The sequence below is a fragment of the Salmo salar genome, chromosome ssa09 (assembly GCF_905237065.1).
Source record: "Salmo salar chromosome ssa09, Ssal_v3.1, whole genome shotgun sequence".
Lineage (NCBI taxonomy): Eukaryota > Metazoa > Chordata > Actinopteri > Salmoniformes > Salmonidae > Salmo > Salmo salar.
Genome location: NC_059450.1, coordinates 137,968,346 through 138,112,524, shown reverse-complemented (window position 1 = coordinate 138,112,524; position 144,179 = coordinate 137,968,346). Strand labels below are relative to the sequence as shown.

General features: G+C 43.8%; 5 protein-coding genes across 17 annotated transcripts in view; 2 read left to right on the top strand and 3 right to left on the bottom strand.

Moving 5' to 3' along the window:
- Positions 1-5,213, bottom strand: part of LOC106613081 (RNA-binding protein Musashi homolog 2) — a 326,713-nt gene extending 321,500 nt beyond the window's left edge. For 8 of the 9 annotated variants that reach the window (XM_045724689.1, XM_045724690.1, XM_045724692.1 and 5 more), the window contains exons 1-4: positions 4,996-5,204; positions 4,623-4,663; positions 4,249-4,330; positions 3,603-3,687 (exon numbers count right to left, since the gene is read on the bottom strand). In XM_045724689.1, the coding sequence (XP_045580645.1) occupies positions 3,603-3,687; positions 4,249-4,330; positions 4,623-4,663; positions 4,996-5,060 (273 nt within the window). In that variant the 5' untranslated portion in view covers positions 5,061-5,204. Of the gene's footprint in view, positions 1-3,602; positions 3,688-4,248; positions 4,331-4,622; positions 4,664-4,995 lie in introns of all 9 variants that reach the window. The other variant, XM_045724688.1, reaches the window with a different exon arrangement.
- Positions 5,214-14,206: 8,993 nt separating this feature from the next.
- akap1b (A kinase (PRKA) anchor protein 1b) lies at positions 14,207-31,661 on the bottom strand. 2 transcript variants are annotated; one of them, XM_014214990.2, is made up of 11 exons: positions 31,425-31,661; positions 23,356-25,121; positions 20,626-20,750; positions 20,342-20,468; positions 20,112-20,239; positions 19,607-19,784; positions 19,351-19,501; positions 18,836-18,903; positions 18,564-18,637; positions 18,107-18,172; positions 14,207-17,840 (listed from the first exon to the last, which is right to left on the bottom strand). In XM_014214990.2, the coding sequence occupies exons 2-11, from the start codon at positions 25,094-25,096 to the stop codon at positions 17,778-17,780; spliced, it is 2,721 nt and encodes a 906-aa protein (XP_014070465.1). In that variant the 5' UTR covers positions 25,097-25,121; positions 31,425-31,661; the 3' UTR covers positions 14,207-17,777. The 2 variants fall into 2 exon arrangements, 1 of the variants encoding a protein (XP_014070465.1); XR_006771202.1 differs by lacking the exons at positions 14,207-17,840; positions 18,107-18,172; positions 18,564-18,637; positions 18,836-18,903 and having other exon boundaries at positions 19,607-19,894.
- A 3,626-nt stretch (positions 31,662-35,287) lies between these two features.
- On the bottom strand, positions 35,288-134,604 carry LOC106613084 (neurofibromin-like). 3 transcript variants are annotated; one of them, XM_014214992.2, is made up of 55 exons: positions 134,339-134,604; positions 124,253-124,396; positions 122,492-122,575; positions 119,762-119,952; positions 117,072-117,178; positions 116,902-116,969; positions 113,860-113,935; positions 113,492-113,649; positions 113,241-113,414; positions 112,677-112,805; positions 112,479-112,553; positions 112,208-112,339; positions 111,927-112,064; positions 111,645-111,758; positions 111,411-111,490; positions 111,146-111,269; positions 110,711-110,957; positions 110,536-110,609; positions 110,358-110,441; positions 109,864-110,244; positions 109,520-109,659; positions 109,257-109,379; positions 107,398-107,598; positions 106,968-107,149; positions 106,549-106,760; positions 106,095-106,256; positions 105,882-105,985; positions 105,510-105,645; positions 96,337-96,399; positions 93,131-93,289; positions 92,864-92,961; positions 92,330-92,476; positions 92,078-92,224; positions 91,846-91,956; positions 66,265-66,697; positions 65,220-65,560; positions 64,851-65,053; positions 64,259-64,452; positions 63,503-63,643; positions 61,959-62,238; positions 61,457-61,671; positions 61,288-61,349; positions 56,956-57,097; positions 56,281-56,382; positions 55,857-55,997; positions 55,615-55,741; positions 54,997-55,128; positions 47,301-47,436; positions 46,943-47,100; positions 46,365-46,606; positions 45,852-45,952; positions 44,709-44,851; positions 44,214-44,260; positions 40,331-40,547; positions 35,288-36,474 (listed from the first exon to the last, which is right to left on the bottom strand). In XM_014214992.2, exons 1-55 carry the CDS (start codon positions 134,396-134,398, stop codon positions 36,332-36,334), a joined length of 8,325 nt encoding a protein of 2,774 aa, XP_014070467.1. In that variant the 5' UTR covers positions 134,399-134,604; the 3' UTR covers positions 35,288-36,331. The 3 variants fall into 3 exon arrangements, with proteins under 3 accessions (XP_014070467.1, XP_014070468.1, XP_014070469.1); XM_014214993.2 differs by lacking the exon at positions 96,337-96,399 and having other exon boundaries at positions 134,339-134,598; XM_014214994.2 differs by lacking the exons at positions 122,492-122,575; positions 124,253-124,396; positions 134,339-134,604 and adding an exon at positions 121,895-121,990.
- LOC106613087 (uncharacterized) lies at positions 62,750-70,202 on the top strand. The gene is made up of 3 exons (XM_014214997.2): positions 62,750-62,994; positions 67,176-67,383; positions 68,320-70,202. Exon 3 carries the CDS (start codon positions 68,343-68,345, stop codon positions 68,988-68,990), a length of 648 nt encoding a protein of 215 aa, XP_014070472.1. The 5' UTR covers positions 62,750-62,994; positions 67,176-67,383; positions 68,320-68,342; the 3' UTR covers positions 68,991-70,202.
- On the top strand, positions 78,257-91,133 carry LOC106613086 (oligodendrocyte-myelin glycoprotein-like). Of its 2 annotated transcripts, XM_014214996.2 has the most exons (4): positions 78,257-78,507; positions 84,560-85,061; positions 89,245-89,454; positions 89,759-91,133. In XM_014214996.2, exons 2-4 carry the CDS (start codon positions 85,048-85,050, stop codon positions 90,747-90,749), a joined length of 1,215 nt encoding a protein of 404 aa, XP_014070471.1. In that variant the 5' UTR covers positions 78,257-78,507; positions 84,560-85,047; the 3' UTR covers positions 90,750-91,133. The 2 variants fall into 2 exon arrangements, with proteins under 2 accessions (XP_014070471.1, XP_014070470.1); XM_014214995.2 differs by lacking the exons at positions 84,560-85,061; positions 89,245-89,454; positions 89,759-91,133 and adding an exon at positions 79,010-81,838 and having other exon boundaries at positions 78,261-78,507.
- Positions 134,605-144,179: the final 9,575 nt, after the last annotated feature.

Below are 144,179 nucleotides of genomic sequence, written 5' to 3'. Positions count from 1 at the left end.
AAATCCTATCGTCGACAGACACTGAGCATTATTCAACCCCAAGCCTTTATTTCCATGTTGTAAAGGATCACATAAAGCATGATGCATGTACATGCAGTACGTGCCGCAGCCATGGCGTATCCAATCGAGGGAAATACATGTGCCACAATGTAAAACAGGCATCTCCAATTGAAATAATGCTAACTGCTTGTATACCTGTGAAGTAACTCTGTACTAAAACTAGTAACAAGTTAACGTTGCACAATTAATTAGGGTTTAAGGGCATTTTGCAAGGATATGCTATTCTAATAGGGATTCATGTAGACTGAATGTTAGAGGAATATATACTGACTGTATCCTGGTGAAAGGACAAAACACAGAGAAGCACAGAATTCCCCATGCAGACAAACCAAACCATGTCTTTGTTGCATGGACTTGAATTTCCCAGCCCAGCCTCACCTGGTAGTGTGTTTTATATATACTTCCACACTATGAGGTAGGAATAATACTGGGAAAATGATAATGCTGATGCCCTTTTAGTGTAAGAGCTGTTTGAAAAGAGCACCTGAAATTTCAGCCTGTTTTGGTCAGGAGTTTTGGCATCCCCAGGCGGTAAATTACTTAATAGACCAATAAGAAAGAGCGTTCCAAACCTCTGCCAATAACAGCACATTTTCAGTTTTCCCCTCCCATTCAGACCACTCCCAGACAGCCCTAGCAAAATTCTTGCTTGAAAAATTGCTATTTGCTAAGAAGCTATTATTGTTTATTTTAAACACATTTTTTTTTAAATAATCACAGTAAAGTACTTAATTGTTACCCAGAAATGATTTGATATTGAGATAAAAATGGCTGCATTGGACCTTTAAGGTGAGATGTGACTCTATTTCACACTGCACTTCAGCACTTTAATGTAGAACACCTCCCAAGGCACAGAGAGGTGAGTTGGCAGCTCAATGTTGCCTCTATTACATTATACCACACAAGCAGTGGATGCTCTAAAGACTCCACTCTAGGTACCTTAATGCATGGATAATGTCATTAGCCGTTTTCAAATAAGTCTATGTAGACGCAGGTCCAGAAAGGAGAGGGGAGAGATAGCATCAAAGCACACTTTAAGGTACACATTGAGAGTTAGGGAGTGTGTGTGTGTGTGTGTGTGTGTGTGTGTGTGTGCGCTTCCTTTGCTGGGCTGAAACAGCATGTCCTCTCAAGTACCGATTTCCCTTTTCAGCAAGACTTACATTGGCCCCTTATCAATAGGTTCTTCCTAGAGGTGTACTAATTCATCTCAACATTACATTTAAATCTGCAATCATAAATATCCCTGTATTATAAACAATTCATTAGGCTACAAAATACATTGAATATACATTAACAAAGAAATGCGCATTTAAAATATCAGTGTAGTTTTCCAGAAGTGACATGTGGAAAGTTACAGCATTTCCTTTTCCATCTTCAGCTATCTGTTTCATAAACCTAGAGCTTCTGGCAATGTCAGAGCAGTTAGTGTGTGTGAGTCCTTGAGGACAATACAGGCTGCTTGTATTCACTCCACCGCTCCTAAAGAACGAGCCTTTTGAGCACTCGCTCACACAGCTAAGTTAGAGCATACACTACAACAACCACATTCAGAACATGAGTACGGTGTGACTTTACAATGAATCAGTATTTTTGGTCCCACATTACCATACATCTTTACATGGTAGTTACATAGGCAGTTACAGTGTAGCTACACAGTATTACTTAACCTACAACTACTGTAATGTTTGTGTCATGCACAATTTCCTAGATTTTATGAACTCACAAATTGAGTTAAGTGAAATGAAAAATTTAGAAATTATTTTGCAAACATATTTAAGTTTGTTGTGCAAATGTACCATTAATGCATGTAAAGAAAATCTGTGTATTCTCATTTCAAACAGGTCACACACATTACAATGTACCTACCTGCCTATGTAACTACCATGGTATTTGCATGCTACATAAAGAATGCCACAGGGGCATCCCAATCAAATGTATATTAGCCAATAGAGGAGCACGAGAATCAGCAAGAACAAGAAAACTGACCCATTTGGAAAATCAAACACTAAATGCAGGGCGAATCATCACAATACCATTTTTTGCAGTCAAGGCATTACTCTGACCAACTCTCACCTTCAGAGAAACATGAAACTTAATTCAAGTGTCAGTTTTAAGCTATCCAATATCAGAGAAGGCTGGTGGGAGGAGCTATAGCATGGGCTCATTGTAATGGTTTGAATGGAACGGAGTGGAACATGTAGTTGCCATATGTTTGATACCGTTATATTTATTCCATTCCAGCCATGACAATGAGGCAGTCCTCCTATAGCACCTTGTTATTTAAAATGGGTCAGGTTGTGGGAATGTGTGCATTTAGCAGACTTGCAGACAGATGGGAAGTGGATAACGTGCAGACACAGAAGAAGTGGATAACGTGCAGACAGAAGAAGTGGATAACGTGCAGACAGAGGAAGTGGATAACGTGCAGACAGAGGAAGTGGATAACGTGCAGACAGAGGAAGTGGATAACGTGCAGACAGAGGAAGTGGATAACGTGCAGACAGAGGAAGTGGATAACGTGCAGACAGAGGAAGTGGATAACGTGCAGACAGAGGAAGTGGATAACGTGCAGACAGAGGAAGTGGATAACGTGCAGACAGAGGAAGTGGATAACGTGCAGACAGAGGAAGTGGATAACATGCAGACAGAGGAAGTGGATAACATGCAGACAGAGGAAGTGGATAACATGCAGACAGAGGAAGTGGATAACATGCAGACAGAGGAAGTGGATAATATGCAGACAGAGGAAGTGGATAATATGCAGACAGAGGAAGTGGATAATATGCAGACAGAGGAAGTGGATAATATGCAGACAGAGGAAGTGGATAATATGCAGACAGAGGAAGTGGATAATATGCAGACAGAGGAAGTGGATAATATGCAGACAGAGGAAGTGGATAATATGCAGACAGAGGAAGTGGATAATATGCAGACAGAGGAAGTGGATAATATGCAGACAACAGACTTGGGAGGATGAAAAATTAAAGCTAACTCAAGGTGGGGTGCTTTTTAAAAACCACATTTATTTAGAACTACATTATGTAAACAGAAAATGCCTGATGCATGAATACGGTGCATAAGAAACAAAAACATACAATGTATATATAGCCAACTAAAATCTATAAAGACAGCTGGGAATTCATTTTCACAGAAAACAAATACAGAATGACAATCACTTTATATAATATGCAGATTTAACAATAAAATGCTCCCCATCTCAAAACACTCAGATGTTGCCGGACAGAAAGCTTTGCAGTTGCCATCAGTGCTCAAATTACTTTATGTAATATGGCACTCAATGGTAAAGAAAGGTTTAGCAGAAGGTCTTGTCATATCAGGGGGGGGGGCATGCTCAGAACACACAATTAGCTAGGCTACTTATTGCCTTTAAGTGCATGTGGCTGTGAGTGTGACTAATTCAAATAACATATCACAACTCCGTAAAAGACACAATTCAATACGACATAGTCAATCATGCCAGGCAGGTGGGTCACAAAAGCACAAACACTTAAAAAAGTGACAGAAGAGATGAGACATACCGTTTTTGAGTCTAATTCGTGATGTGGCTGAGCTAAGACATTATCTACACTGGCAGCATCTACGTAAGTAACGAATCCGAAGCCCCTGTGGAAATAAACAAGAAACATTGTAATCAGTGAGTCAGTCAGTGGCCAGGAGAGTGGTCAAACAGCCTATCAGTCAGTATGTATAACTACAGCTGTTACATTGATACAAACAATAAAGCCAAATGCCAGGCTACATTGTAGCCTAACAAATATACAATGCAGCCAAATGTTACATTGTAACAAATATTTACCAAAGTTGCCTATGTTGGTGTACCCATAGGCTACTTGATATGAAAATAGTTTACCTTTCATTTTCAATTATTTCTTAAATGTAAAATGCCATTTCCTTTTAATGCTGCACAAAGAATCATGTGAATGAAGTGACATCTAATTATTTCAGGCATATTCATAGATCCGCAGGTATTCTATCTTTAGTGGTGGTCAATGTCAAATTGCGTTACCTTTGCAAAGCGCTGATTCAATCGCTTGTAAAAACTCGACGTGCGACAAAAATAAATGGCTGCTTGCTTGCTAACTGATTTAGCGTAATCATAAGGACACTGCAAAACCACAATTAATACAATTGCAAACACAGGGGGGGGATATATTAGCTAATTACCTGGAGCGTTTTGTCGTTGGATCTCTCATCACCATACACTCTCTGATTTCCCCGAATTTAGTAAAATAGTCTCTAAGGCTGTCTGCAAAAGAAACACAAACGGAGGTTACTGGTCGTTTTCATTCTTCTGTCAAATATAGAAAATACTATATGTATGAGCTTTAAATGCCTCTAGCTACTAGTATGCACATAGGGGTCGAATAGAGGACTTCAAATGATATCAAATAAAAATAACCTTGCGCGCACTGAAGTAGGTAGGTACACACACACACACACACACACAAATCAGACGTTGCAACTAGCACCGGCAGCCTCGGCTACTACAGAACACAACCCGACAATGCCACACTGTAGTCCACAAATTAATTTCTTACCTGGTGAAGTTTGCCAGCTGAGACCACCGATAAACATTTTACTGTAAGGGGAAAACACAGCAGAAGTGAGTCCAGATGTCAGATCGGCCATTTTGACGTGTAGCTAACTACTTGGCTAGCTCTAGCTAACTACTTGATATAGCGACAAAAAGCGAACAAAACGTAGGCAGAGCAGCAGCAAGAGAGCTGTAGTTATCAAGCCCAGCGAGCTATTGCTATAGAAAAAGGGGGCAGGCCGTTTGCTAATATAATCAAACAAAGGTGTAGTTGACTGCATCCGGAAGGCAACATCAACGTCAGTGCTTTGATAAGCCGTGCAATATTGATACAACGTAGCTATAACGATAAAAGTGTCAGTGCTGTCCAGTCTTACCCCGGGTCGTGTTGCGAATCATTAGGGCTTCCTCCAGATGTGGCTTGGCTCCCGTCTCCCTCCATAGCTAACCCAACTATAGCCAGTAACTAACGAAGACAGGCGGCACAACGCTACACCGAAGCACGCTAAAGACAATTTTACTGAGCCGGGAATGCAAGCGTCACACGTGGGATCAGCTCAGCCTGTGTCTCCCCTCCCCCCCTCTCCTCCCTCCCCCCCCTCTCCTCCCTCCCCCCCCTCTCTCTTCCCCCCTCCCTCCCTCTCTCTTTCCCTCCCTCCCTCTCTCTTTCCCTCCCTCCCTCCCTCCCTCTCTCTTTCCCTCCCTCCCTCTCTCTCTCCCTCCCTCCCTTGACCCACATGGGGCGGGGTAAGGGCTCGTCACCTAACCAATTCAATTGACGTCATTAAGCATTTCCCCACCCAAATACAGATGTAGCTAACTAGATTTGTTGTGCGTAAAAACAAATTTACAAAAAAATTACATTACTGTAACATTTAAATATTTAACAACAATAATGTTACTGTAGCAAATCCTATAAATCCTATATATGATTTGCTAAACCATTTTAGGGTAACATTTTCTCTACTATGCCACCATAACTGTGAAGTTACTTGGTGGAAAATGATTGAGCATGCTAACAACATGTTCTATTCATTTACACAGAATGTATGTGTCCTTACCTGGTATAGGCTATTTCCTAGATTATCATAATACTGGAATATATTTCAGATGGCCACTCAGTCGTCTGTAACATCTGTGAATTTGACATAAAACACCAGATCAGTTCTCTGCAGTTTGATGGTAGCTTAACAAATCTCACTTCATATAAGAGATAGAAAGAAAGAAAGAAAGAAAGAAAGAGACTGAGAGTGAGAAAGACAGAGACAGAGACAGAGAGAGTGGGGTGGAAGAAGAGGGCCCATTGACAGGTCATCACTCTTTTGTTTCCCCACTTCTTTATTTATGTTTTTCCCCCTTAAGTAGAGCTTTCAAACCACATGAAATAAAGGCTGCACACATCAAGCCAAAGACTTGGCCAAGCCGACTTAAATCTGACCGATTGATTGGCATGTGAAGGCTTGCGGTTTCACCTCACTGGCTAGCTAGCACTTAGGAGCTGTCTTACTGTTGGCTAACTACACAGAGAGAGGCACCGCTGGGCCTCTTCCTCCCATAGCAGTTGGTTACTTTTTACTCAGAAATTCAATGTGAGAGCACAACAAAATCCTATGCTGCAACCAAAATCATAGTTCATCCCACGCAATCATTTAGATGACAGTGTAATGTTATTTTGTATTCATTGCAGATGATTGACATTAAGGGATTAATTAATTGTTGATGGATAGATTCCAGTTGGCAAGACAGAAAAACACAATATTTGCTGAGGAGCTTTTTGTTGTTGTTGACATTTCATCTTTACAATCTAATGACTGCTTACTCGGTTGCACCTGTTGGAATTCATGTTTGCATCTGCATCTGAGGCTGCTCACAGAAAGACAAGGTTGGTGTCAGTATTAAAGCTACATGTTCAAATCTAGGTCCATGGCTTCATAATCATTTTGGAGCAGACAGTGCTCATTGAAAAAATGATCTTCAAATTTCACACACAAAAAAACATCACCTCTCTTGCCTATTTAACTTTCATGAAGTTTATAATGACATTTTAAATTAAGCGTAGCTTGCTGTAATTCAAGCTACACAATATTTTATAATTATATCATTAACAGTAACAAGAACAGTACTAAATTACAATCATACGTTCTTTAGGGTGCTAGGGCATCATCCAATTATTAAACAAGCATCATAAAATAAAGTTCTGCCCAAATACCAAATATCTATTTGATAAACCTTCACACAATTAAATGGCTACATGTGGGTAAAAAAAGCATTTCCTCTCCTCAAATGATGTTCTCTCCTCACAACATGCAACATAATAATCATCCTAAGAATACTTCCAGAACCACATGAGGGACAGAGGTGGGAAGAGGACAGGACCAGAGGACAAGAGGATATAACACAATGGAGACAGAGCCCTAACATTGTTGTAAAATATAATCGGGTTATTAAAAAAGAGAGAGTCAGGACAGTATAGCTCTACTGAATGTTTATCACTGTATAGAAATGTCTCCAGCCATCAACAACCTGTGATTTGACATCTTTAAAAGGACCTCTCATTTTCACACATGCTCCGTTTATTATAGTAGGAGTCTATGGTCACTTCCACAACAATATGCCATATATTACTTACATTTATCATAAAACACAGCGTTTATCTTGATATCTATCAACTACACTTTTCTTATGCATTAAGTGTAATGTTATTTAATTAATTTTAAACTATTTGGTTTAAAGGTTACAATGTACAATCTGCCATCTAGGAACCTAATCTGGAGCTGTACACAGCTGTGGTGAGCAAATAATAGCCAGTTCCTCAATCAATGAGTCAACATTATCTGAAGAGCTACACACACAGATGTGTGCATTGATTACCTCAGATACAGAGAGGACAGGTTCACTGGTGGTGGGCTTTAACACGGATGGAACACAATGAAATAAAGCAACAGACCTGACAGACTGGAGTTAGTTGGAGCCTCTGGAGCCCCAGGGATCTCTGACAAATTGGAGCTGCTATTAGAATGTATTGTAAAGAGGCAATTTTCCCAGATCACACCAAGTAACGGAGATAAGAGGATCCCCCAAGACTTTCTCTTCTAGGGAAGATGAGTGGAGGAGAGGAGAGGAGACTGTAGCATTATCAAAACCAAAGATAATAGGAAATGACAAACTGTGACTTCATTAACCAACTGCGGTCTTGGAGGAGTCACTTCATTTCCCTACACATGTTGCGGTGGCCCCTGAATCTGTTCAAACCGACTGTAGACAACATATTCAACTGCTATCATTTAAATCACCATATATGCATTGCAATATTACCACCAGACGCTTCTCTAAAGACAATGAACTGGAAAGGAAAATAAACAAAGTCGCTATTCTGATTACTGTGTGGTAACCACAATGTTACTAATAAATATAATATAATACCTGCTGATAAGTTTAAATAATACAATTTGATTGGTTCAACATATGATCATTACTTGCTAATTAGTCATTTAGTAGTTACAAGTAATGAGCAACATGTTGCCTAGTCCTAACTAGTCCTAGTCCTAACTAGTCCTAGTCCTCACAAGGCTACATGATACTAGGTAAGCAATACAACGTTTGAGAGAGTTCGTTCTATGTGGGAGAATGAGCAGCATAGCATGCTATTGTCTGCCACTCCATTGTCCTGCCCCAGATCTGTAGTATTTCATACCATTTAGAAGTCAGCTCCTAATAAATGTAATGGTTTGGGATTGTCATAGCGTGGCAGACAGATATTCCAATGAGAATGAGAAACCCGCTAAGCAGAGAAATAAACCCTTTTCGAGATGGCATGTTTACCACAGACATATTACTGGCCAAACTGACATATTAGTGTTCAAATAGTAACATATTGTTGACCAAACTGACATGGCTGAAATATACCAGATTAGTGTGCTGCAGCGGTTTATGTTTTTTCTGCTCAATTAACACCAAGAAAAACAAGACATGTTAGAACAGAATTCCCCATGTGAACAAGTCCCAAGTGTATTTTCCTTCCATCCTGTTGAAATGCAGACTGATCATTTCACGTGGGCTGATTGCATGGCAAAGATCCTGTTTTGTTTTTATGTGTCTTCATTAAATGTTGAAAGATTTCCACAAGTGGACCAAACCCCTATCTGTTTTTATTTGTTACTAATTAAAACACATATAATTTGCTAATGAAAAAAGCTCTCCATGCCCAGAGCAGTATCACATTACTTGCCTTTGTCGACTGGTTGCATTATGTTTTGTTTTGGTTACAGTGTGATGTGTCAGCGTTGTCTGATGCCTGTTGCTGCCAACAGCTTTAGTGCAGTGACAGCCACACATAGTCACACACAGTCACACACACACAGGCACATTCCGTTTAATAAAAATCCATCCTGTTTTTTTGTGTGTTTTTTTTACCTGGCACATCAAGAAAAGCCTTAAAACAAAAGCTGTGAGCTTTCATTCTAATGAACGTTCATCAAAAAGCTATGGGTCTGAGCATCAAAGACACAGCTTCTCTCACCAGCTGGTTAGAGAGAGAGACTCCTGCATGAGCAGGTAGGCTATCCACACTACTTTGTAATACTCTCCAAGACGCACTAGTAGATCAAATGGTGTTGAGCACCCACTCATACTTGAACTACAAAAACACACAAAACACTTTCATATATGCTCATTTTGCTTACCTGATGTTTCTTATTATCTTAATATACATTTATTCACTCAGTTATTGTGTATCAATATTATTTTTTTGTGCCTGCCCACTTATAATTCTATAGTAGGCTAAGTGCCACTTGTTCCATCCTGTTGAGTGACATCTCTAGGCTTTGCTTTGCTACTGTGTTGTTAAGCTGTCTTCATGGGTGACTTGTCAGTCCCAGTAGACCTTTCACAGTGACAGGTCCCACTTATGGACAGACTGTAACTGCATCTCAATGAGAACTGCCATCCTACGTAGCCTGGCACAAACCCATGGTAAAGATGCCTAAGTGGCATTAATTCAGGGGTTAAGGTTTGGCTTTGATTTATGGGCAACATGAATGAGCTCATAATATTCAATTGCATCCAGCCGGTGTGCTCTGAAATATATATAATTTTTGGACTATCTATGCTGTTACATCGACCATACAGTATATGTGCTGTCTGTGTGGATCCAAAACACCAAACTCATTCCCTCGCCTGGGACTAGGACTGGGACTTCAATGGATCTGGAAGCTCATCATGTTCCTAGACAGCAACAGCTCTTTGCATAGCAATATCTGGGCTGTCAGGAGCATACTATCTACAGCTGATCTTCTGACTTCTTACACCATCTTGTGGCCATTTCACATGTCTCACCCGAGGCCTCTGTTGTCAATGGAAGATCCCACTAGCAAGATGCTGCTATCAATTGACAGCACTCACAATGCCAGAAGCAGAATAAAGAAGGTATTTGTGACTCTACGCCCTAATCTATTAGGTTTTGCTCTAGGCCTTTGTCTGAGACAGATATCACACATGAGGTGATAGGATGACAGATACTGGTCCAAAAATAAATGAATTAGTCACTAAAACACCATGACAACAACATTATTACAGAACTCCAAGAAAGAGCCACCACCACAACTAGTGATGTCTATTGACCCATTCTGTCCAACTCCCTCTGCTCTCCTCATTCTGCTTGTAACCAGAGCTGAATTATTTTAGGTGTCAGTCACCCAGCTGCTTTTTATTCTGCACCACTCTTCTTGCCCAGCCCCTGTGCAGAGAGAGAATCACTTATTCTTCCTGGTTGGAGTACTGTACTTAACCAGTCAGCAGTGCACCACCTCACTGCTCCTCTGTAAAGGAAGAAGAACAGTTCACTGGCAGCCAGAGTCAAAGGGCAGAACACTTTTTGTTAATTCATGAATCTTTACCTAGAGAGGCCTCTTGCTTTCACATTGCCACCTCATAGAGAGAGGCAAAAAGGAGCTTGTTCAGAGTGTACTGACCTCTTTGAGATAGATACTACCTGGCTGGCAGCTCCATTAAACAGCACTGCACGGTACATCTTCAAAAGGCATGATCTATTGCCTGTGAAAGGCTAGTGTTAAATCGATGTGAGTATACACTGTATAGATATGGAAATAACCTCAAATTACTGATTATTACTAGTGGGTTAATTTCTCAGCCTGAGGTAGTGATAGTATAGTTTTTCTATCGGCTCATTAAAACTAACTCTTAGTAATAATTTTGGAACGTGATCTATTTTGAGCAATAAAACCCTTTTCTGTCCAAAATAGCCTACACATGGACAATCATGTCAGATATATCCTGTTTATCCTAAATTAAATACCTTACTTCTTACTGCTGAAATACCACTTACAAATATAGCTGCGAGCAGCAATGAACAGGGTTCACAGGATGACAGAAAGGATACAAGATGTAGGAACTATTTTCCTTTATGTGCAATCACAAAATCATAAAGAAATAAATACAAAATCTGGAGTGAGCGAGCCTACCAGATGAGCTAAATTCTTTCTAAGCTCACTTCAAGGCAAGCAACACTGAACGATGCATGAGAGCACCAGCTTTTCCAGACGACTGTGTGATCTCGTTCTCCATAGCCAATGTGAGTAAGACCTTTAAACAGGTCAACATTCACAAGGCCGCAGGGCCAGACAGATTACCAGGACGTGTACTCAGAGCATGCGCTGACCAGCTGGCAAGCGTCTTTATTGACATTTTCATCCTCTCCCTGACCCAGTCTGTAATACCTGCATGTTTCAAGCAGACCACCATAGTCCCCGTGCCCAAGAATGCCAAAGTAACCTGTCTTATTGGGTTAAATGCGGAAGACACATTTCAGTTGAATGCATTCAGTTGTACAACTGACTAGGTATCCCCCTTTCCCTTTCCCTTAATGACTATCACCCCGTGGCACTCACATCTGTAGCCATGAAATGCTTTGAAAGGATGGTTATGGCTCACATCAACACAATCATCCCAGACTCCCTAGACCCACTCCAATTCGCATACCGCCCCAACAGATCCACAGATGACGCAGTCTGTATTGCACACCACACTGCCCTCTCCCGCCTGGACAAGAGGAACACCTCCGTGAGAATGCTTTCCATTGACTATAGCGTTCAACATCATATTGCCCACCAAGCTCATCATTAAGCTCAGGACCCTGGGACTAAACACCTCCCTCTGCAACTGGATCCTGGACTTCCTGACGGGCCACACCAGGTGGTAAGGGTAGGCAACAACACATCCACCACACTGACCCTCAACACGGGGGCCCTTCAGGAGTGCGTGCTTAGTCCCCTCATGTACTCCCTGTTCACCCACGACTGCGTGGCCATGGACGACTCCAACCACATCAAGTTTGCTGACGACACAACAGTGGTTGTCCTGATCACCAACAATGATGAGACAGCCTATAGGGAGAAGGTCAGTGGAACTCAAGTCCTTTTGTTCACCTGACCTAGAATCCTCACAATCAAATGCAGACCGTATTATCCCACAAGAGAACTCCTCGGTTATCGTCACAGCCGTGTATATCCCCCCGCAAGCGGATACCAAGACGGCCATCAAGGAACTTCACTGGACTTTATGCAAACTGGAAAGCATATATCCTGAGGCTGCATTTACTGTAGCTGGGGATTTTAACTAAGCTAATTTGAGAACAATTATACCTAAATTCTATCAGCATATCGATTGCTGTACATGAGCGAGTAACACGCTCGTCCATTGCTACTCTAACTTCTGCAATGCATACAAAGCCCTCCCCCACCCTCCTTTTGGCAAATCTGACCATGACTCCATCTTGTTGCTCCCCTCCTATAGGCAGAAACTAAAACAGGAAGCGCCTGTGCTTAGGCCTATCCAACGCTGGACTGACCAATCGGATTCCACGCTTCAAGATTGCTTCGATCACGTGGACTGGGATATGTTCCGGGTAGCCTCAGACAATAACATTAACGTATACGCTGACTCGGTGAGCGAGTTTATAAGGAAGTTTATAAGGAAGTGTATAGGAGATGTTGAAAGTTTTAAGTTCCCCGACAAACTGAAATGGTCCACACACACAGACAGTGTGGTGAAGAAGGCACAACAGCACCTCTTCAACCTCAGGAGGCTGAAAAATGTGGCTTGTCACCGAAAACCCTCACTAACTTTTACAGGTGCACAATTGAGTATCCTGTTGGGCTGTATCACTGCCTGGTACAGCAACTGCACCGCCCACAACCGCAAGGCTCTTCAGAGGGTGGTGCGGTCTGCACAACGCATCACCGGAGGCAAACTACCCAAAAAGATCATCAAGGACAACAACCACCCGAGCCACTTCCTGTTCACCCCGCTATCATCCAGAAGGCGAGGTCAGTACAGGTGCATCAAAGCTGGGACTGAGAGACTGAAAAACAGCTTCTATCTCAAGGCCATCAGACTGTTAAACAGCCACCACTAGCACAGAGGCGACTGCTTGATATCATTGTCCACTTTAATAAATGGAACACTAGTCACTTTAATAATGCCGCTTTAAGAATGTTTACATATCTCGCATTACTCATCTCATATGTATATAATGTATACTGTATCCTTCACTATCTATTTCATCTTAGCCGCTCTGTCACTGCTCATCCATATATTTTATATTTATATATTCTTATCCCATTCCTTTACTAGATTGTATTATGTTTAGTTGTGGAATTTGTTAGATATTAGGTTTTGTTGTGGAATTTGTTAGATATTAGGTTATGTTGTGGAATTGATAGATATTAGGTTATGTTGTGGAATTGTTAGATATTACCTGTTAGATACTGCTGCACTGTCAGATCTAGAAGCATTAGCATTTCACTACACTCACAATAACATCTGCTAACCATGTGTATGTGACCAATAAAATTTGATTTGACTTGACATAGCAGTGTGGTGCTCAACATCAGCAATACAAAGGAGCTGAACGTGGACTACAGGAAATTGAGGGCTGAGCACACCCCCATCCACGGTGCTGTAGTGGACCGGGTCGAGAGCTTCAAGTTCCTCGGTGTCCACATCACTAAGGAATTATCATGATCCACACACCAACACAGTCGTGAAGAAGGCAACACACAACAACACCCTTCAGGAGTCTGAAAAGATTTGTCATGGGACCTAAGATCCTCAAAAGGTTCTACAGCTCTATTGAGAGAATCTTGACTTACTGCATCACCGCTTGGTATGGCAACTGCTTGGCATCCGACCGCAAGGCGCTGCAGAGGGTAGTGCGTATGGCCCGGTATATCACTGGGCACAGCTCCCTGCCATCCAGGACCTCTATATCAGGCTGTATTCTTTTCTATAAAATGTAGAAATTAACTGTTTTCACATATGCAAACAATGGACTGGAGACAATGAAAATTAGGTTGAAAAGTGGTGGTTGCCCTTTGAAATTTCATAGCAAACAGTTAATCAAACTTTATAAAGCCCTTTTTACATCAGCAGTTGTCATAAAGTGCTATATGTGATTCTGTACATGTATTGAATCAACACTGCTTGGACATAATGATAAACTGTATACTAGATGTTCACCTCCACATATATGGTGTAATATAGAGACAATCAAACATCTTCAGAACATAAGAGTAGCATTTTTTATAACTTTATTTTATTTTTTAATAGATCTGTACAACCAAGAACCAAACCTTTGATGAGCCTCGCAAAAACTGACATGTACATGTTAAACGCTCTGGGCAGGATTTCTTACACTCGTTTAAAAAATCAAATGATTAATTATCTAGCTAAGCAAACACTTCAAACCAGTCCTACCAATAGAACAATGAGCGGTTTTGGAAGGGGTGAACCAAAAACAAAACAAACAAAAAAACATGTTCCCTTTGTTTCCAGTGTTATACAAAAGTCCAGTGAAATATCTTATTTACACAGACCTGCACAAGTCAAGCAATAATTCTAGTTCTTTCAAGCATGATAGGAGTTTGGATGACAGGACAGAAGGGTGTCATTTGGATCAATGGAGTAATTCATCTTTACTGATTGTGACATAATCAAGCTGGAATCAAAGAGGACATTGCTTGAAATGGCTCTTTGAAACATGAAGTTAAGGGGCTGAAAATATCAAACAATATGGCTCCTGCTCCACGCCAGCTTTGGACTCTAACCCAAGCAAGCCATGACATGTACGCCCCTTGAATATGTTGCAAGTTATACTGAACAAAAACATAAACCCAACATGCAACAATCTCAAAGATTTTACTGAGTTACAGTTCATATAAGGAAATCTGTCCATTTAAATAAATTCATTTGCCCCTAATTTATGGATTTACATGACTGGGCAGGGGTGCAGCCATTGGTGGGCCTGGGAGGGCATAGGCCCACCCACTGGGGAGCCAGTCCCAGCCAATCAGAATAGTTTTTTTCCCCCAAAAAGGGCATTATTACAGAAAGAAATTAAGAAGCCGGATGTGGAGGTCCAGGGCTGACGTGGTTACATGTGGTCTGTGGTTGTGAGGCCGGTTGGACGTACTGCCAAATTCTCTAAAACGATGTTGGAGGCGGCTTATGGTAAAGAAATGAACAAACTTCTCCGGCAACAGCTTAGTTGGACATTCCTGCAGTCAGCAGGCCAATTGCACGCTCCTTCAAAACTTGAGACATCTGTGGCATTGTGTTGTGCACATTATAGTGGTATTTTATTGTCCCCAGCACAAGATGCACCTGTGTAATGATCATGCTGTTTAATCAGCTTCTTGATATGCCACACTTATCAGGTGGATGAATTATCTTGGCAAAGGAGAAATGCTCACTAACACGAATGGAAACAAACTTGGGTACAAAATTTGAGAGAAATAAGCTTTTTGTGCATATGGAACATTTCTGGGTAATTTTATTTCAGCTCATGGGACCAACACTTGACATTAATATTTTTGTTCAGTATAGTAGCTAGAAGCCTTATTTCCTATGGTTCCAGAAACATGAACAGTTATCGGGTAGGGGAGATACAGTACCAAACACTGGACTGACTAATAAGTGACATTTAAAAACACCTCGCAACAGCTGCCTTCTGAACTAGCAGCATGTGCATCAACCTCATAACGAACCATTCCTGAAACATGGATCAATCAATCCCACAAAATGTGTGAAATATATACTCTAGTAGCAAGGTTGATAAAGTGCAGTTAACCTATGTGATCAATATGTATAGGAGGTAAGTATTGTCATTTGGTTTACATGCCAACGCTGTCAAGTTTAATAGTAATGCAGGAATAGTCAAGCGAAACCGTTAGGTAAAATCCAAAATCTATCCTGGTTCTTAACTTCAATAAGACCAAGCACAGGGACGGAAGCTGCCTTATTACCAGAGCAATTCAATTGGGGGGGCGACGACAACACCACCACCCATCAGGAAAAATAAGCAGTTAAATATTTAAAAAGTGTATTCTGTTCAATAAATGACAAAGCAATTAATTCCTATGCAAAACCCAACAAGACCAAAGCAGATCACAGTATGAAGCCATCTTTTACAATAATATCTGCAGTGTGAGAGACTGATTCTCATGGCTCACTTTCATACGCTGCTGAGTGAAGAGGACAGGTAGTGTCAAGGACCTAATTTCCCACAGTGCAAATGGGCTACAAAAACACATTCAACCCTCGTGTTGTCCGCAAGACTTCATTTAGGATCCATTAAACTGCTTGTAAGTATGGAAACTGCAACACAAATGTAAAGTGTAATAATGTTACGGGGTAAGTACGTAGGAGAAAACACAGTGAAGACCTTAAGAGGGACACAGACCTGGGCAGGTTAACATGCATATTAGAAGACAGACTGATTTTAATATAAGCACTGGGCCTATCCTGACTGAGCTGGGCTAAGTTATGTTAATGTAAGATGCTTTGTAAGAGTTCCTGGTCAGGTATGAGAGGCCTGTCCGTGGCTGTAGTGTTTCCACACACACACCAATGCTAACTGCACAGTGGTGTCCTCTCTCAAAGTCCTTAGACAGTTGCACCAAGAGTTGCGCGAGGCCCCTGGAGTCAGTCAAGAAGGAGGGGGGTGGGGGGGGGGTGGAGCTAGTGCACCCCTACCCTTCCATGTCATGGCCCAGACTCAACAACTCCAGTGCCAGACAACAGTAGTGGATCTGAAATGTAGTGGTGGGTGCATCAGCTGAGATGCCAGGCAGGACAATGGATAGATGCTGAAGGCAACCAGCGATTGCATGGGGAAAGATGGGTCAGGTTGGTCTGCTTGCAGGTCAGTTGGAGATCTCAGAAAAGGAAGCCCGTTCGGTTTCTCCATAAGGCCACAGTGTTGTACAGACTGGAGAGGCCAGGGCAGATGAGCAGGCCTTCAGCGACTCCTGGGATCCCGGTTCTGCACGTTCTCCCAGTCAGTCACCCAAGTCAGGTGGTCGGAGAAAGGAATCCCCCCCACTCCGTCCGTTTCCTTGACAACAAAGCTGAGATCTACATTTATTTGTCTCCATAGACGAGGGCGTCAGTCACAACCATGAATCCAGATGCCATTCTTGGCCCCCCAGGCCTGTATGTCCACGGCTGTCATGATGAGGCCAAACGACGAGACACAGCCTGCCGGCACATGAAATGGGGACTGGCTACTGCACTACATACAATAATATAGAAACCCCACACTTAGCCCAGTCTTCAAAGCCCAATTCCTTTGATATCACTATACAAGTGTATACATGTAATTACAGCTGACAGTGAGGTTAGTTCTCCATTGACACTCTTTCCTATTGAGTTGAGTTATACATCCACAGCATGATGAGAATCCACAGGCAAAGTTGTGGAGTGAAATGTCAGGTAGGACGAAAAATCAGATCGACCTTTATTTACAATATAGATCTATTTTTAAAATGTACAAGTACTTTATTTTCCTTCTTTAAGTTCTTTTGGTGTGTGGGGGAGGAGAGGAGGGGAGTTGGCTTATTCTGAAGTAGTACTTCATATATTTTCTGCATACAACCATTTTTATTCTTTGTGAAATCTGGTGTAAAAAAGCCACAAAAAAAATGAATTATTCCCAAAATCCAGTGGTTGTGTTCTTCCATTGAAGTGTTATGGGGTGTTTCTGGAGGGCTGGTTGGGTCAGACTCCAGAGATTAGGTCAGAAGAAGGGATCTAGGAGGGGTGTGGTAGAACTGAGAAGGGGTTGATGAGTAGGGGGCAGCAAGGTTCAAAAGCTGTCCACCCAGGTACCCAACACTCGCTCTGCCAGTGTGCGGTTAACTGATACCAGCTGGACGGAAATGGACAGAAAGACAGATTCATCATATTAGTGTAAAATAACAATTAATACCGAGTGGTTTGTCAGCCATCAGAATGTTTAGGTGAAAATGTCTTGCATTGTTAAATACAGAAGTTCTTGAACCATACACCACAATGAAAGACTATCCACTGCACCAAATGGAAATGCTTACAATTACATAGAAATATTTCAAACAGTTTTTGTCTAAACTTCCAAAAAAGCAAACATTTTCATGCCAAATCCCATGATCAATGTACCTCTTCTCCAACCATGTTCCACATCTGGACCAATGGGAGACCAGTGTTGTTGTCGTAGTTTGTGACCTGGAAGAAAGGAAACAGCCAGGTTAGCAACCAATTACCTTCTGATTAGTGTACAGTACATTACAGTAGAGTATAGTGCAGTACAGTACAGTAGAGTGCGTGCAGTACAGTGCAGTGCAGTACAGTAGAGTAGAGTATAGTGCAGTACAGTACAGTATAGTGCAGTACAGTAGAGTAGAGTATAGTACAGTATAGTGCAGTACAGTAGAGTATAGTGCAGTACAGTAGAGTATAGTACAGTATAGTGCAGTAGAGTAGAGTACAGTACAGTAGAGTATAGTGCAGTACAGTAGAGTGCAGTACAGTAGAGTAGAGTACAGTACAGTAGAGAACAGTATAGTACAGTGTCTTCCTGTTAGCTGCCTGGTGCTGGATGCTGTAGTTTTGTTACCTGTGCAAGCAGTGCTACCCCTCTCGTTATCTCCTCCAGTGCAGAGGTGGCCTCGGTTGAAAAGCTATTCTCTCCTGTGGATTGGTGCATTTACAGACTTGTTAACATAAATGACAACAGCAGACTTGACGACCTTCCACAGGCCGGCTGACTTTGGAACAGTTTGACATTCAATTGGGAAAGTTTCTTGATTTTGGAGAGTGTCCTTGAGAATAAGACATCTATCGCAAGTAAACTGTAACATGTCCTTTAATTGAGCTATTTGACATTACCTGGAAGGGGGGCGATGTTGTCCAGTAATACTTCTGCACCTTGGAACGGTAATGTTACGAAGTCCGACCTGAAAATACAGATTTTAAATAAGAGCATTGAGTCAGTGTGCAGAAAGACCCACCATCCCTTCTTACATAACATTCCGTTCTCTCTAAAAACGACAACTATTTGACCAGAGGGGGGCACAATTTCCAAACAAAAAAAGTATGAAGTATTCATTCAACCATTTATTTGACTTTTATTTAACTAGGCAAGTCAGTTAAAAATACATTCTTATTTACAATGAAGGGCTGCTATACCTAGCAAGACCGGTGTCGATTTTACCTAAACAAGTCAACTTAGGAAAGAAATGAAGGAAAATGGAATAAAAACAGCTTAGAAAGTATGGAAAGATTCCAGTTCTGACATCTTCCTCTGAAATAGACTCGAGTTGGAAAGAAATTGACCGCAACTCTGAAAATGTGCATCAACTAGCCATGTTTTTTTCAGCCTTCAGAGTCTGAAGGGGGCTCACCTTATTTGCCTTAGTGTGTCAATCTTCACTCGGTCATAGCCGCCATAGTCCACATATCGTATCTCAACCTCGCTGGTCTCTTTGTAGAAGGAGATGACCTGGGCTCTCCACCAGGCTCCCTCTACCGCCGGCGCCGCACAGATCACCCCCACTGAGACAGAGAGAAGGTAAGCATCGAGTCTGGATTACACACACAACACACAAACTGGTTCAAAAGACATCCATCCATGCACGTCCCTCCTTGGGGGTCTCTTACCCTCAGCAGGTGAGGGCAGGGTGGGTGTCTCTGGCTGGGAGTAACACAGGAACATCTGCTGGTCCAGGCTGCGCAGGGCGTGGTACGTAGGGTGTGTGTGCTGCTGGACGAAGAGGTGACCCGCCGATACAATGTTCACTACGATCACCTCCACGGTGACACCGCTGGGGAGCAGGAGCTGAGAGAAGGAACAGAGTTAACACCTCCACGGTGACACCGCTGGGGAGCAGGAGCTGAGAGAAGGAACAGAGTTAACACCTCCACGGTGACACCGCTGGGGAGCAGGAGCTGAGAGAAGGAACAGAGTTAAGTTAACAACTTTCAAATGAGAAGCCATAAGGGCAGACATCTCATTGTTTAAGTTAAACCACTTTCTCTCAAATCAATTAGCAGCACCTTAACTGTCGTGCAAATAAAGCATGTTTGAACAGATTTGAGAGATGGAGAGACAGAAAGAGAAGGGAACCCTGCACAACCCTCCAGGCTCTATAGGTACCATGCTTACCCAGGAGGTCATGGGCAGCGAGGGCAGCGTGAGCGGCAGAGGTGGGGGGGCATAGAGGTTGGTCAGGTTCAAATCCTTAAACTTCTTCCCGATCAGGGACAACGCTTTGTCCACCTGCTGCTGGGAGCCTAGTAGGGACACACATTAAAACAGCAGAATTCTACTACCAGTACACTATCTACAGCCAAGTGACTAATTTGCTCCTGACGGTAGAGGACTACCCCACTCACCCTCTATGTGGCAGATCTGGAACTCTTGAGTGTAAGGCAGGGTGGAGATATAGATCTTTGCACCAGAGCTTTGCTTCAGGAAGCTCACGTATCGCCCCTGTTTCCCAATTAACCGACCCACCAGATGCTGAGAGAGGGAGAGAACAGAAACGGAAGAAGACATTACAAGGAGATATTGGGTTAGAATGAATGTGATAAGAGACTCAATTCTAAGGAACTAGTGGATTTTCCTCTGAATATTAGTCAAGTCTCTGGGTGTGGGTGTTGGGATGGAGCAGGCTCACCTTTGGCACCTCAATCTCCCAAACGATAAGTTCAGAGCCCAGAGCCATGGCAGGGCTGCCACTACTGTCCCTAGCCCCCATGGTGCAGCCACTATCCACCGAATCCATACTGTTCACATCCGAGCCTGAACACACAAAGACAGGTCTTTTACCAACTCACAATTGCACATCCAAACATGACGGGAGTCTAACAAACATGTACCCTAAAAAACAACACACAACTGGATAAATAAATGTTAAATAAAACAAAGTAAAAGATAGACACGTGCACATTTACACACACACACACACACACACACACACACACACACACACACACACACACACACAAAGTTTAAGACTCATACACCAGATCATCCGCTTCACCCCACACATAAGTCATTGAGCTGTGAATCAAACAAATCACACACAGGGCATAAGGCCACTAACCCAACATTAATAAGTCCACCCACATGTGCACACCACTATGTGTCTTACCAGGCACATCTGATCACAGTGCTGCTCTGACAGACCAAAAACACAATGACACCTTCACTGGACTGACCGCTAACCTTTCAGGAACACCCAGCAGGCTTTAGGTGTGGTTCTTCCATTTTGTGACATCACAACTTGCCCCCTAAGCACAAAGTACAGCTCCCCAAACCCAGCTAGAGTCCCCATAGCCTCAGGGTGGTATCTAGTAGAAACCCAGCTAGAGTCCCCATAGCCTCAGGGTGGTAACTAGTAGAAACCCAGCTAGAGTCCCCATAGCCTCAGGGTGGTATCTAGTAGAAACCCAGCTAGAGTCCCCATAGCCTCAGGGTGGTATCTAGTAGAAACCCAGCTAGAGTCCCCATAGCCTCAGGGTGGTATCTAGTAGAAACCCAGCTAGAGTCCCCATAGCCTCAGGGTGGTATCTAGTAGAAACCCAGCTAGAGTCCCCATAGCCTCAGGGTGGTATCTAGTAGAAACCCAGCTAGAGTCCCCATAGCCTCAGGGTGGTATCTAGTAGAAACCCAGCTAGAGTCCCCATAGCCTCAGGGTGGTATCTAGTAGAAACCCAGCTAGAGTCCCCATAGCCTCAGGGTGGTATCTAGTAGAAACCCAGCTAGAGTCCCCATAGCCTCAGGGTGGTATCTAGTAGAAACCCAGCTAGAGTCCCCATAGCCTCAGGGTGGTATCTAGTAGAAACCCAGCTAGAGTCCCCATAGCCTCAGGGTGGTATCTAGTAGAAACCCAGCTAGAGTCCCCATAGCCTCAGGGTGTTATCTAGTAGAAACCCAGCTAGAGTCCCCATAGCCTCAGGGTGGTATCTAGTAGAAACCCAGCTAGAGTCCCCATAGCCTCAGGGTGGTATCTAGTAGAAACCCAGCTAGAGTCCCCATAGCCTCAGGGTGGTATCTAGTAGAAACCCAGCTAGAGTCCCCATAGCCTCAGGGTGGTATCTAGTAGAAACCCAGCTAGAGTCCCCATAGCCTCAGGGTGTTATCTAGTAGAAACCCAGCTAGAGTCCCCATAGCCTCAGGGTGGTATCTAGTAGAAACCCAGCTAGAGTCCCCATAGCCTCAGGGTGGTATCTAGTAGAAACCCAGCTAGAGTCCCCATAGCCTCAGGGTGTTATCTAGTAGAAACCCAGCTAGAGTCCCCATAGCCTCAGGGTGGTATCTAGTAGAAACCCAGCTAGAGTCCCCATAGCCTCAGGGTGGTATCTAGTAGAAACCCAGCTAGAGTCCCCATAGCCTCAGGGTGGTATCTAGTAGAAACCCAGCTAGAGTCCCCATAGCCTCAGGGTGTTATCTAGTAGAAACCCAGCTAGAGTCCCCATAGCCTCAGGGTGGTATCTAGTAGAAACCCAGCTAGAGTCCCCATAGCCTCAGGGTGGTATCTAGTAGAAACCCAGCTAGAGTCCCCATAGCCTCAGGGTGGTATCTAGTAGAAACCCAGCTAGAGTCCCCATAGCCTCAGGGTGGTATCTAGTAGAAACCCAGCTAGAGTCCCCATAGCCTCAGGGTGGTATCTAGTAGAAACCCAGCTAGAGTCCCCATAGCCTCAGGGTGGTAAGTAGTAAAACAGCATCTAAGGACTAACTTCATCCTACACTATGAAGGGTAACTAGCCGCCACACTGTTCTGTATTAGCCACCATCAACAGCAAAGAACATTAAGTAAAGAATATTATCACCTCTACTGTATGCTTTTTTTTGCTGGTGGCAGACTAGCTAGTAGTCACAACATGATTCTGCAAGCATTTCTTAGATGGGCATCTTGTTTTGGCCCACTTCAGGCCTTTACTCTTCCAGCTACTATTTGGCGATGTCATTAGTTAGAATTGGAAAGGTACAGCATAGAAGCAGAGACCATTAAATGCCCTATCCCCAATTCACACAGACTTGCCTACTTCTGAACAGTTATTTTATCAGATCTAAGACCAAAGCCAGTGACTTTTCAAATGACAGTCCATGCAATCAAACATTTCCCTCAGCTTTTTAATGTTGTTAGATGTAATCTAATGTTGAACAAAGGGCTCTCTGTGATGACACAGAAGGCGCTCTTGTTCTGCCCTTAGTTTGCCCCCATGTCTGGAGAAACTAGGGAGGAGAGACCCTACGACAGAAGAGAGCCCACGAGTCTGTGTTCTGAGCCTCCATCACACGCTGTTTGGGAATTTGAGCAGCTGAGAGGAGCCATGTGTAGATCAGTGCTGCTATGAGCCTGACCCCACTACAGGGTGTGGTGTGGTCTGTACTCCTACCTCCAGACTGATCGGTCTCAGTCTCACTCATCCCATGAGAACCGTTCCTCAGGGCCATCCCGTTGAGCCTCTTCACGTCGCCAACAGCCCCCAGCACATGGCCTGGTAGGGCTGCCATCACTTGTTCCTTGGTCACTACCTCTTCTGGGGCCTGGCGCAGACCACCCTCCCCCTCAGACATCCCTGACACCTGGATCAGATCCTCCTGGCTCTCCCTGCTCTGCTGGTCCTCACTGCTGACCCCATCCTCAGAGTGGCACATGCTGCAGGCTGAGTCCTCGACCACCACCCCTTCATTTCCCTTCAGTTTGTCCAGGTTGACAGGTACGCTGCTGACCTCACGCCTCCCCTCCTGCGAGGATGCTGCTGCTGCCGCCGCCCAGGGGTTACTCAGTGCGTTTGCTGTCCCCATTGGCTCCCATGCCGGGGCGGGCGGGCAACCGTTGGGCATCCCTTCTTTCTGCTGCGCTCTCCACTCCGTCTCAGCGTGGCTTATTGGGGAGGGCCCTTCATCCATGTTCCTTGTGAGTGGCTCTTGCTCAGAGCATGGCCTCCCATTGGCCAGCGGGGTGCTTCTGCAGCAGGGCTCGGCAGCGGATTGGCCGAGCCAGGTCTCTGGACAGGAGGTAACACTGAGGACCTCCTGGGTGGCTGCCCAGATGACCTCAGTGATCAGACCTGCTGCCAGGTCCTCCAGCTCCTCGCTGCTGCAGGGGGGCCCGTTCTCCTGCTGGGGGCCTTGGGCCGGGAAGGCCGAAGTACTAGTCACAACAGCATGGTAGGAGCCCTGCGAAGATGTGGGGGTCTCTGGGAAAAGAGGCTCATGTGTGACTACTTTCAGGGCCTGGGCCGGTGTCTCAGCTGGGACGAAAGACGAGGAGGGCAGCTCATTTTTGGTACTGCTGGACGGGACCAGGAGGGCATCTTTAGCCACCAGCTCCACTTGTAGGTTCTGGGTGAAGGCCACTGCTGCCTCATGTGCTGCTGCCACCTCCCCCTCTGGCTCAGGCCTCTCTGCATTCATCAGGTCTGCTGCTGTGGAGGAACTAGCCGTAGCGTGGGCCGTCTGGGACAGTACAAGTGCTTCTGATGCTGTGGCGATGGCCTTCTTCACTGAAGCAGGGACCTGCTCAGTAACCGTTGATTTCACCGGCTTTGTAACATAGGCAATGGCGGCTGGCGGTCTCTGCCCAGTGGCCCCGCGTTCTCCCTGGAGAGCCCAGCTCTCCTTCCTGGTCTGTGTTGGTAAGGTTGAGGCTGCAGGAGAAGAACTGCTCCTGGGTGTCTGTTGGCACCTATCTACACCAGGGTCTGTGACTGCGTTGGCTCTGTCTGGGTGGTGGGAGGCCCTCTCTGTAGGTGAACAGGATGTACTCTGTACCTCTACTGCCTGGGCCTTAATGGCCGGGATGTGAATCTGAGCTACTACCTCCTGTTCTGTTGACCGTTGCTCTTTGGTCTTGGATGGTCTGACTCTGCTGCTGGCTGTTCTCTCTCTGCAGCTGCTGCTGGTTGTGGGGGTAGTGGCTGTGGCGCAGAGGGACACTGTCCCTTTCTCTACCAGGCCGTTGCTGCCGTCACTGGGGGCCGGGGAAGCCAGCAGGCCCATGGTCGCTGCCCCCGCCTCACTGTCATGGTTGGTGATTCGCTCTTTCTTGCGTGAGATGTACCACCACCAGCCTATCAGCGCCAGCACTCCAGGCAGTGTGTACGGGACAATGGACCGGAACCTCAGTGGCATCTCCTCAGGACCCTAGCAGCTACACCTGTAGAGCGAGGGGGAGAAAGAGAGCGAGGGGGAGAAAGAGAGTGAGGGGGAGAAAGAGAGTGAGAAAGACTGAGGTTAGCTTATTGGAGGGAGATCTGAGAGTCTTTCAGTTTCACTAATTTGGAGTGCAGGATTATAGTGTCAAACAAGATATTAAAGTTAAGACAAAGTGGCTAACATTTTGAATAGCCTAAGTGTCTCATTTGACACTCACCCCAAAAATGGCATAATACGCCTGGGTAATATAGTGTAAAGACCATAGCAGGTATTCTATAGTGCGTATATTCTATATAGGTATTCTATCGTGTGTAATGACACCCACAGCAACTAGAAGGGTGTGTGAGTGGCAAACAGATTCCAAACACATCAGCCCTGTTCACACAGCTCTGACAATAAGCATGGCACTGGGAGAACAACATGTGATGGTCAAAAGGAAACTGTCCTATGGTAGGTAGCTTTGCCAAAAAAGGCTTTAAGGAAATAAATGCTTTAAAAACTAGCATGACAGTTAACAGGTGGGAGCAGAGCTTCAAAGAAACTGAAATGAAACCTGATAAGGCGTTACTCCTGTGAATAGGCCTAGATGAACAAATGACTTATAGTAAAGTAGTGAAATCATTCCTGAAAATTAGTTCTCATGCCACACAAGTTGAATTGATGAACTGCACAATGCTTTGGGATACATAAAACACTGAAGACACAGCACTTTTGTCAACAGCCCCCGGTGAAGAAAGACGCAGCAGCCTGAACCTAACATACATGTATGCCTATAAAAGCCCCATACCAGACATAGGTCACACCATGGTTTTCTACTGCCTTGTTGAGAAACGTTCAAAGACAGAAATTCCCATTCCCGAGGATTAGAAGTAATATTTGTCTCTACTTGTGAACCAAAACAAGCTGCAACACAAAGATCTAGTTTCTAGCAGGAGGAGTGGCTGTGCCACCATCAGGGCTAATGTTTAACCTCCCTGTACCTACTGGGCATGCCCAGCTCCTCCACTGCTGATTGGTCGAAGCACTCCATATTAAAAAATGAAGTCTGTGCATGCCTTTCCTTAACAGACCGAGAGCAGGTCCAGCCTGTAGAAGGAAGGAACTCTCCCCCCCTTCTTTCACCCAGCCTACTAGGGTGTGTGGCAGCTGGGCTTCCACTGCCCCTTAGCACGCGCACACACACACACACACACACACACACACACACACACACACACACACACACACACACACACACACACACACACACACGAGCCAGGTCTGATCACCATGGACTTTGAACTACGTGTTCTGTGCGTTCCAGGCCACTGTAAAGCTGGAATTGACAGAGTCAGTCTGCACTGTACAGGTAGACAGCCAGGGACCATGATAGCCTATCTGAATGGGAGCTGTGTGTGAGGAGGCTCTAATCACTGGGATTTTAACCATATTTCAGTTTCTTCATACCCCAAAACTGAGGCAGACAGAACTTTCCAATGAGCAGAAAATGAGGGCTTTCCTCTGCCATTTGTATGCATCCATCACTTATTTCACCTGATGGAGGGACCTATAAGAGGCTTGTTGATGAATGACATAGGATTAGAGGTGAATGGTGGGCTGCCTTAAAAATGACTCAGGTAAAGATGTTGATGCGCAGGGGAAAAACAGGTAGCCTTCAAATGCCTCCAGAGAAACCAAGGGTCGTTTTCAGTGGGGCAGAGAGATCAAAAATGAGGGTTTCTTAGACATGTTCACCAATGCTGTGTTTACACAGAGAGCCCAATTTTGAGAATTTTCCCATGAATTGGTCTTTTAACCAATCACATCAGATATTTTCAGAGCTGATCTGATTGGTCAAAAGACCAACTAGTAGGGAAAAAAAGGACTGCCTGTGTCAACCCATTTCAAAACCTGTTCTCCCTTTGTCATGACCCAGTAGCTTCTCTATCAAAACAGAGCCTCAGTGGCATGTTCCATAGTGAATGACAAGGTGCTTGGACCTGGTTAGCAAATTATACATCCCTTACTGCACATTTCAATATTCTCTGTAGGCAAATGATATAGATTATTGTGTAGCTTCTAACACTAGAATACACTGAGTATACAAAATATTAAGAACACCTGATCTTTCCATGACAGACTGACCAGGTGAAAGCTATGATCTATTATTGATGTCACACTCAAATCAGTGTAGGTGAAGGGGAGGAGACAGGTTAAAGAAGGATTTTAAAGCATTGAGACAATTTGGATTGTGTATGTGTTCCATTCAGAGGGTGAATGGGCAAGACAAAATATTTAAGTGCCTTTAAACAAGGTATTGTTGTAGGTGCCAGGCGCAACGGTTTGTGTAATGTAATTTGGGCTGCCCAATTTAGTTGACCGGTCGACTGTTTGGTCGACCAAGATTTCTTCAGTTAAGCAGTCGCAATTCACTTTTTTTTTTTTTCATAGTGCACAAGACACCTGTCTGATTGGCACCTGTCTCAGTGGACTAATCCATTGCGGAGGCCACAGGGATGGCAGTCCATCACTCTAAAACATGTGAAATTGAAATTGCATATTATGTAAAAAATAATGGTGCAACACTAAAAAAATCTAATATTTTATAAGAAATGCGCTTTCTTCTGCGTTAGATATGGTCGCCGTCCTTGGTTCTGAAACAATCTTAATTGCGCTGTAGAATACGCACACTTCCCTATGTTGCTACGTGAATAATAGCAACGTTTACCAGAATATTGGGATTGACAACAATGCGGCGGAGGCAGCAGCGACGAGGAAATAGCTCTTGCCTTGGCCTAATTGGCTAGGTCTAGAATCAAATATCCTAACTGTTAAACGTGCTTGGCTTTAAAAATCCTCCAAATATATCTAAAGAAATAAGACAGCTCCTGCTTGCCTGAGTATTTGTTTAATATCCTAGTGATTCTGTCAGCGCCAAGCCTCTCACAACGGCAAAATGTCAGATAAAGCAATTTCACAGATACTGCTGTTTTTAAATCTTTGCTATGCTGTAATAAAGGCTTTACAATTGTTTGGGTTAGAACAGAATGGCATTACTTATAATTTAGTGTTGTTTACGCTGTCCCAAACAGGCAGAAAAATATTGGAACAGCACCTGTCGGTCACATAATATACACGCAGCTCTCACTCCTATACCCTCTTTTTTCTTGATCTCCTTATTCCAATTATTATCATGATCCTCATTATCATAATAAGTCACGTTGTTATCATTAGTAGGCTTTGTATAGCAGCCCAGCATAACCATCATCAAGCCATAGGCCTAAGAGTGTCTCCTGTTTAGCCTTAATACCTTACTTAGGCTGATATTTCAATAAAAAGGCTACTGTATTAATCAATCATTAATTCATTCATGCCATCACACAGTATACTAGACATTCTTTGAAATGCAATCAAGCATTTTAGTTTTAAAATTAAACAAAGGGAGCTTTGAATATTTAGCCTAAAAAAGAAACTGCAATTCAGGAATGCATGCAACTGTTTTGAGTCTTCTGTAATAAAGGCTTTATATATATTATTTTTAAGCAAATGAATGGGTGTGGTATATGGCTAATATACCACAGCTAAGGGCTGTTTTTATGCACGAAGCAACACCGAGTGCCTGGATACAGCCCTTAGCCGTGGTCTATTGGCCAAATACCACAACCCCCCTGGTCTGATATACCACGGCTGTCAGCCAATCAGCATTCAGGGCTAGAACCACCCAGTTTAATATCCGTTAGAACAGACTCTTTGGTACACTTATTTAATGTTGTTTACAGCGTTCCAAATGGACAGAAAAATAATTACTGTAATCTAACAGCATCGGTTTGGCACAAAATACTCAAGCAACGCTAACTCCTATACCCTCCATTTTCTTGATCGCCACAACTACAGTACCAGTCAAAAGTTTGGACACAGCTACTCATTTAAGGTTCTCTTTATTTTTACTATTTTCTACATTGTAGAATACACACACAATACTATAAAAATCCGACATACCATATCGGATTAAACAACATGTTGGTACTTTAAATAACTTTATATATGCTGTACTCAAGGCTGGTTCACCATAGATTCCTCTCGTTATGCAGACTAGTTGAAGGTCCATGTTAAAGATGCACTCCAGGCTCATTTTCACCCAATTTAATCACCTGATTTACATAACCAAAGCCACTTTGTAATAGGTAGTCCAGGTTTCATGACATGGCACAAGATGGGGGTGGGCCTTTGCTCTTTATTTATATATTTTTATTTAAACTAGGCAAGTCAGCTAAGAACAAATTCTTATTTTTAATGACGGCCTAGGAACAGTGGGTCAACTGCCTTGTTCAGGGGCAGAACGACAGATTTTTACCATGTCAGCTCGGGGATTTGATCTAGCAACCTTTCGTTACTAGTCCAACACTCTAACCACTAGGCTACCTGCTGCCCCTTTTGTTGTCTATTGATCCTCTATTTTTCCCTCAAGCAAGGGGGAGGCCAGTGACAGAGTGAGCTCATCAGACCAACTCCTTGAAGTTTGCAGTTTTGCTCAAAACATTTTGGGTACGATTACGTGTGTGTACTTATTTATACTTGGGATATTGTTTTTCAACAGGAAAAGTTCTGGAATGCAAAAAAACACGAAAATCCAGTGTCATAAGTTGTTGACATTCACCTTTGACAAGGTTAGAATAACGGCCAACTACACAAAGTTACTCCAGTGCCTAATAAAAGGATTTGGTTAGTCTTTCGCTCTGTGCACACCCACCATGTGTGCCATTCCACTCCACACACAGCCTGCATATGCATGCCTAGCAGGCCTGACTGTACACTCGAAAGAATCAAGATGAGATACGTACGACCTTGGAGGTAGACAAGGGAAGGGTCACTCGGCATTTGCTTTACACTTCACAAACCATTCAATGCACTGAGCACGAGCAGTTTATTACACAGCGATGCTGCACCTTGAATACGAGGCAATATTGCAAAGCATACATACGATAATAATGTTTCTCCCCCAGTCGAGAGATTTCTGGTCCGCAGTTGTAGTCTATCCTACGAGAGTTATTCCCATAGCAGTACTCTAAAATGCGGGACCAACAATAGTTTATTATAGGCCCTATAATAATACTTTTATTGTGATTGTAATTTAAATATTCGCTGTTTCATTGTGAACCGACAGCGTCCCATAAAACTGGACCTCTGAATTAAAGTGTCAGGCTACAATTTCCGAGACGTTGCTATGGGGCTTCAGAAATAGCCCGTGCACCGCTACTTGATAACCTACAGCAAGGCTATAGCTACAACTTGTCATTCCAGAGCAGAGACTGACAAATGACGCGGTTAAATGTAGGCTAACTGGCAAAGTTTCGAGGCTCCCAGTGCTTGAGCAATAGCTGCATAATGTCTGGGCAAGGTAACTTTCTAGCTATGACCTACACATTGAGTTAATAAAAACATGGTGGCCGCAGCACTTGATGATTTACAATGTAACGTTATCAAGTTAGCCGGTTAGCCCTACACTATTGAAACAAACACTGATGAAGCCGTTAAAAACCCATGGACCAAGAGTTAAAAATCCCAACATTATTACATTCATGATTTAACCAAACATATATTCGAGATCTTGGGGAAACAGTGCATTTACGTGCCTAATTCATTAAGCCACCATTAGAATACGGTTAGCCATCTTCGTTGAGTCTGAACTATGGCTGACACTCCATTCAGTGTAGATGCTAGGCATGCGACAAACCGTTCCGCTACAATGTAGGGGCAATATCATTTCAATTGTATCCTGGCAGAGAATCAAGACAGTAGTTCGTGACCAAACGTCGCATATATCTTGCATTATGATATTGTGGTCGCCATGTAGGCGAGCCTGGCAATGCTAGGCTAACTCTGCATCGTGGGCCTCGAAGCCTTCACGTTAGCTTGCTAACTGGACATAATGGATAGCCACCTTGTTTGCTAGCAATTCACATGATCCGTCCAAGCAAACTCATACACACAAAATGGTGACTAGACCACAAAATTAACATAACATTTATATTTTGAGTCCGTTGTAGTTTATTCTACGTTCTAAAATGACATAGTTCGATGTCTGCGTGAAATACACACTCAATGACATGGGTTGCAGATTACTAAAGTGGCAGAACATTTATAACCAATTTAATAAAACGACTGTTCCATTTCTTCGAATGAAACACTTAGTAGCGCAACATTGTAGCCAACCGGCTAACCAACTCGAGATATTTATAATGTAGTTAGACAGACTACATATCAATCTGACATCTGTGGGCCCATGGCTGTCAATTTCACACTAACACCTTTGGATTATACTTACAGTATTTAAACGTCCACCGTGCCGCCACAGTGAATTAAATGATCGTGATATGTTACGTTTTCCGGGCCCGACTCAATCCCAACGTGTTCCCCTACTCTGTGTCTGTCTCTTTCTCGATCCTCCCCACGTGTTGACCGTCCAAGCACTAGACTCTAAAAACAGACCTAACAGCTGATCAAACCTCGCGATAATGGTGCAGAAGAGAGACGACAATAGAGAATGTAGTCTCGCGAAGTTAGACAGATGCAGTCAAGTTTTATTGTAATTAAGGACACAATTATCTCCCAGTAATCCTTCAACTAAATAATGTAATTTGATATGAAACTGATGTCCTTGCAGTACATTGTCTCATTGGACACATTGAGAGAAGTCCAGTGGAGGCTGCTGAGAGGACGGCACATAATGTCTGGAACGGAGTCAATGGAATGGCATCAAATACGAATCCATTCAATTCCGCTACAGCCAGTGCCAATAGCCCGTCCTTCCCAATTAGGGCGCCGCAAACATGTGGGATTATCTCAATAGAAGACACACCTCTCCTCGCCTCCTTCTCAAAACCCATTGTATGAGAAAACCAGAAGTCCCTCCCCTCTGACCTTTTCCTCCAATGGGTTTGAAGAAGAGCGGGGGCGCGAGGAGTATGCAATTGAGACTCTCCCATAGGCCTAGGTTGTGGTCTGCATTGTAGATTTTCCTCATGAACACTTCCACTACCAATAACTTCAGACGGCGTTAACAAATCATGGCTTTTAAGTGGAGCAAAACTTTTATTAATGGAATAATTAAATGTGTTATACACATACAGTAAATTACTGCTATACAAAAAAATTATACAATATTATCACAAGTATTTACATTGTTGTAAATATACCATTTTCAAATTGTACATAAAATGCGAATATACCACTTAAAGAAAAACATTCGGAACAACACTCGTGACAAAATATTTGGCACCCCAAATAAAACATGCCACATTTTATGATATTCAACTTCACAAAACCCTTGCCTGTGAATCAGAATAGTGCATGTCAACCACTCATTTAAGAGTATGGTTACTCACAATATATGTCCTTGTCATCCCGATGGACAACAAAGGGCTATTCTAGATCCTGAAGGCGGCAATTGGAAAACTGACATGTTCTGACGGTTACTCTGTTGATGAATTCATCCAAGCTATTTGCTCTGACAGTTGTCTAATCTTAGTTGTCACATGGATTCAAAAACAATATTTATTCATTTATTTGGTTTCCTTGACATCCAAATGTGAAAATTGAATTTGGTACCCTTCTTAAGTTCTGATATACAGTACCAGTCAAAAGTTTGGACACACCTACTCATACCAGGGCTTTTATTTAGTTTGACTATTTTCTATATTGTACAATAATAGTGTAGACATCACAACTATGAAATAACACATATGGAATCATGTAGTAACCAAAAAATAAGTGTTAAATCCAAATCCATTTTATATTTGAGATTCTTCAAAGTAGCCACCCTTTGCCTTGACAGCTTTGCACACTCTCTCACTCACACACAAAATCAATCATTATTCATTAAGAGCAACATTTCTAAAACATGTTTTGAATGAATGGATATCATCATTATCCTTTCCCATAGTGCAAGCTAGTCTTTGGTGCAGTGTCCCTGGATCTGACGCAAGGGCATCTGGGATTGAGGTCATGTCCCAATGACTGTTCATTAACAGCCGTTCCCAACCCTTCCATGTTTGCAGATACTAAGGGTCAGGAATCTAGATGGGTATACGCAGTGTAAATGGTGGAGCTTCCACCATATAGCCTTAATGATATGCACAAATGGAAAGGTTATGATCAAGAGGAAGGGTGTTAATGACTCTGGTACTTTAGAGGAGGGACAACATAAAGTAATGGCTGCCCTCATTTCCCCTCACTACTTTTCATTTGGCCATAGGAGATAACTCATAGGTAGAATTCATTCAACCAGAGAGAAGAGACACCTCTGTGTGTGAGTAGGAAATCCAATTGTAATCTTATCAAACCAGAACTTCAATGCAATCAATTCTGTATCACACAATCTTAATACAGGTGGTAGACAAACAGTGATCAACAGCAATATTTTGAAATAAAGTTGAAGTCGGAAGTTTACATAAACAAGTTTTAATGACTCCAACCTAAGTCTTTCAACCACTCCACAAATTTCTTGTTAACAAACTATAGTTTTGGCAAGTCGGTTAGGACATCTACTTTGTGCATGACACAAGTCATTTTTACAACAATTATTTAGACAGATTATTTCACTTAATCACAATTCCAGTGGGTCAGAAGTTTACATACACTAAGTTGACTTTGCCTTTAAACAGATTCGAAAATTCCAGAAAATGATGTCATGGCTTTAGAAGCATCTGATAGGCTAATTGACATCATTTGAGTCAATTGGAGGTGTACCTGTATTTCAAGGCCTACCTTCAAACTCAGTGCCTCTTTGCTTGACATCATGGGAAAATCTAAATAAATCAGCTAAGACCTCAGAAAAAAAATTGCAGACCTCCACAAGTCTGGTTCATCCTTGGGAGCAATTTCCAAACACCTCAAGGTACCACGTTCATCTGCACAAACAATAGTATGCAAGTATAAACACCATGGGACCACGCAGCCGTCATACCGATCAGGAAGGAAACGTGTTCTGTCTCTTAGAGATGAACATACTTTGGTGCGGAAAGTGCAAATCAATCCCAGAACAGCAGCAAAGGACCTTGTGAAGATGCTGGAGGAAACAGGTACAAAAGTATCTATATCCACAGTAAAATGAGTCCTATATCAACATAACCTGAAAGGCCGCTCAGCAAGGAAGAAGCAACTGCTCCAAATCCGCCATAAAAAAAGCTAGACTACGGTTTGCAACTGCACATGGGGACAAAGATCGTACTTTTTGGAGAAATGTCCTCTGGTCTGATGAAACAAAAATCGAACTGTTTGGCCATAATCACCATCGTTATGTTTGGAGGAAAAAGGGGGAGGCTTGCAAGCTGAAGAACACCATCCCAACCGTGAAGAACAGAGGTGGCAGCATCATGTTGTGGGGGTGCTTTGCTGCAGGAGGGACTGGTGCACTTCACAAAATAGATGGCATCATGAGGTAGGACAATTATGTGGATATATTGAAGCAACATCTAAAGACATCAGTCAGGAAGTTAAAGCTTGGTCGCAAATGGGTCTTCCAAATGGACAATGACTCCAAGCATACTTCCAAAGTTGTGGCAAAAAGGACCACAAAGTCAAGGTATTGGAGTGGCCATCACAAAGCCCTGACCTCAATCCTGTTGAAAATTTGTGGGCTGAACTGAAAAAGCGTGTGCGAGCAAGGAGGCTTACAAACCTGACTCAGTTACACCAGCTCTGTCAGGAGGAATGGGCCAAAATTCACCCAATTTATTGTGGGAAGCTTGTGGAAGGCTACCCAAAACGTTTGACCCAAGTTAAACAATTTAAAGGCAATGCTACCAGATACTAATTGAGTGTATGTAAACTTCTGACCCACTGGGAATGTGATGAAATAAATCACTATACTATTATTCTGACGTTCCACTTTCTTAAAATAAAGTGGTGATCCTAACTGACCCAAGACAGGAAGTTTTACTAGGATTAAATATATGTAAACTTCGGACTTCAACTGTATATTATGTGAATTTAAGTATTCACGTAGTTGCTAATACTGATGGGGTTTGGCATATTGCTTACTTTTCCTAGTCACGGTCAGAACTGTAATCCAATCCAAATGAAATATAGTGAAAAAATGATACAATTCAATAAAATAAAGGCCTTTAAATATTTACAAGTTTACACAGTATCTTGAAATTCATATTCTTGTATGGCAAATATTAAAAAAAAAAAGAATAGTTTCAATATTTAGTGAGGACTATCTGTACAGGTTAAATACTTTCAGGCAGCAGGGTATTATTGGTGATAGTATACTTGATCATGACATAGTTAACGCAGCTCTACATTCACCTAGAGTCAACATAATAGTCTCTATATAATTAGTACCTGTTCTTTTCCAGACCAAGGCTTCAGTTTATTTGAAACATAATTATACACATCGGAAAACCCTGACAAAGGCACACCATGGAAAAAACAACCCTATTATTATTATTATTATGAGTATATCCTTTCTATACATCTATATACATAAATATGTACACAACTGGGAAGAATCAAAATGACAATATGCATCCAAATCCAGGTTTTAAGACTGTGGTTTGAAGGTTTTGCTAACGACATTTGGTCAACCCGGCATAGATGGAGGTGGCGACTGTCTGCTGCAGCCTTGCTATGAGGTGGTGGTGTGAGGCAGTAGTGGGGTTGGAGCTGAGGCAAGAGCCTGTCCTTCAGTATACAGGTTCAAAATCCCTGTTTTTTTTCAATGTCATAATGGTCCAACACGGACGCCTACATTGATTCGCCCATTCATCTTCCTATGTCACATAATGCAGCAGACACCAAACATCATGTTGTCCAGTTCTTACACTGAATACATTATATATATATAAAAACTGATCTGGATTCTTTGAGAATTTAACAGAAAGAGCAAAAAAATCAAGATGACTACTGAATGAATGGATTATTTCAGTCACCTTGACAGTTTCAGTCCTTTAACGAACAAAAACTACATTTAAAAAATCTTGGCCCAACTTTCTGTACGCAAATAACTTCACCCATCCGAATCTCTCATGTTGCAATGCTCCAGATGCCTGACAACCAAAGGTACAAAGAGACAAACGCAGCTACTTCCCCAAAACAACACTGATCCTCAGGTTGATTCACCATCCATCATGAAAACAACGAAACAAAAAGGGTAAAAAGAGGAGTGCAGGAAGATGTGTGGCATGTTGGGCCAGGAGAGGCCTTTTGCTCTCGCCATCGCTCTTTGTCTCATACTATCTTCTTAATGCTGGGCCTTTTGAAGCTGCCTGAGCTGCGCTGTTTCTGCACCTGACTGGCAGAGCCATGGCGGATCCGTCCACTGGTGGAGAGAGCCGCGCTGGGGGACAGCTTCACATTCTCCTTATCCACGCCTGGACAGAGGGAAGAAGAGAATAGAGAGGGAAGACGAGAAGAGAAGGGAGAGAGTCATTCTCAGTCACTCAGATTCAATACCACTGTTGAAGAGCAGATGGTGCTGTGCCATAGCTTTGGTATAAAACTAAAGACATATTCTCACCCTGAATGAATTCAACATCTCCATCTTCCTCTACATTGTCAGACAGAGAGCACAATTTACCCTCTAATAAAGTATTTTAGTGTTGAATGGTAATTCTGCCCCCAAACTCTTATTCCTTTCTTACAACCACACCAGCACAAACAACAAGATCACCCTTTGCTTGGCCGTGGGTGGCCGATTTTAAGTTGCTATTCTGGCACTGGGTACAGTTAGTGGATTTCTCACACTCACTTTTCACATTAGATTAGTCATTTTGGTGTTTTTTTACTAAGGAGGATGAGGTTACTTGACCTTGTTTGACTTCTGGGGTCACAAGGTCAAAGAGGAAGAGTACGTGGGAGGAGGTGTGGTGCAAAAACGGCTGACTTAGAGCAAGGCAGAGAGGCTTCACAGAGAGAGACAGAGAAAGAAAGAATGAGCACAGCAACTGAGATGAGAAACACATTAAAACAAGGCTAACAGAACAAAAACAGGCAGAGAATGAGAGTCAAATACACTGAATGAAAAAATAAACAGACAGCAAGATGGATCTTTAGCATTGACGTGAAGGAATTAAGAGATTTCAATGAGGTGGTTTTCAGATACAGACCGTTGAAAAGTAACCAGTAACAGAATGTAACGCAAAGACAATACCTGGTGGTGTTTTAAATGGCATGAATAACTGTATGAAAGTCTACTAAGAATGAAATGTATATTTTTCTGTGGAAAGGCTAACAATATATTACAACTACTTCAGCAATAAAGCACTGATACATAGGAATAATACAATCCATTTATTCTACAAGTAATAACAAAAACACTGGTATTAGCTAGGTGATTTCTAAAAGCTTGCAGCTAGCATAGTGAGAACAACAGACAGAAATGGACACGTGATGCGAGTTACCACAGTTTGCAAACTACAGGCTCGGCTGGGGCTAGCGTCAGCGGCCCCAGAGAGGCTCTAAGGTTGTGATTTGTACTAGATGTTTTTGTTGGGATGGGAGAGAGTTGGGGACCGTCTATAGACTACACCACAGCAAGTAGAGCATGATGGGGAGGTTACACACAGACCAGACCCAGAGAGAGAGGGAGGGGATTAGCACGACAGACAGTCGACAGACAGTCGACACACACAACATAAAAAATGAAATATCTGAAATGGTTGATGGTGCTAAGTACCCCTGCATATTTCAAACACACTACATTTCAGCATTTGTCCAAGTAATTGTGTTGTTTTTGGCAATAGTTAAAATCTTGCAGTGCTTTTCTGACATCTTGCCAAATTGGATATCTTTAGTGCACAGCAGTAGCAGCATCGTCATCATATTGTCAGAAGAGATATCAGCATCAGATGTAGAGAAAGCTAGCGGGAGAAATAACCCACAGCAACAGCACCCACAGACACTCTACTAGAGGTCGACCGATTATGATTTTTCAACGCCGTTACCGATTATTGGAGGACCCCAAAAAAGCCGATACCGATTAATCGGTCGATTTTTTACAACAATACTGAATGAACACTTATTTTAACTTAATATAATACATTAATAAAATCAATTTAGCCTCAAATAAATAATGAAACATGTTCAATTTGGTTTAAATAATGCAAAAACAAAGTGTTGGAGAAGAAAGTAAAAGTGCAATATGTGCCATGTAAAAAAGCTAAGGTTTAAGTTCCTTGCTCAGAACATGGGAACAAATGAAAGCTGGTGGTTCCTTTTAACATGAGTCTTCAATATTCCCAGGTAAGTTTTAGGTTGTAGTTATTATAGGACTATTTCTCTCTATACGATTTGGATTTCATATACCTTTGACTTTTGGATGTTCTTATAGGTACTTTAGTATTGCCAGTGTAACAGTATAGCTTCCGTCCCTCTCCTCACTCCTACCTGGGCTTGAACCAGGAACACATCGACAACAGCCACCCTCGAAGCAGCGTTACCCATGTAGAGCAAGGGGAACAACTACTCCAAGTCTCAGAGCAAGTGACGTTTGAAACGCTATTAGCGCGCACCCCGCTAACTAGCTAGCCATTTCACATCGGTTACACCAGCCTAATCTTGGGAGTTGACAGGCTTGAAGGGGTGGGTATAATTTCTGGAACGTTCCAACTGGAATCTGTTCCAAAAAACGTAAAGTAAAAGGTTGCCAACCAACAACGCATACAAAGTAGCAACACATACAAACCTAGCTAACTAGCTGCCGAATAGGCATCAACTCACCACGTAGCTTATTCTTAATGTTTGTCTAGTGAGGACAGACATTTTTCGGAATAAACGTGATAAGTGAAAAATGCAATGAAATAGACCACTCCCTACCCGGTATCTTATTCTGCCGCTATACAACTTTGTATGCGTTGTTTTTTGGCAACCTTGTTATTTACGAAGTTTTTGGAATAGATTCCTGTTGGAACATTCCACAAATTATACCCACCCGGTTTGAAGTCATAAACAGCTTGAAACACAGCGAAGAGCTGCGGCAAAACGCACAAAAGTGCTGTCTGAATGAATGCTTACGAGTTATGTTATGTCAATGTTATGTCATAATTACGTACAATTCTGGCAAATTAGTTCGCAACGAGCCAGGCGGCCCAAACTGTTGCATATACCCTGACTCTGCCTGCAATGAACGCTAGAGATGTGACACAATTTCATGTTAGCAGGCAATAGTAACTAAATATGCAGGTTTAAAAATATATACTTGTTTATTGATTTTAAAGAAAGGCATTGATGTTTATGGTTAGGTACATTGGTGCAACGACAGTGCTTTTTTCGCAAATGCGCTTGTTAAATCAACACCCGTTTGGTGAAATAGGCTGTGATTCAATGAGAAATTAACAGGCACCGCATCGATTATATGCAACGCAGGACACGTTAGATAAACTAGTAATATCATCAACCATGTGTAGTTAACTAGTGATTATGTTAAGATTGATAGTTTTTTTATAAGATAAGTTTAATGCTAGCTAGCAACTTACCTTGGCTTCTTGCTGCCCTCGCGTAACAGGTAGTCAGCCTGCCATGCAGGCTCCTCGTGCGTTGGATTGGATTAGTAACCGAAAGGTTGCAAAAACGAATCCCCGAATCCCCCCTGAACAAGGCAGTTAACCCCCGTTCCTAGGCCGTCATTGAAAATAAGAATGTGTTCTTAAGAATGTGACCAGTACAGAAAAAAAAATAAAATGTATGCATTCACTGCTGTAAGTCGCTCTGGATAAGAGCGTCTGCTAAATGACTAAAATGTAAAATGTAAATGTTAATCTGACTTGCCTAGTTAAATAAAGGTGTAAAAAAAAATGTATATATATAAAAAAAAAAAATTAGGCAAATCGGTGGCTAAAATTACCGATTGTTATGAAAACTTGAAATCGGCCCTAATTAAATCGCCCATTCCGATTCATCGGTCGACCTCTAGTGTTCTGTAGAGTCACTCTACAGAACACCTTACATTGGTAGGACTCAGCCAGCATGATCATCATATTGTCAGAAGAGATATCAGCATCAGATGTAGAGAAAGCTAGCGGGAGAAATAGCACCCACAGACACTCTACAGAACACCTTACATTGGTAGGACACAGCCAGCATCATCAGTAGGATGTTAGTGGTGTATGTGTGTGTCGGCCTCTATGTGTAAATGGTGTGTGCTCTAGGGGTACTGGTCTGCTGTTAACCCTGTGTTACTCCCAGGGTGGATCAGTAAAGATTGTGTTCATGCATGTATACTATGCTAACCTGGAGAGTGCTGCGAGGTGGCCAGGGAGGTCATGGAGTTGGAGAGGTTGAGGTTAGCGGTGATGCTGAGCTGGCTCTGGGTGACGGGGGGGTAAGGGGAGGTGGGGGTACGGAGCTGCTCCTCGCTCCTCTCCTCCTCTGTACCAGGCAGGTAGCGGTCAATCAAGGCCTCCAGGAACTTCACAATCAGCTCAGCGTAGTCTGGGATCTGAGTTTGCTGATGGTTTGACATGGGATGGAGGGGGGGGGGGGGGTAGAGGAAGAGGTGGAAAGGGATTGAGGCAGAAAAGGAGAGAGAAAGTCAGGTAGGGGGTGGGAATGGGGGGTGGAAGAGAGAAAAAAAGAAAAGCAAGAAAGAGTGAGTGTGAGGGGAACACAGGCCAACAAATCACAGTCTAACAGTCCAATGTCTCCCTGAGCTAAATCAGGAGAAATTGATCCTCAGCCTTTGACCAGGCTTGACTTTCCCCCAAACAAGCAGATGGCAAATGGCACCTTTTGTTGGAGAAAAGTGGAGCGAGGGATAATGGGTGCACAGTGAAAACAGAGAGTCTAAGAACACCTACAAGTGTCAAAGGTCCACGTATTCTGTAGTGATGGGGAAGGGGGGGGATCGATACAGTTACATATTCTGCAGCAGACACATGGTGAGCAATACTGTATGTTAGGAACATCGAATCCCAACATGTATAGAACAGTGTGAGAATCCCAACACGTAGAGAACAGTGTGAGAATCCCAACACGTAGAGAACAGTGTGAGAATCCCAACACGTAGAGAACAGTGTGAGAATCCCAACACGTATAGAACAGTGTGAGAATCCCAACACGTAGAGAACAGTGTGAGAATCCCAACACGTAGAGAACAGTGTGAGAATCCCAACACGTATAGAACAGTGTGAGAATCCCAACATGTATAGAACAGTGTGAGAATCCCAACACATATAGAACAGTGTGAGAATCACAACACATATAGAACAGTGTGAGAATCCCAACACGTAGAGAACAGTGTGAGAATCCCAACACGTAGAGAACAGTGTGAGAATCCCAACACGTATAGAACAGTGTGAGAATCCCAACATGTATAGAACAGTGTGAGAATCCCAACACATATAGAACAGTGTGAGAATCACAACACGTATAGAACAGTGTGAGAATCCCAACACATATAGAACAGTGTGAGAATCACAATACATATAGAACTGTGTGAGAATCCCAACACGTAGAGAACAGTGTGAGAATCCCAACACGTATAGAACAGTGTGAGAATCCCAACACATATAGAACAGTGTGAGAATCCCAACACGTATAGAACAGTGTGAGAATCCCAACATGTATAGAACAGTGTGAGAATCCCAACACATATAGAACAGTGTGAGAATCACAACACGTATAGAACAGTGTGAGAATCCCAACACATATAGAACAGTGTGAGAATCACAACACATATAGAACAGTGTGAGAATCCCAACACATATAGAACAGTGTGAGAATCCCAACACATATAGAACAGTGTGAGAATCACAACACATATAGAACTGTGTGAGAATCACAACACATATAGAACAGTGTGAGAATCCCAACACATATAGAACAGTGTGAGAATCCCAACACATATAGAACAGTGTGAGAATCCCAACACATATAGAACAGTGTGAGAATCACAACACATATAGAACTGTGTGAGAATCACAACACATATAGAACTGTGTGAGAATCACAACACATATAGAACTGTGTGAGAATCCCAACACGTAGAGAACAGCGTGAGAATCCCAACACGTAGAGAACAGTGTGAGAATCCCAACACGTAGAGAACAGCGTGAGAATCCCAACACGTAGAGAACGGCGTGAGAATCCCAACACGTAGAGAACGGTGTGAGAATCCCAACACGTAGAGAACGGTGTGAGAATCCCAACACGTAGAGAACGGCGTGAGAATCCCAACACGTAGAGAACAGTGTGAGAATCCCAACACGTAGAGAACAGTGTGAGAATCCCAACACGTAGAGAACAGTGTGAGAATCCCAACACGTAGAGAACAGTGTGAGAATCACAACACGTATAGAACAGTGTGAGAATCCCAACACGTAGAGAACAGTGTGAGAATCCCAACACGTATAGAACAGTGTGAGAATCACAACACATATAGAACAGTGTGAGAATCACAACACATATAGAACAGTGTGAGAATCACAACACATATAGAACAGTGTGAGAATCACAATACATATAGAACTGTGTGAGAATCACAACACGTATAGAACAGTGTGAGAATCACAACACGTATAGAACTGTGTGAGAATCACAACACGTATAGAACAGTGTGAGAATCCCAACACGTAGAGAACAGTGTGAGAATCACAATACGTATAGAACAGTGTGAGAATCACAATACATATAGAACTGTGTGAGAATCACAATACGTATAGAACAGTGTGAGAATCACAACACGTATAGAACTGTGTGAGAATCACAACACGTATAGAACAGTGTGAGAATCCCAACACGTAGAGAACAGTGTGAGAATCACAATACGTATAGAACAGTGTGAGAATCACAACACGTATAGAACTGTGTGAGAATCACAACACATATAGAACTGTGTGAGAATCCCAACACGTATAGAACAGTGTGAGAATCACAACACGTATAGAACTGTGTGAGAATCCCAACACATATAGAACTGTGTGAGAATCCCAACACGTATAGAACAGTGTGAGAATCCCAACACATATAGAACAGTGTGAGAATCCCAACACATATAGAACAGTGTGAGAATCACAACACGTAGAGAACAGTGTGAGAATCCCAACACATATAGAACAGTGTGAGAATCACAATACATATTGTATCGGCACTTTAGTATTGCGATCATATCGTGAAGTCCCTGGCAATTCCCAGCTCTAGTATTCTGCCCTCTGAGTAAAAATAGGCATGCTGGCCATAGAACAGTAACAGAACGGTTCTGCATTATATGTAATACACATTAGACATAATACACAGTCATTTAGCAGATGTTTTGATCCAAACTGATTTACAAATCAACATGTAATCATATACAGTACCAGTCAAAAATGTGGACACACCTACTCATTCAAGGGTTTTTCTTTATTTTTACTATTTTCTACATTGTAGAATAATAGTGAAGAATTCCAAACTATGAAATAACACACATGGAATCATGTAGTAACCAAAAAAAGGTGTTAAACAAATCAAAATATATTTTAGACTCTTCAAAGTTTCCACCCTTTGCCTTGACAGCTTTGCACAATCTTGGCATTCTCTCAACCAGCTTCATGAGGTTGTCACCAGGAATGCATTTCAATTAACAGGTGTGCCTTGTAAAAAGTTAATTTGTGGAATTTCTTTCCTTCTTAATGCGATTGAGCCAATCAGTTGTGTTGTATAAAGAAAGAAAAACTCTGGAATGAGAAGGTGTGTCTAAACTTTTGACTGGTACTGTATATGTGGCCCCATTCTGAAACCAGACCAACTCAGAGTTAGAAGCATCTCCTTGTCTTATTTACTCAAAACCATCATAAAGGGAAACTGAGGTGGCGAGAGAGAGAGGGCGAGAGAGAGAGAGGCGAGAGAGAGAGGGCGAGAGAGGGCGAGAGAGGGCGAGAGAGGGCGAGAGAGGGCGAGAGAGGGAGAGAGAGGGCGAGAGAGAGAGAGAGAGAGAGAGAGAGAGAGAGAGGGAGAGAGAGGGAGAGAGAGGGCGAGAGAGGGAGAGAGAGGGAGAGGGGAGGATGTCCAATAAATCTTGGGGCAATCGGCAGGCTCCCTGGCAAGGCTGTAATTGCTTACCGGGGCTGAATTCTTCCAGCACGGCCGCACTGTCTTGGGGAGAATGAAAGGGAAATATGAGGGCAATGAATCATACCTTTGAGAAGGGTCCGGCAAACCTCCAAAGTCCATTGAAGCCGAAGCCTGTGTTAGAGAGAAAGAGAGAGAGGGGAAAAAAAAGTAATGGAGGGAGAAAGGTATCATTGGCAAAGTTAAACGGCTAAAGAAGAAAACACAACATAACAGTTAGGGGAGAGGGCAAGAGAGAAAGAGGGGGCAGAGAAAGAAGAAGGATGGGAGATGAGATGTAGAGGAGGAGATAGGGACTGACAGACAGAGAGAGAAATGAAGGATGAGAAAAGTAGAGGAGGAGATCAGGACAGAGAGAGCGAAACAGAGAGACAGAGAGAGAGAGAGAGATGAAAGATGAGAAAAGTAGAAGATGAGATGGGGGCAGAGATACAGACAGCAATAGACAGGAGAGAGAGACAGAAAGGGAGGGGGCAGAGAGAGATGAATGATGCGAGATGAGGTAGATGAGGACAGAGAGGAGACAGATGGGTAGAGCAGGTCTGTAGATGAATGTACATACTCTGTAGATAGGAGGGTTGGTATTGTGGAGGAGACTCTTCATGGTAGACCACACTCTGAACGATGCCATGCACTGGGTTCAGTAGGTTGGTATCCTGGCACATAGACAACAGCGTGTTGATCTTGGAGTCCAGCAGGTTGTGGCTGAGAAGAGGAGGAAACAAAGATAAACATCAGCTAGGTAGGCCCCATAATCAATACAGACACACCTCACTCTGCATGGCAACACCCTTTCCCAGTGACCCTGTCAACACATATCATGACAGGACTCAAACACACTGGTGAATAACTAGGCCTCATACGAGACAGTTCTCAAGTTAACCTGTACACATAGCTCATCTGTAAATAGCCCATCCAATCTACCTCATCCCCATACTGTATTTATTTATCTTGCTCCTTTGCACCCCAGTATCTCAACTTGAACATTCATCCTCTGCACATCCTAGCATTCCAGTGTTTAATTGGTATGTTGTAATTACTTTGCCACCATGGCCTCTTTATTGCCTTACCTCTCTTATCCTACCTCATTTGCACATGCTGTATATAGATTTTCCTACTGTATTATATGTTTGTTTATTCCATGTGTAACTCTGTGTTGTTGTATGTGTCGAACTGCTTTGCTTTATCTTGGCCAGGTCGCAGTTGCAAATTAGAAATAGTTCTCAATCTAGCCTACCTGGTTAAATAAAGGTGAAAAAAAAAAAAAATTGATATATATATATATATATATATATATATATATATATATATATAAATAATATAGATTCGATCGGCTGTATACAAGTAAAAATGTCACGGGTTCAAAATATAGATTTTAAAAATATATATATATATTTTTTTAAATCTATATTTTGAACCTGTGACATTTTTACTTGTATACAGCCGCCCACATCGAATCTCTATAGCTTGGTAAACCACACTACAACTCCCATGATGCATTTGGAGCAGGACAGGCCTCTTCTCCTCAGAAGATCATTGGGACTTTCCTCCCCCCAAAAAACAACCATCTTGGGCCAAAACAGCTTTCAAGCTCTCAAATAATTTCCCCAGGCTTTCTCCAGTCTCTATATTTTCTTATGGAAAAGTAGGCCCTTAGGCTATGTATTTGGTTTTGCCTGGGGGATTTTTGGGCTTGTTTACTTACACGACGGGAAAGACTTTTGGGAAGACGACGCTAGCTTCAGCTAGATACTCGTACAGGATCCTCTGGTCAAAATCATCTGTGGTGTACTTGACCTGGGTGGCCTTGGACAGAGAAACAGACAGCATACGTTTACAGACTGAACCAGTTATATACAGTAGAAAGCTGTATGCTACAGTGCATTTGAAAAGTATTGACTTTTTCCACATTTTGTTGATTGATGAGGGGGGAAAAAACAATGTAATCCATTTTAGAATAAGGCTGTAACGTAACAAAATGTGGAAAAAGTCAAGGGGTCTGAATACTTACCAAATGCACTGCATGTTGGTGCCTCCCGATGTGCAATCCATTCATGATGACTACTTGGACACGAGCAGTAACTAGTGGTCCACTGAGTATGTGTAACATGTGCTGTATGTCCAGTGAGTGTGTTACATATGGTTTTATTATTTTATTACCCGCTTTAGAAGTATTTCTTATTTTGCCAGGTGTGAGTTTGTGTGATAATCCTCTCACCAGCACAGTAAGCAGCAGGGCCTGGACTTTGGGGTCGGTCAGCACCTCCTCATCCAGTAGGACGTTGGACTCGGTCACAGACACCTTGCGGAGGTGGGAGTGGCCCATTCTTTGGTTGTCTATCTCGTAGTCGTTCTCGGCCACGCACCTAACCTTAGGCGGGGTGGTGACGCCAGACTCCGTCTCCGGTCTCTTTGGTGCTTTGGAGTCGGATATCAGGTGATCAAAACTCTTCCTGGTTCCTGGAGAAATACACCACAGACAGACAGTGTAGAGCTAATGATTGAAGCGGGTGAGGAGAGGGTCTAGGCAGATAAGGTGGTGAGTGGTGACATGGGATGTCCATCTTACATCAGCTGTGTATTTCTTGCCGGACATGAGACGCAACTAACGCTGTAGTCAATACTGCCTGGTCACAGTCAGCATTAGCATGGCTTCAAAGCATAGACAGAGTATACACCCAATAAAACAGCTTGCATGATACACTTCTGGAGCAGCAGTATAAAATGCTACTCCAATGCTATGGGGAACACCTAGACAACATTACCAGTGTAGTTTAGCAGCAATGTTATAGTTACCCAGCAGCTTCTTGGTGTTGGCATGGGAGGCCTGGCCCATGTCCAGGCTCATGGACTTGCGTGTACGGGGGCTGACCTGCCCCACCGTAGGGTAGTAGGCATTCAGATAGCGCTCTGACACCTTGGGAGATGCCCACAGCTGGCACTCTCTCAGTGTCCTGAGGGGAGGAGATGGGGGCCACAGGTACGGAAATAACACTTCAAGCTTGATGGTAAAGATAATTACCAAGTACATAAGTTGCATCTTGGTAAAGATACTTACCAAGATGCAACTTTGGATAAAGGAAAATGGGCTTTGTCTTCAGCTAAAGTTAAAACCTATTCAGGATCAAAGTGTCTGATGTAGAGAGCGCCTCACCTGCAGCTGGGGTCAGTGTGGTGCAGAGAGTGGGTATCCATGGGAATGTTCTCCATGGCCATCTCAGACAGCAGCAGAGACTTCCTGTGTTTTAGACTGCAGCGACTACGCACCTCCTCTGACACAGTGAGCAGGGCTGCAAACAGTCACACACACACACACACACACACACGCACGAGCAGGGTGAAAACCAGTAATGGGACACGATTCCATCATTGCATAAACATTCATGAATATACATAATGGCGCCGGAGGAGATGGCTGCCGTTTTACAGGCTCCTAACCAATTGTGCTATTGTGTTTGTTTTTTTTGCATTATTTGTAACATATTTTGTACATAATGTTTCTGCCACCATCTCATGACCGAAAAGAGCTTCTGGATAACAGAACAGCGATTACTCACCGCATACTGGACAAAGATTTATTCTTTAATGAGTCGGACGCAAAGGACTTACTTCAGAAACGTGCAATCATTGGATAATAGTCTTGATAGGAGCTCATCCAGTTTATCAGTCACTGGCTTCATCAATAAGTGCATCGATGACATCATCCCCATTGTGACTGTACGTACATATTCCAACCAGAAGCCATGGATTACAGGCAACATCCACACTGAGCTAAAGGGTATATCTACCGCTTTGAAGGAGCGGGACTCTAACCCGGATGCTTACAAGAAATCCCGCTATGCCATCCGACGAACCATCAAACAGGCAAAGCGTCAATACAGGACTAAGATTGAATCCCATTACATTGGCTCCGACGCTTGTTGGATGTGGCAGGACTTGCAAACTATTACGGACTACAAAGGGAAGCACAGCCGCGAACTGCCCAGTGACACGAGCCTACTAGACGAGCTAAATTACTTCATTTCGCTCTTCGAGGCAAGCAACACTGAAGCATACATGAGAGCACCAGCTGTTTCGGACAAATGTGTGATCACGCTCTCAGTAGCAGACGTGAATAACACCTTTAAGCAGATCAACATTCACAAGGCCGCAGGGACAGACGGATTACTCGGACGTGTACTCCGAGCATGGGCTGACCAACTGGCAAGTGTCTTCTGAAATTTTCAACCTGTCCCCGACCGAATCTAATACCAACATGTTTCAAAGCAGACCACCATAGTCCCTGTGCCAAAGAACACCACAGAAACCTGACCAAATGACTACCGATCTGTAGCACTCACGTCTGTAGCCATTTTGTGCTTTGAAAGGCTGGTCATGGCTCACAACACAATTTTCCCAGAAACCCTAGATCCACTCCAAATTGCATACCATCCCAACAGATCCACAGATGCTCTCTCTATTGCACTCCACACTGCCCTTTCCCACCTGAACAAAAGGAACACCTATGTGATAATGCTATTCATTGACTACAGCTTAGCGTTCAACACCATAGTGCCCTCAAAGCTCATCACTAAGCTAAAGACCCTGGGACAAAACACCTCCCTCTGCAACTGGATCCCAGACTTCCTAACGGGCTGCCCCCAGGTGGTAAGGGTAAGTAACAACACATCTGCCATGCTGATCCTCAACACTGGGGCCCCTCAGGGGTGCATGCTCAGTCCCCTCCTGTACTCCCTGTTCACCCATGACTGCATGGCCAAGCATGACTCCAACGCCATCATTAAGTTTCCTGATGACACAACAGTAGTAGGCCTGATCACCGACAACTATGAGACAGGAGGTGGTCAGAGACCTGGCAGTGTGGTGCAAGGATAACAACTTCTCCCTCAATGTGATCAAGACAAAGGAGATGATTGTGGACTACAGGAAAAGGAGGGAAAAAGACGCCCCCATTCTCATCAACGGGGCTGTAGTGGATCATGTTGAGAGCTTTACCAACGAACTGTCATGGTCCAAGCACACCAAGACAGTCGTGAATAGGGCACGACAAAGCCTATTCCCCCTCAGGAGACTGAAAAGATTTGGAATGGATCCTAAGATCCTCAAAATGTTATACAGCTGCACCATAGAGAGCATCCTGACTGGTTGCATCCCCACCTGGTATGGCAACTGCTCGGCCTCCAAACGCAAGGCACTACAGAGGGTAGTGCGTACGTCCCAGTACATCACTGGGGTCAAGCTTCCTGCCATCCAAGACCTCTACCAGGCGGTGTCAGAAGAAGGCCCTAAAAATGTCTAAAGACTCCAGCCACCCTAGTGATAGGCGGTACCAGAGATTCATGTCTAGGTCCAAAAGGAGCATCTAATCAAATGGCTACCCGGACTATTTGCATTGATTCCCCCCCATGGCGCCGATAGATGGGGCTATAAGCACAGCTGCTCTTAGGTAACTTTGCAGCATTAAAAATGTAAAAAAATAACATCTTCTGTTATTTCTTACATTGTTAGCTCAGACATTTTTTTGTGTTATTACATAAAGCCGGGAAGAACTTTTGGATATCAGAGCAGCTGTAACTCACCAGCATTACGACTAGGAATACGACTTTCTTGAATCAGATCCTTTGTTCGTAACCCCCAGGGCAATTGAACTGATCAGAGGCTGATCCAAAACACCACAGCTGGAGAAGAGGTACTCGGAGTGGACTTCTAGTCCGACTCAGGAGGTGCACACACCACCCACCGCTTCCGAGTATATTACTCGCTAATGTTCAATATCTGGATAATAAAGTCAACGAGCTCAGGGCGAGGATTTCCTTCCAGAGAGACATCAGGGATTGTAACATACTCTGTTTAACGGAAACATGGCTCTCTTGGGATATACTGTCTTGAGTCCGTACAGCCAGTTGGGTTCTCAGTTCATTGCGCAGACAGGAATAAATATCTCTCCGGGAAGAAGGGCGGGGGTGTATGTTTCATGATTATTAACTACTCATGGTGTGATTGTGATAACACCCAGGACCTCAAGTCCTTTTGTTCACCTGACCTAGAATACCTCACAATCAAATGCTAACCGTATTACCTCCCAAGAGAATTCTCTTTGGTTATATACACAGCCGTGTTTTTTCCCCCATCAAGCCGATACCACGACGGCCCTCAAAGAACTTCACTGGACTGCATGCAAACTGGAAACCACATGTCCTGAGACCGCATTTATTGTAGCTAGGGATTTTAACAAAGCTAACTTGAGGAAAACGCTACCAAAGTTCTATTAACACATTGACTGTAGTACTCGCGCTGCTAAAACACTCGACCACTGCTACTCCAACTTCCAGGATACCGACAAGGCCGTCACTCGCCCTCCCTTCGGGCAAATCTGATCACGACTCCATTTTGCTGCTCCCTTCCTATATGCAGAAACTCAAAACAGGGAGAACCCGTACTAAGGACTATTCAACGCTGGTCTGACAAATCGGAATCCACGCTTCAAGATCGGTTTGACCATGCGGACTGGGATATGTTCTGGGTAGCCTCCGAGAATAACATCAACGAATACGCAGATGGTGTGGAAGCGTATAGGAGATGTTGTACCCACTGTGACTATTAAAACCTACCCTAACTAGAAACCGTGGATCGATGGCAGCATTCACACAAAACAGAAAGAGCAAACCGCCGCATTTAACCATAGCAGGGTGACTGGGAATATAGCCGAATACAAACATTGTAGTTATTCCCTCCGTAAGGTAATCAAACAGGCAAAACGTCAGTAGAGAGACAAAGTGGAGTCGCAATTCAACTGCTCAGACACGAGATGTATGTGGCAGGTTCTACAGACAATCACGGACAACAAAGAGAAAACCAGCCACGTCGCGGACACAGACGTCTTGCTTCCGGACAAGCTAAATACCTTCTTCGCCTGCTTTGAGGATAACGTAGTGCCACCGACGCGGCTCGCTACCAAGGACTGTGGGCTCTCCTCCTCCGTGGCAGACGTCAGTAAGACATTTAAGCGTGTTAACCCTCGCAAGGATGCCGGCTCAGACAGCATTCCGAGCCCCGTCCTCAGAGCATGCGCAGACCAGCAGGCTGGTGTGTTTACGGACATATTCAATCACTCCCATTCCCCGTGTGCTGTCCCCACATGCTTCAAGATGGCCACCATTGTTCGTGTACCCAAGAAAGCTAATGTAACTGAACTAAATGACTATCGCGCAGTAGCACTCACTTCTGTCATAGTGCTTTGAGAGACTAGTCAAGGATCATATCACCTCCACCCTACTGACACCCTAGACCCACTTCAAAAGCTCCACAGACCATGCAATCGGCGTCGCACTGCCCTATCCCATCTGGACAAGAGGAATACCTATGTTAGAATGCTGTTCATTGACTATAGCTCAGCATTCAACACCACAGCACCCTCCAAGTTCATCATTAAGCTTGAGGACCTGGGTCTGAACCCCACCCTGTGCAACTCGGTCCTGGACTTCCTGACAGGTGGTGAAGGTAGGAAACAGTACCTCCACTTTGCTTTTTCTAAACATGGGGCCCTCACAAGGGTGCGTGCTCAGCCCCCTCCTGTACCCCCTGTTCACCCATGACCGCGTGGCCAAGCACACCTCCAACTCAATCATCAAATTTGCAGGTGACAACAGTAGTAGGCCTGATTACCAACAATGACGAGACAGTCTACAGGGAGGTGGTGTGGGCCCTTGGAGTGTGGTGCCAGGAAAATAACCTCTCACTCAAAGTCAACAAAACAAAATAGATGTTCGTGGACTTCAGGAAACAGCACCCCCATATCCACATCAACAGGACAGCAGTGGAGGTGGAAAGCTTCAAGTTACTCGGTGTACACATCACTGACAAACTGAAATGGTCCACCCACACAGACAGTGTGGTGAAGGCGGCGCAACAGCGCCTCTTCAATCTCAGGAGGCTGAAGAAATATGGTTTGGCACCTAAAACCCACACAAACTTCTACAGAAGCACAATTGAAAGCATCCTGTCAGAATGCATCACTGCCTGGTACGGCAACTGCACCACCCGCAACCGCAGCGCTCTCCAGGGGGTGGTGCGGTCTGCCCAACGCAACACCGGGGACAAACTACCTGCCCTCCAGGACACACACAGCACCCGATGTCACAGGAAGGCCAAAAAGATCATCAAGGACAACAACCACCCGAGCCACTGCCTGCCTGAGGTCAGTGCAGGTGCATCAAAGCTGGGACCGAAAGACTGAAAAACAGCTTCTACCTCAAGGCCATCAGACTGTAAAATAGCTATCACTAGCACATTAGAGGGTGCTGCGCTATATACATAGACTTGAAATCACTGGCCACTTTAATAATGTTTACATATTTTGCATTACTCATCTCATACATATATACTGTATCTTAGTGTACACCGCTCTAACATTACTAATCCAAATATTAATATTTTATTTTACTTTAGATTGGTGTGTATTGTTGTGAAATTGTTCGACATTACTGCACTATTGGAGCTAGAAACACAAGCATTTCACGACACCCGCAATAACATATAATAAACACGTGTATATAACCAATAAAATTTTATGCATAGTCACTTGACCTCTACCTACATTTACAGTACCAGTCAAAAGTTTGGACACACCTACTCATTCAATGGTTTTTCTTTATTTTTACTATTTTCTACATTGTAGAATAATAGTGAAGACTTCCAAACTATGAAATGACACATATGGAATCATGTAGTAACCAAAAAAAGTGTTAAACAAATCAAAATATATTTTATATTCTTCAAAGTTGCCACCCTTTGCCTTGATGACAGCTTTGCACACTCTTGGCATTCTCTCAAACAGCTTCATGTGGAATGCTTTTCCAACAGTCTTGAAGGAGTTCCCACATATGCTGAGCACTTGTTGGCTGCTTTTCCTTCCCCCAGTCCAATTCATCCAAAACCATCTCAATTGGGTTGAGGTCGGGGGATTGTGGAGGCCAGATCATCTGATGCAACACTCCATCGCTCTCCATCTTTGTCAAATAGCCCTTACACAGCCTTGAGGTGTGTTTTGGGTCATTGTGCTGTTGAAAAACAAATTATAATCCCACTAAGCGCAAACCAGATGGGATGGTTTATCGCTGCAGAATGCTGTGGTAGCCATACTGGTTAAGTGTGCATTGAATTCTAAATAAATCAAACAGTGTCACCAGCAAAGCACCCCCAAACCATCACAAATCCTCCTCCATGCTTCACGGTAGGAACCACACATGTGGAGATAATCCGTTCACCTACTCCACGTCTCACAAAGACACGGCGGTTGGAACCAAAAATCTCAAATTTGGACTCTTAAGAACAAATGACAGATTTCCACCGGTCGAATGTCCATTTCTCGTGTTTCTTGACACAAGCAAGTCTCTTCTTATTATTCGTCTCCTTTACTAATGGTTTCTTTGCAGCAATTCGGCCATGAAGGCCTGATTCACGCAGTCTCCTCCGAACAGTTGATGTTGAGATGTGTCTGTTACTTGAACTCTGAAGCATTTATTTGGGCTGCAATTTCTGAGGCTGGTAATTCTAATGAACTTATCCTCTGCAGCAAAGGTAACTCTGGGTCTTCCTTTCCTGTGCCGGTCCTCATGAGATTCAGTTTCATCATAGCGCTTGATGGTTTTTGCGACTGCACTTGAAGAAACTTTCCAAGTTATTGAAATGTTCTGTATTGACTGACCTTCATGTCTTAAAGTAATGATGGACTTATTTCGCTTTGCTTATTTGAGCTGTTCTTGCCATAATATGGACTTGGTCTTTTACCAAATAGGGCTATCTTCTGTATACCCCTCCAACCTTGACACAACACAACTGATTGGCTCAAACGCATTAAGGAAAGAAAATCCACAAATGAAGTTATTACAAGGCACACCTGTTAATTGAAATGCATTCCAGGTGACTACCTCATGAAGCTGGTTAAGAGAATGCCAAGAGTGTGCAAAGCAGTCATCAAGGCAAAGGTTGGCTACTTTCAAGAATCTCAAAACGTAAAATATATTTTGATTTGTTTAACACTTTTTTGGTTACTACATGATTCCATATATGTTATTTCATAGTTTTGATGTCTTCACTATTATTCTACAATGTGGAAAACAGTAAAAATAAACACTTGAATGAGTAGTTATGTCCAAACTTTTGACTGGTACTGTACATATTACCTCAATTACCTTGACGAACATGTGCCCCCACACATTGACTCAGTACCCTCGTTACTGTCATCTATTTTTATTTACTTCAGTTTATTTAGTCAATACTTTCTTAACACTTCTTTTTTCTTAAAACTGCACTGTTGGTTGAGGGCTTTTAAGTAAGCATTTCACTGTAATATCTACACCTGAAGTGCTCAACGCATGTGACAAAATTTGATTTTGATTCGATTATTTATTTATTTTTTTACTCGTATTTATTCAGGGATGCCCTATTGACACCAGGGTCTCATTCACAATGGTGCCCTGAGCACAAACATTTTAAAATGAACATTCCAAATAAAATAAGAATAAAAATAAACTACAGGGTACAATTAAAATAGTACACTTTCAACAAATAAATCATTACGTCAATGGGAACAACTGCAATCCTCAATTAATGAATTTAACACCAGTCTTAAAATGCCTCAGCGGCATCAGGGAATCAATTCCAACAATGGGGGACACTACATGACAGACCATCATATCTGTTTTACAAATCATGTTTCTAAAGCAACACACTGCTTGCTATCCAAAAAGCACATTGCAGGTCCAGTGAGTTGACAAAAAATGGTCTGGTGAGTCAACACAAAGTGTTGGTGAGTAGAGTCAGTGTGTAGGACTGTGACTGGAACTGACCTGCCAGGTAGGCCACGCTTTGGCTGTTGACCTCAAACTTGTCACAGTTGAGGTGTTTACCGACCAGGGCCAGCAGCGTGTGGAGGATACGCACCGTACGAGCCACCGTGGTGGGCGACGGGTGTCTGTAGCCTTCACATTGACACGCACAGAAGGGAAACAGTGGCACATTAGTCATAGCCATATACCACTCCACTGCTAGCTTGGTAGATTGTAACATGGCCATATTAATTCAACACAGTTAGCATTAAAACACATCAAGGCCTACAGAGTACACAACATTAAATGCAGCTAATGATAAGTACAGACTACAGAGACAAGTGAAAACACCAACAACTGCTGCCAAGCTCTTTGTCACTGCAGGACAAGTCAATATTGCTAGTTTGGGTCTCTGAGTGGGGAAGACAGATTTTCATCAGTGGCTCGGCAAGTCAGGCCAACGTCTTTCGTCTATCCTTTATCTAGGTAGATTAGATCCAAACAAATTCAATCATTTCAAACATTTTACTTAAGAAATATTGACAGAGAAGCCGTGGTTTATATGATACACAGTACAGTCACAGGAAGGGGGGTTGCTAGGGCCAAGATGAAGTCAGGTCCCTGTGACCTCTCCTTTACCTTTGAGCAGGTGTCCCACCAGTGCGAAGTTGAAGTTGGAGCTGAAGTTGAGGCCCACAAAGTGGTCCATCTGTTTACAATGCCACTCCAGAGGATGCCTGATCTCCATAAACACCTCCTCTGGACTCTTGATGGGAGGGAGGGGGGGTGTGTGTGTAGAAACACATTCAGCATGTACATAGTGTCAATATATGAATGTTTCATTTTTGTCATTGAACTGAGAGTGAGTGTCTGCCTGTTACCTTGTCGTTGAATACTCTCAGGCTGTCCAGAGTGTGCAGGTTCTGCTCTAGCAGGGCCGTCCCAGCAGAGTACAGGTTGACTTCATCCAGCTGCAGCACAGCCACAGCCACCCAGAACACTGCCTTGTGCATGGGGGAGTCCTGGAGGAGCATAGAGTATAACCCATGAGGTTACATACATTATGTAAGGGAACAGCACCAAGCACATTAAGATAACAAAGAACAAATCTAGCCTTTCTCCGATTCCAAATTGTTATTAAAAATCACGAACCAACAACTTACAGCTGGGTTCTTTATTGAATAGTAGAACACAAGCATTTTGTTGCACTTGCAATAACATCTGCAAATCTGTGTACGTGACCAAAAAACTTTAATTTGACAAGCAGTGGACCACAGACAATCACTGTGTTTGCGGTTTGTGTACCTTGTTGAGAAGGGGCTGCAGCTTCGTCAGAGCGATGACTGTGGCCTCAATCAGCACCTGGCTGTTGTAGTTATCAGGTCCTTTTAAGCAGCTCTCCAGCCCCTGTGGAGGAAGAGGACAGGAGTGGATGAGTGAAAGAGAGAGGGGGTGGGGTGAGAGAGATGAGATGAAAGAAAGAACAAACATGAAAAAGAGGAAATAAAACGAGAGGGAGAGATATAGAGAGTAGGTGGGTAGAGAAGAAGAGGGAGAGAGTTTATCATAGTATCCATAATGTTAGCTAGAGGATTAGAAACCATTGGATTAGTGGGTTGGTGCACTCATAAACACTTAGCTCTCTGCATATTGCAGATAGAGCCCACACATATTGCAGATAGCGCCCACAGGCAGCCTAGCCTGTACAGACTGAGCCAGACAAAAATTGTCAGACTGAACTAAGGAAAGGTAAAATACACTCACCACCACCCCTCAATGTTTGTGTGTGTGTGTTTTAATTCTGGAAGATGGAGTTGCTCATTAAAACTCAGCGCTCCAACAGCCTGTGTGTGTGTGTGTGTGTGTGTGTGTGTGTGTGTGTGTGTGCATGCATGCGTGTTAATTCTGGAAGACGGAGTTGCTCATTAAAACTCAGCTCTCCAACAGCGTGTGTGTGCCTGTGTGTGTGTGTGGACCCACCCGGTCTATGCTGAGCAGGGGGCTGGCCTTGCTGAGGATCCTGATGATCTGTTTTATCTGGCCGTGGGTCACCCTCTTACTGATGCAGCCAAACACCACCAGGGCTCTGGGCTGCAGGGACGGGTTGTACTGGAACGCAAACCTGGTGGACGACATAGGTGGCATTTGAGAAGTGCACAATAGAGTGAGTATACAGTGCATTCAGAAAGTATTCAGACCCCTTGACTTTGTCCACATTGTAACGTTAGAACCTTGTTAAAAAATGTATTAAAAAAAAAAATCCTCAATCTACACACGATACTCCATAATGACAAAACAAAAACATGTATTAAAAATAAAAAACAGAAATACATTATTTATTTAAGTATTCAGACCCTTTGCTATTGAGACACGAAATTGAGCTCAGGTGCATCCTGTTTCCATTGATCATCTTTGAGATGTTTCTACGACTTGGAGTCCACCTGTGGTATATTCAATTGATTGGACATGATTTGAAAAAGGCACACACACTGTCTATATAAGGTCCCACAGTTGACAGTGCATGTCAGAGCAAAAACCAAGCCATGAGGTCGAAGGAATTGTCCGTAGAGCTCCAAGACAGCACTGTGTTCGAGGCACAGATCTGGGGGAAGGAAACCAAAACATGTCTGCAGCATTGAAGGTCCAAGAACACAGTGGTCTCTATCATTCTTAAATGAAAGAAGTTTGGAACCACCAAGACTCTACGTAGAGCTGGCAGCCAGGCCAAACTGAGCAATCGGCGTAGAAGGGCCTTGGTCAGGGAGGTGACCAAGAAACCAATGGTCACTGACAAAGCTCCAGAGTTCCTCTGTGGAGATTGGAGAACCTTCAAGGAGGACAACCATCTGTGCAGAACTCCCTCAATCAGGCCTTTATGGTAGTGGCCAGACGGTAGCCACTACTCAATAAAAGGCACATGACAGTACGCTTGGAGTTTGCCAAAAGGCCCCGAAAGGACTCTCAGACTAGGGTTGCAAAGGGCTTAAAACTTTCAGGTAAATTTCCAGAATTGTTCTGGAAATTTTCCAAGGGAAGTTAAGCCTGGGAATTTTGCTTAAATTCATTAAAAAAAGTTACCTGAAAAACAGTGAACCTTTTTTGTGGGATACACATAAGGCAATTCTAGGTCTTGTGGCATATTTTGATTAAACTATCACCAATTCAATGTAATTGCAACACTCTGCATGTGCAGTGCATTCTTCCATCACATGTACAGCTGATTCTCAAAATCTTGCACAATAATGAGATGCTATTGAGCCCACACTACTACACTGTCTGAGCCAAGGACTACATGCTTTCTGTTAAGTTTTGATTACAATACTGGGTGGGGTGAATATATATATTTTATATTACATATATATTTTATACAACATTTCTGCTAGTTAGTTTTTGCTACCATGTTGGTTTTAGCTTGCTTGAGCCTGCTAACTGAGTGTTAATTCACCTGTTTCCATACATGTTTCAATTTAAAACATTTATCTTACAAAGGAGTTGTTTAATCTAACTGCTTAACTATTTATCTGTACATGGAATTGTATTTGGTTTTTTCACATTTTTACAAGAAAATGCCACGGGCACTGTGATGTGTGGAGACATTTCACTGCAGCTAATGTAGAAGGAAAAGCTGTGTACATTTGCAAATACTGTGCCAAATCATATGTGAAGAATGTAACAAAGAAGCAGAATCATCTGGCCAAGTGCATAAAGTTCCCTCAGCGCTCACAACAAGCAACCTCTGACAAAAGTCCCTCTACTTCTATTTGAGGTGAAAATTATGAAACCTTATCAATAGCAAAAAATTTTTTTTGACTCAACGGAGGAACATAGTCAGAAATGCTGATGAATGTCTTGCTTGAGCTGTGTATGCAACTGGTTCACCTCTGATGCTCACAGGCAATGTGTATTGGAAGAGAAAGTATATGATGATATAATTAACTATATCATCTCCACCCCTCAACCAGTATTCTACAAGAGCACAGACACAAGGGACAACAGACACACCGGTCTCCACATTGCAGATGAGCTGAAGGCAGTCATCAATGACCTTGGACCACAGAAGGTTTTTGCACTGGTGACAGACAATGCTGCGAACATGAAGGCTGCTTGGTCTAAGGTTTAGGAGTCCTACCCTCACATCACACCCATTGGCTGTGCTGCTCATGCATTGAATCTGCTCCTCAAGGACATCATGGCACTGAAAACAATGGATACACTCTACAAGAGAACCAAGGAAATGGTTAGGTATGTGAAGGGTCATCAAGTTATAGCAGCAATCTACCTCACCAAGCAAAGTGAGAAGAATAAGAGCACCACATTGAAGCTGCCCAGCACCACCCGTTGAGTTGGTGTTGTCATCATGTGTGACAGTCTCCTGGAGGGGAAGGAGTCTCTCCAAGAAATGGCCATATCACAGTCTGCCGAGAGAGTGGTAAGCAGCCTGAAACCTATAGCAGTAGCCATTGCACGGATTGAGGGAGACAAAGCCATCCTGTCATATGTTCAGACTCTGCTTGCAGATGTGAGAGAATAAATCCATACTGCCCTGCCCACTTCATTGTTGCTCCAAGCAGAGGAAACTGCCGTTCTGAAATACTTCAAAAAGTCTAGACTTCTGCCTGAAGCCCATACACGCCGGAGCGTACATGTTGGACCCCAAGTATGCTGGCAAGAGCATCCTGTCTGGTGCAGTCTGGCGAGGTCCACTTCCAAACAAGGGCTTTGGGATGGAGATGCAATATGGCAGTCGTGCAAACATATCTCATCAGCCACCAGCTGGAAGGGACTTTGTGGATCTGAGCCTCTTTCCCCTGTTGCCTCCATCATCCTCCAAATCCCACCAACATCAGCCGCCTCAGACCGCAACTGGTCCTTGTTTGGGAACACACACACCAAAGCAAGCAACAGGCTGACCAATACAAGGGTTGACAAATTGGTGGCCATCCGGGCAAATTTAAGGCTTTTGAGCCTGACAACAAGCCATCCTCAACAAGGTTCGAAAGTGACAGTGAAGATGAGGCCTCAGAGTTTGATGTTCAAGAGGTGGACATTGAGGAGGTCCAGGGAGAAGACATGGAAGCCGGAGAGGAAGACAACCAAAGCTTTCGTTTCTAGACTATCATTTTACAGATATATGTTGAAAACCTTTTTGGGAGATGTGATGGATTATTGGTGATCATTCAATATTCCCTTTATTTTGTTGTTCAGTGAAATCATCCCATGTGAAGAGTCAACTCATTTATTTAAAGTTCTATTCGTAACTTAATCATTTTTTAAAATTTCTATTGGAAGGATTTTATCATTAGCAATTATGTTTGTCTCCATATGATATGGTAAATATATCCAATGCAAAAAACAATTAGTATTAATTTGTATATATTTCCGTTAATTCCCATATATTCCCACAGAAAGTTTCCACCTCTGAATATTCCCCAAAATACGCAACCCTATCTCAGACCATGACAAACAAGATTATCTGGTCTGACAAACAAGATTATCTGGTCTGAGAAACCAAGATTGAACTCTTTGGCCTGAATGCCAAGCTTCATATCTGGAGGAGACCAGGCACTGCTCATCACCTGGCCAATACCATCCCTACGGTGAAGCATGGTGGCGGCAGCATCATGCTGTGGGGATGTTTTTCAGCACCAGGGAGACTAGCCAGGATTGAGGGAAAGATGAACGGAGCAAAGTACAGTGAGATCATTGATGAAAACCTGCTCCAAAGCACTCAGGACCTCAGACTGGGGCGAAGGTTCACCTTCCAACAGGACAAAGGCCCTAAGCACACAGCCAAGACAACGCAAGAGTGGCTTTGGGACAAGTCTCTGAATGTTCTTGAGTGGCCCAGCCAGAGCCCTGACTTGAACTGGATCGAACAACTCTGGAAAGACCTGAAAATAGCTGTGCAGCAACACTCCCCATCAAACCTGACAGAGCTTGAGAGGATCTGCAGAGAAGAACGGGAAAAATACCCAAATAAAGGTGTGCCAAGCTTGTAGCGTCATACCCAAGAAGACAAGGCTGTAATTGCTGCCAAAGGTTCTTCAACAAAGTACTGAGTAAAGGGTCTGAATACTTATGTAAATTAGATATTTCAGTTATGTTTTTTATAAATTTGCACACACTTCTAAAAACCCGTTTTTGCTTTGTCATTTTGGGGTATTAAATAAATATTTTTTTTTTTTTTAGAATAAGGCTGTAACGTATCAAATTGTAGAAAAAGTAAAGCGGTCTGAATACCTTCCGAATGCACTGAGAGACATTCATTGATAGTGGTCAAAGTGAATCTGTCTCAAAAGAAATCAGACATACTTCTGAGCCAGCTCGGTCCACTGGTCCAGCCATTTGCACGCTGGGATGTCCCTCATGCACGCCTACAAGAGAGGACATATTCAGTCAGATATTGGTATTTTGCTTGTATTCTGGACGGTATATAGTATAATGTATAATATCAAGTAATGTGTGTGTGTGTCTCCCTCACCTCCATGATCTCCAGCAGGGCCTCAGTGACGGTCTCCAGGGAGGAGAGGGCGAAGGTCTCCCTCTCGTAGGAGCTGGGGGAGAAGGAGCGGTCACGGTAGCTGGAGCGGAAGGCGATGACCGCAGCAGACTTGACCTTACTGATGCCAAACAGCAGATAGAACTTAGGCAGGGAGAACTCTGTCAGGCTCAGCCTCAGGACCTGCTTGGTCTCCTCTGGAAGAGATCATGACAAGAGGAGAAGATGACTTGTTGCTCTTCTGAAATAGAAACCCTGAACACATATCTATAGCAAACTGTTTTAAACAAACATAGATAAGACATTTACCTCTATTGAAGCAGTTTCATGGTTCACTGCATGCAGTGCTTACATTGGGTCTTTCAATTATCTTACTTGCAAGGGAGCCCAGTGGCATCCATACACATTAATGACCAGGGAAGGGTATGCTGTTTAACTACAGATGGTATATAGCCTGCAGTGAAGATAAGGTGTGCTTCCTCACCTCTGAAGTTGAGCTGGGAGCAGGTGCAGAGAGAGTGGATTATGTTGATGACCAGGCCGTGTGTGGAGGCGCGGAGGGACAGGGGGCCGGTGGCCACCAGCAGAGTGACCACGTGGAACAGGTAGGGTAGGTGAGCTGCTACGTCCAGAGAGTTGTTGAAGGACAACATCAGCATGTAACGGGCCAGGATGGCGATGTCATCCCACATCAGGTGCTGCTCCAGGGTGGGCGTGGGAGACAGGCACGTCTTGTCGATGATCTTACACATTCGGCCAATCACCTGGTCAGAGGGTGTGTGGAGATAGCCAGTCATTATGAGGCATTAGAAGGTCGAGTCAGTGATATGATATCATATACTCTGTGCTGGACTATTTGTTTTACTTCCTGATGACGTTAATATCAACAGAATTGTTTTTTTCTTATTTTATTTTAAATGCGAGCGGTATCCCTAAAAAAAACCTCAGATGTATTTTGGGATGTTGGCGAAATAGGAGGCAGAGAGAAGATGGCAGTGATTATATCTGTAAATAAAACACCATTGGCACAAGCCCCGGGTGACAAATAGGCCATGGGAACCAGACAAAGTCCCCCTTGTCCCCAATAGCTGGCCTGTCATGACATCAGTAGTGGCTGGGCTGGAACATGCCAACCAAACAATGCCCACCCTCTGGTGGATGACGTGTACATTAAGACCACTATATCACAACACACAAACCCTGCAAATCATTCATCAAATGTCAAGCTTAAAGTCATTGATTAGTCACTTAAATAGATGTAAATGACTAAGATGGGCGTTGCGACACCTCAACTAAAAGAGCACTGTGTTTGCTGTTCCTTAGCAAAACATCTTCACAATGACGACCATTCACTGCCATGCTTTACAGTGTCTGCCTGGCTTACTATTGTCAGCCTGGGCTGTGAGGGTGTGTGTTTCTATTTCAGTAAGAGGGACAATTGGGATAAACAGCTCACAGATGGGGTTGATGAGTCGGTCAGATTGGATGATGTGGAAAGAAACTGTTACTAAAGCAAATTGGTAAGTATTAATCAATTTAAATGCAAATGTTCTTTGTTTGGAAGACATTTTAGATTAAAAACAGCATTTAATATATGTTGTCTAGGACAATGTTTTGATGAGTTTATCTTTGTATCATACTAAAACTGTATGCATCTTAATATTGATAATACAGAAATATTTATTTGCTTAATCCCAAATTATGATTTAGAAAATCCCAACTGGGAATGTAAACAGCCACGATTAGATGTTCTAAAGTATACTTTGAGTTAGTGACATTGTGGAGTTTGAGAGGAAAACGGTCTTCGACCAGAGGATTCACTAAGACAAGGACAGTGACGTCATCCATGTTGGGACACTGGGTTTGACATGGAGGAGTGTCTGTTAGCATAAAACAGTGACAGTGTTCCCAGTGCATCTAGACAGACAGTTAACTGTTAGCATTTTTGCCATTGAAAACAGTTGGCCCAGATAGCATGTGTTAGCATGTGTTAGCCTGCGTAAACTAGCTCAAAGTGTAGATGCCCACCTTGCTGGAGACCAGTTTGACGTTCCCTGAGGCCAGAGCCACGGCCGTGTCAGCCATGACCTCAGCCTTGATGGAGCCCAGGCCTCCTGTAGCGCTGGTCTTGATGAAGCTGTCCAACACCACGTCCAGCAGGTCCGTTATCTGAGGGCAGAGGTCACAGGTCAGGCAACCAGGTCACATTCAACCTGAGTTGCATTCAGTTGGGCTGTGTAGAATTGACAGGTCATATCTCAGAAACACAGAACTGCCCTTCTCCCCAAAAAGTGCACTTGTTCACCACCCAGAATGGATTGGGTATGAAAAATTACAGAGGAGTTTAGAATGTGTTGTTTATTATCTATGGAGATATATTCAGATGTCTATACTGCGGTCATTTGAGACAAGCCATTAAACTTTTACAACGTAGATAGCTAATGCTATTTAGGAAGAACACTTCAAACCCCTAAGTACTGTCATTTCGATACCGTCAATTAAAAAAAACGAAATAAAAAAGTTTTTTTTTTGAAAAACAGGCTATGATTCGGCATGTTGGATTCATAAAGCATTCCTTGTGCCTATAAAAATGCAATATGTCCCTATCTTCTGCATGACTGCCTCCCATCTCTGTAAACCCAACATGGGCAGTTTTTATTGGGCTTAGAGACATTTAACAGTACATTAAGTAAACATGTGCCCTCTAATATAGTGTTTGACTAAAATGTAAATCTGAGGTCAAACAACAAGGATGTATGAATGTGTGTGTGTGTGGTTACTCACCTGGCCGAGGCTGCCCCAGATCTTTGCCTGTATAGAGGGGTACATCTGCTTCTCATTGATAGTCATGGTGATGAGCTTATCCAAGATGGCGCTGACGCGCTGACGTTTGGCGTCGTCATTGTGCTTACAGAACCTCACCAGGTTGAGCAGCCAGGGGGTCATGTATTCTAGACACAGGTGCTTCAGCTCTATACCTAAACACAGACACAGAATCAAAGGGCCAATAACACGAGCTCCTCTGTTGTTGCTGCAGTGTGGAGGAGCAGAGATTGGCATGTGGATGAATGACAAGACATCCGCACTGAGAGCTGAGGGCTCTGAAGCCATGGCTCAATGCACACTGATGGATATGGCAATCAAACAGTCCTCCCAAAACTAATGGAAACTGGTCAAGTTGATGTGGATCGTTGGGCCGGTCTGTGTGTATGAGTGCGTGTCTGCGTTTGTGTGTTGAGAGAAAGTTAGTGTGTCGGTGTGAGTCTGTAAATAAAAAGAGCGGGCAAGTAGGTGTGAGGTAGAAAAGACAGAGTGGTCATCTTTTGGAATGAATTTCAGTCAATGCATTTATGCGCGTTCTGTGTTCTAGACTCACTAGACTTGCTGAAGCCGGAGATGCACTCCTCCAGGAACTCCAGGGTGAGGTGTGGTTCGTTGGCGGCCAGCGTCTTGCTGATGGAGACTATGAAGAGGGTGTTGTTAGCAGGGATACACAGGCCTGAGGTCTCCAGCAGCTGGCCCTCGATCTTCAGGTTGAAGGTGCAGGTTAAGGCACACAGCAGGTTGTAGGCTGCAGACCTGTGGAGGGGACACAGTTAGCTATTATATTCCATTCAGGAAGTTGGATGAAGAAGTTGCAGTAAATTAATTGTTTCATTTAGCTACTGCTCATATTTCAGAGAACATGCTACACCAAGACCTGCCCTGATTGACCCCTAGAAGCTAGCTATGTTGAATGTCTGACCTGAGGCTGGGGTCTGAGCTGCCCAGATTGAGCAGGGCGAGGTTCAGCAAGGTGCCCGGCACATCTTTGGGCCTGATCTTGGTGTGCTGGGGGATTGAGTCTGGCTGCGACAGCTCCCAGCGCGTCCTGATGTGGATGATGGACTGGACAATGGCGTCACACTCCTGATGCATGAAGGTGAGGGGCGTGCCCTGGTTGGCCATGGTCAGGGTGAACTGGCTCTCGTCCACCAGGCAGATCTCCTCGACCTCAGAGGCATAGTACACATCGTTGAGGAACACGGACTGGCCCAGGACACGGGTACGCTCTGCTGACGTCACCTGGACGGCCGTGGAGCCCACCTGGGATAATAGGGAGGGTTGTTGTTGAGAGACAAGTGTGTACATGACAACAATGACAACACAGACCAGCTGTCATGCTGCTAACACAAAGCAGGACTCAATAACCAATCAATTCAATCTTCCACTTTCCCTTTTGGCAACAAACGAATCTATTGAAACTGATTGAGGCATAGAGAAGTCAAAAAACGTGATTTTTTTTTTATACTGCATATTTCTACACTATGAGGATGGAATAATATTGTAAAATTCTGAAAATGACATTGAAGCTGTTTGAAAAGACTGCCTGAATTTTCAGCCTGTTTTGGTCCTCTGGAGATTTGACCTCCCATGGTGACATCACTATGCTGTAAATTAGTTAATAGACCAATAATAAAGAGAGTACCAAACCTCTATGCCAATCACCGCTAATTTTCAGTTTCCCTCCCCACTCCCAGACAGTCCTATCAAAATTCTTGCTTGAGAAACTGCCCTTTGCTAAAAATATATTTTTTTTGACCATTTTAACATAAAACAATCACATTAAGGTACTTAATTGTTACCCAGAAATGATTTGATATCGCGACAAATGTACAAAGTACTTTTTTTTGTAAACAATTCTTGCTGTTCCCGCCTGCCCTCGATCTCCATACTTCCTTGTTCCCCATACCCTGTTTTTCTTGTAGCCAGTTTGAAAGTTATGGTTAACGCTAGGGTTACACACTGACCTTGATGGAGACCTTGGTGTCCTTGTGGGCCACTTTGAGGGCATTGTGGAACACCTTGAGGTCCTCCTCCAGGGCTAGCGTGGCTGCGGGGAGCTTCTGCTGCTCTGCCTCTACGTGCTCCACCAAGCGCACCGGCGAGTCGATGAACTGCACCCGCTTGCTGCCCTTCAGGCCTGTCAGCAGCCTCTCATGGTACTTGGTGTACTCCCTCACCCACGTGTTGCAGTTGTACACGTAGACCACCACCACGTTTTCGTAGGCAAAGCCCGGGAACACCACGAACCACTTGGACAAGAAGTCTGTCTTGAAGCGGTTGCTGGGCCCCACGTGGGTCAGGTCCACTATGATCTCGTAGGGCTTGGCGTAGTAAGGCTTCAGGGTCAGCAGCACATGGTAGATTAGAAGGTCTCCGTTGATCTGGCCTGTCTTAAACCTGCAGAAAGAGAAGGGAAGGAGAAGTTGAGGATAGGTCTGATGGAAGAGGAGTAGGTAGATAGACCTGGCTGGCTGAGAGTGCACTACCTCTAAAAAGAAATACTCTTAACGGTTAAATAAATTCCAAAATACTGGTATTTTCTGGTCTCTTTGGTTTAGATAGAACAGTCTCAGATAAAAATCTGAAATTCATCCCATTCTGAAAGCATTTAATTTGCGCATGAACTTGTGAATGATCTTTCTATTGTAATATTGTACACAACATATTTTTGTTACAGGGCTCTTCTGAAATAGAGACCTTGGTCTAAGCATAACTCAAAATAACAGTTAAATAAATAAAAATAATTCAGCTTCTCAGGCCTAGAAAGAGGTCATCGCTAGCAGTATTATTAGTATCATTTACTGGTAGCTGGCAGTCTCAGACTCAATTGTGGGCATATACTAATTTACATACACCCTTCTGTGTCTCTTTTCAGACGTCGTGTGCTACAGAGGTGGAGGCTCAACGAGCCCAGAAATAACCAAGTCAGAAAAAGACTGGGGGGGGGTGCATTTCAAGAGGCTTGGGTCACAGCAGGTGCCAATTCTGACTCAGACACACACACCGCCCGCTCCTTATACTGACATATTCCCAGTCTAGTTCACCTTGCCCCACACACACTCACAGGCTGTGCCCTTGCCCAGGTAAGTGATGCCCACACAATCTCCAACATACATTGTACAAAAAAAGTAATGACCAAATAATGTGTTTCTGTGGTAAGATTCAGCTTATTTTAAGTGGACATTGCAATGAAAACGACAAAACGACGATTTGGACAAATTGAACAAAGACGTCTAGATTATTCTGACATTTACTGTACATATTACGTTCCTGAAAGGTACTGCATAAATAACTTGTAGCCAGTTAGTTCTATGGTAAGGAAGTCTACTTCAGTAACACATTGACTTATTCATTCATTCATTCATTTAGTCAATTGTGATGTACTGTGACAGTGAGTGGAAGACTTATCTGGGCTAGTTAGCAAAATGTTATATAAATCACGTCTTGTCTTATCAGGTGAATGATAATGGCAGGGAGAAGTAATAAACTATCAGGACTTGGTAGATAGTTTTTCATTATTTTGACCTCATCACGTAATAATTGGAAGAGGAAGTGTAAACTCCAACATAGCCTATTTGTAGAAAAGGTAATCCAAACACATTTTCGCTAAAAGCAGCAGTTTATCTGGTTAAACAAAGGTTAGCCATGTGTTGGCAAAAATGTGGAAGTCAAGAAAGCTTACCAGCAGCACTTCCCGTGACCCATACTCGCAGGTGCTTTTCAAAGTTTATGTCAGACAGCGTAATAAGCTCCAATGAGTGTAATGAAATAAAGTTGACATCATCAGAAAGTAGATATTTTCTACTGTAAATATGTCATTCAAAATGTGTTTATTTTGTTGTTGGTAGGCATATTTCTTAATAATACATTTTAAAAAACAACACCCTGAAATAACTCTGCAGACCCCTAAGCATACGTATCTCATACAACTTTTAGAACTATATTCAAACATGAACAAAAAGTCACAATACAGAGACTGTTTGCTGGCAGGAACAATAAAAGCTATTCTCTTCCTCTAGTACCATTTCAGAGAACCTGAAACATGGAAGCCTCCAGAATCTCTCTCCATCTTCTCTTCTTCCTTCTGATTGGACAAGCTTCACATACCAGCAGTAGTCAGCCTCAGACCAATGTGGACATAGATCTACATGATCAAAACTCCATTAGCCCAGAGGAAAACAACAGCACAATACTCCCCGACCCCTCCCCGGAGCCAGACAACTCCAGCTCCCCCAAGGAGGCCACACCGGGCTGCTTCATCAAGCCCCAGATGGGCTTCATACTAGTGGCCTGCGCCGGGGGCCTGGTCCTGTGTCTGCTGGTCTCTACTGTGGTCCTGGCCTGCCAGGTGTGCCGTCTTAGGCGCCAGGCCCGTGCCCCTCGCCCCACCCGCAGTAATGTGGACTTGGTGAGTGGCATAGGCTACTGGGGCACGGAGCACACAGAGAGGGGCATAGTGGGGCCCTGCGATGCCAGCGTCATGTTTGAGGAGGTCCAGGTGGATGATGAAGAGCAGGGAGAAGAAGAGTGGAAGGAAAGGGAGGAGGAGCAGGCAAGAGAAGGGGTAAGGAGCCAAACGGGGGATTCAGGAACGGCTGGAGAAATGTCCATGCAGATGCAGTGTTCCAGCTCCAGGAATTTGTGTATGGAAGTCCCCCAGGATCTAGACAACATGCCCCTAGCAGTGTGATGAGCAATGCATGCACTCCCTATAGCCTCAGAGAGCCATGCCTGGCTAGGAGCTTAACTTCACTAAGGCACAGAGATATCAAAAGGCCAGATAACCAGTCTTATGCCTCAACAAGTCAAGACCAAGACAGTTATTTTTTCTAAGTACTGCATCTATATGTAATCGAATTAGGAGCTTTTACATATTTGCAAAGGTTCAACTGCCCAAGTTAAATACCCTTACTGCAAAGGTTCAACTGCCCAAGTTAAATACCCTTACTGCAAAGGTTCAACTGCCCAAATTAAATACCCTTACTGCAAAGGTTCAACTGCCCAAGTTAAATACCCTTACTGCAAAGGTTCAACTGCCCAAATTAAATACCCTTACTGCAAAGGTTCAACTGCCCAAGTTAAATACCCTTACTGCAAAGGTTCAACTGCCCAAGTTAAATACCCTTACTGCAAAGGTTCAACTGACCAAGTTAAATACCCTTACTGCAAAGGTTCAACTGCCCAAGTTAAATACCCTTACTGCAAAGGTTCAACTGCCCAAGTTAAATACCCTTACTGCAAAGGTTCAACTGCCCAAGTTAAATACCCTTACTGCAAAGGTTCAACTGACCAAGTTAAATACCCTTACTGCAAAGGTTCAACTGCCCAAGTTAAATACCCTTACTGCAAAGGTTCAACTGCCCAAGTTAAATACCCTTACTGCAAAGGTTCAACTGCCCAAGTTAAATACCCTTACTGCAAAGGTTCAACTGCCCAAGTTAAATACCCTTACTGCAAAGGTTCAACTGCCCAAGTTAAATACCCTTACTGCAAAGGTTCAACTGCCCAAGTTAAATACCCTTACTGCAAAGGTTCAACTGCCCAAGTTAAATACCCTTACTGCAAAGGTTCAACTGCCCAAGTTAAATACCCTTACTGCAAAGGTTCAACTGCCCAAGTTAAATACCCTTACTGCAAAGGTTCAGGACCTTTGTACGGGTGGATCATTTACATATTAGTAATTTAGTGGCGCTCTTATCCAGAGCGACTTTCACTTAGCTGACTTGGTGAAATATCTGTCCAAGTGCCCTTGAGAAAGCCCCTTTAACTTTCTCAAGGGCACATGGACAGATTATTCACCTAGTCGGCTCTGGGATTTGAAACTGTGACCTTTTGGTTACTGGGTCAACGCTCTTAAACGCTAGGCTACGTGCCGCCACATTCAATCAGTACACAATACCAACTATACATAATGGCAGTAGTAGTACTGGGAATATTTAAGTGTAAGAAAAGATTGAGTATATGTAGAAAGTATATTTTGTTGAACATAAGACATGCGTCAAATTGAGATATCTGGTTTTGGACTGGTTGTACATTCACAACTACAATATGAAATAGAATGGAAGCCCCATATCTATTGACACTGTTGGCTAAAAGATTACTACTCAGCAAAAAGGCACTCAAAAATGTTCCCCAATATATCATTTCATGTTGGCACTTCTCCCCAAGACATTTAAATGTTGTCCTGTCTAACTATCCTGTTTACTTGTCCGGTCCTGTACCTGCTGAACATTGGTCTTACATGTCTATATATCTTGTTTGATGTTTTTTTTTGTTAAATAATAAAAAACTCAAATATGCCAACATGCTTGCTCGTCAGACACGAGTTAAGTTAAAATTATTACTTTACACCAACTCAATGTGAACTTCTTTCCCTCATCTGAAGTGATTCCATATACCAAGGGTAAACGTTGAACATCTTGTTGCCATCCTTGGCTGGGCACAGAGATGGCATTGGGTCTGCAAAGCCTCCTTGCTACATTAATAAGTCTCCCCCTCAACCTTCATGTGTCAGTCGAGCACTCACAGAACTCCTAAATCTTTTGTTTCCACTCATCTCTCTACTAAGTCAAACTTCTTTTCTCCTTTCTGTAAAAATACAATGTCTGTTTAAATGCCCCAACCAAAATAAATGGCTGTTTTGTAATCATGTGTGAATGAATGGCATTCTTGTTTCAAATTGATGGAGTAAGAACACAATGGTGTTCAGACAAGAGCTTCAGAAAATGGTGGTCTGCAATTAGTGCTCGACTTTGACTGAAATAGGTTCCGGTACTCATTTTGGGTACTGTTTATATTTAGGTGCAGGAGCTCCACTATACTGTCGATCTAATATTCTATAAGAGGAACAGGAACTCCACTATACTGTCGATCTAATATTCTATAAGAGGAACAGGAACTCCACAATACTGTTGATCTAATATTCTATGAAAGGAACAGAAACTCCACTATACTTTTGATCTAATATTCTATAAGAGGAACAGGAACTCCACTATACTGTTGATCTAATATTCTATAAGAGGAACAGGAACTCCACTATACTGTCGATCTAATATTCTATAAGAGGAACAGGAACTCCACTATACTGTCGATCTAATATTCTATAAGAGGAACAGGAGCTCCACTATACTGTTGATCTAATATTCTATAAGAGGAACAAGAACTCCACTATTCTGTTGATCTAATATTCTATAAGAGGAACAGGAACTCCACTATACTGTCGATCTAATATTCTATAAGAGGAACAGGAACTCCACTATACTGTCGATCTAATATTCTATAAGAGGAACAGGAACTCCACTATACTGTTGATCTAATATTCTATAAGAGGAACAAGAACTCCGCTATACTGTCGATCTAATATTCTATAAGAGGAACAGGAACTCCACTATACTGTTGATCTAATATTCTATAAGAGGAACAAGAACTCCACTATACTGTCGATCTAATATTCTATAAGAGGAACAGGAACTCCACAATACTGTTGATCTAATATTCTATAAGAGGAACAGGAACTCCACTATACTGTTGATCTAATATTCTATAAGAGGAACAGGAACTCCACAATACTGTCGATCTAATATTCTATAAGAGGAACAGGAACTCCACAATACTGTTGATCTAATATTCTATGAAAGGAACAGAAACTCAAGCAGTAGAACATTTAAAAGTGCCGGTACTCAGCTCCAGTGAGCTCCTGCCCAAGTCAAGCACTGACTGCAATGAATACAGGGGGTTGCATGAGTACAACGATCGCAGTGAAATAGATGCTGTGAAATGATTCAATTAATGTAAAAAAAACTCTCCTGGCACTAGTTTAATAGGTTCTATTAATATAGTCAATTACAAAAGTGTATGTCGTATTTCAATTTATATCAGGAACATAGCCCCTAGGGCAGTTAAAAACAACTATTATTTAATTGAAATATTAACAAAATCTGTGCCCTCGATTAGGTCGACTGAAGATAATTTATTTTGACACAAACTGCATTGATGAACAAGAACACGATGAAGAACCAAGGGTCAAGTCAAATTGCAATCCAAACTCGGACAAAACAGAAATAGGATATAAACTGAGTGTACAAAACATTAACACCATCCTAATTAGGAGTTGCACTTTTTACTCATTTTGTTGTGTTGTAGCTTGAATTTAAAATCAATTAAATTGAGATGTTTTGTCATTGGCCTACAAACAACCCCCCATTATGTCAAAGTGGAAACATTTCTAACAAATTAACTACAAATGAAGAGCTGAAATGTCTTGAGTCAATAAGTATTCAACCCCTTTGTTATGACAAGCCTAAATAAGTTCAGGAGTAAACGTTTGCAAGTCACAATAAGTTGCATGGACTCACTCTGTGTGCAATAATAGTGTTCAACATGATTTTTGAATGTCTACCTCATCTCTGTACCCCACACATACAGATAATTGTACGGTCCCTCAGTTGAGCAGTGAATTTCCCAATGCCTCGCAAAGATGGGCACCTATTGGTAGATGGGTAGGAAAAAAAAAAAAAAAAAAAACTCAGACTGAATATCCCTTTGAGCATGATGAAGTTATGAATTACACTTTGGATGGTGTATCAAAACACCCAGTCACTACAAAGATACAGGCGTCCATCCTAACTCAATTGCTGGAGACGAAGGAAACTGTACAGGGATCTCACCATGAGGCCAATGGTGACTTTAGAACAGTTATAGAGTATAATGGATATTAGGGATGTACAATATATCAGTGACCATATCAGAAATCGACCAAAATTAGCTAAAAATGCCAACATCGGTATCGGCCCGATGTCTAGTTTAACGCCGATGTGCAAAGACGGTGTCGAAGCTGACGTGCTTACCTATATAACGTAGGTACATGATGTAATGACACCACCTAAAATGTTGCACTACACATGCAACACAGCATTCCTCACCAAGCCTACAATGTCTGCTGTGTGGATCGAGCAGTCAACAAGTCCAGCAGTCATTTGAAAGAGTAAGGAAATTTCAGCGAGACAACTCAAAGGCGAAACCCATTAACGGCAGATAATGGAATCCATTGTCCTTGACAATCAACCGTTCTCTGTCGTGTGTGATGTTGGCTTTCGCCGACTGGTCGAGCACCGGTACACACTACCAAGTGCGCATTTTCCAGATGTTGCCCTACCGGAGTTACAAGGTAATAGCGTCACTGCTATTAGCATCACGACTGACATTTGGACCAGCGATATCAGCCCTATGAGCATGCTAAGTCTGACAGCAGAGTGGGTCATCGAGGATTTCGTACTGAGGAAGTTGTATTGTATGCTCAGGAATATGCTGGTTGTCATACAGCTGATGCCATTTAAATGGCATTTGAGAACATGAACACACTAGCTAGATCCATTCGAACAACTGACTGGAGAAATAGGCTCATCAACTGCGCCTGCAGTAGACGTGATACCCTCTGTCATGGCATTGAAATGCCTGCTCAACAAAACTGCCGACAGGCTGTGAACAAGCGATTCGGTGGCTTTCACTCTTTACTGTGTCGCCACCATGCTATGTACAAGGACTGCTACTTCGATGCAGACAAGAAACAGGGTTTACGTGTAATGTTACACACACAGCTGGACAAGATGGAAACAGACACAGTGACAATGCTCACCGAGGAAGAAGCCACGGAGAGAAAGAGCTAAAACTTCACTGCTTGACATACACAGTTGAAGTCAAGGTTGGAGTCAATGGAGTCATTAAAACTCGTTTTTCAACCACTCCACAAATCTCTTGTTAAACTATAGTTTTGGCAAGTCGGTTAGGACATCTACTTTGTGCATGACACAAGTAATTTTTCCAACAATTGTTTACAGACAGATTATTTCACTGTATCACAATTCCAGTGGGTCAGAAGTTTGCATACACTAAGTTGACTGTGCCTTTAAACAGCTCGGAAAATTCCAGAAAATTATGTCATTGCTTTAGAAGCTTCTGATAGGCTAATTGACATAATTTGAGTCAATCGGAGGTGTACCTGTGGATGTATTTCAAGGCCTACCTTCAAACTCCGTGCCTCTTTGCTTGACATCATGGGAAAATCAAACAAAATCAGCCAAGACCTCAGAAAGAAAAAAAAATTGCAGACCACAAGTCTGGTTCATCCAAATGCCTGAAGGTACCACATTCATCTGTACAAACAATAGTAGGCAAGTATATACACCATGGGACCACGCAGCTGTCATACCGCTCAGGAAGGAGACACATTCTGTGTCCTAGAGATGAACGTACTTTGGTGCGAAAAGTGAAAATCAATCCCAGAACAACAGCAAAGGACCTTGTGAAGATTCTGGAGGAAACCGGCGCAAAAGTATCTATATCCACAGTGCAACGAGTCCTATAGCAACATAACCTGAAAGATCGCTCAGCAAGGAAGAAGCCACTGCTCCAAAACCGCCCTAAAAAAGACAAACTACGGTTTGCAACTGTACATGGGGACAAGACAAAGATCGTACTTTTTGGAGAAATGTCCTCTGGTCTGATGAAACAAAAATATGACTGGAGGAAAAGGGGGAGGCTTGCAAGCCAAAGAACACCATCCCAACCGGTAAGCACGGGGTGGCAGCATCATGTTGTGGGGGTGCTTTGCTGCAGGAGGGACTGGTGCATTTCACAAAATAGATGGCGTCATGAGGAAGGACAATTATGTGGATATATTGAAGCAACATCTCAAGACATCAGTCAGGAAGTTAAAGCTTGGTCGCAAATGGGTCTTCCAAATGGACAATACTTCAAAGTTGTGGCAAGCATACTTCCAAAGTTGTGGCAAAATGGCTTAAAGACAACAAAGTCAAGGTATTGGAGTGGCCATCACAAAGCCAGGACCTATATCCCATAGAAAATTTGTGGGCAAAACTGAAAAAGCGTGTGCGAACAAGGAGGCCTAAAAACCTGACTCAGTTACACCAGCTCTGTCAGGAGGAATAAGATAAAACTCACCCAACTTATTGTGGGAAGCTTGTGGAATGCTACCCAAAACGTTTTACCCAAGTTAAACAATTTAAAGGCAATGCTACCAAATACTAATTGAGTGTATGTAAACTTTTGACCCACTTGGAATGTGATGAAAGAAATAAAAGCTGAAATAAATCACTATACTATTATTCTGACATTTCACATTCTTAAAATAAAGTGGTGACGCTAACTGGCCTAAAACAGGGAATTTGTACTAGGATTAAATGTCAGGAATTGTGAAAAACTGAATTGAAATGCATTTGGCTAAGGTGTATGCAAAGTTCCGACTTCAACTGTATGATGAAATCCTGGTTGAGAATGAAACAACTTAACAAATGAACAACGAAACAGCACAGCAAGTAAGTGAAAGAAATAGGTTTTGTTTATGTTTCACTGGTAATGGGGACATGCGTAAATGCCAACAAAATAACTTTTTGGTGTGTGTGTGTGTGTGTGTGTGTGTGTGTGTGTGTGTGTGTGTGTGTGTGTGTGTGTGTGTATAGCCTTTATTTAACTAGGCAAGTCAAATAAGAACAAATTCTTATTAACAATGGCGGTCTACCCTGGCCAAACTCGGACGAAGCTGGGCCAATTGTGCGCCGCCCTATGGGGACTCCGGGATGATGGCCTTCTAGACAGAGTTCCTCTGTCCATTGTCAGTGTTCTTTTGCCCATCTTAATCTTTGCTTTTCATTGGCCAGTCTGAGATACGGCTTTTTCTTTGCAACTCTTGCCTAGAAGGCCAGCATCCCGGAGTCGCCTCTTCACTGTTGACGGTGAGACTGCTGTTTTGCGGGTACTATTTAATGAAGCTGCCAGTTGAGGACTTTAGTTAGGTGCCTGTTTCTCAAACTAGACACTCTAATGTACTTGTCCTCTTGCTTTGTTGTGCACTGGGGCCTCCCACTCCTCTTTCCATTCTGGTTAGAACCAGTTTGCACTGCTCTGTGAAGGGAGTAGTATACAGCGTTGTACGAGATCTTCATTTTCTTGGCAATTTCTCGCATGGAATAGCCTTCATTTCTCAGAACAAGAATAGACTGAAGAGTTTCAGAGGAAAGTTCTTTGTTTCTGGCCATTTTGAGCCTGTAATCGAAACTACAAATGCTGATGCTCCAGATACTCAACTAGTCTAAAAGTTTTATTGCTTCTTTAAATCAGAACAACAGTTTTCAGCTGTGCAAACATAATTGCAAAAGGGTTTTCTAATAATAAATTAGCCTTTTAAAATGATAAACTTGAATTAGCTAACACAACGTTCAATTGGAACACAGGAGTGATGGTTGCTGATAATGGAACTCTGTACGCCTATGTAGATATTCCATACAAAAATGTGCAGTTTCCAGCTACAATACTCGATTACAACATTAACAATGTCTACACTGTATTTCTGATCAATTTGATGTTATTTTAAAATGGACAACAAAAAAAAGCTTTTCTATAAAAAAAAACAAGGACATTTCTACGTGACCCCAAACTTTTGAACGGTAGTGTACATGAAAAGAGAAATGTGGGCTTGATATTTTTGGCGTGTGAAAGGAAGGAGAGCAAATCTGTAGTGGTGACCACAGTCTATGTTAAACAATTCAACTGAAAACACTGAAACAACCACCGCTTGTCTTTGACACTACATCCTGGACCTTGCTGTGTTTGAATTATTATTTTTAACTGTGTATCTTATTTCTGTTGACAGTTTTAAACCAAAAGCACAAATGCAGAAAACAAGCACGACTGTATAATTGAACTGAATGAGTGATAGTGACAACTGAAACACTTCACATGTAACAGGCTTCAGCAGCAAGGCAGCCAACTACTTTCACGCCTTCTCTGCAGGAGTGAGGCAGCTATTTATTTAACAGAAACTTTCCAAGAGTACAACATTCAGTACTGTCTAACAAACTATATGACAAAGACTCAACTATCCCAGAGTGCATATTAAAATTAAATAACGTAATTTCCGGACTATAAGCCGCAACTTTTTTCCCAGGCTTTGAACGTCGCGGCTTAAACAATGACGCGGCTAATATATGGATTTTTCCCGCTTTCAAATTTTATTTAAAAAAAAAAACATTCTGTGACGTGCTCAGTTTTTTGGCGGCATGAAGCTTTCATTAGACCAATGAAATTGCCGAATGGGTTAAGGTCAAACATCTTTTCTGTTTACTGTTTAGATTAAATTGAGTGCTCTCAAACTAACCATCATTCTGATTACGGCAGTCATTTTGTCACCCTGATTCCTGGGGGTACAACAAAGTATTTGCAGCCACTCGACATCAGTGTAAATCGTGCATTTAATGTGGCGCTCCGTGTTCAGCGGGAGGCTTGGATGACAAGTGGGGAGAAATCCTTCACTAAAACGGGCCGCATGCGAAGAGCAACTTATGGTCAAGTCTGCCAGTGGGTCCAGACAGCGTGGAGCATTGTCAAAAAATCCACTATCATCAACGGGTTTCGAAAGGCTGGACTGCTGCGTGTTGAAGAGGGCTCAGCGGGGGATTTGCCTCCGGATGAAAGTGACGAGAGCGACAATGAAAACGATCCAATATCGGATGAAGCAATTCTGAGGCTATTCAACTCTGACACTGAAGGAGATGGTTTCAGTGCACAGGAGAAGGAAGATGGTGACCAATGACTTTCTTGGTAGGCTACTGTTTACTGCTAATTTTGTATTTTTTGTTACAAGCCGTGTTTCGTTAAAGCCTATTTATTTTTGTTGCAAGCCGTGCTTCGTTAAAGCCTATTTATTTTTGTTACAAGCCGTGTTTCGTTAAAGCCTGTGTAAAGTAAATTTGTTTCAATGTACTGGTAGGCACCTGCGGCTTATAGACATGTGTGGCTTATTTATGTTCAAAATAATAATTTAAAAAAAATTCAGGTGCGCTTAATAGTCCGGTATGTACATCTTTGTATTGAAACAGTGTTAAAATCACAAACCACTCTTCTTAGATCACCAGAGACTTTGCTCTATTAAAAAGAACAGGGTGTCATTTGTCATCAGACTTGTTTCACAGCTCTCACTTCCTGTCAAGTGAGGCAAGAAAAGGTTCTGTATTCTACCAGGCTGTGGCCTCGCAGCCTTCTACAGTGGCTGCTATCTGGGCTTCATGTACACCAAACTATGGGGACCTCTACCAACTGAGACACACCAACTCATACAGGGTTTCTGACTTTTGTGAACTTGGAGCAGGTTAAGGCCGGCCAGGATTCGAGGGTTACATCCTGTGTAGGCTCTGGTGAGTACAACCGACTTTAGGGTGGGTGATGTAAATATAAATGGGTTATTGCAGGATCTGTGGCTCTAATGAGGACATGTGTGATATGCCAGAGAATGTGCAAGCAGTTTTGAACAAAAGCCTTTTATATACAGAGTTGTTGTGGGAGTTTTAAATGGTAAGCACATTATACAAACACTATCACTAATGTAAGCTAATCAATACTGATTGGACAAAGACATCCTGATGTGAAACATTATAAGCCATTCATTCTTAGAAATGGGACAGAACCAGAAAATATTGTTTTGATTCCCCATTAAACATTCTGATCGTATTAATAGACCACATTTACTCTAAATATTCTATGCCTACTTTGAATTGTCGTTTGAGGAAGGAAATGCCAAAAGTAGCGATCACATTTTACCACGCAGCCCTTTATGCTAAAATGTTGCTTGTTTCCTCATGGTACAGCGCATTTATAGATACAGTAATGACAGTTGCTTTTCTTCTTTTCATCCGTCAGTCATCAGGATACAGCAGAATTCAGACATTAACAGGAAACAGCAATGGAGGGAAAGCATCTTGTTATTGTGTCATTTCTGTGGATGCTGCCACGGGGACTGAATGGCACAGTGACACTTCAGCCTGACCTCCACTCTACCAACTTCAGAAGCAGTGAGGTTACTGCAACTTCAGACAAAATTTCACCCTTAGAATTGGCTCAAGTGCCCCTCAACAATGCACCGGATGAAGGACACCATAGCACCGTAGCACCTTCAGTTGAATTGAAGCTCACAGTGAAGAGTGAACCACAGACTTCAGACCAGGTGTCGACCAGAAACATTCTCAGCCACAATCGGCCTTCAATGCAGCCTTTGCGTATGGGCACAAAGAGGAACTCCCAGTCACCTCAGGACCGCCAAACAACCAGATATAAAAACAAGTCTACGGTGGGGATCACAGCAGATGGAGCCCAGGAAACTTCGCCCACTATGTGGAATCAACCTCTGGTAAGGCAAGTTACACCCTCCGGCAAGGACGAAGTAAGTCTAACAGCATCACCTAGACCTTCTGAGTTGTCCACTCAAATAACCTCACCGACACCAAATCAACCAACAGAGATCCAAACGGGGCCTACTCTGTCCAATCCTCCAATGTCGCAATCCAACGTCTCCACAGAGAGGAACCGACCCACGCCAACTGGTGTTGGATTTGGAGTGACACCGACTAGAGCGGAATATACTTTGAACATAGGCGAAGAGGCTCAACGACCCAGCACCCCCGACCAGGCCCCAGTCACAAGCAGGAGATCAACCCCTTCACACCCCACTGAAAGAGGTCCAACAGGCCCATCTGAGCTGCCTAGTGCTGCCACTTCACCCACCACCCTACCCCCATCTACAGCCATGACCAAATCTTCAACCCACGTCTCCACTCCATGGACGTCGACCCAGCCTGCCAAGACCCTTGCCACCACTGAAGCCTCTGTTACTTCTAGTATTGACGTTACCAGCAGCAAGGGCCAATCCACACCAATGGTCCCCACTGAAAAAGAAGCCACTGCCACCACCACGGCAAAAAAGAAACCAAAGCCTCCGACAAAAACTGCAAACAAAGACGAGAGAAAAAAGACGGGGAACCATGGCACAGCGGTGGCTGTACTGATTGGTGGGACGTTGTTCATGATGCTGGTGGGGTTCGGGGTCATCTTCGTGAGGAAGCAAAGACAACAGAGGATGCAGCTGCAGAATGCAGCCTGGGCCGGCCCCTCTCCGTTTCTGGACGGTGGAGTTCAGTCTCAACTGGATAATGACGATAGTGGTGATGTCCATCCGAGGGGCTCCAATGGGATCTCCTTCTCTGGCTTCCTGTCTCAGCGACTCTCCAAGAGGTTCTCTCTGATCCAGGATACTGACCAGGAATTCCAGATGGGTGGGATTCCGGCAGGAAGTACATTCGGAAGAGAGACGGTTTCAGATTGTTAAACCGTGCAACAGGACTGCTGCGTTGAACAAAGAAAATACCCAGACTGAGGAGGTACAACTTCCAGACAACTCCTCATCTCCTCCGCCACCGACGTCGTCAGAGACCACTGCCACAGCACTCACCCATGACCATCAGCCTCCTGCCAGGATGTTGATCTGGGGCCGGACAATGCTCCCAATCGCTCTTCCTCTCCCTCTCATACGCCACCAGATATCCCAGAAGCTGTTCCTCCACCACTGTTGGGTGTTCACCTGCGTCCCCCCCTCAGACCAGGCCAGCCCCCCTCCACCAGAGAGCACATATTTCTCCATCCTCCCGGACCCGCCTTTACTCATCTCCAAGCAGTGACAGATAGCAACACACAGGAAACCCACTCTCCTCTCCCACCACCCAAAAAAGGAAACCACTTTAACCAAAAAACTAAACTGATGCTTATCAGTGTTTTGCTTCATCTATCTATACCTCTATCTGCTGAAACATTCCATGAAATGGATCTTCAACTAGGCCTATAGCTATAGTTTGATTGTCAAAACCAAGCTAACCCTCTCCCTATTTATCAGGATAACTGACATTGGCCACAATAATCAGCTTTTTTCCCTATGATCTTTCTTTGGTATGAAGGCAACCAAATGTACACTCAGAAAGCTTTCCCAAATGTTTTGATTCAAGATGTGGATACTGTTCAGATCCATATTAATTCAGTCTGACCAATCTGTAGCAGTGATATTTTTTTCATGCTACAATAATTGCTTTTCTCCAGTGTACTTTTTGGAGAGAAACACACAGGATGTAAAGGCCTAAACATCAGCATCACACCCAGTGGTGAGATAATTCAGAGAAGGATGCACTGCTGAAGTAACATAATTGTGTGTGTGTGGGGCAAGTGAACATTCTCAGAGCATAAGTAAAGTCACTGAAAAAAATCTACCAAGGATGAAACATTCACGGTGAAAGAGGAAGTATTAAAAATAAATGTAACGAAAGGGTGAATTATATAATTAAACTGAGGAACAATAAATTGAAAGGGATAGAATGAATGTGAGAGAGTGAGCAGGGAGTTAGTCTCTCATTGGGGCTGGCCCAACACTGTTAGTGAGTGCCTTACTGCAGTGTTGCAATCGCTCCCAGTGTACTTCAGAGCTGTGCAGCAGTACACTAACAGTAAAGAGAGAGACAGAAAGAGGGAAATGTCAGACCCACAAAAAATGCCTCAATGTCTCATCTGAAGAGAAACCACAGAAACAAGATGGGAGACAGAAAGAAACCACCACACCCAATCATCTACACATACTTGTCAACAAATGAGATGTTAAACGCTCCTTGTTCATCAATCATGTATTTATGCAATAAACCCAATTATGGTAAATACTGGTGTGAATTTGTGTACTACATTAGCCTCATACAGTGAGGCAGACTACAGGCTCAATGGTTAACGCCAGGCTATAATTCATTCTGCTGGGTGGTGATTGAGGAGAGCATCATCTGCCTACACCACAAGCTACTGTCCCCCACTCCACCTGCCCCTGCCGCTCAGATGCCAGCCACGGCACCTGCTTTATCCCTCCCTATAAAGAGCGTTGCCTGGAAGATACAGCCATCATAAATCCATTCCCTCTCACCACCCCCCCACTACTCAAATTCACAGCTTCTTCCAGACATATTCTCCAGCTGAGTACTAAAAGGGAAATGTTTGTTGAAAAATTATTGTAGAACTCCCTGTGTTGATACTGCCGCAGACATGAAAGAAACACAAGAGAAATAAAGAGGAAGCAGCAAGAGAAGTAGAGAGGAAGCAGCAAGTAGAGAGGAAGCAGCAAGAGAAGTCGAGAGGGAGCAGCAAGACAAGTAGTTAAACTTGAGACTATTTTAAATCCTGTTTCATTCTAACTCTTTACACATCTGCAGTTCTAGGTCTGATGTAGATTTCAAACCACCAACTCAGTCTGTCATATCAGTCCTGTAGGGGGTGAACCTTCATCTCCAACACAAACAGATGCCATGTTCATCTCAACACAGTCGGTTCAATTTGCAGCACAAACAGAATCCATGCCATGTTCATCTCAACACAAGTCTATTCGTTCTACTATCATTACAAGCTATTGTAAGAGTACAACTTTTAGTATGACTTTACATCTTGACTACCGTTCGTTTTCACACTCAAGTAAGTTGCAAGGTGGGAAACCTTTTGTAAAAAGGTATTTTCCCTCGTACAAACACTTGTGGTTCGTGTATGCAATTCTCTTGATGCTTCAACTTATTAACAAAGCTATCAACATGACAGAATTATAGCCATCAGATAGTCATTTTCAGTGATCCCATCTAATGATCTGAGATGAATAGTCCACATTAGTCTGGCATCAGACTCTCACAGCATATTGGTTGAACACCCGGAACTAACACAGCAGATTGGAGTAGCTATGCAGTTTCACACTTTTGATTGGTCTGGTGTTGCCATGCTAGCACCAGGCACTGCACTATGGAGGGTATTTCTTACTGAGTTTCATTGGCTGACATTTGTTCTGGAGAATTGTGAATGCTGCCAGTAAATCATGCTGGCTTGTTCGCTGAATGATATTGCCAGCAGTACATTTACATTTTACATTTTAGTCATTTAGCAGACGCTCTTATCCAGAGCAACTTACAGTAGTGAATACATACGTACTGGTCCCCCGTGGGAATCGAACCCACAACCCTGGCTTTGCAAACACCATGCTCTACCAACTGAGCCACACGGGACTATAGCAGGGGAGACTGCTTCGGCAGAAGTGCAGAATGAAATATTCACTACTTGCTTACGGCTAGTTGCAGAACAGAGCAGTTCTGTGGTGCTAAGTACGGAATGCCTAGAACAATAAGCATCATGTTATGCTTACTGTGTGTATTTCCACGAGAGAAGCCCCAAACCTACTACAGAGAGGACTGTTTCATTGGCCAGACACAATCTGCCAAACTATTAAAGAATGACTCCTAGACAGACAGACAGACAGAGACAGAAGTGACTTCATGAAGTGCTGATTTAAAAACATATCTAAATCTCCAGTAGCACCCCAAATCACCCCACTCAAAATGAAGTAATCAAATCACAGCACACACACACACACACACACACACCCACTAAAAACTAGGATTTTATTCATATCGCTGCAGCAACATTGGCTGTAAAACAGACACTAGTCACAGAACACCTATTCATGGCTCAGCACATTTGCAAAAACAAGCTTGTAGCTTGCCTGGGTGCTTCATGCGGACACCCGAAATGGAGGAAGACCTGGAGGATGGTGAGAAAAACTGTACCGTTAATACAAAAACAGTGCTAATTCGCTGCTGAGGACGGTGGAGGCAGCCAGTCGTTGCAAGTGCCAGATGTGATGTTAGATACAGGCCATTCGGAAAGCATCGGCCCCTTTCACTTTTTCCACAGTTAAGTTACAGCCTTATTCTAAAATAGGACAACGACCCTAAGCACACAGCCAAGACAACGCACGAGTGGCTTCGGGACAAGTCTCAATGTCCTTGAGTGGCCCAGCCAGAGCCCGGACTTGAACCCGATCGAACATCTCTGGAGAGACCTGAAAATATCTGTGCAGCGACCCTCCCCATCCAACCTGACAGCTTGAGAGGATCTGCAGAGAGAATGGGAGAAACTCCCCAAATACAGGTGTACCAAGCTTGTAGCCTCATACCCAAGAATACGAGGCTGTAATTTCTGCCAAAGGTGCTTCAACAAATTACTGAGTAAAAGGTCTGAATAGTTATGTAAACGTGATTTTACATTTGCAAACATTTCTAAAAACCTGATTTTTCTTTGTCATTATGGGGTATTGTGTGTAGATTGATATGAGGGGGGAGGGAGGGGGGAATTCAATCCATTTTAGAATAAGGCTGTAACGTAACAAAATTTGGTAAAAGTCAAGGGGTCTGAATACTTTCCGAATGCACTGTTTGTGTATGAAAAAGAGAGAGGAGAAGTCACCACAGCCCCCCCCCTGCCTCAGCAGCAGCAGAGGGGGCCGGCACTGTGCTGCAATCCTCCATTCCTCTCCCCCTCCCTCCCTCACTTGCTCCTCCTCCTCTCTCTCCCTTTCAGACTGCTCTTTCCTTGAGCACAGTGCTGCATCAAGAGCCTGCAGAGGAGCGGTGGAGACTGACTGGCGCTATCGAGGGCATCCTGCTCTGGCATGCCAGGAGGACGCCATAACCAAGAAGAGGGTATTGACACAGAACGAGAGAGCCTGCCCACCACTGGCCAGTGCCAACACAGCACTAGAGAGAGAGAGTGTGAGAGGGGGGAGATAGAGGGAAGAGAGGTCCACCTTCACCAGAGAAGGAAGAAAAAAGCAAGGGAGAAAATAGAAAGCAAGAGTGCAAGTGAGGAAGATATTGAAAGAAATGAAAAAGACCCCAAAAGAGAGCCAGCGCAAAAACAGAGAGAGAAGAAATAGTAAGGACGCAAGAACGTTGACATCTAACACCCCGAAGATTTGACTTGCTGCTCAGGAAAAAAACAGGGGGGAGCGAGTGAGAGGGCTGGCCGAGGGAAGGAGGAAGAAAAGAGCGAGATGACGGACTGAAGCAATGGAGAGGATAAGGTGAGTGACTAATGGCATGGAGAGAAAAACGGTAGGAGAGACGGGTGTACATGCTAAGACATGCGCACATGACAGGACACACACAGTGCTTCACAGAGCAGTGATGTATTTGATTCTGTACCACATTAGCTCAGTGGACTGCAGCAGGGTGATTTGTCGATGTCAGTCTACTGCTTCTCATTAGAGACCTATATGCTTCTCTCAAATGGCGCTAAAATCTCCATTAAATATTGCAGGTTATTTATGGAGCAAATGCCGATCGGCTCCATAGAATAAATTATTTGATGTTGTTTTGAAAGCACTTATACACCGATTGATACAATTGTGTTACACAACTTAACACAATTAATGGACACGGAGGAAGATGTACACATCCTCCAATATTCAAAAATATCTTTTTGGGGCAACATTTTCTATTTCTAATAGCAACATATTTCTGTAATTCTGATGTAATTTCAAATGTATTTGGTATGTTACTATTGCTATACAGGTTAAATGCAACCTCAGACTAACTTGCAGTACGCCATGACCTGAAGAAGTTTCCAGAGCTCAGCTTACTATGTAATGCTATTAACCTGCGACACTCATGTGTTTGGCAAGCTCTTCTTAACACACACACACACACACACACACACACACACACACACACACAAGATAACCAGTCATTTGTGCCAGACAGGGTGCAGAGATGACAGGACACAACACAACTGTTTGTGTGCGTGAGTGTGCGTGTATGGGATTAAGAGTGTGTGTGTGCCGCCCTAAATGAATTCAGCCGGCTCCTACTGCAGTATTTCTGAGCTCCTACCCGCTGGCAAGGCTTCAAGCTTACCGGCACACAAACTGACTGGGGCCCTTGTAAACTGCATCAAAGCTATTAGATGTATCAGTCTGACCCTCAACGAGGACAGTTAGCATATAGCCTGGCGTTACAATGTTATAAATGTCAGAGGGGTGTTAATGATGTGAATGGGAACTATAGGGAGGAGAGCGGTATGGGAAGGCAGAGGGCTCTGGTTTAAGTAAGGTCCATTCCACCCAGCTGGTTCCCAGTCATGACTTTCTAACAGGCTGGATTGGCACCTGTTCTGACAGATTGTTCTGTGGGCAGCAGAACCAGTGTGGAGTGTTTTACTACTGTGTCCAGGTGTTTAATACTGCCTCTCTTCCATCTGGGAGGCTGTTGTTATGCATCAAAGGCTCTCTCTAAACAGCAGCAGCTCCAGACAAGGACTTACATCAGTTCTACAGAGATTCCACTGGGGGGAAACTAGGCAGGTTATGAATAAGGGAGATACTGTAGCTAAAACTCCAACTACCGTTGTCTAGCAATCTATGTTGGAAAACTAGCATGCTGGCAGATACCCATAGACCTCCAGTCTTCACGCTATTGCTCGACAGCATTGGCTCTCGAAACTACCTCTAACTTCCTTCATACTGGACAGAGACATAAAAATGGTATCCACTAGTTCATTTGACTTTAGTAGGGCTGTCCCCGACAAAAGAAAAATCTTGGTCGACCGAGAGTCGTCTGTTCTTTAGACCAATCGATTGGACGTCATTTTAAAACGTGTATTTTTCCATATATAGACACACGCTATGTTTAAATAAATTCAACTATATGTAAGCTACTGAGCTTGTCTGATGCTTTAAGCACTGCAATTTAAAATTAAGACAAATTACAAGATGGAGCCAGAGATCAATAGAGCCTAAATGGACAACAAAAACCTGTTCCCGACCCTCCTCCTCCCACTGCTGCTGGCCTTAGCAGATTGTGGGGTTATGCTCCATCAGTGGCCAGGCTGGCCTTAGCAGATTGTGGGGTTATGCTCCATCAGTTGCCAGGCTAGCCTTAGCAGATTGTGGGGTTATGCTCCATCAGTGGCCAGGCTGGCCTTAGCAGATTGTGGGGTTATGCTCCATCAGTGGCCAGGCTGGCCTTAGCAGATTGTGGGGTTATGCTCCATCAGTGGCCAGGCTGGCCTTAGCAGATTGTGGGGTTATGCTCCATCAGTGGCCAGGCTGGCCTTAGCAGATTGTGGGGTTATGCTCCATCAGTGGCCAGGCTGGCCTTAGCAGATTGTGGGGTTATGCTCCATCAGTGGCCAGGCTGGCCTTAGCAGATTGTGGGGTTATGCTCCATCAGTGGCCAGGCTGGCCTTAGCAGATTGTGGGGTTATGCTCCATCAGTGGCCAGGCTGGCCTTAGCAGATTGTGGGGTTATGCTCCATCAGTTGCCAGGCTAGCCTTAGCAGATTGTGGGGTTATGCTCCATCAGTGGCCAGGCTGGCCTTAGCAGATTGTGGGGTTATGCTCCATCAGTGGCCAGGCTGGCCTTAGCAGATTGTGGGGTTATGCTCCATCAGTTGCCAGGCTGGCCTTAGCAGATTGTGGGGTTATGCTCCATCAGTGGCCAGGCTGGCCTTAGCAGATTGTGGGGTTATGCTCCATCAGTGGCCAGGCTAGCCTTGGCAGATTGTGGGGTTATGCTCCATCAGTTGCAGGCTACACCAGCGGTGAGCAACCTTTTTCATTTGAAGTGCTAAGTTACCTTACCATTTCTACTGATCTGCGTGCCAGTTTTCATATGCACATTTTCGTGGAAGTTTCATTTCATTTATAATAGTCTTCATCTCAAAATCTATTTCATGTGGTTAATCAAAACACTAAATGAAAATGATACAAATCCAAAAGTAACTTCTATTGCCAATATGTAAAAATAACCTACATAAAGACATAAAATAAAAACATTGAAGCCTGCAGGTAGAAAATATCCTGATAAGAATAAATATCCTATAAATCACATTGGCTATGCATGGCCTGTTTGCAAGGAACTTGAATCATTGTATCAACTATTAATAGCCTGTGGTATTTGCACAACGGATAAGAGCATGACATTTCTGTGGTTATAGAAAGAGAGAGATGGAAAGATTTTTCAAATAGGCTACATTGAGTAACTATTGTCATTCTCAATGGATGTAAAAACAGACTTTGTTTACTTGCTGTTTGAGGCGAAGAAAAAAATGACTTTGAGAAGCTACACAGTAATGGTGAGTTAAGACAATCAGAAATAGTATCAGATCCCCAAAACGGGCACACTTAACCTACATTTGCGTGCAGGCCAGGTAGCCTAGGCCTACTTCTATGCATGTCCTTACTCAACATTGACAGGAGCACTCCAAACAAAAGACAATGAATAAATTGACAACTCGTAAATGAAATAAACACAAACTTGTAGCCTAGGCTGTGCGCTCTGCAAACAACATGTCCACTCCTACAATGACAACGTTAAGACTGTAATTGTAATATATTGAAAGCATTAACATAAATTATTGTATCCAAACAAACATTGTAGATTCAAAATAAACGGTAAATGTACTACTGGTGATACTGGTGTGCCATCCCCACGTCCTCAGCAATGGATTGGTTCACTGAGACAGGCGTGAATCAGACAGTTGTCTCGTGTGCATTCATTCTTTTAAATATGTGTGCCATAATTTAAAATATATTTGCCACTGCTCGACTAAAAAAAAAACCTTGGTCGACCAACAGCCTATCGACCATACAATCGACTAGATGGGGTAATCCCTAGACTCTAGGGAAGTAGATAAAGGCCCTCAACGCCAAAATCCCCAAATATCCTTTTAAGCTCCTGGTAATTGCAGCTTGGAAAAGCTAGCAAGGATTGGATTTAAGTGAGCTATTGCTAATGAATATTTAAATGCTAATGATGTCGGTAGTTAATTTAACTGTTTGTATTATTATTCTGCAGATGTGTGTGAATGACTGATGGTTTTGACGAAGATCCATACTTCCCTACCAAGCAAAAAGGAAGTAATTGCTAAATTGGTCGAAAATGTGTTAATCATTTTTGCTACATTAAATACACGCTTAATCATGTGGACAAGTATCCTGCCTTTATTGTATTGTGTTTTGAAGAAAATGGGGGTCATGTTAGCAGTAAATGCATAAAGTTACTGTGAAATCAAGGTAAATAAAAGTCATTTTTCTCAGTTCCACACTATGAGCAGTTACTGCCTTTTTGCTTGGTAGGGCAGAGTACAGGATCGAAACTGTGCCCTTCCATTTGTGAGTCTATATAAATCATGGGAGCAAAGAAGTGTTGCAGATCTATGTCCTTGGGTATAGTCCAGTGTCTCCTCTCATTGTCTCTCCCCCTCAGAGCCTTCATCATGCTCTACCGCACCCCACTAGCCTGCCTCCTCCTGCTGCTCCTGTCGGGGGTGCTGGGCGGGCTGGTCCTGTCCATCTGCCCCGCCGTGTGTTCTTGCAGCCGGGGACACCGTGTGGTGGACTGCTCCTCACGGCACCTCTCACAGCTGCCCCCAGGCCTGCAGCACAACATTCGCTTCCTCAACCTCTCACAAAACAGGTAGGAAGACAAGTTCTTCCTTATCTTTATCATCTTCCTTCTCATCAGGTTGGATCCTAGCTCTAAACGTCTGGGTTCTAAGCAGCAACATGGCTAATAGCCAGACAGAATCAGCAGGGAGGGGATCCAAATAATTACATTGTCTTTCTTGCATATTCAGTTGAAGAAACTCTCGCAATTCATGTTTGGTCAGTATGTGGTTTGAATTAAACTAACAATTCCACAGGAATCTTTTATTTATCCTCCCTGATGTGTCAAATAGTTGTGATTCTAACATCTGACTTCTCCCCCTCTCTCCCGACAGCCTTCGTGGTCTGGAGGGCCAGCTCAGCCACTACGCCCACCTGCGGACTCTGGACCTGTCCTATAACCTCCTGGGTCGCTTCCCCTCCGGCCTGCCCAGGGCCCTGTGGGACATCCGGGCCGCCGGCAACCAGCTCCGAGCCCTAGACAAGAACGACACGGCCTACCACTGGAACCTGCGGGTCCTGGACCTGTCAGCCAACGAGTTGGAGAGGGTGGTCTTCATAAACAACACCCTGCCCAGCCTACACGCCCTCAACCTGAGTCACAACCGGTTCTGGACCGTGCCCACCAACATGCCTCATAATCTGGAGATGGTGGATTTGTCCCACAACTACCTGGTTCAGATCCTCCTGGGGTCGTTGGACCGGCTGCCCAGGCTGAAGAGATTCTACCTGCACGCTAATCGCTTCTCCTGGGTGCCGGAGGGGGTGTTTGACCGGTTGGAGGGGCTCGAGTTGTTGACGCTTGGGGATAATCCTTGGGCTTGTGAGGAGGAGGAGAACATCACAAGGCTCTTGCTCTGGGCCGAACATTCCCACGCTGCCGTGTTGGGCTGCCCCTGCTACACTAGGCCAACCTGTGGGCAAGCCCATCTGGCAACTCCAGGAGGGGAGTGGCACTTTGCATCCTACACAGAGCCTCCGCTGGGGGCTGATGCCAGAGAGCTGGGCCGTGGAGGCCTCCCACCGGCTAGGGCTGCAGTCGCCACTTCTGGGTACCTGGCTAAGTCTGCGTTATTGGAGCCTGGGATGCATGGAGACAGGGGGGTGGCCAACGGCTCGGGGGATCAGACACCGTTCGTGTTCACCTCCACCCGCTCGCATGGCCTCACTACACGCACAAGCACAACGGGGCGTCCGCACTCTGCCACCAAGAAGCCCAACACAGGAAGCACGCGGAGCAGAGGCCACGGTCTCCACACACAGATTGTGTGTTCTGCTGTCGCCTTGAACCTTTTAGTCACGGTGACTGCCTTCAAAGCCTCCTAAAGAGACTAGAGCCAAGTCTTGATGGATTTTGGAGAGGGCTAACCCTTTGTACATTTGACCCAGAATGTTGAAGGGAGTTTTGTTTTTATTTTAAAGAACAACGTTCGACTGTTACTGCCTAAAAAAAATGAATATAGTTGTGTATTCTCTCTCATCTTCCAACAATTTGTCCACCATCTACAGAGTGTAGTTGTGCTGTATGACTATATCTTTCAAACGCACATACAAATAATATCTAGGCAAATGTATACACATACATGACTAATAATACTATTGGCGTGGAAACATGAATGCTCTACTCCATGTAGTCTATACTGCTTGTGTGTTCTGTTGACAGATGCTGCTGCGTTTTATGCTTTCTATGATATAAACACAGAAACGGAACATTTAGAATCATTTACTTTACGTGTGGTTTGGCTGAGTCAGTGTATGATGTGAGATACCTAATCTTTACACCTTGGTTTGGGGGGTTATCTAGAAGTACTTAAGACCCTAACATACATGCACACAAACACCTTGGCTCTTTATAAGCTCCTAAAAATAACTGAAAGTTATAACGAATTGAAACCAAACTATTCTCCTCTGGGCATTGAAATCCTCACACATCATTGACCATTTGGTCAGAAAGTGACCCTCTTTCCACTATTGTAAGGTGCAGAATTCCCCCCACTATACTCCCTACCACACACAAAGACAGAGGTATAGGGTAGCTCTAAATCTGGTTCACCAGACATCCTGACTCCCCCAGAACATTGGGCAGCAGCCTGGGGAGGAGGCATAGGGTAGCCCTCCTCTTCAGCTGAGTTGGAACTAAGAGGCTATGATATGTAGCCCCATAAAGCCTGCTGTAATGAGTGAATGGACCTTCCTAGGTCCTCCCCATGAACCCATCTTCTCCCTTACAACTTGGCCGTCAGCAGTGCTAACAATTTAGGACACAATCCCTCTCCCTACCAACGGATGGCCCAATCTATATGAGTATCAACTTCAAAAGGACGCTTCCCTGACATTGTGTAGATAAAGTTTGTTTTCAAGCTGGTTTATAATAACAATAATATATGTAGACGCCAACATGTACTCCTTGGCTAGGTCTTACCTGCGAGCAATGTAGTAGAAGAGTGGGTTGCCATTCTTGGAGGTGCCAGCCTGGTAGAAGACGTTGAGGGTCTTCAGGGCTTTGAACTCATCTTTCTCATGGACCTGGTGCCTAGAAATCAGGGACAAGCGGACAATAAAATGCTTCTGAATCAACTCCACTCACTAACTGCTAGCATCCTGAGTGTCTTAGAACATTTTACACACTAACTCTACAGTAGGAGAACAGTTACCTGGTCATAAACTCTTCAAACTTGGAGCTGGTGAGGTTGAGGCTGGACCAGTGTGTGTCGGCCACAGGTTTGTGCTCGGGTGGCCCCAGATAGGCCAGGAGGGTGGCCATCTTGTCAAATGGCCGCCTGCCCACTGCCTTGTGGTCCCTATGGAATGGAAAGAGGGGATAGAGAGACCGCTGTCAGACAAAGAGGGCTATACTGGTAGTCCACATAATAAGATGATGACTGGTGACTCATCGTGTTACTGACCTGTTGCTAGAGAGGTACTGTCCGATCCTCTCCTGGTTGTTCCACAGCAGCCTGTGGAGGGCCAGAACGTTGCCATCACTGATGAAGGACAGGCTATGGTTGACTGAGTCACTGGGAGGAGAGTCAGATGCTATGTCCAAGAAGAACCTACAGGACAATCCAGATGGATCACACAGCCAATGGTCAACTACAGAACTGGAAATCTATTACAAAAATCTAACATTTTAGAAAACGAGTCGAGGTATGTAATTCTCAGCTTCATAACAAAGTCAGGACTCAGATCAGTTCCTGCTTTTCAAAATACTGAGAGAGCAGTGTGTGCTTTTATTCGCTTTCAAAGTGGGGCTTTTTTGTCAAAAGCTTTGCTGGTATTAAAATTCTTCTGACGTCTAGGTCGGAAAATATACAGGTTAAGATGTCGTCACAAATCTGGGACCAGCACCGATGCAAACTAGCATAGCTAGGTCCCATTGTTGCAAAGAGTTGTATTTGTATCCCTTTGTCTTAACCTTTGTCATCTTGAACCTAGCTTACCGCCTGGCTGCATCAAAGTTGCTTTTCACAAAGTCGTTAAAAGGCCTCATGTGCTCCTCTTTGGTAAACAACACATGGTTGGCAATGCTCTGGAGGATCTGAGGACAGAGACAAAAACACAAAACAGAGAGCAACTTACCTCAAATAAAAGGTCATAAATGAAATGTATTTTTTACAATTACTTTATCAAACTCTTTTGGGTCAAAGCCACTACTGACGTTTTCACGAGGTGCTTATTTTAGTAAGATGGAAGCTCCCAACACATACCTTGGACATGAGCTTTAGTCCTCTCTCTATCCTGGGTGGGGGCTTCTCATCCAGGATGCCTGCCTCGTAGGGCGACACGATGGCAGGGTTGATGAAGCGCAGGAACATGGCACTGCCCACCGCCCCTATACTGTCCTGGGGGAAACGCTGGCTCACCACCTAGAAGAAGAGGAGGGCGATAGAGAACAATGGGGAGGGAGGAGAGCAGGAGGAGTGGGAACAGAGTGGAGAGAAGACAAAATAAGAAAAGTTAAGATGCTTGTACGACATGACTGACAAGATCTCACACCACCCTTCTCAAAGCCAGCCACAGAACGAGAGAGAAAGAAAAAAGCAAGAGAGAGAAATAAAGAGTTAGAGAGTAAAAGTGCAAGAAAGAGGGAGGGAGGCAGAGGAAGATGGAGAGATCTAAGTACGGAAGTCCAGAGAAGACAGACAGTGCATTCGGAAAGTATTCAGACCACGTTGACTTTTTCCATATTTTGTTACAGCCTTATTCTAAAATGGATTAAATTACAAATGTTCCTCAACTTACACACAATCCCCCTGAATGACAAAGCGAATATACACACACATACATACATACATATATAAAAATGTATTATTTACATAGGTATTCAGACCCTTTGCTATGAGACTCGAAATTCAGCTCTGGTGCATCCTGTTTCCATTAATCATCCTTGAGATGTTTCTACAACTTGATTGGAGTCCACCTGTGGTATATTCAATTCATTGGACATGATTTGGAAAGGCACACACTTGTCTATATAAGGTCCCACAGTTGACAGTGCATGTCAGAGCAAAAACCAGGCCATGATGTCGAAGGAATTGTCCGTAGAGCTCTGAGACAGAATTGTGTCGAGGCACAGATCTGGGGAAGGGTACAAAAACAATTCTGCTGCATTGAAGGTCCAAGAACACAGTGGTCTCCATCATTCTTAAATGGAAGACGTTTGGAACCACCAAGACTCTTCCTAGAGCTGGCCCCCCGGCCAAACTGAGCAATCGGGGAATAAGGGCCTTGGTCAGGGAGGTGACCAAGAACCCGATGATCACTCTGACAGTGCTCCAGAGTTCCTATGTGGAGATGGGAGAACCTTCTAGAAGGACCACCATCTCTGCAGCACTCCACCAATCAGGCCTTTATGGTAGAGTGGCCAGACGGAAGCCACTCCTCAGTAAAAGGCACATGACAGCAGCTTGGAATTTGCCAAAAAAGGCACCTGAAGGATTCTCAGACAATGAGAAACAAGATTCTCTGGTCTGATGAAACCATGATTGACCTATTTGGCCTGAATGCCAAGTCTCACATCTGGAGGAAACCTGGCACCATCCCTACGGTGAAGCATGGTGGTGGCAGCATTATGCTGTGGGGATGTTTTTCAGCTGCAGGGACTGGGAGACTAGTCAGGATCGACAGAAAGATGACTGGAGCAAAGTACAGAGAGATCCTTGATGAAAACCTGCTCCTGAGTGCTCAGGACCTCAGACTGGGGTGAAGGTTCACCTTCCAACAGGATAATGGCCCTAAGCACACAGCCAAGACAAGGAAGGAGTGGCTTCAATACAAGTCTCTGAATGTCCTTGAGTGGCCCAGCCAGAGCCTGGACTTGAAGCCGATCAAACATCTCTAGAGACTTGAAAATTGCTGTGCAGCCACACTGCCCATCCAACCTGACAGAGCTTGAGAGGATCTGCAGAGAAGAATGGGAGAAACTGCACAAATACTGGTATTCCAAGCTTGTAGCCTCATACCCAAGAAGACTCATGGCTGTAATCGCTGCCAAAGGTGTTACAAGGTACTGAGTAAAGTGTCTAAATACTTAAGTATTTGTGGTATTTCACATATGCAAAAATTTCTAGAAACCTGTTTTTGCTTTGTCATTATGGGTTATTGTGTGTAAGGCTGTAACCTAAGAAAAGGGTTTACAACAACTTTTGTTATGTAGTGATCATGAGATTAATAAGTTGTGATCGACACAAGGGAATTATTATTTTTATTCACGTCCTCCTCTCTGGACTTCCGTAACTATAACAACAACATTTTAATTCAAGTTTAGAGGAAAATTAAGCCTGAATGGATTTCTGCAAATACCACGGGAATCCTCTTAAATTTGGGAACTTAGGCCTATTGACAACTTATATACATAAAATGCTGTATACAGCATCCTAACACATTAAAATAAAAGAGATAAATAATATTTGTCCAGCCTTTGGTGCTGTGCTTGCAGATGTGCTGCGACCCTAATAGGGCCTCCCGAGTGGAGCAGTGGTCTAAGGCACTGCATCGCAGTGCTAGCTGCGCCACTAGAGATCCTGGTTCGAGTCCAGGCTATGTCACAGCCGACCGGCACAACTGGCCCAGCATCGTCCGAGTTAGGGGAGGTTTTGGCCGGCAGGGATATCCTTGTCCCATCATCCTTGACTCCTGTGGCGGGCAGGACGCATGCATGCTGACGCGGTCGCCAGGTATACAGTGTTTCCTCCGACACATTGGTGTGGCTGGCTTCCGGGTTAAGCGGGTATTGTGTCAAGAAGCAGTGCGGCTTGGTTGGGTTTCGGAGGACGCACGGCTCTCGACCTTCGCCTCTGAGTCCGTACGGGAGTTTCAGCGATGAGACGAGACTAACTACCAATTGGATACCACGAAATTGGGGAGAAAACAGGATAGATAGATATATATATATATATATATATATTTTTAAGTAGGTATGTTTAAACTTGTTTTTCATTTTTTTTGCACTACATTGATGAAAGAAAAAGAAATCAAGAAAAGGGGAGAACTCCACCGAGGGCCGAATGTCTGCGGGTTAACGCTCCTCCCTTGTACTTGATCGACCATTAATAAACGGATTAGTAAAGAACTCCCCTCACCTTGTTGTCTAGGTCCTAATTGAAAGGAAAAAACAAAAAGCCGCAGACACTAGGCCCTCCATGGATAAAGTTTGACACCCCTGCTGTAACGGAATGCACTGGTTTCTTGGCATGGTTAATAGAAAATGGAAGCAACTAAGTTGGCGCCAGTATTAGTACAAGGATTTTAAGAGAAGGCTGAACACAGACTTGAATGTGAAAACCGTTTCAAGATGAACAAATTAAGCACTAAATCAAACCATACAAATAAATAAAATTAAAATAAATGCAACAAAAAATTATTTTTGCTTTTAAAAAATAAAGTGGCTGAGGAAAAAGTTCTCTGAACTTACTGCTTCTTTGTTTTCCTTTCTGTCTTTAACTGTGGCTTTAGTCAGTAGAGAGTGGCAAGTAGCCTACAGAACAGAGATGAGCACAAACAGGTCACAGCACCGGCCACATAGACACACACAGGCGCTACACAAGAGCATCTGCTGGCCCTACTATTGAACAGCATAGCATGTGTCTGTGCAGGTGCATGTTTTTTTACAGGCAGATTTTAGCACTATAGTAGTAGTATGGGAGAGTATCGAGCAAATGGAGACCGATATGTATAAGCTTCCCTTTCTGTGAGAGTTCGGTTTTGTGTGCCACAAAATAACATTAGTGGTTCCAAAGCACCCTGTGTTCATCACATTGAGATATCAAAACATCTGATGTGTTACTTTAAATCAGTTTAGGGAGAAAGTCAGTCTTTGTGGAATCAGAGAGCAGCAGGGCAGCGGTGTCGGCTCATCAGACATGCAGATGGAAACAGCAGGAAATAGGCTGGGGTAGCGTGTGTCCATACAGAGGTGTTCTTTCATGGTAAAGTTAGGCTTAATAGAGACGGAAGTCTGTGTGCGCGTGTGTGTGTGTGTGTGTGTGTGTGTGTGTGTGTGTGTGCTTAAGAGGTCGGGTGACTGCGAGCAGGAACACACTAGCTGCTTTGTGGTGTCTTGATGTTGCTGTGGCCAGGCAATTCAAATGCATATTTTCCCCCTTTTCAAACTACCACCATTGAAGGTACAGCCCTTTATCTGTTCTGTCACAGTTCATGAAGAGAGAACATGTAGGAGAGGGCAGAGTACAGTGGTTCCTCCTTTAAAAGTTTAATCATACTTGCGGGCTGCTGCAGCATTCTATGGCACGTTATTTAATTGTCAGCCATTTTTTACATTAACACGCGTTAGTGCTAGTTTGACCACCAGAGGGCATCTTTGAGAAGCATTTGATAGTCTCCCATATTGGAATTACGAGATAATTTAAAACCTTTTGTAATAACATAGTACATGGGATTGATTAAAACATTTGATTAATATTATGGTGTTTCTATTCTGAGAAAAATGAAACCCTCAGGGTTTCCGTGAGGATGGAATGGAAAATATGGCGCTGTACAACGGGACGGTCGGGAGTAGGCTACCGCATAAGAGGATGGAGGATTCTAAATTGTTTGCCTTCATTAGACAACTTTATTCCAATATTTCTGTAAATCAGTGATATTTATTCCCATAGTAATTCGTTATGGTTTCATAACTAAATCAACATCTGCATTTTGAAAGAGTATTTTTATCATTATTTTATTAACGAAAGCATAAAGACGCGGATGAAGAAATACAGTACTGTACAGAATATGCTTTTACATTTGGATAATAAAGCATTTAAGATAAGCCATCGGCATCTGTTTATTATGCTACTGTGCAGTCTGACAAGTAAACATAACCTACAATACATACTGTAGTAAACATGGGAAAGTTCCTAATTCCTTACATAAGGGAGAGCAGGCCATGTCTGTACTAGAGAATGCGGGCACGCGGGAGACAGGGGTTCAATTTCCAGACGGGGAGGAAGAAGTAGGCTGTCCTTGTTAATAAGAATCTGTTCTCAACTGACTCCATATGTGTTATTTCATAGTTGTGATGTCTTCACTATTATTCTACAATGTAGAAAATAGTAAAAAGAAAAATCCTGGAATGGGTAAGTGTCCAAACTTTTGAATGATACTTGCTTAATTCATTTGATTAATATTATGGGTGTTTCTATTCCAATAAAAACGAAAAACTATCTGGGTTTCCATTAGGATGGAATGGAAAATATGGCACTGTACAACGAGTCTGTCGGCAGTACAGTACTGGACTACTTAGCTAAAGAATCCCCAAATATGAATTTGTTCTTAACTGGCTTGCCTAGTTAAATAAAAGTTTACACTAAGAGCATAACATTTCCACACCATCATTTTCTAATTCTAGTCTAACCAATACCCAAACGGAGATTCAGTGAAAATAAAAATCTCATTGATTTATCAAGACAAGTCCACATGCTTGTCTCAGAGCAGCGCAAAAACGATACCGAAATCTTATTGCTTCAGAAATCTTATTGCTTTAAATCATATTGCCTCTAACTTCAATATGCTTTTTAAATAAATAAGACCTACACCACTTTTAACAGCACATTACTCAACACTAGTGAGACTCATTTCACCTATAGTAGGCCTACAGTACGTCTACAGTCATGGCAAAGGTTTGAGAATGACAAATATTAATTTCCAAAAAGTTTGCTGCTTCAGTGTCTTTAGATATTTTTGTCAGATGTTACTATGGAATACTGAAGTATAATTACAAGCATTTCATACGCGTCAAAGGCTTTTATTGACAATTACATGAAGTTGATGCAAAGAGTCAATATTTGCAGTGTTGACCCGTCTTTTTCAAGACCTCCGCAATCCACCCTGGCATGCTGTAAATTTACTTCTGGGCCACGTCCTGACTGACGGCAGCCCATTATTGCATAATCAATGCATGGCGTTTGTCAGAATTTGTGGTTTTTTGTTTGTCCACCAGCCTCTTGAGGATTGACCACAAGTTCTCAATGGGATTAAAGTCTGGGGAGTTTCCTGACCATGGACCCAAAATATCGATGCTTTGTTCCCCGAGCCACTAAGTTATCACTTTTGAAATATGGCAAGGTGGAAAAGCTGGAAAAGGCATTGTTCGTCACCAAACTGTTCCTGGATGGTTGGGAGAAGTTGCTCTCGGAGGATGTGTTGGGTACCATTCTTTATTCATGGCTGCGTTCTTAGGCAAAATTGTGAGTGAGCCCACTCCCTTGGCTGAGAAGCAACCCTGCACATGAATGGTCTCAGGATGCTTTACTGTTGGCATGACACAGGACTGATGGTAGCTCTCACCTTGTCTTCTCCAGACAAGCTTTTTTCCGGATGCCCCAAACAATCGGAAAGGGGATTCATCAGAGAAAATGACTTTACCCCAGTCCTCAGCAGTCCAATCCCTGTACCTTTTGCAGAATATCAGTCTGTCCCTGATGTTTTTCCTGGAGAGAAGTGGCTTCTTTCCTTCCCTTCTTGACACCAGGCCATACTCCAAAAGTCTTCGCCTCACTGTGCGTGCAGATGCACTCACACCTGCCTGCTGCCATTCCTGAGCAAGCTCTGTACTGCTGGTGCACCGATCCCGCAGCTGAATCAACTTTAGGAGACGGTCCTGGCGCTTGCTGGACTTTCTTGGGCACCCTACCCTGAAGCCTTCTTCACAACAATTGAACCGCTCTCCTTGAAGTTCTTGATGATCCGATAAATAGTTGATTTAGGTGCAATCTTACTGGCAGCAATATCCTTGCCTGTGAAGCCCTTTTTGTGCAAAGCAATGATGACGGCACGTGTTTCCTTGCAGGTAACCATGGGTGACAGAGGAAGAACAATGAATCCAAGCACCACCCTCCTTTTGAAGCTTCCAGTCTGTTATTCGAACTCAAATCAGCATGACAGAGTGATCTCCAGCCTTGTCCTCGTCAACACTCACACCTGTGTTAACGAGAGAATCATTGACATGATGTCAGCTGGTCCTTTTGTGGCAGGGCTGAAATGCAGTGGAAATGTTTTTTGGGATTCAGTTCATTTGCATGGCAAAGAGGGACTTTGCAATTAATTGCAATTCATCTGATCACTCTTCATAACATTCTGGAGTATATGCAAATTGCCATCATACAAATTGAGGCAGCAGACTTTGTGAAAATTAATATTTGTGTCACTCTCAAAACTTTTGTCCACGACTGTACATATATTTTTTTCAATGAAGTGACTCTCTGCGAATATTTACATTTAGAGGATTGGAGGATTCTAAATTAATATCAAAGGGGCATTTTCCATTAGATATTCTCAGATACTAACAGAAAATGCCCCTTAGATATTCATTTAGAATCCTCCAATCCTCTAAATGCAATTATTGGCGGCTTTATTTACAAAGTACTGAGAATGTCTCACCCCATGTTCAAGAATTGCCTTTCTCGCTCACGTCTGATTAAATGAAAACGAAATCTCCCAAATATCGTTACTTTTTAATCAAAGCGATTATTAATTATAGAATTATATAAAAGCCCCTTAGATATTCTCACAGATCCTAAGGGATTTTTATATAATAGTAAATTAAAAAGTACCGATATTTTGAAGATTTCGTTTTCATTTAACCAAGAGTAAGTGAGGAAAAAGGCTATTCTTGAACATGGGGTGAGACATTCTCACTAATTTATAAATAAAGCCAGTTTGTTATTTAGAATGATTTATTTCTGGAGAAACCTAACTTGATTATTTAGCAGCCATCACTTGCTTATATTCAGTCAACACATTTCTTAACCTCTATGGGCTAGGTGGGACGCTGGCGTCCCACCTACGTAACAGCCACTTGCAGCCTGTGGCGCGATTTACAAAACCTTAAAAATCCTATTACTTCAATTTCTCAAACATATGACTATTTTACAGCTATTTAAAGACAAGACTCTCGTTAATCTAACCACACTGTCCGATTTCAAAAAGGCTTTACAACGAAAGCAAAACATTAGATTATGTCAGCAGAGTACCAAGCCAGAAATAATCAAACACCCATTTTTCAAGCCAGCATATAATGTCACCAAAACCCAGAAGACAGCGAAATGCAGCACTCACCTTTGATGATCTTCATCAGATGACAACCCTAGGACATTATGTTATACAATACATGCATGTTTTGTTCAATCAAGTTCATATTTATATCAAAAACCAGCTTTTTACATTAGCATGTGACGTTCAGAACTAGCATACCCCCCGCAAACTTCCGGGGAATTCGCTAACATTTTACTAAATTACTCACGATAAACGTTCACAAAAAGCATAACAATTATTTTAAGAATTATAGATACAGACCTCCTCTATGCACTCGATATGTCCGATTTTAAAATAGCTTTTTGGTGAAAGCACATTTTGCAATATTCTAAGTACATAGCCCAGGCATCACGGGCTCGCTATTTAGACACCCGGCAAGTTTAGCACTCACCATAATCATATTTACTATTATAAAAGTTTGATTACCTTTTGTTGTCTTCGTCAGAATGCACTCCCAGGACGTCTACTTCAATAACAAATGTTGGTTTGGTCCAAAATAATCCATCGTTATATCCGAATAGCGGCGTTTTGTTCGTGCGTTCCAGACACTATCCGAAATGGTAAAGAAGTGTCGCGCGCATGGCGCAATTCGTGACAATAAAATTCGAAATATTCAATTTCCGTACTTCGAAGCATGTCAACCGCTGTTTAAAATCAATTTTTACGCCATTTTTCTCGTAGAAAAGCGATAATATTCCGACAGGGAATCTCCTTTTCGGCAAACAGAGGAAAAAATAACAAAGGCGGGGGCGGTCGGGTCACGCGCATAAGCCCAGAGTCCCTTGATCGGCCACTTGAGAAAGGCGATAATGTGTTTCAGCCTGGGGCTGGAATGACGACATTCTGTTTTTTCCCGGGCTCTGAGCGCCTATGGACGACGTGGGAAGTGTCACGTTAGAGCAGAGATCCTTAGTAAAAGATAGAGATGGAAAAGAAGTTCAAGAAATGGTCAGACAGGCCACTTCCTGTAAAGGAATCTCTCAGGTTTTGACCTGCCATTTGAGTTCTGTTATACTCACAGACACCATTCAAACAGTTTTAGAAACTTTAGGGTGTTTTCTATCCATATGTAATAAGTATATGCATATTCTAGTTACTGGGTAGGAGTGGTAACCAGATTAAATCGGGTATGTTTTTTATCCAGCCGTGTCAATACTGCCCCCTAGCCCTAACAGGTTTTAAGAATATCATGGAATATAATTGAATATTTTAATTGTTCATGCTTGTCTCAAAGCAGTGTTTGGCCTACCCCGGCCAAACCCGGATGACGCTGGGCCAATTGTGTGCCGCCCTATGACACTCCCAATCACAGTCGGATGTGATACAGCCTCTATTCGAACCAGGGACTGTAGTAATGCCTCTTGCACTGAGATGTAGTGCCTTAGACCGCTGCGCCACTCAGGAGCCAAGACCAATATATATCATTTTTTCTCTCAGAACATGAACCGTGTGTAGGTAGATGTGCAAAGGTAGACAAATGATTTGTTGCAAGTTGGGGGGGAGGGGTTTACACTTAGCTCGGCTATTAGACAATTCTTTAGTAAAGGTTGAACGGTCTGTTATTCAGCTAATAGCCCATCCTAGAAACGTTGTTGGCAGAATTCACATCCTGCTACACTTGTGAAAAACTAATAATAATACTTTTTCCCCTTTCCACTTGTTAAAGATACCAATAGATAGTGTTTTTAGCCACAATCGGCCCCAACCCCAATTAATACATAAGGGTACAGTCAATAGAGTGCTAGACTTCGGGCTCTCCTTCACCGCAGCCAACGTTAGTAAAACATTAACCCTCGCAAGGCTGCCGGCCCAGACAGCATCCCTAGCGGCGTCCTCAGAGCATGCGCAGACCAGCTGGCTGGTGTGTTTACGGACATATTCAATCAATCCCTATCCCAGTCTGCTGTTCCCACATGCTTCAAGAGGGCCACCATTGTTCCTGCTCCCAAGAAAGCGAAGGTAACTGAGCTAAATGACTATCGCCCCGTAGCACTCACTTCCGTCATCATGAAGTGCTTTGAGAGACTAGTCAAAGATCATATCTCCTCTACCCTACCTGACACCCTAGACCCACTCCAATTTGTTTACCGCCCCAATAGGTCCACAGACGAAGCAATCACAATCACACTGCCCTAACCCATCTGGACAAGATGAATACCTATGTAAGAATGCTGGTCAACAATTACAGCTCAGCATTCAACACCCTCCAAACTCAACATTAAGCTCGAGACCCTGGGTCTCGACCCCGCCCTGTGCAACAGGGTCCTGGACTTCCTGACGGGCCTTCCCCAGGTAGTGAGGGTAGGAAACAACATCTCCACCCCGCTGATCCTCAACACCGGGGCCCCACAAGGGTGTGTTCTCAGCCCCCTCCTGTACTCCCTGTTCACCCACGACTGCATGGCCATGCACGCCTCCAGCTCAATCATCAAGTTTGCAGACGACACCACAGTGGTAGGCTTGATTACCAACAACTACGAGACGGCCTACAGGGAGGAGGTGAGGGCCCTCGGAGTGTGGTGCCAGGAAAATAACCTCACACTCAACAACAACAAAAGGAGATGATGGTGGGCTTCAGGAAACAGCAGAGGGAGCACCCCCCGTATCCACATGGACTGGACAGCAGTGGAGAAGGTAGGAAGTTCCTCGGCATACACATCACTGACAAACTGAAATGGTCCACCCACACAGACAGCGTGGTGAAGAAGGTGCAACAGCACCTCTTCAACCTCAGGAGGCTGAAGAAACTTGGCTTGTCACCTCAAACCCTCAAACGTTTACAGATGCACAATCGAGAGCATCCTGTCTGAATGTATCACCGCCTGGTACGGCAACTGCTCCGCCCACAACCGCAAGGCTCTCCAGAGGGTAGTGAGGTCTGCACAACGCATCACCGGGGACAAACTACCTGCCCTCCAGGACACCTACACCACCCGATGTCACAGGAAGGCCAAAAAGATCATCAAGGAAAACAACCACCCGAGCCACTGCCTGTTCACCCCGCTATCATCCAGAAGGCGAGGTCAGTACAGGTACATCAAAGCTGGGACCGAGAGACTGAAAAACAGCTTCTATCTCAAGGCCATCAGACTGTTAAACAGCTGTCACTAACATTGAGTGGCTGCTGCCAACATACTGACTCAAATCTCTAGCCACTTTAATAATTAAAAATTGGATGTAATAAATGTATCACTAGTCACTTCAAAAAAATGCCACTTTATATAATGTTTACATACCCTACATTACTCATCTCATATGTACATACACTGTACTCTATACCATCTACTGCATCTTGCCTATGCCGCACGGCCATCGCTCATCCATATATTTATATGTACATATTCTTATTCATTCCTTTACACTTGTGTGTATTAGGTAGTTGTTGTGAAATTGTTAGATTACTTGTTAGATATTACTGCACTGTCGGAACTAGAAGCACAAGCATTTCGCTACACTCGCATTAACATCTGCTAACCATGTGTATGTGACAAATAAAATTTGATTTGAGAATGTTGAGGGTTTGAAACCTGCTCCCTGCTTGTATCATTACATTATTAAGCCGATCTCAGAGTAATTAGCCTGGATTGTTACACCCATCTCGCTCCTCGCCCTCTTCCACAGGTCATTCGCCGCCCAAGTGGCTCGCTTATGGGCTTGCTGGCAGAATATGGCAGCACCTTCGGTTGAGCGTCAAGAATGTAGCATAGCAAGTTTGTATGAAGGTCTGGTTATTCACAGGTAAATAGTAATATGCTCTAAACCGCTCTGGTGACAAACAAACTTTGCTGCCCTGTTTTCAAATTGTCCACATGGCTGGGAGAACCTCCTCAGATGAATGCAGATGAAGGGAGTTAGATATGCATAGGAAGTGTAGTGGACTGTTTTTTTCTGTATATATGAATTACAAATCAGCCTTTACTTAAATCATGTTTCTAGTCTATTGCATAGTTACAATGTGTAATCATTGATATCCCAGGAGTGGTAAACACTGTTGAAGTGCATAATTGTAATACATACATGCAGACACAGCATCATTCAAAGAATGGAGTTTGATACACCTGGTATTGGATATGACTGAAAAAAACTTGCTAAATAGCGAATTTCGTAAATTAACTTTGACAAAAAAAATATAAACAATCGTTTGTTGCTACATGAACATATTTGTAAATTTTGTGCTTGACTCGTTATGACGTTATAATTACTTAGATTTGCTTCCACCGTAATGTTTTGTCAGCCATCTTTGCTGAAGAAAGTCTATAGAAACCTTGGGAACCAAATGCATAATGAGTGCTCCAACTCCCCCTTGTGGTGGTCTGGAGGAATGACGCCGTGAACCTCTAAGTCCCGCGGTGTAAGCTCAGAACTTTTAAAGGAGGATCCACTGTATGTATAGCGGCAATGTTAGTGGAAATTCAGAGGAAAGTAACAAGGTTGTGGCAGTGTGTGTATTAGAGTGAGAGCTGTTGCCATTATTGGCACAGTGTGGAAGAAGGAAGACAGAGCTTGAGGGTGTAGGCCAGAGAGCGACAGGCCAGGGGTGGGATATGACCCTACCTGGTAGAGACAGTGACACACACTGCGGAGCTGCGGAGGGAACTCGCTGGAGGAGTTGATAATGGCCAGGAAGAACCGGTCTGTGATCTGGAGAAGGTTCCGCTGGTTCTCCTCAAGGTTCTCCGACTGTTCTAGTCTACAGAGGGAGGGAGGGTGGAGAGGACAAAAAGAGAGGAGACGGAGGAGAGAGGAAGGGGAGAGCCCTACAACTGTCATTCATGAATGAAATAAAAACTAAAAATTGCCTTGGTAACTTCCATTTAAGAAGGTTATCCCCCCATAATTGCTCAAATCGATGCGCTATCCCTTACCACCACACCAGGCTACCACAGTCAAACTAACTGGTGGAATGCTTCCAGTAGAGGTTCCTACCTGGTTGTGTCCACCTCAAAGCTGATGCTGTGCCACTCTGGGGTGGTGACGACCCCTTTAAGTAGAGGCTCCAGGAGCTTCTGTAGGTACGCCGCCCCGTACACCTGACAAAGGATTTCAACGTTAAAATGGATTTAAAATGTCATGCTTGGTGTGAGCGCTTCAGGTTCCACTACTTAAAATTGTCTGTATGGGAGAGAAATGTGGTTTTACCTTGAAACAGAAGGTCATGATTTTACTGGCCAGGCTGTTGCCTCTGAACAGAGTTTGCATGGAGTCAGCCAGCTCCACCTCCTTGGAGAACATGTTCCACAGCAGCTGATACAGCAGGTGGCGAGAGTCAAACAGCGTCACCAACACACGGGCCAGCTCGTCCTGAAGAAGACACACGCAGACAAAAACTCAAATACACAAAAATGCGTAAACACCTTTCTATAACTACTAGAACTAACACACTCATACTAGCACAGGGGTGGCCAACCCTTTCTCTGGAGCGCTACAGGAGACGCAGGCTTTTACTCCAGCCTTGCACTAACATGTCTGATTCTACTAATAAATCAGCACCTTGACTAGCAGAAACAGATGTGTTATTGTAGTGCTCTTCAGTGTGAAGGCTGGTCACCCCAAGACGAGACAAAAATGACCTAGTGCTCTTTTTCGAACATACCCACTGGGATCCTGGCACCACATTGGCCAGTGCCATGGCGATGGGCAGCTCTCCCTGGTCTCCCATCATGGTGACCAGCTCCACCAGCCTCTCAAAGCGGTCAGCTAGCACCGTCTCTGCCAGTGTGTCAAACTCTGTCCCCTGCTGGAGGATCTTAGTTAGAACCTCCATGAAGGTGGCCCGTGTCTGCAGGTCCTTATGGTAGCCCAGACCTGGAGAAGGATGGATGGTGGGGGGAGGAGTGAGAGAGAGACAGAGCGCCAAAGAGAGATGAAGGGTGGAAGTGGATACAGGGGCATTTTAACTGAGGTTTGATTGTTCATTTTGGAAGCTATGGTCCTTGGTAGATGGAAGGATTAATGTTATAACTTTCTGGCACTATAAAAATGTAGAGAATCACTACTGCTAAAGTAGATCACCGATAGAGTGCATGAGTCCGCTGTCCACGTTGGCGTTGAGGAGGTTGGACATGGCCAGGACAGTACAGTGTCTGAGGGAGGCCAGGCGTCGAGACATGCCCCTTTTCCTCCCAACCACCGGCTGGCCATCATCCTCCACCTCACTGCAATCATTCAGCAGGTTCATAAACAGGGTAAAGTACCTGGGTACAGGGGGTAAAGCAGGGTTCAGAACACTTAACTGTCAGTTTGGATTCAAATTAAGTGCACATTTAAGTTAATGCATTCCTTTACTTCTATTCAGAAAACAGAGGTTTTTTTGCATGTGGAAATGTTACAGCATGCACAGTAAACAGAAAGCTGAAGAGCAGCAACAGATAACTAAGTCTCTCTGGATTAGAGCGTCAGCTACATGACTAAAAGGTATATGAGTAAACCATATTGTAGTTACTTGAGGAAGAGCTGGGACTTGGCCTCCATCAGCTCCACTCCGTCTCCCTCCTCTGGTTGTAGAGGCAGGCCAGCTAACAGAGACACCACCGCCTCCATACTGGCCTGGTCCAGGTCTCTGGTCAGACACTTGATATCGTCATCAGCAGCCTGGTTGGAGGTGCCCATCACCCAGTCTGTCAGGTACTCCACCATCTTGTTCCTGGAAGAGACGTGGTGAGGGGTTGAATTAACAACAAAAAACATAAAAAAAAAAATGTAAGAGGTTCATTATCGGTAGCCTTTAAAGGGGCAATCAGCAATTGCTACAGACATTTTTGACCTTATAAACGAATTGTATACCAGAGGTGTGGACTCGAGTCACATGACTTGGATTCGAGTCAGACTCGAGTCACAAATATGGTGACTTGCAACTCGACTTTTGAGTTTTAACACCAATGACTCGTTACTTAACTTGGATTTGAGCCTTTTGACTCGAACTGACTTGATACCCTCCCCAAGCCCAAATAATAAAAATGATGCTATTAAAAAGTGTGCAGCGCATCAACTCTTCATTTAACAGATTACAGTTTGAATCGGACAGCAGCCAATCAAATTATGCCAGCAGAGATAAAGTTGTGCGTGGCAGTGCAGAGGAATGTCGGTGGGTGAATTCAGATGGAGTCCTTGGAAAGATGATACCCAAAATTATTATTTTTGGATATAAAGACTACACTGTACTCATCAAAAAAACGGATTGCAACTTGCAAAACATGTGGTAAGAAAATTACAGACTGAGGCATAACAACTTCCAACTTTGTTGGACATTTGAAGCTGCGCAAAGAACGGTAAGTCATGGCTAATATAGCCGACAGCTATATAATTTATAACTTTACTGGTGTATCATGTAGGCTAACATAACATTAAATCAATGAGCCACACAGTCAGTCAGTGCGGGAACGTGATCATTGCACCCAAGATAAAGCTACAACTGGCCAGGCAGTTGGTAGCCTAAATCCTGCCTGATGTTACTGCTGTTCCTTAAACCATTGACATATGTTAGCTTACTGTAACCACACACACAGTGTGTGCGTGTGCGTGTGTGTGTGTTAAAGTTGGGCGATTGTGTACAAGCCTACATCGCCCGATTGCGCCCCATAGCGAATCTCGATAGTCATTCATTTTTTGGGGGGGGGGGGGTCTTTCTCATGGCTACCCATGTATTTCCATTGAAATCAAGTTTATTTGGAAAGTAATAAATATAGAGATATTTTTAAAAGCATTCATGATTTGCGTAAATGTAATATACTAACTATTACTCTTGTTAAAAATATGAAATGGTATTACATTTGGTGAAGAGCACATTATGACTTGTTTAGGACTCGAAACTCAAAGTTTAGCACTTGAGACTTGACTTCAGACTTGTAAAACAATGACTTGGTCCCACCTCTGATGTATACCCATTGAGTCTTGAAGAATATAACTTATAAATGCCTCATGAGCTACGTTCAACTGTCATACCCAATCTGGACACAAAATATAAGCTTGTTTTACTCCAATGTTTGGAAACAAAGTAAATGTAAAGAAACAATATAGCCTCAAAACATGGTTAAAACTATAATTTGATATCAGGGATTGTCAGTCTGCTCTGTCTATGAATTTGAGAGTGGTTATATTTCTCCGGCCCCATCCGTCAGCTTTTCACCAAAACAGGGAGACACTTTTTTATTGTTTGAACTGCTGACTGACACTTTAAGTTGCGTTTAGCTAGTTTGGCTAGTGTTTAGCTAGTTTGGCTAGTGTTTAGGTAGCTTGGCTAGCGTTTAGGTAGTTTGGCTAGCGTTTAGGTCTGTCCAGGAGGGGGTGCCCTCTGTCTCTCACCTGAACTTCATCTCCTGGCAGAAGGACAGGTCGTCTCGTCTCTCCATCATCACCTCCACCAGGTGGCACAGCTTGGTCTTCATCTGGATGGCATGCAACGTGTTACCGAGGATACGCACGTACCTGGGGGTGAGATGAGACTGAATAAGGTCCTGAAGATGGACAACTGATTAGGCATTTCATAAGCTGAGAGTTTTATTTCACCTTTATTTAACCAGGTAGGCTACAACTGCGACCTGGGTGAGTGAGTGAGTGTCTCTCACCTGACCAGGTTGAGCATCATGGTCTCTATGCTGGCCTGTCCCAGGTGCTCTGAGCTGCCCTCAGCATGGTTGTCCAGTAGGTTCTTCATGATGGCGATGGTCTGTTCTACAAACTGTGTGTTAGTATCATTGATAGGGACCTGCAATAGTATAGAGACAAATCCATTAAATCAGTCTTAACTACATTCCTGCTAATGTCAAAGGAACAATATTTTATAAAGAACTAACAAAATGTGATATGCTGATTGCAGCACCCTACCTGTCCTAATAAGATTTTCTATGCTAATACAATTCAAATCATTGGTTAACGTTCCCCCATCTTCCTGCCCAGCCCATCCACTCACCGGCCCCTGTGTGTCGAAGAAGCGTCCGATGCTGTTCCTGAGCTTGTTGAAGAGCATGTGGTAGAGGACCGGGCTGAGCTCCAGCCCCAGTAGCTCCTTGACATTGGTGCGGACATGCAGACCCACCCTCTCATGACCACATACCAGCAGAGCCAGCAGGCGGTCCAGGAACCTGCCCAGGCGGGTCTCAGTGGAGGAGCAGCAGGTGGCTGAGGTTCCAGCATTGGAGACGTCGCAGGAGCCCACAGAGACCATGGAGTACTTGCGTTCGCTCATGGGGCCCATGGGGGGGCTGTAGGTGGTGGGGCCACAGGGCTTGCTGCGCTGAGACAGACACACCCCTCCCAGAGCACACAGGAAGCCTGTCATGTTGATCCACTCCTGCAGGGGGAGACAGCGATCAGGTATTTAGGTAGAGTTTGGAGCAGTGGTTCCCTGTGTTACTTTTATTAATGGTGAAACAAACCTAAGTCCTAAAATTGAAGTGCTTTTACCTGACCATCCTCCACCTTGTTTTTGGGGAAGTTAAGAATCTGTTTGGTGTCCTGCTCCCATTTTGCAAGCGTGTCCTCCCATGCCTGGGGTGAGATGGAAACAAGGAGGGATAAGTCAAATACTAGAGGGATGTAAGCAAGGATAAACTGTATTTAATGTTTCTCTATTCTTTCACACCTCAGTGTTTCCTGTAGTGGGGTGCTCTATCCTTCTCAACAAGGCCATCACTCTCTTCTGCAGGGTGGAGCGTCCTACAAAACACATTGGGAGTCATTTTCTGAAACCGTTGGCCTATATAGTGACTCTCAGACCACGTTTAAAGTGGTCTACAAAACACAATGTTTTTACTGACCGGTGGCCATCATGTTGCTGGCGGAGGCGAACTCTGTGAAGGTGGCGTAGTTGGGCAGGATGGTCTGGACGGGCACCTCGTCAGCGGAAGAGCGGATGTCAGCCTCCTCACACAGGTGTCTGAAGCAGGACATGGCCACCAGCACGGCCTCGGCGTCAGGGCTCCACAGAAACATGTATAGACACACCTCCAATTTGGTCTGGGCCTGTCTGCAGATGGGGATTCCACAGCCCTGCGTGGCACACTCCTGGAGGAGCAGAGAGGAGTTAGACATGTCCAACAGACATGTCCAACACATGCAAAACTCTCTGGATGGTTTTTCAGACCTAAGCCTCGTCCTAGACTAAAAATAATGTTTAATGGAGATTCTCCATTGAAAGTGCTTTTTAGCCCTCAATGGTTATTCTCATGTGAGGTTAGAGTCCTTGACCTCACCTTGTTCTTGAGGAGGAACTTGTTCCTGCAGATAAGGATCTCCCTCAACCACTTCAACACCTCTGTACTGTTCACCATCTGGTGACCAATCAGCTTCTTACAGATCAGGAAGAGAACCTGGGAGCTGCAATGGGATAGGCCAGTGTTAGAGCCCAATGGAATCTCAACACAAGCCCCTAAAGACTGGGACTACTACTGAATCCATGAACAGTGTGTCCGTCTACATGGACTGAAAAGTCCATAGAACTAAACCATGTCCTTGTACCTGATGTCCCAGAAGGTTTCAATGGGGGCCTCAGGGTTCCACAGCTCAATGGTCTCAGGCAGGTGCAGCACCAGCAGAGCCTGGCCAGGGAGAAACAGAAACAGAGAGAAATGTGCCTTACTTGAAGTTGACAATTCAATGCTAGGGAATAGAGTTGAAATGGACAGAATGAGAAAGAATAAAGAAGCAGAGTGGATGGAGTGAGAGTAAGAGAGAGGAGGAGTGTAAACTGACCTCCATGGCTTCCTGGGAGAGCTGGGCTGTGTTGGCCAAGGGCACCAGCTGCACCAGGCCTGCGATCAGCTCTGCTGTGCTGCTCTGAGTCTCCTGAGCCTGCTTCCCTGGGTTCTACAACACACACACACACACACACATTAAACATGCATGTATGGGTGAAAGTAAGGGCAGAGAGGAAACACAAACATACACACAAGTGGAAGGGAGGGTGTAAAACTATTCAAACAGAGCCAAGGGACATTGTCTGAGTATGTATGGTGTGGTTGGTGTCATACGTACGTGCAGCATGAGTTTGGGGTCGGCGTGGATGAGTTTGACCAGGACGAGGAGGAGGCACTTGTAGCTGCGTGTGTCCACATCTGTGGTTCTCTCTTTGAACTTAAGGCTGGTGGTCATCTTGTCTTTAAATGACAGACTCTGTTAGAGAGATAAGTTGAACCTTTAGATGTAACTAAGACATACTTTTCCTAGGAGGTTGGCTTATACAGGAAAACAAAAGGTAAGTGGGTTTCCAACAATTGGTGGACAGTGAGTGTGAACGTGCGTGGTCCCTTTCTCACCGGTGTCATGCGTTGTGGGGCGTGTGTGTGAAGGCCATGCATCACTCGGCTCAGAGTGTCTGAGAACATTAGTCGCAGCTCTCCAGAGTAGCAGTACACTGCATCAATCTTAGACCACCAGTCCAGATCAGACTAAAGGACGAAGAGGATAGAAGAGAAGATCATTAATATTGCACTGCTGTAGGAACGGCAATTGAGATCAACACCGTCCTATCAACTGTACTTAGATTGAACTTGGTAGTAAGTAGTAGTGGAGACGGTACACACTTACATTGGTGATGATTCTGTGCAGGGAGTTGACCAGAACAAAGTGAAAGGTAGAGGGGGATGACGAGGCCAAACAGACCTGCGGAGAATAATAATGACAAAGTTTCGTCAAAATTGCCGCTTTGACAGTGAGGTAAAGCATCATTTGGACATGGTCTGCACATTTCTCAACCGATGCGCTGAGCTGAGCAGACTGACTGACCTTAAAGTGGTGGTTGTTGTGAGGGTTGATACGGAAACAGGAGACGAAGCAGTCGATCATGAGGTCCACGTCTGCATTCTGGCTGCCTGCCCCGCGAGAGAAGGGCTTGGTGGGGCTGAAGAGCAGGGCCTGATGTAATAGATAGGAGGAGGAGGAAGCTGCATGTCACCGTCCGCAATATCCAAATTAACCAATTTCACAATTAACCATACCGCAAGGGGCTTTGTGTCGGTCTGAGATGATTGGATGGGTATTAGAAAATGGTCATAGCTCCATTGCGGTAGCACTAGCACAACAGTTGCACTTCAAAAGGCCTAAGGGGTAGCCGTAGGCATATCAATCAGGGTTTACCGTTCAGGACGTTGTAGATAGAAATGTCTATACAGAAAAGGACAGGGTCAATTTTACTCCACGACATAAATGACGAACATAAAACCCAGACAAGCATCCACAAGCATTGCTACACTCGCAATAACATCTGCTAACCATGGGTATTTGATTTGACACCACTGCCGTAGCATTCCCTAGCCCCCAGATGGCAACAGAGTGGTTGGTTTTTCTGACCTTGAGGTCCACCACGAAGGACTGCACCAGGAGGAAGATGCCCGAGTGGTCCTCCAAGTTGATGTAGGTGGAGGCCTTGCACAGTTTGACACAGGCGATGGCAGCACTCTCTGTTAGTTGCTTGCTGCCCCCCTGGCCTGCTAGGGCCTTCCTCAAGCTCTCCAGGAACAGCTTCTGTAGCAAGACAGAGAAAGCAACTATCAGTCACAGTACCTATTTAATCTCAACGTGTGTGTGTTCTCTCATCTCACCTTGTTGGCCTTGCTCTCCTCCACCACCTCTCGAGAGATGATGTGTGTGATCTCGGGACAGAGGATGAGGAGGATGATCTGTAGAGGCCACACCGCTGCCTTCCTCTTAGCACTCTCAGCAAAGCTGTCCACCAGGTCAAACAGCCTCTCCGCAGCATCTAAAGGGAGTGCACAGAGACACACACACACACACACACACGAATGAGATAGCCCTAAACTCACCTAACTTCTTGAGTGTCCTTAACTGTTCCCTACAGTCCCTTTGAATCCGTTTTGAGATTTAACATGGAACTTTTTTGTCAAAGTGCTTGTCGTGACAGTATCTGCATTCTGTTTCAGTCCAATACACGGCTATTGAGAATACTGACCTGCCATGTCTGTTTGTGGTCTCTGGTAGAGCGTGGCAAACTCATCAGGGTAGTTCTCCACCCAGTTCCAAAAGGCCTGCGGAGGAACAAAAACATTTAACTGTCCTGTAGAACAGGATTGAACTGACAGTAGCTGCAGTACCAGTCACAAGTTTGGACACACCTACTCATTCAAGGGTTTTTCTTAATTTTTACATTGGAGAGTAATAATGAAGACATCAAAACTATGAGGAATGATTTTCCAACAGTCTTGAAGGAGTTCCCACATGGTCCAACTCATCCCAAACCATCTCGATTGGGTTGAGGTCGGATGATTGTGGAGGCCAGGTCGTCTGATGCAGGACTCAATCACTCTCCTTTGGTCAAATAGCCCTTACACAGCCTGGAGGTGTGTTTTGGGTCATTGTCCCACTAAGCGCAAACCAGATGGGATGGCGTATCGCTGCAGAATGCTGTGGTAGCCATGCTGGTTAAGTGTGTCTTGAATTTTAAACAAAGGCACCACGGTTGGAACCAAAAATCTCAAATTTGGACTCAGACCAAAGGACAGATTTACACCGGTCTAATGACCATTGCTCATGTTTCTTGGCACAAGCAAGTTTCTTCTTCTTATGTGTGTCCATTACTAATGGTTTCTTTGCAGCAATTCAACCATGGCCTGATTCACACAGTCTCCTCTGATCAGTTGATGTTGAGATGTGTCTTACTTGAACTCTGAAGAATACATTTTTTTGCTGCAATTTCTGAGGCTGGTAACTCTAATGAACTTATCCTCTGCAGCAGAGGTAACTCTGTGGTGGTCCTCATGAGAGACACTTTCATCATAGCGCTTGATGGTTTTTGCGACTGCACTTGAAGAAACTTTCAAAGTTCTTGACATTTTCCACATTAACTGACCTTCATGTCTTAAAGTAATGATGGACTTATTTCTCTTTGCTTATTTGAGCTGTTCTTGCCATAATATGGACTTGGTCTTTTACCAAATAGGACTACCTTCTGTATACCACCCTACATGTCACAACACAACTGATTGGCTCAAATGCATTAAGGAAAGAAATTCCACAAATTAACTTTTTACAAGGCACACCTGTTAATTGAAATGCATTCCAGGGGACTACCTCATGAAGCTGGTTGAGAGAATGCCAAGAGTGTGCAAAGCTGTCATCAAGGCAAAAACTGGCTGCTTTGAAGAACATCAAATATATTTTGAACTGTTTAACACTTTTTTGGTTACTACATGACTGCATGTGTTATTTCCTAGTTTTGATGTCTTCACTATTATTCAACAACATACAAAAAAATTACTGGAATGAGTAGGTGTCCAAACCTTTGACTGGTACTGTACGTTTCCATGAACTTGTCCAGTTATTTTTTTACAACATTTAGAAAGTTTGCATAGAAAATATATAAACGGCCTGCTATGGTGCATTTCCATTCAACCATCTTGTGTCGATAAAAAACAGCTGGACATAATGACATCAACCCCCCCCCCAAAAAAAAAAAAAAACCTAGGTGTCGAATAAACATGAAGTTTATTTAGGCAATTTGCGCATTAATAAATTGGTGACAGGCTGTATGCCCTCCCTCCTACCTGCTTCATGTCTCAGGTAGCCCCCCTCCCTATCTGCTTCATGTCTCAGGTTGCCCTCCCTCCTACCTGCTTCATGTCTCAGGTAGCCCCCCTCCTATCTGCTTCATGTCTCAGGTTGCCCCCTCCTATCTGCTTCATGTCTCAGGTTGCCCCCCTCCTACCTGCTTCATGTCTCAGGTAGCCCTCCCTCCTATCTGCTTCATGTCTCAGGTTGCCCTCCCTCCTATCTGCTTCATGTCTCAGGTTGCCCTCCCTCCTATCTGCTTCATGTCTCAGGTTGCCCTCCCTCCTATCTGCTTCATGTCTCAGGTTGCCCCCCTCCTATCTGCTTCATGTCTCAGGTAGCCCCCCCTCCTATCTGCTTCATGTCTCAGGTAGCCCCCCCTCCTATCTGCTTCATGTCTCAGGTAGCCCCCCCCTCCTATCTGCTTCATGTCTCAGGTAGCCCCCCCTCCTATCTGCTTCATGTCTCAGGTAGCCCCCCTCCTATCTGCTTCATGTCTCAGGTAGCCCCCCCTCCTATCTGCTTCATGTCTCAGGTAGCCCCCCCTCCTATCTGCTTCATGTCTCAGGTAGCCCCCCCTCCTATCTGCTTCATGTCTCAGGTAGCCCCCCCTCCTATCTGCTTCATGTCTCAGGTAGCCCCCCCTCCTATCTGCTTCATGTCTCAGGTAGCCCCCCCTCCTATCTGCTTCATGTCTCAGGTAGCCCCCCCTCCTATCTGCTTCATGTCTCAGGTAGCCCCCCCTCCTATCTGCTTCATGTCTCAGGTAGCCCCCCTCCTATCTGCTTCATGTCTCAGGTAGCCCCCCCTCCTATCTGCTTCATGTCTCAGGTAGCCCCCCCTCCTATCTGCTTCATGTCTCAGGTAGCCCCCCCTCCTATCTGCTTCATGTCTCAGGTAGCCCGCAAAATGCAGCATGGATAGAATGCAAGAATTGACTAATACATGCCATATTTAAATCATTCTCATGCGGTAACGTATTGCAACGGTCCGTGCCAGGGTGAAACTTGCACTCCTGTAAAATAATTGGATAGTGCAACTTGCATTCAGCCAACCAGAAAAGCAAGTCAAAGCAATTCAGGCCTTCTTGAAAGTCAGGATAATCCTTGTCCTGCAAAGAAATATTATTTTGAAGTAAAAAAAAAAAAATGATTTAGCAATTAACTGTGTAGTGGAGTTGTGATGCCAGACAACTATACACGCCCCACGTACCTTCGAAATTATTAGTCAATCATTTATTTTAAAAACATTGTTTTCATCATCATTTGCCAAATAAACCTGGGTCAATGGAAACCTGCATAGTGATGTCCTTAAAGTGGAACATTGTATTTGAAACATTTCACCAGCAGCCAAGAGGTGGTAGTCGTGAATACCATGTATTATATTATTCACCAACTTCATAAACATAAAACAGCAGCACTGAACACAGATGTATTGGCGCACAAACCTTTTCCAAACTGTTAATGACAGCAAGTTGGGCAGGTTTCTTCAGGGCTTTGAATTTGAATACCGTTTCTGAGAGGACACAGTGAAAAGTAATAGAGTATTAGCAAAAACACATCGAGGAGTTCAAAAATACATGAAGTATGACATACAGGGAATTGAGAGAGTAGCTACCTTGGAGCAGTCTTTTGAGTTTAAAGCAGTCCACATTGATGTACTGCATGAGCTCTATATCATGGACATCCACAGTGTCTTCTGAGCAGACTGTCAGCTCCTGCAACCTGGGGGAGAACACAATGGATAAGGAATCTTATACACTGCCAGGGAACAAGTTCGTCCTGTCAAACATGATATCCTGAGATTGTATTCTACCACAGCTTCTCAGTAGAAAGGAGGGAAAGAAGAGGGGGTGGAAGAGAGGGAAAAGTGGACAGTCTTGTAGAGGCTGCCTTTTTGACATCCCCTGATCCTTCAAGACAAGACACTGACATGTATATCAATGATGTGAAACGTTCAGAATGTTGCAGATAGAAACGTTGTCCCCGACAAATGATGTGGCGGTCCTTGTCTCAATTATTCCAACTTACAGTGCATTTGGAAAGTATTCAGATCCCTTAAAGTTCTCTACAGCCTTATTCCGAAATTAATTAAAATTGCCCCCCCCATCAATATACACACTATGCCGCACAATGACAAAGCAAAAACTGGTTTTTAGAAATGTTTGAAAATATATCTTACATTTACATAACTATTCATACCCTTTACTTTGTTTTAGCACCTTTGGCTGTGATTACAACCTCGAGTCTTCTTGGGTATGACACTACAAGCTTGGCACACCTGTATTTGGGGAGTTTCTCCCATTCTTCTCTGCAGATCCTCTCAAGCTGTCTGGTTGGATGGGGAGCGTCGCTGCACAGCTATTTTCAGGTCTCTCTGGAGATGTTCGATCGAGTTCAAGTCCGTGCTTTGGCTGGGCCACTCAAGGATATTCAGAGACTTGTATTGAAGCCACTCCTGCGTTGTCTTGGCTCTGTGATTCTGGTCGTTGTCCTGTTGGAAGGTGAACCGTTGCCCCCAGTCTGAGGTCCTGAGCACTCTGGAGCAGGTTTTCATCAAGGATCTCTGTACTTTGCTCCGTTCATCTTTCCCTCAATCCTGACTAGTCTCCCAGTCCCTGCCACTGAAAAACATCCCCACAGAATGATGCTGCAACCACTCTTCACCATAGGGATGATGCCAGGTTTCCTCCAGATGTGATGCTTGGCATTCAGGCCAGATAGGTCAATCATGATTTCATCAGAGCAGAGAATCTTGTTTCTCATGATCAGAGAATCCTTTAGGTGCCTTTTGGCAAACTCCAAGCAGGCTGTCATGTGCCTTTTACTGAGGAATGGCTTCCGGTTCTCCCATCTCCACATATGAACTCCGGAGCTCTGTCAGAGTGAACATCGGGTTCTTGGTCACCTACCGGAACCAAGGCCCTTCTCCGTCCAATTTCTCAGTTGGCCGGGCAGCCAGATATAGGAATTGTCTTGGTGGTTCCAAACTTCTTCCATTTAAGAATGATGGAGGCCACTGTGTTCTTGGGGACCTTCAATGCTGCAGACCTTGTTTGGTACTCTTCCACAGATCTGTGCCTCGAAACAATCCTGTCTCGGAGCTCTATGGACAATTCCTTCAACCTCATGGCTTGGTTTTTGCTCTGACATGCACTGTCAACTGTGGGACCTTATATAGACAGATGTGTGCCTTTCCAAATCATGTCCAATCAATTTAATTTACACAGGTGGACTCTAATCAAGTTGTAGAAACATAAAGGATGATTAATGGAAACAGGATGCACCTGAGCTCAATTTCAAGTCTCATAGCAAAGGGTCTGAATACTTCTGTAAATTAGGCTTTTTTTTTTCTTCTTCAAAAATGTTTAAAAACCTGCTTTCGCTTTGTCGTTATGGGCTTGTGTGCAGATTGTTACTTTACAGCCTTATTCTCATCAATGTGGAAAAGTCAAGGGGTCTGAATATTAAGCAAATGCACTGTATGTTGTGTGGAAAGACATTTCATTTGTAAGTACTGAAATTATATAAGGTGTCATGGGAAACTTGTTGATCATGAGGGGCTGCAAATATTAACCAAATGTCATGACAATAGCTCAAAAGGGACAGGAGATATGCTTGTTCAAAGTTTGGAATTACAGTTGATTACTATAGCACCCCACTTGGGCCAATCAGTGTCATTTTATAAATGCCAGATACTATGGCTAGACGTATCATTCATCGTAGTTTCATCAAAATCGGGTGTGACAAACGTACGGAGACAGATCCACAGTGCACTCCCCAATTTCATTATGGGGGACAATTAACCTAATAAAACAATAAAAACAGGTAATCCTGTTCACTCTATCTTTACTTTCTATAACGTTGCACCATCCTGAACATCCTGGGCGGGGAGGGAGGGATTTCGTTCATGACTGGGCTAACAGTTCAGTCACAGTGACCTTGTCCATGACTGGCTGCTAAACGGAAGTACTTAGGTACACAAACAAGTTAACTTCTCACATGGCATGAGCAGGAATGGGGGCCCAAACAGTCTCCTCATCATGACTTCTGAGGGCATAAAATAATTTGTAATACTTCACTTCTGGGAAAATCAGGTCTAGCGGAACTTTTTAAAAGACAAATGCATTTTTTGACAAAAGACAATAACGTAGAGCAGTTGCAATGGACCTTGGAAGAACAACAGGGTGGGAAGGCTTTTGTTCCAGCCCTGTACTAATACACCTGATCAACTGCACATCAACAGTGACATTGACACAGAATTAGCCAACACACTCTGTAGCTCCTCAGGATCAGGGTTAGCATTACCTGGTGGAGATGCGGCTGAAGACGGCGTTGAAGTTGTTGCAGCTGAGGGAGAAGAGGACCCCTGAGGCGGCAGCACGGAGTTCTGCAGCGTGCTGGTGGCCCTCGCGGTACGTGTGGATGAAGTGACAGATCTCAGGCAGCAGCTGCTTCACCAGCATGGTCTCGTCCAGACGTAGGCAGTCCTTGGATTGCTGGGGGGACAGGGGGAAGAGGAAGACAGAGAAAAAGAGAAGGAAAATCATGAGAGGAAAGTGTGTGCGCAGGCTGGCTTCTTTAGGTTCTCTGAGAAAACAAGGAGTGCTTTTTAGGTTATCAGTGGCAACTGCTCACATACAGTCGTGGCCAAAAGATTTGAGAATGACAAATATTAATTTCCACAAAGTCTGCTGCCTCAGTGTCTTTAGATATTTTTGTCAGATGTTACTATGGAATACTGAAGTATAATTACAAGCATTTCATAAGTGTCAAAGGCTTTTAATGACAATTACATGAAGTTGATGCATAGAGTCAATATTTGCAGTGTTGACCCTTCTTCTTCAAGACTTCTGCAATCCGCCCTGGCATGCTGTCAATTAACTTCTGGGCCACATCCTGACTGATGGCAGCCCATTCTTGCATAATCAATGCTTGGAGTTTGTCAGAATTTGTGGTTTTTCGTTTGTCCACCCGCCTCGAGGATTGACCACAAGTTCTCAATGGGATTAAAGTCTAGGAAGTTTCCTGGCCATGGACCCAAAATATCGATGTTTTGTTCCCCGAGCCACTTACTTATCACTTTTAACTTATGGCAAGGTCCTCCATCATGCTGGAAAAGACATTGTTCGTCACCAAACTGTTCCTGGATGGTTGGGAGAAGTTGCTCTCGGAGGATGTGTTGGTACCATTCTTTATTCATGGCTGTGTTCTTAGGCAAAATTGTGAGTGAGCCCACTCCCTTGGCTGAGAAGCAACCCCACACATGAATGGTCTCAGGATGCATTACTGTTGGCATGACACAGGACTGATGGTAACGCTCACCTTGTCTTCTCCGGACAAACTTTTTTCCGGATACCCCAAACAATCGGAAAGGGGATTCATCAGAGAAAATGACTTTACCCCAGTCCTCAGCAGTCCAATCCCTGTACCTTTTGCAGAATATCAGTCTGTCCCTGATGTTTTTCCTGGAGAGAAGTGGCTTCTTTCCTGCCCTTCTTGACACCAGGCCATCCTCCAAAAGTCTTCGCCTCACTGTGCGTGCAGATGCACTCACACCTGCCTGCTGCCATTCCTGAGCAAGCTCTGTACTGCTGGTCCCCCGATCCCGCAGCTGAATCAACTTCAGGAGACGGTCCTGGCGCTTGCTGGACTTTCTTGGGCGCCCTGAAGCCTTCTTCACAACAATTGAACCGCTCTCCTTGAAGTTCTTGATGAGCCGATAAATGGTTGATTTAGGTGCAATCTTACTGGCAGCAATATCCTTGCCTGTGAAGCCCTTTTTGTGCAAAGCAATGATGACGGCACGTGTTTCCTTGCAGGTAACCATGGTTGACAGAGGAAGAACATTGATTCCAAGCACCTCCCTCCTTTTGAAGCTTCCAGTCTGTTATTCGAACTCAATCAGCATGACAGAGTGATCTCCAGCCTTGTCCTCGTCAACACTCACACCTGTGTTAACGAGAGAATCATTGACATGATGTCAGCTGTTCCTTTTGTGGCAGGGCTGAAATGCAGTGTAAATGTTTTTTAGGGATTCAGTTCATTTGCATGGCAAAGATGGACTTTGCAATTAATTGCAATTCATCTGATCACTCTTCATAATATTCTGGAGTATATGCAAATTGCCATCATACAAACTGAGGCAGCAGACTTTGTGAAAATGTGTATTTGTGTCTCTCTCAAAACTTTTGGCCAACTTTGGATTTATCCAGCTGGATATGCAATACATGTATGTGGGTTAAGTGCCTCTCTCAGTGGCAAAAACACAGCATGTCCCACCTAGGATTCACCAGCGCTCCCATTGGCTCATTTCAAAAACTTGTGGGGTCAAACTGGCAGCCTCATACTAGGACAGATTGCATACAACTGCATTCAAAACCTCTTGCTCACCCTTATGTAGGAAATAGTCGAACAAAACGAGACAACTAAAATACTTACATTTTAAAACGTAAGATGACAAATTCAAAAATAGTTCCATAGCGTCCACGAGGGGAGCAGCTGGCTTCCATCTGACAACATGCACTAATGAAAAACCTATACAGGAAACTTCCGGGAATCCCATTGGAGGCAGTGAAAGCACAATCAAAAGTCAAGGAAACACCTGCAAATGTAATCTTCTGCTACACCGTCACAGAACAGATCAGAGCAGAGGCACCCGTTTCAGAGGTGAAGAGAAAGCACGACTGAAGGAAGGGGTTTAAGTGTATTAACAGAGGTCTGTCTGGAAAAAGCAGAGAGAGACAGAACAGAGATCTAACTAACCAATGTAATGCTGACGTTGTGTTGGAAGACCAATGGCGTTTTAGAATATTGGTGCAATAAGAGCCAATATATTGAGGCCAGTGCTCTTGACTGATAATATTCAATAACAGAAAACTGTTTGAGTTGGGGGGGGGGGGGGGACTAAAAACTAAAATGGAGAACGGTTTATACACAAGCGCACACAAACAACTGTAGTGGGATAAGTTAGCAGACCAACTAAAAGTAATGTAATGAGGGATACAGTGGATGCAGACTGTATGGGGGTTTCCTCACCGATGCTAGGCACTTCTCCAGTGTGTCCAGGATAATTAGCTGGGAGAGGTAGAGGTTCTTCTCAGCAGCTTCCCCAAATATACGCTGGAGAGAGGAGAGGTTACAGACATAGATGACAGTGATTCAGCAAAGAACACTTCCAGCCCTTTGTGTGCATCCTACACTTGAGTTGAATTTGAGTTTTCACACAATACACATGCCTACCAGAAGGTAGGGTTTAGAGGTCGACCGATTATGATTTTAACGCTGATACCGATTATTGGAGGACCCCAAAAAAGCCGATACTGATTAAAAATCGGCCGATTTTTATATATATTTGTAATAATGACATTTACAACAATACTGAATGAACACTTATTTTAACTTAATATAATACATCAATAAAATCAATTTAGCCTCAAATAAATAATGAAACATGTTCAATTTGGTTTAAATAATGCAAAAACAAAGTGTTGGAGAAGAAAGTAAAAGTGCAATATGTGCTATGTAAAAAAGCGAACGTTTAAGTTCCTTGCTCAGAACATATGAAAGCTGGTGGTTCCTTTTAACATTAGTCTTCAATATTCCCAGGTAAGAAGTTTTAGGTTGTAGTTATTATAGGAATTACAGGACTATTTCGCTCTATACCATTTGTATTTCATATACCTTTGACTATTGGATGTTCTAATAGGTACTTTAGTATTGCCAGCCTAATCTCAGGAGTTGATAGGCTTGAAGTCATAAGCAGCGCAATGCTTGAAGCACAGTGAAGAGCTGCTGGCAAATGCAGGACAGTGCTGTTTACATGAATGCTTACGAGCCTGCTGTTGCCTACCACCGCTCAGTCAGACTGCTCTATCAAATATCAAATCATAGACTTACTTTTAATAAATCACAGAAACACGAGCCTTAGAATCTATCATTACGAAAACAAAACGTTATTTTTTTCAGTGAAATACGGAACCGTTCCGTATTTTATCTAATGGGTGGCATCCCTAAGTCTAAATATTTCTGTTAAATTGCACAACCTTCAATGTTGTCATAATTATGTAAAATACTGGCAAAGTATTTACGGTCTTTGTTAGGAAGAAATGGTCTTCACACAGTTCGCAACGAGCCAGGCAGCCCAAACAGTTGCATATACCCTGACTCTGCTTGCACAGAACGCAAGAGAAGTGACAATTTCCCTAGTTAATATTGCCTGCTAACATGAATTTCTTTTAACTAAATATGCAGGTTTAAAAAAAATATACTTGTGTATTGATTTTAAGAAAGGCGTTGATGTTTATGGTTAGGTACATTTGTGCAACAATTTTGCTTTTTTTGAAAATGCGCTTTTGTTAAATCATCACCCGTTTGGCGAAGTAGGCTGTGATTTGATGACAAATTAACAAGCATAGCATTGATTATATGAAACGCAGGACAAGCAAGTTAACTAGTAATATCATCAACCATGTGTAGTTAACTAGTGATTATGTTAAGATTGATCGTTTTTTATAAGATAAGTTTAATGCTAGTTAGCACCTTACCTTGGCTCCTTGCTGCACTCGCATAACAGGTAGTCAGCCTGCCACACAGTCTCCTCATGGATTGAAATGTAATCGGCGTCCAATGCCGATTACCGATTGTTATGAAAACTTGAAATCGGCCCTAATTAAATCGGCCATGCCGATTACTCGGTCGACCTCTAGTAGGGTTGATGACGTGCAATGTAGTGATCCCCATTGCTCATGCTAAAGTCAAATAAACAGCTAAAAGTGTTAAGTTAAAAGCTCCACTTACCATGTTGTTCACATTTTTTAGGATGTTCGTGAGTCCACTGATGACGAGGGAGAACTTGTACTTAGAGATGTTGATGAGATATTCCTTGTTCTGTTCTGTGCTGACTTTGGTGTGGTTGTTCTGATGTCCTGTTTTAACGGGAAGCTAAGAGAAAGAAAAAATATTTCTAAAGTCACAAGAGAATCTAGCTACAGGTGAACCTGTTAGACAGTGGACCACACAGTGCCTTCGGAAAGTATTCAGACCCCTACATTTTTCCACATTGTTACGTTAGTCTTATTCTAAAATGGATTAAATTGAGAAAAAAAACAATCTACAGGTTTTTAGAAATGTTTGCAATTTTCTTTTATTACGAACGGAAATTACTATTTACATAAGTATTCAGACCCTTTCCTCAGTACTTTGTTGAAGCAACTTTGGAAGCGATTACAGCCTCAAGTCTTCTTGGGTATGACGCTAAAAGCATGGCACACCTGTATTTGGGGAGTTTCTCCCATTCTTCTCTGCGGATCCTTTCAAGCTCTGTCAGGTTGGATGGAGCGCGTCGCTGCACAAATATTTCCAGGTCTCTCTAGAGATGTTTGATCAGGTTCAAGTCCAGGCTCTGGCTGGGCCACTCAAGGAAATTCAGAGACTTGTATTGAAGCCACTCCTGCATTGTCTTGGCTGTGTGCTTAGGGTCGCTGTCCTGTTGGAAGGTGAACCTTCGCCCCCAGTCTGATGTCCTGAGCGCTCTGGAGCAGGTTGTCATCAAGGATCTCGCTGTACTTTTACTGGGGAGTGGCTTCCGTCTGGCCACTCTACCATAAAGGCATGATTGGTGGAGTGCTGCAAAGATGGGAGAAACTTCCAGAAGGACAACCATCTCCACAGAGGAACTCTGGAGCTCTGTCAGAGAGACCATCAGGTTCTTGGTCACCTCCCTGACCAAGGCCCTTCTCCACCGATTGCTCAGTTTGGCCAGGCGACCAGTTCTAGGAAGAGTCTTGGTTGTTCCAAACTTATTCCATTTAAGAATGATGGAAGCCACTGTGTTCTTGGGGATCTTCAATGCTGAATACATTTTTTGGTACCCTTCCCAAGATCTGTGCCTCGACACAATCCTGTCTCAGAGCTCTACGGACAATTCCTTCGACCTCAATGCTTGGTTTTTGCTCTGACATGCACTGTCAACTGTGGGACTTTATATAGACAGATGTGTGCCTTTCCAAATCATGTCCAATCAATTGAATTTACACAGCTGGACTCCAATCAAGTTGTAGACACATCAAGGATGATCAATGGAAACAAGATGCACCGGAGTTCAATTCCGAGGCTCATAGCAAAGGGTCAGAATACTTATGTAAATAAGGTATTTCTAATCGGCCTCCCGAGTAGCGTCTGCAGTGTAAGGCACTGTATCGCAGCGCTAGAGGCGTCACTACAGATCCGGGTTTGGTCCCCGGCTGTGTTGCAGCCGGCAGCGACCGGGAGACCTATGAGGCGGTGCACAATTGGCCCAAGTCGTCCGGGTTAGCGGAGGGTTTGGCCGGCTGGGATGTCCTTGTCCCATCGCGCTCTAGTAACTCCTTGTGGCGGCCGGGTGCATGCACACTGGCTTCGGTCACCAGTTGTACGGTGTTTCCACCCACATCTTGGTGCGGCTGGCTTCTGGGTGAAGCGAGCAGTGTGTCAAGTAGCAGTGCAGCTTGGCGAGGGTCGTGTTTCGGAGGATGCATGGCTCTCGACCTTTGCCTCTGCCGAGTACGCACGGGAGTTGCAACTACGGGACAAGACTAACTACCAATTGGATATCACGAAATTAAGGGCAAAAAAAAAGGGGTTAAAAGTACGTTTTAAAACATTTGCAAAAAATCGAAAAACCTGTTTTCACTTCGTCATTATGGGGTATTGTGTGTAAATTAATGATACTTTACCGCCTTATTCTAAAAATAATTTGTAACAAAACGTGGAAAAAGTCAAGGGATCTGAATACTTTCCAAATGCACTATATGCAGCAGGTTTGAGCAAGCCTAATAGAATTACATGAAGCCATGGTTTCACCTTCTTATCCTGTGTTTACATATGTCTACACATCCACACCAGACCTATCCACACTAGAAATATCTTCATTAAATATTTTTCACACAAGAAGTGTTATGACACACCGCTCATGCTATGAAGACGCCTACGACACCTGGCGAAGGGCAAGGAACAGTCATCCTGCAGTCAGAACAATGAAGCCCTGTGCTATCAAGAACCTCGCCCTGCCACAACTCTGGTGTACACCCACAGCTGTACACCTGCAGGCTACATCTGTGTGAACACAGACATTACATCCACAGCTGGGCCAGACCTTGTGGGCAGGAGGAGCCCCATTAAGCTTGCCTGGAGGTGTGGCTGGCAAGTGCGTATGCAGAGCACATCAGGCCTGGAGTGTTAATGAGCTTTAAGCAGCAGACCTATGACTGCTTACTATCAGGATCCACTCTACCACTGGGGCCCCTCAGGGAGAAACCTGGGCCTGGGAATTAAAGTGCCAAGACAGAGGGTAAGAAAATAATTAGGAGTCTGAACTGGAGTGCACACTGTCCACACAGAACCATCCCTGCTTCATATCTTTCACATCCAGTTCAGCTCCGGTCCGTCCGGGACTACAGACAGTAAACACTTTGTTTCACAAGCCGGGATTGGATTTGTAAAAGGTCACGGAGCCATCTCTTCCCTTATCTGCACTTTGGCATAGCTGATTAACATTGTATACGTACACACCAATGCACTGTGTGCGGATTACATGATCGGGGTAAACAGGGGAAAGGAGAGGAACATTGGATGAGAGGACAGGGCCACAAGAAGAACTGTAATTAAAGTGAGGCCTATTTTTCATGAAAATAGAACTGTTATTGTCCCTCGATGGGAAGTTTAGAACATTCACATTAAGATGAATTATGTATAATTTGTGTAACATAAAACATTTGACTCAATGATCTTCATGCGAATACAAGGGCCTTTCTCTTAGAATACCATCAATCCATTCATGGAAGGGACACCATATAATAAAACAATGTTTGTCTGTCTTACCAATTGTTGTCCACAACACAAAATGTATGATACCATTACACAATAATATTACAATGTACGTGTGTAGAGTGTGTGCTAGCGCCCGTGTGCGTGTCTGTACCTGTATGAGCCTCTTCACATTCCCGCTGTTCCATAAGGTGCATTTATAGCTGTATTTATTTTATCCGATTCGACTGCTTGCATCAGTTAACTGATGTGGATTAGAGTTCCATGTTGCTATGGCTCTATTTAGTAATTCAGGTGCGACAAAACTACAGCCTATAGGACATGCCTTGTTAACAGTGTTACTATAAATCGTATTAAAGGCATTATCTAAGTGAGTTTCAGAGATTGTCATCTGTTATTAGCAAATTATTGATTTCATGAACCTTGTTTCTGAAGCAAAATGTGTTAACGTTGGCTACTTTTAGCACCTTTCTGGGATGCTTGATTGTTTTCATTGCTTCACTGGCTAGCTTTGCAGAAGTAAACATGCTCATGTTATTTATATTAGTGCAGGGTGAGCTGCACACAGTGGACTTCCTACTAGGGTACACCGCCTCAGTATAACTGGTTCATAGACACGTGATTACTGCATACAATAGCGGTGGGATCTGCAGAGGCATTTAGGGCAGTAAGAGGGAAATCAATTAGGTTACTTACATTGGGTCTTCCAACACCCCTGGGATAATGTACATTTGTTGAACCATTATGACATCTCAATGTTAGGGATTAACTGAGCTGTGCTTGGGTCAATGATAAGAAATTGTCTCCATGCTGTCTTATAATGCTGAGGATCCAGGAATCCAAATGATTTGGGTGGATCCCATCCTCCTTATAAAATTTGCTTTGCTTCCAGAAGGTAATCAAAATTGTCCAAAAAAATTTATACCCAGAGCTGCAAGTCTCATAGTGAGTTATGGAGGGCTAAAAGTCTGCTGAAACGTTCAAAGCCATGATTTAGGGAGGGCAGAGGGCCAGATATTAAAAGGGTGCTTGCTGACCCAATCAGTTCTTTAAAAGCTGTTCTGAGCTGCCCTTCACAATGTCATTGAATCCCACATTAACTATGAGACTCAATTTCCTGATGCTGGATTTAAAATGTTTGGGAGCAGCTTATTGATGTCCAGTACTTATGCTCCTGGATAGCAAAGTTTTTGCTCCAAGGACTGAGACATCTCGCCATTGAAGTTCCCAATACAACGGCCGGAGAAGGGAATGGAGAAATCCGCCCATTCCTACCCCTTACACAATTCTTTGAACCTTTCAAGGGCCCACGAGAAGCAGGATAACGTACGCCTTTGGTTACCGGAGATAGGTCCAGACATCCCACAGCAGGGAGTGCCCTGTCAGATCAAGAGAGGAGGAACCAGTGCAGGAAAGCTATTCCTTATGTCAATCTGCTCAGAACATCTCACAGTCCCTCCCTTGATTTGCTTGCTTAGAATAGCAACTTCATTCCTGTAATCCTCGCTAGCAAACAATTGCCGCAATGGAACTCCGGATTGTCAACATTGCCCCGGACAAGAGCGTAATACACTCAGCTTCTAAAGCACTGGAAATGTTTGTTCGCTATTCCAAGCGAAGCGGGCTAAATTGCAACCGAGCTAGCTAGCTGGCTAGCAGAAGGTGTTGACAAACACTTAAGAACAAAATACAAATAAATAAATAAACAGGTCAAAGCAACAGGTTGAGGCGCGGGAGGTATCAGAGTTCGTGATAGGAAATATGGCAATTCTGGGCTGTGAGGACAAATACTACTAGGTTGAGGTACTTCTTTCTCGTTAATCTAGTTCATCACATTGGCATCCGCCAACCTACCCGGGTGAGCTTTTTGACATGTATAACAACCAAGACAACTTAGGAATCTGAAGTTGCATACAACTGTGATTTAGACTTACTGTTCAATGTTCACAACCCTTTCATTGTTTCCGGACAAAATAAGCAAGGTTCACAGAGAAAATCTGATTCTGAGCATGTACTTCCCCTCATAAAGCCAACACATACAATGCTATGACTTACAGCCCCCATCATCAACTGGCGGACCGGGTACAGACCCAGAACGAGGTCAAAATACATATAGTGTGTATTCAGACCCTTGACTTCCTCCACATTTTGTTACATCAATTTTAGAAAAAGGCTGTAATTGTTTTTTTCCCCCCTCAATCTACACACAATACAGCATAATAAAAAGTTTTACCTTATGCTAATTTATGTTTATTTTTAAACGGAAATATCACATTTACAAAAGTATTCAGACCCTTTCCTCAGTACTTTGTTGAAGCACTTTTGGCAGCAACTACAGCCTCGAGTGTTCTTGGGTATGACGCTACAAGCATGGCACACCTGTATTTGGGGAGTTTCTCCCATTCTTCTCTGCAAAGCCTCTCAAGCTCTGTCAGGTTGGATGGGGAGCTTGGCTTCACAGATATTTTCAGGTCATTCCAGAGATTTTTGATTTGGTTCAAGTCCGGGCTCTGGCTGGGCCACTCAAGGACATTCAGAGACTTGTCCCGAAGCCACTCCTGCATTGTCTTGGCTGTGTGCTTATGGTCATTGTCCTGTTGGAAGGTGAACCATTGCCCCAGTCTGAGGTCCTGAGCACTCTGGAGCAGGTTTTCATCAAGGATCGCTCTGTACTTTGCTCCAGTCATCTTTCTGTCGATCCTGACTAGTCTCCCAGTCCCCGCAGCTGAAAAACATCACCACACCATGATGCTGCCACCACCACCATGCTTCACCTTAGGGATGGTGCCAGGTTTCCTCCAGATGTGACACTTTGCATTCAGGCCGAAGAGTTCAATCTTGGTTTCATCAGACCAGAGAATCTTGTTTCTCACGGTCAGAGTCTTTAGGTGCCTTTTGCAAACTCCAAGCGCGTTGTCATGTACCTTTTACTGAGGAGTGGCTTCCGTCTGGCCACTCCACCATAAAGGCCTGATTGGTGGAGTGCTGCAGAGACGGTTGTCCTTCTGGAAGGTTCTCCCATCTCCACAGAGAAACTCTGGAGCTCTGTCAAAGTGACCATCGGGTTCTTGGTCACCTACCGGACCAAGGCCCTTCTCCGCCAATGTCTCAGTTGGCCGGGCAGCCAGATATAGGAATTGTCTTGGTGGTTCCAAACTTCTTCCATTTAAGAATGATGGAGGCCACTGTGTTCTTGGGGACCTTCAATGCTGCAGACATTTTTTGGTACCCTTCCCCCAGATCTGTGCCTTGACACAATCCTGTCTCGGAGCTCTACGGACAGTTCCTTCGACCTCAATGCTTGGTTTTTGCTCTGACATGCACTGTCAACTGTGGGACTTTATATAGACAGATGTGTGCCTTTCCAAATCATGCCCAATCAATTGAATGTACGACAGGTGGACTCCAATCAAGTTGTAGAAAAATCAAGGATACTCAATGAAAAAAGGGATGCACCTGCGCTCAATTTCGAGTCTCATAGCAAAGTGCCTGAATACTTAAGGTATCCGTTTTTTTTTTTTTTTAATACATTTGTTAAAAAAAAAAATTTTTAACTTTTCGCTTTGTCATTATGGGATATTGTGTGTAGATTGCTAAGGAAAATGTTTTATTTAATCCATTTATGATAAGGCTGCACTGTATATTTATTGTATTTTCTTTACTTGGTCAGGCTTCAACCCCTGGTATCATATAAACACGCAAGACATGGAAGAATGCATAGAATTCCAGGAAATTAGCTTTAAAAACAGCAGCAAAAATCTCTGCCCCATGCAAAATGTGTAGAATTGTGGGAAATTGACTTTCAAACTGAAACATTCTCTCAACACCATTAAGAGGGGTGTGAACAGTTTCGGGTTGTGAGGTGGGGGTTTGTTACTACGCCAATAAATTATATTATCCATCCGGACCTTTGACACCTTGGAAATGTGTGTGACCAGACCTTCTCAAATAGTACTCGAGCACCCCTGACTTAGAGGCCTCTAAATGGTCTTAACACAAGGTGGTTTTAATCCCTTATTATATTTTCATCAAACTGTAATAAACCGAGCAGAGCCGCTAAGTCTGGGTACAATACCCCTCTGTGATAGAGTCCCTCTGTAGCCTCTGAAACCAGAGGCCCAGAACCTACCCAAACTGAACACAAAGTGCTGATATTACCTTTCAAAAAGACAAAGGGAGGTATGAGACAGTCTTATACCTGAAGTTGTACTGGAGTTGAGGGCAGTTGACAGTGCGCGATGGCACTTAAAGCAAGTTTAGGCTAAATCCAAACCATTGCATAGTGCAAACTCTGGTAGCCCTAAACTAGGCCTAACCCTTTACAAGTTTATTTGTACAACAGCTTTCACTCAAATTAGTCTTAAGTGAAGAATTTCTGGCAGCATTGCTTGCACTGCAGCATGGTTGCAAGAACCATCCCAACAGAACCATCTGTTTCAGTCCCTTTGGCAGCGGTCTTCGATGACCAAAACAGACAAAGCCCAGTTTCCAATGGATGAAATTGAAACCCAGAGCTGCTCTACAGACATACCAGCTCTCAAGCAACATAGAATACTCCAGCTGATTTGTTGGAAAGTTTACAACCTTACAATATGATACATGTTGACTGATAACGACTCCTGATGAGAAACAGTTAGGGACAACAGACAGTGTAAAAATGATTGATGGACTGGCTAGACTACCTGACCCAATGATTCACACAGCTTAAATCTCAAGTTCATTAGAGGAATCTTTGGCACCCTTAAAGGGATACTGTAGCAGTTCTGTACATTAGCATATGCTGTATATTGAAAGTTACATACACTACATGACCAAATGCATGTAGACACCTGCTTGTCAAACATCTCATTTCAAAATCATGGGCATTAATAGGGAGTTGGTCCCCCCCCTTTTCTGCTATAACAGCCTCCACTCTTCTGGGAAGGCTTTCCACTAGATGTTCTCACATTGCTGCTGGGACTTGCTTCCATTCAGCCACAAGAGCATTAGTGAGGTCGGGCACTGATGTTGGGCGATTAGGCCTGGCTCGCAGTCGGCGTTCAAATTAATCCCAAAGGTGTTTGATGGGGTTGAATTAAGGGCTCCGTGCAGGCCAATCAAGTTCTTCCATACCGATCTCGACAAAGCATTTCTGTATGGACCTCACTTTGTGCTCAGGGGCATTGTCATGATGAAACAGGATAGGGCCTTCCCCAAATTGTTGCCACAAAGTTGGAACCACAGAATCGTCTAGAATGTATGCTGTAGCGTTAAGATTTCCCTTCAATGTAACTAAGGGGCCTAGCCCGAACCATGAAAAACAGCTCCAGACCATTATTCCTCCTCCACCAAACTTTACAGTTGGCCCTATGCATTCGGGCAGGTAGCGTTCTCCTGGCATCTGCCAAACCCAAATTCGTCCGTCGAAATGCCAAATGGTGAAGCATTTTTCATCACTCCCAGAGAATGCGCTTCCATGGCTCCAGAGTCCAATGGCGGCGAGCTTTACACCACTCCAGCCGACGCTTTGCATTGTGATCTTAGCTTGTGAGCGGCTGCTCGGCCATGGAAACCCATTTCATGAAGCTCCCAACTAACAGTTCTTGTGCTGACGTAGCTTCCAGAGGCAGTTTGGAACTTGGTAATGAGTGTTGCAACCGAGGACAGACAATTTTTAAGCACTACACGATTCAGCGGTCCCGTTCTCTGAGCTTGTGTGCCCTACCACTTCGCGGCTGAGCCATTGTTGTTCCTAGACATCTCCACTAAACAATAGCAGCACTTACAGTTGACCGGGGCAACTCTAGCAGGGCAGAAATTTGACAAACTGACTTGTTGTAAAGATGGCATCCTATGACGGTGCCACGTTGAACATCACTGAGCTCTTCAGTAAGGCCATTCTACTGCCAATGACTGTCTATGGAGATTGCATGGCTGTGTGCTCGATTCCATACACCTGTCAGCAACGGGTATGGCTAATTTGAAAGGGGTGGCCACATACTTTTGTATATATAGTCTAGCTTGAAAACTTGATTGCTGACAAGCAAAACATTTTGGGACTATGTCAACAACGGCCTAATGAAACAATTACCAAAAGTAGTTTTAGGGTGGAATGTTCCTTTATTTGCCAGAATTTAGCAATATCTACTTAAAACAATCACCGTTGCTTGACTTGTCAATGTCACCAATAATCTGTGGTTGTTGGGCGAGCCTTGTAGACAGCTGCTTTGGTTACCACAAGCACATAAGCACACTCAAATCTGTGTTTGATTAAGAAACTCGCAGTACTAATATATTACTTTAAGGATGTAGTAATTATAGAAGTAGGTATTGAACAAAAACGTATGTCTGCCAATTAGTACAGATCCATAATGCTTTTTTATCTTAGTATTGAGGCCTTTACCACAGAGTAGAAACATGGCCAGGTTGCAAACCCACATTCGGTAACATGACTGTTGGCTGACAGCATGCAAGGAGCGTGTGTTCTTCGTTTTTTTTCACTGCATGTGACATAACAGGGAGGGAGGCATATGTCCATTCAGCTGACTCAAACCTAATAAAACTAGTAGCAAGGTGCCACTGCTAGAGTACTTTATTTTACTCATTTTATTTTAATCAGTGAATGTCACACCTCATTTGTTTAGTTAGCTAACTTTATGAGTAATTAGCTGGTAGTGACATCTTTAACCCCAAATTGTCTGGCAGAATTAGTCAATATTAGCCGTTGTGTGCAACCTCTATTAACAGTCCTAGCTATACCGACACCCAAAATCTATGTAACATGACAATGCATGTTTAGTTGGCTAGCTAGCTAGTTAGTTACATGGGTAGCTAACTAGTTAGCTTGTTAACTAAAAGTAACTTGCACGTTTGTTACACAATCTAAACCACAGAAAAAAAAATGTGTCTTAACGTTTATTAACGTTACTTTGTCTATATACTAGTACCAACCTACCTACTGTACAAAACAAGAAAGCAGGATAGCATGCACTTTGCAATTGCAGAAATAAGTTAACTACAGACACAAGCCATCTACAAAAGATGAACTGGTTGCTGCTAACTAACGTTACTCCCACTTCCAACTCATAAACACTTTATTACCTGCTCGTCGAATCTATTTATCACGGCCTGAACCCATTCCACTGGTTTATGTGCCGCCATGGCCGAGCGGATGGAGACCGCTAATGAGTGCTTGCAATTCCCAATACGAATGTGGACGTTCGTGGCTATGTTAAGCCCGTAATAAATCCCCAAACCGCTGTCTAAAAAAGACAGTACGGGTTGGTTATTTTTCCCTTTGAGCAAGCTTTACCATGCCGCCATGACACACAACCGGAAGTCTTCCCAGTGAAACCGATAGGGACAGGAGATAGCTGAGCAAAGATGCGCGTGCGTCGCTTGTTGATGTGGAAGGTAGGCGAGAATAGGATTCACACAAACATTGGCAAGGCAATATAATGTAACGTTGTAACATACAACTAGCTGGCTTGATTTGCTACCATGTGAAACGTGTATGCTACCATATGTTACTTAAAAGATCTAACAATATTATAAAATTACATCCAGGAGTTTTTGTTTGAATTCTGGTTCTCTTCTCACAACACAAGTCATTCAGATAAGCCTAGCCAGTAACATGCTGCAGGTACATTTGGCATTTGAAAAAACTATAGCTGTGCAGTGCTACAGAATGAGGAATGAATCTGTATCATAAAAGTATACTGCAATATTCAGTCTTTTTTTGCCTCAAACACACACACACACACACATGCTAGGGACAAATGTGTAGGCTACTTGTCCAGAAAGGTTTGTGCTGTAGAAGTGGATCTGCAGCAAAAGTATACCTTTACTACCATCTACAGGTCAAAGGTCACACTAGCACACAGAAAATGTAAATGCAGGCTATCCACAGAAAATTTAAATTTGAGTGTTTCTGTTGAGAAGTTTAACCAGTTCATTCCCTTCTCACTGAGTGTCCGGCATCATTTATTATTTTATTTGTTGTAAATTAAGTGTGGTTTATTTTACAGGACATTTATTTTACAGTGAATCATTGATATATGGTTGAATGTTGGTTGTGGGACATATCTGAAGTGCTATGTGTGTGTGTTCCATTAATCACACTAATGTTGGTTACGGGCTTGTAAGTAAGCATTTCACGGTAAGCATTTCACGTGTGCGTTTTGTTGCCGATCTTACTTTGCTACCTGACTACTTCACGGTTTTTACTTTTTCATTACTGTATATTTTTAGTTTTTCCCTCACTCAACTTTTTTCATTCAACTTTTTCACCCCGGAGGTTTTATCTGGACATGGTTCGTCAGGACATCAAACAGCTGAAGCTAAGTAACATTAACATGATGCCTTCTAGTTGCAGTCGTTGTACTTATAATATACAGGAGAACGATCGCCTTACGGCGAGGATAGCTGTGCTGCAAGCCCAGCTTCAGACGCAATCGTTAGGCAAGGGCAATTTCAGTGTAGGAAAGGATGAAACAGCGTCTGTGCCACCAGTAAGTACAGATAGTAACGTTAGTATAAACCCCCTCGCATGGTCCCCGCAGCCGGACAACTTTCTCATGGCTTCTGGAGGGAAACGCTGTAGGAATGCTCAACCGGTGTCGCTTATTCAGCCGGCAGAAACTTTCAACCGGTTCTCCCCATTAAGCGAGTCGGAGGCCGAAACTTCTCTGGTCTCTGCTCCTCCCGTTGTGGGGTCTGAGACGCCGAAGCCTCTCACCATTAGCTCTGACAAATTGAAAACCCTAGTCATTGGCGACTCCATTACCCGCAGTATTAGACTAAAAACGAATCATCCAGCGATCATACACTGTTTACCAGGGGGCAGGGCTACCGACGTTAAGGCTAATCTAAAGACGGTGCTGGCTAAAGCTAAAACTGGCGAGTGTAGAGTATAGAGATATTGTTATCCACGTCGGCACAAACGATGTTAGGATGAAACAGTCAGAGGTCACCAAGCGCAACATAGCTTCAGCGTGTAAATCAGCTAGAAAGATGTGTCGGCATCGATTAATTGTCTCTGGCCCCCTCCCAGTTAGGGGGAGTGATGAGCTCTACAGCAGAGTCTCACAACTCAATCGCTGGTTGAAAACTGTTTTTTGCCCCTCCCAAAAGATAGAATTTGTAGATAATTGGCCCTCTTTCTGGGACTCACCCACAAACAGGACCAAGCCTGGCCTGTTGAGGAGTGACGGACTCCATCCTAGCTGGAGGGGTGCTCTCATCTTATCTGCGAACATAGACAGGGCTCTAACTCCTCTAGCTCCACAATGAAATAGGGTGCAGGCCAGGCAGCAGGCTGTTAGCCAGCCTGACAGCTTAGTGGAGTCTGCCACTAGCACAGTCAGTGTAGTCAGCTCAGCTATCCCCATTGAGACCGTGTCTGTGCCTCGATCTAGGTTGGGCAAAATTAAAGATGGCGGTGTTCACTTTAGCAATCTCACTAGTATAAAGACCTCCTCCATCCCTGCCATTATTGAAAGAGATTGTGATACCTCACATCTCAAAATAGGACTACTTAATGTTAGATCCCTCACTTCAAAGGCAGTTATAGTCAATGAACTAATCACTGATCATAATCTTGATGTGATTGGCCTGACTGAAACATGACTGAAGCCTGATGAATTTACTGTGTTAAATGAGGCCTCACCCCCTGGTTACACTAGTGACCATATCCCCCGTGCATCCCGCAAAGGCGGAGGTGTTGCTAACATTTATGATAGCAAATTTAAATTTACCCCAAAAAAACCAACAACGACGTTTTCGTCTTTTGAGCTTCTAGTCATGAAATCTACTCAATCACTTTTTTATAGCTACTGTTTACAAGCCTCCTGGGCCATATGCAGCGTTCCTCACTGAGTTCCATGAATTCCTATCGGACCTTGTAGTCATCGCAGATAATATTCAAATTTTTGGTGACTTTAATATTCACATGGAAAAGTCCACAGACCCACTCCAAAAGGCTTTCGGAGCCATCATCGACTCAGTGGGTTTTGTCCAACATGTCTCTGGACCTACTCACTGCCACAGTCATACTCTGGACGGCTCTCTATCCACCGGATGTGTACCAAACTCACTAAAAGTGGCAGTAATAAAGCCTCTCTTGAAAAAGCCAAATCTTGACCCAGAAATTATAAAAAACTATCGGCCTATATCGAATCTTCCATTCCTCTCAAAAATTTTTGAAAAAGCTGTTGCGCAGCAATTCACTGCCTTCCTGAAGACAAACAATGTACACGAAACGCTTCAGTCTGGTTTTAGACCCCACCATAGCACTGAGACTGCACTTATGAAGGTGGTAAATGACCTTTTAATGACGTCAGACCGAGGTTCTGCGTCTGTCCTCGTGCTCCTAGATCTTAGTGCTGCTTTTGATACCATCGATCACCACATTCTTTTGGAGAGATTGGAAATCCAAATTGGTCTACATGGACTAGTTTTGGCCTGGTTTAGGTCTTATCTGTCGGAAAGATATCAGTTCGTCTCTGTGAATGGTTTGTCCTCTGACAAATCAACTGTAAATTTCGGTGTTCCTCAAGGTTCCGTTTTAGGACCACTATTGTTTTCACTATATATTTTACCTCTTGGGGATGTCATTTCAAAACATATTGTTAAATTTCACTGCTATGCGGATGACACACAGCTGTACATTTCAATGAAACATGGTGAAGCCCCAAAATTGCCCTCGCTAGAAGCCTGTGTCTCAGACATAAGGAAGTGGATGGCTGCAAACTTTCAACTCTTAAACTCGGACAAAACAGAGATGCTTGTTCTAGGTCCCAAGAAACAAAGAGATCTTCTGTTGAATCTGACAATTAATCTGGATGGTTGTACAGTCGTCTCAAATAAAACTGTGAAGGACCTCGGCGTTACTCTGGACCGTGATCTCTCTTTTGAAGAACATATCAAGACTGTTTCAAGGACAGCTTTTTTCCATCTACGTAACATTGCAAAAATCAGAAACTTTCTGTCCAAAAATTACGCAGAAAAATGTATCCATGCCTTTGTTACTTCTAGGTTGGACTACTGCAATGCTCTACTTTCCGGCTACCCGGATAAAGCACTAAATAAACTTCAGTTAGTGCTAAATACGGCTGCTAGAATCCTGACTAGAACCAAAAAATTTGATCATATTACTCCAGTGCTAGCCTCCCTACACTGGCTTCCTGTTAAGGCAAGGGCTGATTTCAAGGTTTTACTGCTAACCTACAAAGCATTACATGGGCTTGCTCCTACCTATCTTTCCGATTTGGTCCTGCCGTACATACCTACACGTACGCTACGGTCACAAGACGCGGGCCTCCTAATTGTTCCTAGAATTTCTAAGCAAACAGCTGGAGGCAGGGCTTTCTCCTATAGAGCTCCATTTTTATGGAATAGTCTGCCTACCCATGTGAGAGACGCAGACTCAGTCTCAACCTTTAAGTCTTTACTGAAGACACATCTCTTCAGTAGGTCCTATGATTAAGTGTAGTCTGGCCCAGGGGTGTGAAAGTGAACAGAAAGGCTGGAGCAACGAACCGCCCTTGCTGTCTCTGCCTGGCCAGTTTCCCCTCTTTCCACTGGAATTCTCTGCCTCTACCCCTATTACGAGGGCTGATTTGATTTGATTATTCAGCGCATGTGACAAATTCAATTTCATTTTATTTGTGGGGAAACGCCCATCTGTTTTGAGCCCCACATCTTTATCATTTTGGGGGCTTGCCTGTTTTGCCTGTTATTTTGGCATTAATACGTGTCACATCCGTTTGCAACAATGTCAAAAAATATATATCATTGAGTTAATAAAGCTGCATACAAACATGGTCTCTTATTTGTTTTCTTGAGTAAAGCAGCTCCTAAATGCAGGTGTTTCTGCCTAGCTCAGTGCTTTCTGTGGTGGTGGGGCAAGCCAGCAGAAAATATGGAGCATTGTGCCGTGATTGACTCAGTGTTCTGTCACTCATGGGGACACTACCTCACTGCCAAGTCTAAGGGTAGAGCTAGAAAATTCTAGCCCCTTGGGTGCTGCCATAGAGTTACATTACAAGTGCCCATCCAAGAAGGCTCAAGGTCATTGACCACAGATAAAATTACGTCAAATCACATTATATGTACAGTAGCTTTGATTGGACTGATCATGTCAACATCATACTTTCAAAATCTTAGCTAGCAGTCATCATCATGAATCAAGTTGACGATCTACTGGCAAATCCTTTTTAATCCTTGTCATATGAAGATAAATTAAAGATAAAACATATCGGTGCTCATCGGCCATTGGACATGAACATTACACAAGTTGGAAATCGCAAATTCAACAATGAGTGGTTTGGATGGAATCAGTGACAGTGGCTAACTGCAAGCATTGCAAGGCAATCACTAGCTTGCTATTCAGTGGAGTGGCTGTGTAGTACCAAATCTGTGATTAAGCGGCCCTTTTCCAAATTAAAAATTCAACATTGGCCATGCTGTAAGGGGTGCATACTGGCAGCAGGGAAGTCAGACGCAGGAGAGCAAAAACTGGGTTATAACGGAGCAGTTTAATACATGAAACTATCGGCATCCAGAACAAACAATCAATGGGTACAAAACCCGTCGCACACCAGATAAACATGCACATGCACTTACAATAAACAATTCCGGACAAGGACATAGGGAAAACAGAGGGTTAAATACACAACATGTAATGAGGGTATTGAAACCAGGTGTGTGGGAAGACAAGACAAAACAAATGGAAAATGAAAAGTGGATTGATGGTGGCTAGAAGACCGGCGACGTCGAACGCCGCCCGAACAAGGAGAGGAACCGACTTCCGCGGAAGTCGTGACAGTACCCCCCCCCCCTTGATGCGCGGCTCCAGTAGCGCGCCGACACCAGCCTCGGGGACGACCCGGAAGGTGAGGCGCAGGGCGATCCGGATGAAGATGGTGGAACTCCTGCAGCATTGAAGGGTCCAACATGTCCTCCACCGGAACCCAGCACCTCTCCTCCGCAGGAGCCTCGGTCTGACTCTGATGCCAAGGCGCCAGAACCGGCTGGTACGCCAGTACGCACTGGAAGGGAGAGAGGTTAGTGGAGGAGTGGCGAAGCGAGTTCTGTGCCATCTCGGCCCAGGGCACGAACGCCGACCACTCCCCCGGCCGGTCCTGGCAATAAGACCGCAGAAACCTGCCCACATCCTGGTTTACTCTCTCCACCTGCCCATTACTCTCGGGGTGATCTAAGGCTGATCGAGACCCCCAGACATTCCATGAACGCCTTCCAGACGTGAACTGGGGACCTCGATCAGACACTATATCCTCAGGCACCCCGTAGTGCCGGAAGACGTGTGTAAACAAGGCCTCCGCAGTCTGTAGGGCCGTAGGGAGACAGGGCAGAGGGAGGAGACGGCAGGACGTAGAGAACCGATCCACAAAGACCAGGATCACGGTGTTACCCTGTGAGGGGGAGATCGGTAAGAAAATCCAACGACAGGTGCGACCAAGGCCGTTGTGGAACGGGTAAGGGGTGTAGCTTCCCTCTGGACAGGTGCCTAGGAGCCTTACACTGGGCGCACATTGAGCAGGAGGAAACATAAACCCACACATCCTTAGCCAGTACCTCCCGCTCAAACAGCGCACTGTCCGACCGATCCCAGGTTGACCAGAGGAGGGTGACGTGTGGGCCCAATAGATCAACCGGTCACGGACAGCAGATGGGACGTACAGACGCCCAGCGGGACACTGGACGGGAGCGGGCTCTGCATGTAACACCTGCTCAATGTCCACGTCCAGCTCCCACACTACCGGCGCCACCAGGCAGGAGACTGGGATTATGGGGGTGAGATCTATGGGCCGCTCCTCTGTGTCATACAGCCGGGACAATGCATCTGCCTTCACGTTCTGGGAGCCTGGTCTGTAGGACAGGGTGAACACAAAACGGGTGAAAAACATGGCCCACCTTGCCTGGCGAGGGTTCAGTCTCCTCGCTGCCCGGATGTACTCCAGATTGCGGTGGTCAGTCCAGATGAGAAAAGGGTGTTTAGCCCCCTCAAGCCAATGTCTTCACGCCTTCAGAGCCTTTACGACAGCCAACAGCTCCCGGTCCCCCACGTCATAGTTTCGCTCCGCTGGGCTGAGCTTCTTCGAGAAGAAGGCACAGGGGCGGAGCTTCGGTGGCGTATCCGAGCGCTGAGAGAGCACGGCTCCTATCCCAGCCTCGGAGGCGTCCACCTCCACTAAAACCAAAGAGGGATCCGGATGGGCCAGCACGGGAACACCCGTTTTGTGTTCACCCTTTCCAGAGCCCTCAGGTGACCAAAAGCCCTGTCCGCCTCAGCCGACCACTGCAAACTCACTAGACCCCCCTTCAGCAGTGAAGTAATGGGAGCCGCTACCTGACCAAAACTCCAGATAAACCTCCGGTAGTAATTGGCAAACCCAAGAAACCGCTGCACCTTTACCGTGGTGGGAGTCGGACAATTACGCACGGCTGCAATGCGATCACTCTCCATCTCCACCCCCGAGGTGGAAATGTGGTACCCTAGGAAGGAGACGGACTGCTGGAAGAACAGGCATTTCTCAGCCTTGACGTATAGGTCATGCTCCAACAATCGTCCAAGCACCCTGCGCACCAGGGACACATGCTCGGCGCATGTAGCGGAGTATATCAGAATGTCATCAATATACACCACTACACCCTGCCCGTGCAGGTCCCTGAAATTCTTGTCTACAAAGGCTTGGAAGACTGATGGAGCATTCATCAACCCGTACAGCATGACGAGGTACTCATAATGCCCTGAGGTGGTACTGAATGCCGTCTTCCACTCGTCTCCCTCCCGGATACATGCACTTACAATAAACAATTCCGGACAAGGACATGGGGGGAACAGAGGGTTAAATACACAACATGTAATGAGGGAATTGAAACCAGGTGTGTGGGAAGACAAGACAAAACAAATGGAAAATGAAAAGTGGATCGATGATGGCTAGAAGACCGGCGACGCCGACCGCTGAACGCCGCCCGAACAAGGAGAGGAACCGACTTCGGCGGAAGTCGTGACACATGCTGTCAATGAAGCATGATTTGTGCCGTGCTCAAAACAACTGTGAACTCGGAACTGCGAAAACTTGACTTCAGTGAGTTGAAGACAACTGGGAAGTTGTGAATAAACAAGCTCCGACTGGGAAAATATGTTTTGAATGGTCATCCAACTCGGAATTGTAAATCCGGCCTCTTTCTAGAGCAACGACCAGAAGATCAATGACGTCATCATGATTCAACCTTGTTTTTTTTCTGAGTTCCCAGTTGTTTTGAAACCACCATAAATAAATCCAGAGAATGCCAGACTTTGATGACAAAATTTGCCCATTAAGGACCACCGTGCACTTTCCTGTTCAAGCTCGCTCATTGTCTTAATCTAAATTACTGATGGCCTCTTATCTGCTTGTCGTCCCTTTTTGCCATAGTTTGTACATCTGAATCTTCATTAGAAACCACATTTGTTCAAGCAAGTCAGCCAAATCAGCTATGTTTTTTTAAAAGGCAGTAAATGAGGCTGAATGATCAGTTTTGCTGCTAGACAAGGCTCCACTGATAGCCAGGTGTAGCAGTGGTAAGATGTTGGGACTGCTGTTGGGACAGCTTTATGTAGGCCCTAACAGTTTGTGAGCACCGTTTGTCACCATTATAGTGCAATTAATGTATTGTTTAGTGTTGTGTTGTGTAGTGGCTTTGCTGGCATGCATCCCACTTTTTTTTTTGCCCAACCAAGATTTACATGCTAAAATCGCCACTGCCTATGGAGATTGCGGAAAAACATCCTGATTAGAAGGGGACGTTTGCGAGGCTTCTCCTGTTGAGAGGTGGAGGGAAGATACTCTGGGAGTCCAGACGTGGTAGCATGTGCCACTATGCTGGGCACTACAGAAGAGAGAAAGTTGACATGCATTTTAATTTGGAAATTATGTTATATTGTATTCTCAGTTTCAACTCAACATAACTTTCACAAATAAATGAGAACCAGCATCTTGAGGCTTGGAAACAAATTCATTTTACATAAATCTCTTAATATATATCTCGATAATATATAATGTATATAGGGTTTAATATTTATTACACCAATTTCTCAAACATGGACTTACACATGCTATCTTTAGCAGTAGTCTGGTCTTTGTATTCAAGGTGGCGGGAATTCTTCTTGGAATCCTTCTTGTTCCCCATCTTAAATGTCCAAGAAAGAGTTGAAAGACAAAAACATGTCAAAACAACAGTCACAGCGGAACAACGTCATGGTAATAACAATCACATCTTACACACCAGCACAATAATATTTATAAATGGTTTTGGAATTAATGGATGGTTTTACATTTTCTCGAAATAGAATTGTTTACTCACATTGACACAATTGTTAATTTAAATAAGTTTGCTGTACCTTTCAGTCGAATTTCAGCCTGGCAAGCCTTTGTAGGAAAGACAGCTTCCCTTTGGTAGCCTTCACATCCATGGGAAAAGCCTCAGGCCGGGTGGCTTCGAAAGATGTTCTTGAGACTACCCTTGATGCCTCGTCACAACTGTGGAGAAGCTCCTAGCTCAATGACTTCACAAGAATCCTATTGAATGTAGAGTCGTGAGTCGACACGGCCAGTTGGAGGATCTTCTCTGAGCCAAACACCTTCAACAGATGTTTGTAGACTTTATGAATCCTCAGGTTCTCGGGATAAGCTTGGTTCTCAAAGCAGCCTGACCACCAGCCTGAAGGCTATAACTTTTGGAATCAGGTTTTGTGATGTGCATGTGATGCCAACTGGGTACAGATCAGTTTGGTTAGAATTTTTGACAGAAGTCTCACCACTGACATGCTGATGAGGCCAGTGAAGTCATCATCACAGCCTAAGTTATCAGAGGATGGGGCTGAAAGCGAGACATCTTTGACAACATCTGGGCTGGTTGACATCTGATCACAAGC

Bases quoted from the DNA above. Each gene is read 5' to 3' on its own strand.
- akap1b (XM_014214990.2), bottom strand. From the start codon at position 25,096: ATGCCACTGAGGTTCCGGTCCATTGTCCCGTACACACTGCCTGGAGTG. The intron at 20,751-23,355 runs GTAGGAGTACAG...TTGTGTGTTCAG, and splicing joins TGAGACCGATCAGTCTGGAG to GCTCGGATGTGAACAGTATG. The intron at 18,173-18,563 runs GTAACAAAACTA...CCTTTCTTCCAG, and splicing joins GGGTAGCACTGCTTGCACAG to GTCACAAACTACGACAACAA.
- LOC106613087 (XM_014214997.2), top strand. From the start codon at position 68,343: ATGGAAGCCTCCAGAATCTCTCTCCATCTTCTCTTCTTCCTTCTGATT.
- LOC106613086 (XM_014214995.2), top strand. From the start codon at position 79,053: ATGGAGGGAAAGCATCTTGTTATTGTGTCATTTCTGTGGATGCTGCCA.
- LOC106613084 (XM_014214992.2), bottom strand. From the start codon at position 134,398: ATGGCGGCACATAAACCAGTGGAATGGGTTCAGGCCGTGATAAATAGA. The intron at 106,257-106,548 runs GTATGTTCGAAA...TGTCTTCTTCAG, and splicing joins TGGTGCCAGGATCCCAGTGG to GACGAGCTGGCCCGTGTGTT. The intron at 93,290-96,336 runs GTAAGTTCAGAG...CTCTTCTTCTAG, and splicing joins GAAAGGAAAACAAAGAAGCA to GTGGTGAGCCAGCGTTTCCC.